At 37.0% G+C, this 116,191-nt stretch overlaps 5 protein-coding genes, 1 long non-coding RNA gene and 1 other non-coding gene across 22 annotated transcripts in view; 3 read left to right on the top strand and 4 right to left on the bottom strand.

Annotated features, from left to right (window-relative positions):
* Positions 1-13,350: 13,350 nt before the first annotated feature.
* Positions 13,351-59,090, top strand: LOC132151886 (tumor protein 63-like). 13 transcript variants are annotated; one of them, XM_059560391.1, is made up of 14 exons: positions 13,351-13,600; positions 20,913-21,050; positions 21,267-21,396; positions 35,480-35,728; positions 49,305-49,491; positions 49,590-49,705; positions 49,853-49,962; positions 50,040-50,176; positions 50,405-50,487; positions 51,357-51,481; positions 55,366-55,508; positions 56,699-56,901; positions 56,990-57,083; positions 57,776-57,913. In XM_059560391.1, the coding sequence occupies exons 1-13, from the start codon at positions 13,548-13,550 to the stop codon at positions 57,065-57,067; spliced, it is 1,752 nt and encodes a 583-aa protein (XP_059416374.1). In that variant the 5' UTR covers positions 13,351-13,547; the 3' UTR covers positions 57,068-57,083; positions 57,776-57,913. The 13 variants fall into 13 exon arrangements, with proteins under 13 accessions (XP_059416374.1, XP_059416377.1, XP_059416373.1 ...); XM_059560390.1 differs by having other exon boundaries at positions 13,352-13,600; positions 57,765-57,904; XM_059560387.1 differs by having other exon boundaries at positions 13,354-13,600; positions 56,699-56,882; positions 57,776-58,022.
* Positions 16,377-20,279, bottom strand: LOC132151308 (uncharacterized). The gene is made up of 3 exons (XR_009436372.1): positions 19,825-20,279; positions 17,572-17,674; positions 16,377-17,097 (listed from the first exon to the last, which is right to left on the bottom strand). It is a non-coding gene; the product is annotated as an uncharacterized LOC132151308 (long non-coding RNA).
* On the bottom strand, positions 58,461-73,348 carry LOC132151885 (TBC1 domain family member 23). 2 transcript variants are annotated; one of them, XM_059560380.1, is made up of 19 exons: positions 73,229-73,348; positions 70,411-70,525; positions 69,906-70,011; positions 68,700-68,904; positions 68,307-68,430; positions 67,301-67,425; positions 67,133-67,179; positions 66,908-67,011; positions 66,632-66,754; positions 66,027-66,119; positions 65,651-65,821; positions 65,501-65,543; positions 65,181-65,287; positions 64,290-64,426; positions 63,963-64,007; positions 63,049-63,137; positions 61,767-61,902; positions 61,313-61,507; positions 58,461-60,455 (listed from the first exon to the last, which is right to left on the bottom strand). In XM_059560380.1, the coding sequence occupies exons 1-19, from the start codon at positions 73,264-73,266 to the stop codon at positions 60,371-60,373; spliced, it is 2,088 nt and encodes a 695-aa protein (XP_059416363.1). In that variant the 5' UTR covers positions 73,267-73,348; the 3' UTR covers positions 58,461-60,370. The 2 variants fall into 2 exon arrangements, with proteins under 2 accessions (XP_059416363.1, XP_059416364.1); XM_059560381.1 differs by lacking the exon at positions 63,963-64,007.
* Positions 73,349-75,872: 2,524 nt separating this feature from the next.
* Positions 75,873-93,601, bottom strand: LOC132151884 (mitochondrial import receptor subunit TOM70-like). The gene is made up of 12 exons (XM_059560379.1): positions 93,309-93,601; positions 90,757-90,930; positions 90,540-90,666; positions 90,034-90,143; positions 89,295-89,443; positions 87,035-87,242; positions 86,674-86,808; positions 78,213-78,320; positions 77,312-77,428; positions 77,119-77,216; positions 76,908-77,030; positions 75,873-76,732 (listed from the first exon to the last, which is right to left on the bottom strand). The coding sequence occupies exons 1-12, from the start codon at positions 93,540-93,542 to the stop codon at positions 76,579-76,581; spliced, it is 1,737 nt and encodes a 578-aa protein (XP_059416362.1). The 5' UTR covers positions 93,543-93,601; the 3' UTR covers positions 75,873-76,578.
* A 3,905-nt stretch (positions 93,602-97,506) lies between these two features.
* On the top strand, positions 97,507-97,592 carry trnas-cga (transfer RNA serine (anticodon CGA)). The gene has a single exon. It is a non-coding gene; the product is annotated as a tRNA-Ser (tRNA).
* A 14,401-nt stretch (positions 97,593-111,993) lies between these two features.
* LOC132151883 (protein SPO16 homolog) lies at positions 111,994-114,436 on the top strand. Of its 2 annotated transcripts, none has more exons than XM_059560378.1 (5): positions 111,994-112,086; positions 112,226-112,319; positions 113,335-113,506; positions 113,836-113,914; positions 114,153-114,436. In XM_059560378.1, the coding sequence occupies exons 1-5, from the start codon at positions 112,027-112,029 to the stop codon at positions 114,261-114,263; spliced, it is 516 nt and encodes a 171-aa protein (XP_059416361.1). In that variant the 5' UTR covers positions 111,994-112,026; the 3' UTR covers positions 114,264-114,436. The 2 variants fall into 2 exon arrangements, with proteins under 2 accessions (XP_059416361.1, XP_059416360.1); XM_059560377.1 differs by having other exon boundaries at positions 113,833-113,914.
* Positions 114,437-114,480: 44 nt separating this feature from the next.
* The window catches only part of glmnb (glomulin, FKBP associated protein b), a 7,353-nt gene continuing 5,642 nt past the window's right edge, over positions 114,481-116,191 (bottom strand). The window contains exons 13-18 of one of the 2 annotated variants that reach the window (XM_059560375.1): positions 116,117-116,191; positions 115,874-115,983; positions 115,252-115,309; positions 115,028-115,163; positions 114,852-114,943; positions 114,481-114,766 (exon numbers count right to left, since the gene is read on the bottom strand). The exon at positions 116,117-116,191 is cut by the window's right edge and continues 10 nt beyond it. In XM_059560375.1, coding sequence (XP_059416358.1) covers positions 114,680-114,766; positions 114,852-114,943; positions 115,028-115,163; positions 115,252-115,309; positions 115,874-115,983; positions 116,117-116,191 — 558 coding nt within the window. In that variant the 3' untranslated portion in view covers positions 114,481-114,679. Of the gene's footprint in view, positions 114,767-114,851; positions 114,960-115,027; positions 115,164-115,251; positions 115,310-115,873; positions 115,984-116,116 lie in introns of both variants that reach the window. The other variant, XR_009436452.1, reaches the window with a different exon arrangement.

The raw sequence follows: 116,191 nt of genomic DNA, 5'->3' as shown, positions 1-116,191 counted from the left end.
CATGATTAGCTATAAAAGCTTTGTCTTAGAGAAGCAGAGTCTCTCAGAAGTAAAGATGGGTAGAGGCTCTCCAATCTGTGAAAGACTGCGTAAAAAAATTGTGGAAAACTTTAAAAACAATGTTCCTCAACGTCAAATTGCAAAGGCTTTGCAAATCTCATCATCTACAGTGCATAACATCATCAAAAGATTCAGAGAAACTGGAGAAATCTCTGTGCGTAAGGGACAAGGCCGGAGACCTTTATTGGATGCCCGTGGTCTTCGGGCTCTCAGACGACACTGCATCACTCATTGGCATGATTGTGTCAATGACATTACTAAATGGGCCCAGGAATACTTTCAGAAACCACTGTCGGTAAACACAATCCGCCGTGCCATCAGCAGATGCCAACTAAAGCTCTATCATGCAAAAAGGAAGCCATATGTGAACATGGTCCAGAAGCGCCGTTGTGTCCTGTGGGCCAAGGCTCATTTAAAATGGACTATTTCAAAGTGGAATAGTGTTTTATGGTCAGACGAGTGCAAATTTGACATTCTTGTTGGAAATCACGGACGCCGTGTCCTCCGGGCTAAAGAGGAGGGAGACCTTCCAGCATGTTATCAGCGTTCAGTTCAAAAGCCAGCATCTCTGATGGTATGGGGGTGCATAAGTGCATACGGTATGGGTAGCTTGCATGTTTTGGAAGGCTCTGTGAATGCTGAAAGGTATATAAAAGTTTTAGAGCAACATATGCTTCCCTCCAAACAACGTCTATTTCAGGGAAGGCCTTGTTTATTTCAGCAGGACAATGCAAAACCACATACTGCAGCTATAACACAGCATGGCTTCGTCGTAGAAGAGTCCGGGTGCTAACCTGGCCTGCCTGCAGTCCAGATCTTTCACCTATAGAGAACATTTGGCGCATCATTAAACGAAAAATACGTCAAAGACAACCACGAACTCTTCAGCAGCTGGAAATCTATATAAGGCAAGAATGGGGCCAAATTCCAACAGCAAAACTCCAGCAACTCATAGCCTCAATGCCCAGATGTCTTCAAACTGTTTTGAAAAGAAAAGGAGATGCTACACCATGGTAAACATGCCCCGTCCCAACTATTTTGAGACCTGTAGCAGAAATCAAAATTGAAATGAGCTCATTTTGTGCATAAAATTGTAAACTTTCTCAGTTTAAACATTTGCTATGTTATCTATGTTCTATTGTGAATAAAATATTGGCTCATGTGATTTGAAAGTCTTTTAGTTTTCATTTTATTAAAATTTAAAAAACGTCCCAACTTTTCCGGAATTCGGGTTGTATATATATTTTTTTTTTTAGTTCCATAGAATTGTTTATGCATTTGAAAAGTCACCACAGTTGACTGGAGGTTGTGCATGTAATTGATTGACAGATTTGTTTGTTTGTTTGAGAGGTACAAAACTAAGATGAAAAATGCATTTACATTACCAAAATACTGTTAGAGACACACCTGTAAGTGTGTTCTATATTCAGTAGCAGGAAGAATAACATAGTGCAGCACGTGTTTATGTTGATTCCAGGTTCTGGTTAATGTCATGTGACCTTTCGTTGATTGATGACTTGTTTTTTATCTGGTGCAAAAGCCAGTATGGTGCACTTCATTACTAAGAGAGCAACTGGGTTTTTAATGGAAAACAAGCTACTCTAAGCATAAAATGTAAAAAGCATTATTAATGTTTTACTGATAGCTATATATTGTATATATACAGAGAAGGTGTCTTGTAGTCCAATGTAAATTTGTGTTTCTTTCCATTTGATGTCGAAACGATGGGTTTTTTATCTGGTATATATATATTCAATTTGATCATTATTTGCTGTTTGTTTAGCCTATAAATGTGGTCAACTGCAGTCATCCTTGCTATGCAACTAATTCTGTGAAATCTAGTAATAGGTAAAAAGTTTGCATCTGTAGATTTTCTTCTGTTGTAGGTTATTAAGCTGTATTTGCCCTGTGGGTGCACAGCCCGTAAAGAAGATCCGGGACAACCTGTATTGCAGCTCATTTCTTTTTAATTAACATTTTCTGTTCTCTTCCGCAAGTGATGCACTGAAGCAATTGAACACACAGGGATATAGCCGCAGGTTGCTCCCACAGATTTCACGGTGGTACCAGCAGTCATATATCATATATAATCATATATTTATTTTTATTTTAGTTGTAAAGTGTTCCATTCAACCCTCCTGACTTTGGAAGTAAAGAACTAGGACACTGAATGTATCAGCATCAACTTTCATGTCATTTCCTGCTTTTTGATCTTCCGCCCTTTGTATTTCCAGTAGTGTATAGTAGTGCTACTTTCATTTGTGAATGCTGTGTGACGTATTATAAATAACATTTTAAACATAAACAGATTTATCTGTTAATCCAGGTACATGTGTGATCAGGTGTAGTTACTAACATCTAAATACAAAAAAACATAGGTGCAGTTAGCACATTAGTTCATGGTAGCCAAACCATAAGTAAGATAAAGTACATGGTGACCCAGACTGGTGTAAATCCAGCTGCTGACGTGTTTATCACCCTGAACTCTGTATCTATCATATCCCATTAAGAAGTGCACCTCAACTCCCAGCCTTTTGAAAACCAATTAGTGCTAGTGTCAAACCACAGAATTGCTTAACATGTGATCGTTTTTCATTAAGGAAAGGTAATTTGAAGGAGATGATGTTATTGGGTCCTTCATATAATTTACATAAGAAATGCATAAGCCTTAGAAACAATAGATAGCCTTTACAACCCCTCCAGTGTCCCTTGGAAACATGCGTACACACACACACACACACACACACACACACTAGCAGCTGGTTGTCCTGATTGGCAGGTGATGTGATCTCATAGGAACGTGGCCCACCTTACTGTGTGTGTTCATGTACACACACACTATTACCTCCTTCTCACCCAGATCGGCTTTCATTCTCTTCCACGGCAATGTAAATTCCTTGCGCCAATCCAATTAGAAAAACAGATTACATGGCCTTTGCATCTAACTGAGCCCATGACTCTCTATTTCATGTATGAAAAGATTGTTACAGTTGAGAGCCAGTGGAAACACAGTTATTGTTAAACACTGTCACATCAGCATGCTTTCTTAGAGATGACTCACAATGGAAATTTAACAAAGTGAACTGAATGGCTTTAAATGTAAAGTAGCCATTAGGCATCCTTCCATCTAAAGGCATATGTGTTCATGTGGATACAGGCCAAAACATCTGCCAAAGACAGCAGCTTGAACTAATGTTTGGCTCTTATTTAATGAAATCTGTTTCCATAACAACTGAAAATATGTGGATCTTGCCTTAAAGGCGCAATATGTAATTTTTCTGCTTTAAAAACAGCAGATATCACTATATATATGTTATATATATTTTTTTGTTGTGTACTTACATTATCCCGACAGTTTCCAGGAACTTTCAAATCCGGAGAATATTATAGTTTAATTAGAAGACACGGCACGTTTCTTTATTTCCATTTTGTCGCCCGTCTATGGCGTCATATAAACTTTGGCCCCTCTAGTTTATCTAACTTCCTTGCGGAACCCGGCGTACGGGTGAAATAAATGACCTGAGAAGGTTTTGGGACGAAGAAGAAACGAGACACGGGTAAATATTGGAGTTGCATTTCCAAGATAGAAAGAGCTTCGTGACAAGCTGAAACTACAGAGAGATGCTTGCATTCTAATAAACAGGTATGCATCCATTCAGCTAACTATATCTATCCGTATATTTTGTGAAACGATGATGTCTGGTGTAAAACGCAGACGGACTAGCTCTCATGTAGAGTATAATGTAAATCTACATGTGTTCTATATCTAGCTGGATAAAGTAGCTTCAAATGCAGTTCACTATCTTGTTCGATATCATAGTATAAACGTAGCCTAATTATAATTATTAACGAAAGGCAACCGTGTTTTTTTTTTACATATATTACTACTAGCTAGATGGAATATTGATTTGATAGGGGTCTGATAATTCATATATCTCTCCGTTCGAAAATACGTGATTGTCAAAATACTAAGGCCGGTGACACACTGGCTGCGTGGCGTCTCTGCTGCGTGCCAGAAGCGTGGCGCGCTGCTGCTGCTGTAGGTGACATAGAGGGAGACCGCTGACAGACCAGGCTCTTGTCTTCATGACAACAATATCTATACTTCATGTTGAACATAAATATAAAGCCTACTGATAAAGGACACCGTCAACAGTATTGACGGCAAAATAGACTATGTTTGACAGGTGCAATATTTGAAAATCGATAATATTTATTTATTTTTTAAATTACATTTGTATCTGAATTTATGTCAACCTATAGACTTTCAAACATCAAAATGTCATGAATTAATATGTATTTGTGTACAAAATTACATATAAACATATTTTCCTATTATATTTTGCCTGGAAACGCTTCCAACACGCGTGCGTGTCGCGTGAAAAATAGGCATCGGTTCTATTTCTAGCATGCACACGTTTTCCGCGCGGCTCGAGCCGGGCCTGAGACACGCGTCTCACGCAGGCAGTCTGCAAGCTCTAACCTATTAACATGGGAGCCGAATTAAAAACTGACACGCCACGCAGCTGAGACGCTTGCGCCACGCATCCAGTGTGTCGCCGGCCTCAGTTAAAATGAGTGAGGAATGTGGGGAGCGACAGAGCGCGTGTTCCAATGAACAACAACTCCCATGAGCCTACGCTCTTTCCCGACGTCATCAAAGTACGTCTCATGTTATTGTTTTGATTGAGTGACCCCTGGTGGCCAAAAATTCCATACTGCATGTTTAATGGACATGTTGAGTCGATGATTTTGTACCTGTTACACAAGTAGCTATTGATACCTGATTTGTAGCTATCAGCTAACTATCGAGCCCAGTAAGATATATTTGCATGCATTAAACCAGCCCTTTACATCATTTCACCCTGTTTTATTTTTAAAGCCTATCCAGTGACAAAAGACACCTTAGAGCCTCACTCAGATTACGCATGGATGTGTGGTAGCTCATGGACTCAGGATAAAATGTCATTGAGATGCCACATTATGTACTATGCATACATCCATTTTAATGGTTTGACGGGCAAACCAATCACACTTGTCACTCAGTTGCCTGGATACCAATCTCCTGGTTGCTAAACACCAGGCCATAAGTTTTACGTCATGAGCTATTTTTCTGAAAGTTAGAATATCAAAGATAGGGTTACTTCACAGAAGTGCTGAGCCGGAGACACCTGCTCAGATGTGTACAAGTGCTGTTAAAAGAGGGCTGTCTTTAATCGACCCCTTACTGCACCAACACATACACAAGATAACTTTATCAGCAGTCCCAGTCTATTATTTTATATGGTCAGTTATGGCAACATTTTTTTTTAAAATGTCAGACTTGACAATTAAAGCCAACAAGTTAAAGTCACCGTGAAATCAAAATAGACAATTCTTATTTTTTTTATGGAATTTTGCAGCATGTATTGTAAATGTTTAAGCCTAGCACAATTTTATTTATTTTATTATTGATATTTATTTTTTATATCACGTGCTCTCTAAATCTCTTCCCTCTGGCAACTTGTCACTCACATCAGTCAAATGATCCAGTCAGTTCCCAATTGACAAAATAAAGTCCTGTCCATCCACTTTTTTTTTTTTTTTTACTCGGATATACATCACAATAGGCAAGAAAATATGATTGAAAATCATGCCATTTAATGCTGACTTTGCAATATTTCAATCATTTCAATTAATAACACCCACACATAAATCACTGCTATCAAGAATTAGCTAGATACTGGTCCCGTCGCCTCATGGTCCATGTGATTTCTCCGACATAATAAGCTGACAAGTTGTTTCTGAGTTTGGGTCCAGCTTTGGTCATGTTCCTGTCCTGGTCTCTGTCTCTCTCACCCACTGATTTCCTTTTTAAAGTAATAGGTCTCCCAAAAATGAAAATTTGTTTAAAATTTACTCGACCCTCACGCCATCCAAGATGAGTTTGTTTCTTCATCTGAACAGATTTGAAGAAATTTAGTATTACCTCATTTGCTCATCATTGGATCCTCTGCAGTAAGTGGGTGAATTTGTGGGTGAACTATTCCTTTAATAAAATAGTCATTTTCTCTGATAGCCCAAAAACTGTGCTGTCCAGTTGGTATTAGATATCAAACATTGTGCATCTACTCTACGAAAGCAATCCATTTAATGCATTTTTTACTACCTCTGGAAGTGGACAAGCTCAAAACATTTCAGACTCGGTTTACAGCTATATTTAACATTTCCAACTTGTGACTTAATTGACAAAATCGCATCTTAAACAGGGGCTAAACCTCACTCCAGCATTGGAGGCAGCTGGATAACAAGGACGCTAAAGACTGCATCATCTAGTGCAGGGGCCCTAGACCAAAACCAAACGTTTTTGAATGGTTTTTAAACTGTTGCCTTATCTGTCAGTCATATGGCCTCTTTGGGCTATCCTTGGCCATTCAAAGCGGCCAAGGTTCCCAGACCGTTGGCCATCACTATGTAGAGCAAGGAGTGAGGGTTACCTGCATAGCTCCTGTTAGCTGCCCTCTGTTACACTAGCCTCCCTAAATCTCACTCCCATCCAGATCTAGGCATCAAAGTATCTGGACCTACTCACAATGCTCTTCCTAGCTTTCCTCCATTACACTTGTGCATTGAATGCAGAGCCTCATGATGCTTTTGTTGATTCTTGCGTTTAATATTATGCATTTTGCACTGGTGCAATTTACATCCTCCTTACTATAAATCATTTTTATGACACTGAAAATATAAATTCTTGATGACATTGCAGTGATTCGTTACCACTTCTAGAGAAACCAGTGCAACGACTTAGCAACGTTCAGCGATGCTGGTGGTGTGAAAAAGCCTTGAGATCTGAGGTTTTGACTGTTGTTGTTTTGGAGAACTTTACTGTTATGAACTTTGTCATATTTACTGAGTATTTTCTGCCTGTAAATGAAAGGATTTTATATTGGAGAGGTAAAGAAAAAAACAAAGTCCAGAAAAACCTGTTTAAACAAGAACGGTGGCTTACCCATGTCAATGTATGCTCCACTTTTTTAATATGATCAGTGGTAAGGTGTTTTTTTTTTTTGTCGTTGCCTTTTTTAACAAAAATCTGTTGAACATTTGATAATACTTTTATTATGAATAAAATGTTGCTTGGATAACCTGTGGATATTGTCTGGGATACATGGAAATGATCTTTAGTTTAACCTTTGCAGCATTAACTGACCTTTTTGGAAACTAAACTGGCACTTGCATAAGAACAAAGGGAAAGGTGAAGAAAGCCAGAAGAGTGTGTTGTGTAAAAACAGCACTATTAAACACTTCAGGAAGGTTTACAGGTTTTGCAGCTGGTGCAAAATATATAACAAAACAAATCATTTGTTTGTGGACTAACAACTTTTACTAGATGTGAATAACATTATTCTCCAATAAGCCTAAACCTGTTTGTCATTAAAAATGCAACAAAAAAAAAGGGTTCCCACCAAAAGCTGTCCTACTGGATGATTCAAATTTGGCATTTCGCCTTTCACTCCTTGCCACCAGCAACATGAATTTTCCCATGAATGGTGACACAACTGATTTTAGGTGGGGAAGTCACTGTGACAAAAGTGAGCTAAGGGTAGTATAGTGTGGGAAAGTATTTGTCTTTGTCAGTTTTATACTTAGAACAATAACAAGGTGAAGGAACTAGTATTATCTCTTTAATAACCTATGTGAGAAGTGGAGTGTTTGTGTGTGTGTGTGCGTGTGATTTATTGTTTTAGTAATATGAATGTTTTACTTTTTTTTGGTAGGATCTAGAAATTTATTCAAAACTAAATTAAAAATGCAGTTTAAACACTGTAAAAAAAAAGATCTAAAAGACTCTTAAAATGCTACAATAAAAACCTGTTAATTGGTTGCAATGAAATACTTAAAATTCAAATTTTTTTGGAAGTGAAAAAGAAAGTCATTGTATAATTTTGTGTTGTTGGATTATTCCATTTTGGCACTACTAGAATTCCCTGCATGAACCAACCCCACCCCATCCACCCAACACACACACACACATTTTTTGGGAGAATCTGTACTTTACTTGAGTTTTTATATGTCAGCTTTCACTTTTACTCCACTACATTTCCTAATAAAAATGTATACTTCTACTCCGATACATTCGTTATAGGCTACTACAAAATAAAGTTGGAAGAATGCTGACTGCAAAAAAGCATGTCTGGAGCTTGCAAGTAGAGGTGGGCGACACTGCAAATACAGTAAATACAGACCAATCACGCAGATACAGATACTTTTTCTTTTAAAAGCATGCATTTGAATGAACCAATTACACTTTGAAAATTATTACGAACACAATTAAAACATTACGTGCACCATTGCTATGTGGGTATTCTTTGCTTTTCTGAAGGGACTCTGCCAGTGTGTTCTGTCTCAGTGGGACATTCTAAAAATGTTTATCATGAAAAATGCTTTTGAGCCCATGGTCATGATTTTCTCCCATAGAAAACAGTCGGGCTAAGAGAATGCTTGACGTGGATTAATGCATTAAGAAATTAATATTAATACCACACTCCATATGCACTTTATTAATGTAGCAAACTATATACAAATGAGCAGATGAGCCCAGAAAATGAAAGCAAAGTGCAGTTTCACATTAAGTATTTTCCTCCCATAGAAAACTACCTTGGCTTTATGGTTGAAGGCAAATAAAAAGGCCAAATTGGGCATACAGTTTATACAAAAATACTGTAACGAGATTCTTTTTCGTGGGAAGAAGGATTCGGGAACCGGCGGACAATCAAATGAAGCTTTTAATAACAAAATAAACACAAAACACTGCGACAGCCCCTCACGGACGACTGCCTCGCACAAACAAAAACCAAACACAACTAAAATCCCGGCCTGGTCCTCTCTCGTCCATCACTGTCGTCGCTCCTGTTTTATATATCTTCCATCTCCTCCGTGGGACTCGAGACCGGTGAGTGGTGCAGGTGTCGCTCATTTCCAATCACTCCACTCACTCTGTTCCCACGGCTCTCGGCCCCACCCCACTCGCCACAAATACATACTATGTATTATATGAAGGATCTGCCTCCTCCCCGCTTCATTTCTTTTGCAACTTGGAGTTCTCTTTCACTCTCTTTTTTTATTTTTTTTATTTCTGCCATATCTCTTACTACAACCAAAAGTGTCTGCTTGCACTCGGCGCCGCTGAGTCACATGATGGCATGACAACAAAACACAGCAGAGCAGGGAGGGCAGGAGGAACAACACTTGCATACGAGATGTGAAAGAAGTGGCGTATAGACACACTTACACATGTACAGTATAAGGGTCATTCCACGAAATCAGTGCCTTTTGCATCCCTTAGAAATAATCAAACATAGAATTAATATAACAACAAATAACATAACACTGGCCATCTCGACCTAGGCAACAAGTGAACAATTTTACCCTTTGTTTTGTTCTTAAAAGGAATGGTCCCTCTTCATGTTTAATGTGACAGACTTGTGTAAAATCTGGTGAGTTGCCGGGCAGTTTTGGAGTTTTTCAGAAGCCTCTGTACTCCATGAATTATCACCTCTCAAATCCTGCACTGGACACCGGTCCCTCTGACTCATATGGATACCCCCACCATTAGTTACAGCAGGCAATACAGACACATATGCATACGCTTTACCCCTGCACAGAGTGGCCAGCATATGTGCATCCCACGCAGTGTACACTTGACCTCATGTTGAAGACTATCCTCACCAGCTGCCCCCCGACAACTGCTTCGTGCATGGGCAGGACAGTAATAGGTTCTGTGAACTGCCGTGCCATGATGCATAAAGGAAGATAAAGGCATGAAGATGAAATAAGGGGGATGATGTACTTTAAGTTGCATGTGCCTCAGTCATTGCCTTATAAACAACTACTTTTAACCCATCTATGCAAGTACAGATTAGCATGGGCTTAACCCTGCAGACCAAGCCTGCAACACTCTGTGAGCTGCACTGCAAAGAGATAATCAGCGCATTAGTGATGTGGGATTGGACACAGGTCACACGGCCCACTGTAGAGACTGATGTAATCACTAGGGCCCTTAATGAGGATGTGTATTTCATATGAAGTAATGGGGTTGGAGTGACTAACATTCAGTGTCTGCATTTTAAGAGCAATTAACACTGCAGTGATGTAAGGGTTTCATGTGTCATTGCAATATCACCTGAACTTACCCAGAGATCATATTAGTAAAGCTATTTTGTTGTCGCTTGGAGAACAGGGTGTCAATCACTACAGAGCTTTAGTCCAAGTCTGAACAGTTTGTCTAAATATACATGTGCATGGTGAAAACACTATATGCTACACTAAGTCTTCATGATCTTTTCATATACAGCAGCCCAATAAGTGTGTGTCATGTTTTGTAGGTTTTGGATTTTAAATCACAAAAATGTGTGAATTGAATTGCATTTAATATTAAAATAACAAACTAAGTGACTTCTGTAAACACCGGCTGCTGGAGTTTTTCCTCAGGAGTAACATTACTTTTCTTAGCCATTTTTTAAATTACTTTAAACAACTGGTCTGGAGGTGATTTTTAGTGGCGAGCCAGTTTCCCTCTAACAGGTGTCCAAGGTACAGTAACTACAGTCAAAATGAGAACTTTATCACATTGACATTTGATAACCAGAAGTTAACCAAATAGGTTTAGTCTTTTAAAATGCAGATAAATTATTCAACCCACTTAACCTCCAAGACATTCTGCTGCCATGAACTAAATTTAATGAAAACGACTGAACAGTAAACTGTTAGAAAGTTTGTTTATTAGGCTCCAGACGAATATTCAACCCCCAAAAGTTACATTTTGAGAATTAGAGTGGTGTTCTGCTTATAAGTATTGCCTTTTTTACACCAGACATACTGCTGATCCATGGGTTCAGAAAGTTCCAGTGTGTTCACATCACTCCAAAAAACAAACAACAACAAAAGAAACATTGTCCGAAAATTTTACACAAACATCAGAATCAAATGAGACATTCGCAATCTTAAACACAAGGAAATAAGAAATAACAAAAAAACTTTATTTTGTAACTTACCATCAAGATTATTCATTATATAAGAATTCCACTAATTAAAGATGCATTCATGTTAAGCAGCAGACTGTGAAAGAGTGTGCTGCGTTTTGCAAGATTATGTAACAATTGTTGTGTTTTGGAAAAATGGCAAGATTCTGCAACTCCGTAAGAAAATATTTTGAATGTAACTATAATCTGTTGACACTGGCAGAATAAATCAAAAATCTTTGATCATTACTCAAAACTAATTTGCTGACTTGTGTTATTATCTTGGTAAACACCCGCATACCACAATAGTTCTGTGTGATCTACACAGCTGGTCTTTCATAGGAGTCCCTGTCCACTTTTCAGTAGATACATTGATTCAAGTTTCACAAAACTTACTTCATTCTGAAATAGACATGTACCTGACGTTTAGCCAGTGAGTCAGATGTGGATTCAGTTACTGCTCTGACAGATTCAACAAGTTCATCCTGTAAAGGATTCATCATTCTGATTCAAACAGGTAACTCTTGAGTTTGTGAGTCTTTTTGAATGATTCATTCGAAGAACCAGCTCCTTTCATGATCGAACTACACTTGTCACGTCACTCGTGTTTGCTTGTTTGCAGCCCACAAGGTAAACTCAACAGAAAGGTGCTTTTTTTTTGCAATTATTATTTTATTATTATATTATTATTTTTATCTTATTAGATTGAAAACTCACATATGGTTTATTTTGCTGTGCACTGAAAGATTCTACCTCCTCCTAAAAGAGGTGCAGGAATCACTTCTCTCATGCATTTAGTTATTTAATATTTATCCAGTTCACAATAGAAGTGTGAAATAACTAAGGTTGTATCGACTGATAATTAAGTTAAAAGTATTTTCACCCCCCAGTAAACTAAAGCCAAGTACAGCAGAGCAATACATGTTGTTTAAGTTGGATTCTGTTCAGGAATGGCAAAATGAGGACCCACAATTTGCAGATGTTTGAAAAGTTATCTGTCTGGGTGTGTGCAGTGTATGCTTAACTCTGTGCTGGGTGTGTGTAGGCGGTTGGTCTAAAATATCTTGCCGCTTTGGCATGTGTGGGGAAAGATATATCAAAGGACGTGAGATTGGAAAGTTGCTAGTTAGCTACTAGCAAGGAGAATTGTACTGTAAAGTCAATTTAGCCACATGGATTATTTGGCAATACTGCAAACCTACAATCGAGCCTGGTTTCATTTTGGCATAGGTCTTCCAGTTTTCACAGTAGAGTCAAATTCGAATTGACAAATGAAGGACAGGACTTAATTTTGTCAAAATGTCACTTTAGTAAACTTGATTGTGAATGAGTATTCATGTAAACGCCCACGTCTTGAACTCAGTAGTTTAGTAGACCTTGTCCATATCATAAAGCTTCCCTTTATGGTGTATTATGGGTTGTGGCATAGGACAGAAGAAGGATGACTCTTGACTGAGGCGCTCTTTAAAGGTACAAAAGTCCGGCACACCAGATCGTGTTCCCTGGATACCCAGCATCTATTTATTATCCTTCTCCCCTCTGTGACCTCCCCTTTATTTTAAACCTCTGATTCATCTGCAATTCAACCCCTAAAAACCGCAAAACACCTCTAAGTTTACAGCCTCTGGACCATACGGAGATTTTTCAGTTGTTTCTGTGCAATGTATTGATGCTTTTATTTTTGGAATCCCACTGTATGTTGTGAAGGACATACAACAGCGGTTCTAATTTAACTCACCTTGTAGAATTGGTAGCAAGTTACCAACAAGTTGACATCAAGAGGAGAACATCTATAAGTTGGTTTTATTCATCCTGTTCAATGACAGCAAGAATCTGCCAATTTAGATTAGTCTGTCATGTCACAGGCACTCGCTCTACATGTTAGCGGATGAAGGGACGCAGGGTGATAAACTTCTAACAAAGAGTTCCAGCCCTATTGACAGGTTACAGAAAACCACCGAGGTCACTGAGGGCTATTTGATGTGACATTTTTTTCACCTGGTCAGATCAAAATAGAACTTAGGGGCTGGTGTGATGCAATCACCAAGCATGGCTGAAAGCTCCTGGGATACTGGATAGAAATTGCAGCCAGCAAATGGACGATGGAATGTGCTTTTCAGGTTAGTGCTTAGACAGACATCGCTGGGGACATGGACTAGAAATGGAAAGGATGGGGGTTGTTGCTTAATATCTATATCCTAGCAACTGAAGGGGTATGATACCATGTCCAGGGATTGGTCGGCATATTGGCATTGACGCCGCCCCTTTGCTTGTGGACTGTAGAAAGATTAAACCAAAATTAAACCATCCTCCACACTTGATTCACTCCTGTGCACTTGACCTTCTAGCACTTTAATCTCACTGTTTCTTTTTTGTTTGTTTTTCATGATTTTCATTTATTTATAACTCCAGATCTGCTGTAATACATGTGCTTGGGCCACCTGCCGCTAACCTTGACGACCTCAGTAAAGACCTCAATCTGGCAGTATGACCTCTCCTTATGCAGCAGTACAGTTCTGCCCAGAGCGAGCCTTTCAACGGTAAGACCGGAGAGACTATGTGCCAGTTTGTTCTGTGTTCTGTATTCTGTAAAAGCCATTTGTAAGGTCACTAGGTTTATCTTGACCACTTACTTGGGCATGCACACATGGTGCATGCGGTTTTATTTAGTTGCTTCATTTGTAAATAGATACGGGCACATATTGCAAAAGCATCACATTCCTGTTCTTATTCTCCTCAGTAAAAGAGTTACTGTCGTGCTGGAGGTGCTAACAGTTGTGTCTGGTTCTCCAGCTGCTGCCTGGCTATGATATTTATAAGTGTGGTGTTCTTATGGCGACAAAGAATGCGTTTTGTGCAGTTTAAGGTGAACTGTCTAGATTCTCAATCCTCAGCCTGCTTGTTTGTTAGCTCTTCATGCACTTGCTACTGGACATTTGTTTCTGTGGATCTGAGCAGAGTTCAAATCTAAACAAAGCTGTATTAATAGCTAGGGATTCAATTTTCATGCTTGTATCGTTAATGATGTTCTAATGTAGTATTCCATTTCAATGGAGTATTGGCACCTCTTTAAAAAGGCAATTGAAATAGTAATTTCTGATTGGGTACAAATAATACAATACAAACTGCTCTGATTATAAATCTCTCAAATAATAAATTATGGTAAAATAGGTTAGCCTATATAAAATGAATGACACCATATTTTTTCTAAGGAGGTGCCCGCTTTCTTTAATTTGGTATGTTGGTATGAAAATCAATGCTTTTTAATCTGTTCACGTTTGATTATTCAGTTTTTCATGTCTGTAAAAAGAATGTTAATCTAACACATGTAAATTTCAGTTGAAAGCCATGCAACTGGTATAGTCATGTAAATCAAGTAATTTGCTTCTCAAAAAAACTGGTGCTAGTTTTCACTTTCTGTGTAGGCACACAGTTTTTAACTTTAAGTTTAACTTAACTTAACTTTACTGCTATCTTTTCAACCCTACAAGTTGTTCAAGAAAAATAAATAAATAAATGTTCATTTATGAGGCATGTTGTCTTATTATATAAGGAAAGTGGTCACAAAAGAACCTGCTCTTACACATTATTTATTCGATTTTCAGCTAAATTTGTTTAAAAATTGACAATTCATTAAACAAAAATTGCAACTATTAAATTACTTTTTTATGTGAATGTTGGAAAGTAAAAAATGGATTTAATGAATAGTGTAAATATGTAAAATTTTAAACATGTGATGGCTTAATTATTAGCCAAATTTGCCCAGATTTGATTTAGATTAAAATACAATTATAATTATACAACTTAATTATATTTTTTATCCTTGCCTGAATGCTATTGTGGTTTTATTGTTCATTTATTTATAAGGCAAAAATAATTGGAATTTTACTGAAGGATAAAATTCACAGGAAAAAAAATGTTTAAACCAATGTACAAAACCACTGTTAGAGAAAACATGTGTAATTGATGTAAAACCTTATCATTACCATAATATATCTTTGTGACATCAAGCGGCCTCACTTACCACTATGTTGTTAGGTCTTAGCCTATGAGCACATGTGGGTATACCTGCAGAGATGGTTGTTTTTGTGACTGATCCAGCTGCTATCAGTAGGTCTAATCTACACCACAGAACAGGAGAAACAGACGTGTAAAAATAAAATCAACAGAGGTTCTCAAAATAAAATGAACATGCATTTCTTTTGAAGTTAAATGCTACATTTTTATTTTATTTATTTTTTTTACCAAATCAATTAGATCATCTTGGAAAGTTAACCAAATGGGTGAAATTCCAAATACATTTTGTTATTGAGTAATGTTTATTTGCCAAGCAGTTAAAAAGCATTGTCACACAACTGTTTACTCTTGTATGACCATACTGCATTGTACATGTGTGTTCTGTTAGAAGAAACCTGACTTCATATTTATCTTCTGCTTACCTCATTAATAATGCTATTTGAACAAAGCTGATTGTGTACTCCTTACTACCAACAGTGAATATTTATTATTATTTAAAAGAATCGAAATTAAATACTATATATATATATATATATTCATTATTGTCAAACATACATTCATTTCTTTCATACTTTCTAAAAGTATATATATATATATATATATATATATATATATATATATATATATATATATATATATATTTATTTATATATTAATAAATAATGAGTGCATAGTGGAATAAGTCCATATTATCTTTGGGACAGTTCACTCCTTTGCCACATTTAATAGAATTTGGGGCTATTCACAGTAAAAGCATGCATCGAGGAGAAATCATGGGGGCCACCATTCTTCACCATTGTCTGAGCTACCATGTCCATCCTGCAGCCCCAGGTTTGAGGGATGAGGGAAGGGTCGGCAGATCCCTTTGAACGATCCCTGGTCTCTGATTAATGGAGATAGCAGAGAAGCCCCTCTCACTTGTCTGCCCAGATTGCAGGGCTCTGTTTGTTTTGATTGCATTTTCATCGCTGGATGTGCCCAACCTGTCAGGAGACAATGGGCAGCCCTGTTAAGCTGCGACTTTTGACCCCGTCCTGTCTGCGAGGGGCCTGGCCTGTGTTTAAGTGGACGCAGTGCAGCCTCTCCCTCAGGCAGGATGCATAACTCCCCCAGTAACCAGACACCCACCCACAGCTTCCAAAGAAGCTGCCACTAGAGATCAAACCCACCCTGCACATATCCACAATGAAAAATTACAGTTGACTATTTTCCAAGAAGTTTATGCAATTTTTAGAGGAATCAAAAAACCGAAGCTAAACCAGTTGTTATTACTCATTGTGATGAAAAGAAGCAAAATTTCTCATCTCCAAATTGGAGGATGTGATGGTTGATTTGAGACAATGACAGATGTGGCAGCCACAGTGTTAAAGCAGAATTCAGAGGAAATCTGAGCAATCTGAAATCGTTAGGCTTCAGTATTTTGACGGAGAAAGTATTTTTCCTTTGCTGCATGACTTTAGAATTACTCATTCTCAAGTTGCACTATTTGTTTTATCAGGCTTTATGAGTGCTATTATGTATGATCATATTAATAAGTGAACATAAATTATCTAGATGTTTAATTGATGGAACGGTCATTCCCACTTTAGCTGATGATGGGTCAGAAATCTGCCCATAAATTTCAGCTGTCATTTCTGTGGGTGTAAATCAAAGCTGGATATTTTCACTGGATATTTTTGTGAGACCATGATGTCATTCTTGGCTGAAAATCTCTGTCACCCATATTGTATTTCTATCTGACGTTCAGCATCCTTTCGACCTTCATTTTCTGACCTTTTGCCGAGTTTGCATCCTCACTTGACTTTTTAATTTATATAATTCCCCTGGCCCAGTTTCGATGATGATGATGATGATGATGATGATGATGATGGTGCTGATGATGTCATGACACCAGTGCTGTCAACCTAGCTCTCAGTTCTCAGCCAGGGATCTGAAACATGTCCTGTCGCAATGTGTGACCTGAGACAGCAGCTACTCAGCACCTGCTGAAGATCTATATAGTCCTCATGCTCTCACCAACCTGTAATGGTGACAATATTAAATGCAATAACATATCAATGAGGGAGAGAGACATATAATCCCTATACAGAGAGCTGCTGGAACCCTGTGTAAGTTATTAGCCACTACATTCTCTGACATGAGAGTAGTAGTATCTTGTTTTGTGGTTTTGTTGAGTGTGATAGCAAAAGCTAAATCTACGCATACTGACAATTGTAGAGCCATTTAGCACTCTCAGAGAACTATAAATGAAACAGTCCTCCATGATATATGATATAGATGACATACCCCTGTGACATAAACACTTTGCTTAAGTTGCTTCCGCTGGTTTATTGACCGTTACATCTTACTGAGTTGTTTAGGGGTTTTTGGAGATTTAAAGCACAAGGAAAATTTTTATGTTTTCTGTATTTAAACTGGTATTGCTTCCATAATCCCTTTTAGAATTAAAGGTATACTTCACCCAGAAATGAAAATTTGCTGTTAATTTACTCACCCTCAGGCCATCCGAGATGTAGGTGACTTTTTTTGTCTTGAGTAGAGCAGTAAAGATTTTTAGCTGAAACGTGGTCCTTGATTCATAAAAAGTCAGCAGCTGCCTGTTTTTGAAAAAAAAAAAAAAAAAAAAAAAAAAATATATATATATATATATATATATATATATATATAAAGGAAACAAAATTAATACCGGTGGCTACTTACAATATATCGAGGTCTCATGCAGCAAAATGCTTGATCTGTCCAAGAATCTGAACATTATTGTACAATATGAAAGTGAAAGTGACGTGACATTCAGCCAAGTATGGTGACCCATACTCAGAATTTGTGCTCTGCATTTAACCCATCCGAAATGCACACACACAGAGCAGTGAACACACACACACACACACTGTGAGCACACACCCGGAGCAGTGGGCAGCCATTTATGCTGCGGCGCCCAGGGAGCAGTTGGGGGTTCGATGCCTTGCTCAAGGGCACCTAAGTCGTGGTATTGAAGGTGGAGAGAGAACTGTACATGCACTCCCCCCACCCACAATTCCTGCCGGCCCGGGACTCGAACCCACAACCTTTTGATTGGGAGTCCGACTCTCTAACCATTAGGCCACGACTTCCCCCAATATAATACCTGAATCATTAAAAACACTAATTTAATAACACTGTCAAATGTAATCTTTACAAAATTACAGAATACAAAATTTTTATGCCGTTCCTTAATGTTGTAATACTTAAATCCACTTTTTTTTAGCATAAAAAACATCAAAAGTGCACCAAAACAATACTAAAAATAGTATCTACAGTGATGTAATGCTGCTTTTTATATGACAACTGAATTCTGCAGCAAAAAATAATTGCTAAATCATATCAATCAGTTTTGTTTATCTGTTTAAGAACCCACCCATTTTTTAAAAATGACATGCAATAAATAAGTACCCAATGTTCTCCATAGCGCCATTTTCTTTTATTGTATTTGTAATAATGAGTGACTGATTCATTAATACAAATAACTATATGAATGTCTGTAAGTGAAATAGGCCCAGGCTTTTATTTGTATTTGCTTACTCCCTTAAAAGCCCCTCGGATTGTTCATGTTCACAGTGTAAATGTAGTAGTACAAATCTATGTAGTAGATTTGTATCTTACAATGGGAGGTAGGAATGATGAGGTATGGACCTGTGGACACACCGTGACAATTGACGCATTGGGCTTGGCATTTGTGTGTCTTCCAGTGTGCCAAATGACAATATCTATGAGGCTTAAAGTAAACATTGGAGTTGAAAAAGCTTTTATCCCCAGTGACAGGCCTGGCAGCACACCGTTGTCCCAGTAATTCAACTCTAGCATTCACTTTGTGCCACACCTCTTCAGCTGAACAAAGACATAGAGTATATTCCCTGCTTTTCTTGAAGAGCTATGTTTGGGGAACCAATGGAAAGAAAATGGAAAAGAGGAATTTTTCATGGTATTGAAGCTGAATTCCAAATGCTTCTTTTGCACCTCCCATTTTCCCCCTCTAGGAAATGGAAGTAGTTTTAATAGGTTTTATTACGTTGTAAAAAGTGAACATATATTTTGTCCTTTAACGGGATAGTTCACACAAAAATGAAAATTCTGTTTAGAACTTAGCCTCCTGTCATTCCAAACCTGCATGCATGATTAGAAGAACATTGGGGTTATAACCCAATGGCCCCAATTGTAAAAAAAAAAAAAAATTGCAGGAATATTTAATTTCTTTGGTGTAATGTCACCTTTAAAGAACTGTTGTGTGATAGTTCATCCAAAAATGAAAATCCTGTCATTCACTCACCCACAGAATTGTTTTCTTCTGCTGATCACAAAAGAAGATATTTTGTAGAAAATGGGTAACCAAACACTTGACGGCAGTCACTGACTTCCATTTTTTTTATAAACCAGTATGGTTACCCACTTTCTTCAACATTGTTTGTCTGTCTGTCTTTTTGTTTGTTTGTTTGTTTGTTTTACATTCAACAGAAGAAAAAAAACTCATACATGTTGAAGGTGAGTAAATGACAACATAATTTTCATTTTTGGGTGAACTTACCCTTTAAATACTATAAACTGAAGTTTATCTTCAAAGGCTGCCATTGAAGTGTCAGTTTACAGTGATATAAAGTACTAGTGTTGCTTTGTATCTCTGTCTAGAATACAGTAATCTGACATCCTTTGACCTTAAAGCATTTAGCATTTATTAGGCATGCCTGCATAGCTTTGTATATTAATATCTCCCCACCTCACAGAATGTAGGGGAATTCCAGCCTCACACCCGAGTGCCAACGTTAGATTATGGGCTGACACCCCAACTCCCAGTCGCTCACACACACACACACACACACACACACACACACACATACATTTACTACCTTTTAACCCCCATCCACAGCCAAGCCCAGTTCAGCCACACACATTCCAAATGCTGCATAGCAGTGGTGTTGCTATCATATAGACAGCGAGGGGGAATTCCGCTCTGCTTGGTCGTCAGCTTGTGCTGCTTCTCAGCAGGAACAATGAGACGCTGAGCTCTGGCTTGGTGTCATATTTCAGATGGAGAGGGTCATCGTGTTTTCACTGACAGTCTTATTCTCTCTACTGCTCCTAAATGTCATGTTAACACGGGTTATTGTTGTTGCATTAGACAGGAACAGAGTATGGCCTTTGTGAGGGAGAGGCAATTAAGAATGGGTTGTGTTTTTACATTCCAAATTGGTGCAGTGCCTTTTTTCACCATTAATGCAGTAATGAATACTGTATCAGTTTACTAAATGATATTTGAGTTCAAGTCGTTAGTTACAAGCGGTGAATGCAATGCAATCTCTATTACTGTTTCTAATAGTCAGGATAAGTGTATTTTATAACTCGTCCTACACCACTGGTGTGAAAGATATGAATGATTTTTCAAATTATGCTGCTTGATATATATATATATATATAAAATTATACAAAATTTATTTAAAATATTAATAAATACCATCTAAAATTTCTAGCGAAAACCTGGCAGCACCCTTAGAAACCATTTACATTTTAACCATTTAAACCACAACACCCTCCAAAGCCCTGGAAGTGAGTTTTGCATGGCAAAATATATTCTAATAATATATAACATATATTCTAAATAATATATAATATATTTTCTTCAAATAATTTGTCTCCAATGCAATACCTAGAATTTTGGAAATTTATCTTAATACTGGTATCCTTTCTTCTTTTTTTCTTTCTTTTTTTTTCTTCACCTGAGAAACGTTTTACATAGTAATTCTGTCAAGTGTATCGGGACATGATTTCTGACTCAAAATCTGACTGATTTTGTTTCCATCTTTTTAGATTGAGAGAACCAGCAGCAGCCTGTCTCTCATGGGCTGAAGGTTCTTTCCTGGCCTCTATGTCACAGGGCCAGGGCTCTCAGGGTACAGATATCCTCGGACAAGACGTCCTCAACCAGCTGCTGGAGATGCTGGACCAGTGAGTTATGGAGTACCTTACAAATTCACTCTTACTTTAATAAATCCCCCACAGTGTATAAGTCAACCCTTACTGGATAAGTGCTAGGGCACTTGCTATAGCAAAAGTTTTAATAAAGTAAAGTAAATTATTCAACTTAACTCAGTCCCCCACTGTGTTCACCTGTAAAGTGTTACATAAAACAGTTTTAAGTCGGTTTACTGGTTTCTGCTCTAGGTCTGCGCTACATTCAATTCAGCCTATCGAGTTCAACTTTTCCGAGGGCTCTGCAGTCGGATCGGCATCCAATACAATACAGATTAGCATGGACTGCATCACGATGCGTGGGCCTGACGAGCCCCTTACAGTGAGTGCTTCATTTCACTCAACACACCACAAACAGCTTTTCACATATTTTCACATTTAAAAACTGCAATAACAATAGTTTCTTTTTTTTTGTTATTGCAATCCAAAGTGCAATAATTTCTCTTCTCTGACGGATATTGCAGTGTCATTAAGATCTGGGAGTTACTGTTACTGTGAAACCCTTTCTTGACACATTTCAAGAGAACAGATTATGCGAAAAGCAAGTTCTGACCTTCTTTAATGAATAAATAGTCTTGAAGTATTAATGTTAGTTAAAAATATATACCTCCTATGTAATGTAATAGTGATGCCAGTGTATACATATAAATGTATGGATATGAAAATGTATATATATAAATAGACTGTTTTATAAATTTACCATTAGTCTAACTAACGAACCCAGCAGCTCATTAATCATAGTGCGTTTTTATATTTAATTTGTAGTAGAATTTGAAGTATTATTATTATCCAATCAGGATTATTGTTAGTTTTTTCCCCTTTTTTACAGAAACACTGAATGACCAACAATACACCACCACTCCTAAATTCAGGTTAAAATTACAAATATGCATTCATACATGGTTAACCAGTTTTAATTCTAATTATTAAAGTTATATTATTAAATAATGCTTGATTATCATAATATTATATGATAATGCTTTATTGACTGATGTTAAGAGTGTACTTTCAGATATTTAAAAAGCCGTGCCATTTTACAAACATAAGCTTCTATTCTATTGCCAAGTTGTGCGTAGAGGGTTGTTTTAGAATGAACAAAATCAATTAATACAAAATATTTAATAATCTTTTCAATATTTGTTTTCCTACTAGTTGCAGTGCTGAAGCAGAAGCATTTAATTATTGAACTCTGTAAAAATCCCCCGCGAAATTTAAAGCAAATGTACATGGGGATTTTTTAAAACCTCCCACTGAATGGTCTCAGACGGACTTTTCTTTTCTTTTCTTTTTTTTTGATGGGGACAGTAGATAATTCGATTTAGAATACAAAATGAACTGTTGAGTTTCTGTAATAGTTTGGTTCAATTGTTTTAGAGCCTTTTTATTTTAATTTGCTTTTAAATATTGAACAACAGCTAAATACTTTTTGAATGTGCTTGAAATTTGTAAGCAGACTGCAGCAATTATCTTATCACTTATGAAACTTGGTTCTGTTTAGTGTGATCACTCTAGTGAATAATTTCAGTAGTGGGGAATTTAGTGGTAAGCCCCGGCAAAAACAGTTAACTTGTACTAGCATGTGGGGGTGTTACTGTTTATTGAGGGTGTTTATGGGTTTTCCCTGGTCATTCTGGATAGTTTTGGTGGCAATATAGTCAAATGCTATGTCCAGATCTGGATGAACAAGCTAAATAAAAAGTCCTGATGACGATAGCCTTGCTTTGCTACAATGGAACATCCGATCTGAAGTGCTTCAGATGTAGCATTGTGTCGTTTTTTTTTTTTTTTTTACTTTTTTTTTTTTTGGATGATGATCAAAATCTAAGAGACTAAAGTGGATCAATGAATTATGAAGATGGAGATTTACAACAGTACTACACATCAGACAGTTTCTTCTTTTGTGTAAGTTAGCATTTTTTTCCCATTCTATACCCTAGACAAGATTTGTTTCTAGTTCAAACTACGTTTCTTCTAAAGTTTGCTTGTAAAAAAAAAAAATGTTCTTGTGATCTTTAACAGTGTTTAACTACTGATCATTTGCCTTGGGCTGACTCTATCAACACGTATGGTTCTAATATTGTGTTTATACACAACAGAAGAGCAATGGAAAGTTTGACATTAAGTGTATGACCTGTAGCTGACGTTGAGGCCTTGTAGGATTTCTCTGGGTGCGCAGGAGAATTAGGTGGTTGTGGCTCCCCTCCCAGCAAAGGAATGCAGTTGTCCGGTAGTAAAGATGGGGGAAAAAAAGGAGAGACTGAGCAACGCTTTGCTTCTTTGGCCCTGAGGGATTATCTTTTCTCTGGATCTGGTGATTAATACCCCCCCATACAACACCACCCGGCCCCCTCTTCCTCGCAGTAAAGATCGGGTGTGGTGCGCAGCATAGCACGCTAACATCCAGCTCTTGCCAGCTAGCATTCATGCTAATTGAAAACCAGAAAACTGTGGCAAACTGCCAATCGTTTGCTGCAATGATGCTCATTAAACTTTGCAGAACAAACTTTCAATGAAAGACAGCCGTTTGCATAGTTGCCGTCTCATTAAAGCAATAGTTCACCTAAAAGTGAAATTGTCTGTTTACTCACCCTCATGTCGTTCCAAACTTTCTTTCTTCTGTTGGTATTTTGAAAAATATTGGACCCCAATGACTTATTAAGTTCCTTTTTGCTGAACTATCTCCTAATAACCAGCTGAGCATTGATCGGTGAACTCCTTCACCTAAAAAAAAAAAAAGAATTAAGAAAAAAGTAATCCGCCTTTATTAAATTATTGAATGATGTTGGCTGTTTGGCGCCCTCAGGGTCCTCTGTGTATTGTGCAGGGGTGTTGTGTTTTAATCTGAAATTGCTCTCTCTTGGGTAGGTGTGCTTTCTCTGTAGCTGCAGGGCAACAATTTAGAGCAGCACCTGCCGCTGTGACTGACTGAGGCTTGTGTCCTATTCTGTCTGTGTGAGATCGGGGATGGGGGAGGAGAAAGAGAAGTGTGGAGTCAGGTAGAATGGAGGAATGTGACAGAGGAAAGGTTAGGTCCTGACATCAAATAGCTCAGCTGATATCATGGTGAGATGGAGCAGCTAAATGTGGTGAAGTCACAGATTTATTCATTTCAAAAGACACTTAGCCCCGTGAAGCCTGATCTAAAGTAGTGATGCTCAATTGCAATTCAAAAGTGTGTTTTTTTGTGAAACGATTTTATATTTTGCAAACTTTCAATTAGAAATGGGTTCTAACAGATTGGTAAGAGAAAACGGCTTTTTTTTAATCTGGGTGTTGCTGAGCAGCAGGAATTCAACATAATATGTCCCTTGAGTACATTGAAGGTGGTGAGGCAATGGTTTGTTTAGGCTGTGTTGTGCCCTAGCCCTTGATTAGTCATTTGTAGTGATCTTTTCAAGTAGAGCCTGACACAGCATTAGGCAGGAACACATAATTAAGGCGTGCTTCCTTACTGCCATCCATCCATTCTGTAGCTACTGTTCATCTTATTTTACATTTCTTGTGAATTATTAAAACTTTTGTGATGAATAAAATTGTGATTTAATTAAATCAGTCTCTCTTGGTGCTCCCAATTACAAAAATAAAATAATAGATTTTTTTTCAGTGTAAATGTTTTCATAGTGCTGATGCATGTTCAGTTCATATCGTCGGGCTGCAAAAAAAGTTTTTCTTAAAAAGAAGAAAAAACAACATTTATGTGCGATTCTCTTCAACTCTTGATTTTAGACTTAGCTCCACAGTTTAAATCATGACTGCTAAATCACTGCTGACTCTTCACCCCACCAGTTTGCCTCAAGCGAAATGAAACAGTACTGGCAAGGTACAGAGTAATCCGTCTAAACATTTATCTCTCTCTCTCTCTCTCTCTCTCTCTCTCTCTCTCTCCTTTCCTTCACTCTCTTCCTTTTCCCCGAACACTGTTGTCTCTTATACTATTATACATCAAGGCATTAGGACGTGTTAAGTATTTGTAAGAACTAGACGACTCCTTATAAATACAACAATAAAGGAAGAAATAAAAGAAAACTAAGTGTCTACTAAAATATCTTTAAATATATATTTATACGTTTTTCACACTGAAAATTACAGCAGTGACATTTGACCTAGTTTTTTTTAAAGGCTCTACATTGTGGTACGATTGTGTAAGAGTTGGCATTTTGTAACATTTTTCTTTTTTCAAATGTTTTTACTTTGAGCCCTTACTTTACTTTGTGCATTGCATGCTTTTCTGGTCAGTTAGCTGAAAGGATAACGTTTATTAAGGTCAGACATCATGATGATTTAATAACTTTTAACTAATATAAAAGAATGCAACCATCCCTTGAAGACTAGACAAGGATCAAAACAGGATAGTGAGGACTAGCGCCAATTATGCTGTAAAACAATTCTAAAGTTCAGAGTGCAGGTGTTGACTTTTGCTCTCTGATGTCCACAGGTGTTGAGTCTTTGAACTATAGCACTGTTACCCATCAGCTAGTGAACTCCGTTAAAGCAGATTGCCACATCGACGGATTTTCAAAAGTAAATCTGCTGAAGAGAAAACAAATAGCAATGAATGCAATTATTATTTTATTATAATTATTTTCCGATCTAATCACCACAGGGAATGATGTGTCAGGTAGTCATATAACCAGAAAAATAATTTCATATAAATCATCTACCCTTCTTTTGATTCTCACTCCTGCAGTTTCTTGAACAGGTGTCACTTAAAACACTAGCCAATATACCCAAAAAAAATTTTTTTGATTTCTTACCCCCTTTTATTTCTCACTCATATTTAAGGGGATATGCAGAGTTTCTTGAACAGGTGTCTTTCAAAACACTATCCACCTGACACATGACACCTCACTAATCCTAGAGTTGTAAGCCCAAACAGTCCTTTAAGTGTCCATATAGATCTAAGTGCAGCATCCTTTGTCTGAGCCACCAGGAAGCTTCAGTCGGGTTCACCACCTTTTTGGAGAGCCTGTTTGTTGCCTGACAGCAATTGCCTAATTTAGCCTAATTGTCTTACATGTGTGCATGAATATTCACCTCACGGATAGGAGTTAACTTGACAAGAATAATCTTTTTTCAGATTGTTTTAGGTGTTTGGGACGTGTGCTCTTTAGTAAGAGTGGATAGGACAATAAATAAATAAATAAATAAAAGGCCACCATTATCTAAATTTAAAATGAAAGCCTCAATGCATGCAACCTCGTGTACAATTAATAACCAGAACTGTCAGCCATGTGGGAATGATCTGTCTTTATCAAATATAATCTATTTTTGATTTTATGAATGGCCATGCCTCCCTAAAGCCAAACCTTTTTAGGGGCTTACTACTTCTGACGGTAGACTGATATAATTTGTGTTTGTAGGTGGGTCAGGTTTAGGGGTCCAGCCCTTGGTGCACCGTGACTATTGCCACCTGAGGCTGTCCTTTAATTCTGTCACCTCTGACCCCATGGGACACATAAATAACTTCTTGACCAGGAGTAGCCTTTCAAGGCAGTGCAATAAACACTTTAAAAACATTTTTACATATTAACATCTGTTAATAAAACATACAGACAGTCCAAAAAATCTTAGGTTATAGGAATAATCAAAGTGCAGACAAATATTCTAGAATATATATATATATATTTTTTTTTATTTAATCAGAAATACTGTATAATGTTGTGATACATTACAATTTAAAGTAACTGTTTATATATTGTAATATTTAAAAATGTAATTTATTTTTGTCATGGCAAAGCTGAATTTTCTTCAGCCATTACTCCAGTCTTCAGTGTCACATGATCCTTCGAAAACTCAATCTCTTATGCTTTTGTTGTTTGTTTTTTTTTGATGCTCAAGAAACATTTATTAGCAATGTTGAAAATTGTGCTTAAGATTTTTTGTGGATACATTTTTCAGCATTCTTTATTTAAAATTCAAAAGAACAGAATTTAATTCAAATACAAATATTTCCTAAAATAGTACACAACTTTTGTTGTACAGTCGCTTGTTTAATTTAATGCACACTTTAATGCAATCTTTAAAAAATCTTACTCTCTTAACTTTTGAACGGTGTAGTAACATTGATTCTTATAGATTTATAGTAAAGTGATGGAGCTCTACAGCTTTGTTTCCAGGATATTTAATTAGCAGGTTTTCATATTTTCCTTTGAGAACATGATTAATAGTAAATGTCTTGTAGACACTGCATAATGAATTGTTTATTGTAAGTAAGTATGGAATATTCAGCTCTAGTGATTTTCAGATTTTTATCAGATTTGGCCTCGGTGCTACAGGTCTGAGGCTATTAGCCTCGCCCGGCCAGTGATTTCAGTGCTACTGCAGTTAGGGCCTTAACCACTATTGTTGACTGTAGCCAGTGTTTTTGTTAGGCACAAAAACGTTAGGCACGTTATACTTTCACTGAAGCAAGCGAACGATCTCGGCGTCAGCGCGGAAAGTGAGGAACAAACTGATCTCTGCTTCATTACAGTTTGCACAAATTTTTTCATCGAACGTTGATCTTCCTTCAAAACCGCCGGTAAAAGAGTCGCACTTTAACGTGTGTCATCACTTCGACACGGCATTAGATTTGGCTTTTGTTCACACAGCACTGGTCCCGGGTCGAACCCGGCAATGTTACTAGGTCCCCAACCTGGGTTCAATGCCGGAATCAATCCCGGGACGTGGTTGCTTTCACACAGAAGGCGACCCGGCAATGTTCCGGCAATATGCCGGGTCCGACGTGCAGTGTGAAAGGGGCTTAAGTGGCATAAGACTGCTGTACATGGGGATGGGACTGCCAACTTTAGGAATACAAAGTGAGCAATTTCCTCTTTATTCAGTCTGGTAAACAGACCGAGTTTAGCACATTTGGCTGGTAGAACTTAGTCTATGAAGTGACTCAAAAGTCACTTTAAACCACCACTGAGAGTTTGTAATAACCTTCGATTGCGATCTAAAGAGGGGTTTGGTCATATAATGTTGCAGAAATATGTTATTTGTAGCCTTTTATATCAAGCTAATCGCTACACCTGCTTAGCATTTCTCATGTAAACACCCTGTATTGTTATTAAAAAAGGCAGAAGATCATATACAGTCATAATCGCATGTTTATTAGATCATATACAGTCATAATCGCGTGTTTATTAGCTTCATGTTTCATCCATGTAAATGTTTTGTTCGAAGCGTTCACGCTTGATGTCAGATACAGGGTGGGTTATGAACATGTGATATGATTGACATGAGCAGCAAATGAACTCCTCAGAGTCAGAACAGCAATCGCGCAAGAGAAAACACAGGCAGATCGCATTAATCAGTGTTAATCAGAAATGATGATTCTGTCTAAGCTACGCATAAAATGAAAACACACTAGTGTAAACAGCCTAGGGACATTAGTCCTGGGGACATAATCCTTGAAGAGAGGGCTTGTCTGTCTCCTGAAAAAGTGGACATGCTCATTTTTTTTGAAGAACTGCTGAGTGATTTAAAGATCTAAAGCATGCAGCAGTGATCCTCACATACTGACTTAAAACTCTTCATTTTGCACTGAAAACTATTTGCACTGACTTACTGTGTCGTTACATTTTGTTACTTTGTGCAGTAGCTCAGGAGATCAGTCTTTGAATGTAAAAACCTCAACAAACTGAAAAAGATAAAACTAGTTTTATGTGGTAATGTGTAATGTACTCCTGTTAAAATGGATTTCATACAATTGGTATAAAAAAAATATCGTTCAGGAACCAGTATCGAAGTCATTATCAATATCAAATTTTTTTGGTGGTTGCCTTTCATTTATGTATTGCATAAAATTACAATAGTACCTCAAACTTTCTGTATAATCTGATGAATCTAACATGAAGACATTTAAATATTCACAAAGAAGTGGGTTGGTTCACCCATATCTGAAATAACATTAGTGTATTCAAAACAAATCTACACCAGTCATCTCTGATAGATACAAGCTGTCAACTGTAGTCCTTTTGTTTCTCATGAGACTGTCAGGGCTGTGCTGGAGGCTCTTTGGCTGGTGGAGAGGGGCTCATTCTTATGCAGACAGGGGCTATGGATGCTACTACTGGAGATAATTTAGTGCTCTAAGGTCATTCTAGAGCTATGAAGAGGATTCCCTCCAAAAACAAGAGAAAACTGTGTATCTGGAGGCTCAGTGCAAAGTCATTTACTGGGTCTCTCAATTCTATGCTTCATATATTCCCCCTTTATCATGTCATCAAATACTAAAATCATTAATGTTTTCAAAGTATCTTGTTAATAAATAAATGTAGGTACTTTAGATTTTTATTTTATTAAATGTGCTTCATTATTTAATTAAAAACAAGTAAGGCTGACCTGAGATAATTCCTGACATTACTAATGTCAATATATATATATATATATAAATATGAAAAAACTAAGATTGTGAGGTGTTAGAGCCCATTTCATTGCTTATCACACTTGCACAGATTAATTTGTTTTAATTAGGGTTTGAGTCACTTTTTACTTGTTTTAAAAATAGAAACATTTACAGTAAGTAAATAAAATCACATTAAAAACACGTATTTATCTAATTAATACGTGAAAAACAAAAATATATGCAATAATGAAAAACAATGGCAATTAAACAGGCTAGTTGCATTGGAAATCAAATAGGTCTAGTGCTTCGCAACTCCTTAGAGTAAAATCTTAAAGGAAGAGCCAGAACACAGGCAACACCTTCCCAAAAGTAGGGTGTGGTATTGGACAGGTAATTTCTCAGGACCTCCCTCTTGGGTCCCTGGTATATATGGCAATCCCATTGAATTCCTATAGAGACTTTAAGCCTGTCCCGTTCACCTCTGTAGCCCACATCACACTTTTAGGGCATAAAAGAAGAAAAACAAGGGGTAAGAATCCTGGAGACTGTGGAGCAAACAGCGGCTGCACTGCTCAACCTCAGCGCCAATATGTTGTACCTGGAGACCAATGCTCCCACATCATACAGTGAGGTAAGGCCCTTGTGCTACCGCTGCCCATCTGGAGACTGAGTTGGTCCCAGTACTAAATTCTGGGTTCTCAGGGAACCCTCTGAAATGACTGGCATCAAAAGTAGGCCTTGTAAAGGCATTGGGGTATATATTGTGTACGGTCTTTCTTCTTCTTCTTCTTCTTCTTCTTCTTCTTCTTCTTCTTCTTTTTCTTCTTTTTTTCGCCTCTCACTGTGTTTTCCAAAAACATTTGAGGGGATGCTGTTACTTATGAAAATGTTGTGATTTGTGGTCCTAGTCTGACCCTTTGCATTTGAATCTATGTGACGGTTGATTTTTTTGACTTAATTATTGGTTTTGATTTCTTTGTGTAATTCTTTGTGCACATGCAACATTTTTTTTATATTGACACCTTAGAAACTGAAATGTTTGCATTTATTAAGTCATTAGTTTGAACTGTGATAATGGGAGTGAAAAATCAGACGTGCGTCTATACAGATGAAAATCAGTGTGTATTGCTTTAATGGTTTGCCTAGCTGCTGTTTTGTCTACGGAGTACTGCTCTTGGGTTGAGTCAAGGTATTTGGTATTTGTCTTGGACGGTGAGACTGATAATCTTGTTTGTATAGAACAATGGGCAGCGAATGGGCAGTTTGCTTTGAGAAAGTACTAATGGACTCTACTTTTACTTAAGCTTATATCACTCATTTACCTTTATTTGCAAACTGTTGCAGCAGGGGTGTTTTGTTTTTTGTTTTTTTGTTTTTTTTTTGTGGGTGTGTATAAATACTTTTTCCCTTAGCTTAATATGTGCAGTTGCACTAAAGCATTTCTTTAGCTTAATTTGTGCAACTGCACTTAAGTCATTTCAAGTCATTGCATATCTTTATCAGGAAAGGAAAAAAAACAATGAATAATTTAAGCACATTTAATTGAGTGAGGTTACAAAAGGATCATGATTTCACAGCTAAGCTTGATTTTCGTGTCAGGTTGCTAATGTGTTTTTGAATTGTCATGGATGATACTTATCGAATCTCTTCGTATTTTGTTGAACTGCAGCAATATGCCAGCACTGATGTATGAAAAGCACATTTAATCATTCCCCCAAAACTATACTGTTTTGACTTCAAAAAATTTTTTGTTTTTTATTTAATTAAAAAAAAAAATATTCGGTTGAATGAGTTGTCAATTTGAATGAAAACAAAACTTTTAGTATAATGTATAATTTAAGTATAATGCAACTTAAGTTTATAACTTGAGCGTTGTAAGCCTTCTAAAATCTTGTCCGGATCTGTGTTTGTTGTCTAAAAGCACTCCCATTCCTTCCTGACAGGTGGTAGTTCAGACTGTGATTTCAGTGCTGCCATTCTCTTGCACAAAGCTGTTGTCAACACAACACTGTTAGCTCAGAGACAAACCTGTTGGTAGAAACACAGTCCGGTCATCTACCCCCCTCTCAAGCTTATGTTTTTAAAGCTGGCTTTAGGTAACCAATCCACTGCCCATATAGCTTTGATTTAATGCTTTTAAACGCTCTGTTTCTCACTCTCTTTAATCATGGTAGGGGTTACAGGTCCGTAGACATGCATGTTTTGTGTTGTAAGTGGAGAAATGGAGGTGCAAGGAATTTGAGAAATAATATGGTACTGTTATTGTTGATTTACCACAAATGTTTTAAATGATGGTTGAAATAAATCACATTTGGTAATTTATTGGATTTGTTTTATGTTTATTTATTTTTTATTTAGTTTTTTAAGTTAAGTTTTGGTTTTGCTCTTTGACAGCAGGTTGTCTCTTAAGATGCGTCCAGCTTTCTCTCAACAAAAGGGCTTCAGGTTTAACTCCCGCTTCTCTGAGTGATAGATTGCGGAGCCGCTTTGAAGAATGTGTGCATCAAAGTGATCCTGAGAAGTCTAGGAATTGTAATTGTTTTAACTGTGGAGGATATAGATACAATCATCTGCTCTGCCCAGCCCACTGGGTACGAAGTGAGAAGAAAATAAGATCACTCCCACCTAACCCCCCACCCCAATTTAGTGCTTAATGTTTTCTATCCCTGTGGTCACTCATCAAGGCCTCACAGATGTTCTCAACACCCATCCCGGGTTACAAACTGCCCAGGTCACTGGAACACACCCAGGAATGCCAGCCATTTCACCCCCCAGGCCAGGGCAGCCTCACCTCCTGTGACTGCTCTTGAGTTAGGGGCACTCATTTTCCTCTCAAACTCTAGACTTAAGTAGTTGTTAGAATTTAGTGGTTTTGGCCATTAGAATTCATCTTGTGGAATCAGGAACAAAAACTTATACCATTTGAGGCTGAAAAACAACTGTAATGCTGGCACTGCTGACATCTGTCAACAGCACATTGTTAGAATGCATTGTTAAAAGATGCAACTGAGATGCTTATTTTTTTACCCTGGAATTCGTTGGAGCCGAAATTGAACGAAATTGAACGAAATTGAAATCGTTTTATTATATTGCCGTGATATTTTTCAAGAAACATTTAACTTTAAGATTGTGTTTATTTTTAAAATGGCCATATGTATATTTGAAACAAGAATAGCAATGAAGAGGGTTTTGCTTGGAAACAAAACAGATTGGTAAATGCTCTATATATTAAGGATTTTTATAATATTACGTTTATGCATTTGCCAGACGTTTTTATCTGAAGCAGTTTTTATCAGTTCATGCAATTCCTCGGAATCAAACCCATGACCATTTTGTTGTTGGTGCCATGCTCTAATTTTTGAGCTTGTAACTTGTTCATATTATATTATATTATATTATATTATATTATATTATATTATATTATATTATATTATATTACATTATATTATATTATATTATATTATATTATATTATATTATATTATATTATATTATATTATATTATATTATATTATATTATATTATATTATATTATATTATATTATATTATATTATATTATATCACTCTCCAAGGAAGCTATAAACAGGCTGGTATTTCTAAGAGCAGTTGGTATTTCGTTGTTGCATTGTTGAGGAATAGTATTTGATAAAACAGTGTTAGAGGAAATCACAATATGATCTAGAAGGTGGACTAAATAATAAAGTTGTAGTACTTGATGTTTTTTGTCTACAAAAAATTGCATAATGCTTAAGTTTTTCTTTGTATTTAGCACAGTTGATAAACTTTCTCCTCACTTTATTATCAGTGCAACCTTCAGCACTGAGTAGCTCTAATGAGTCTCAGAAATTTGGAAATTTCACAGATGTGTATTGTATGTTCAAATAAATCACAAAGTGCAATTGTGTGTGAAAATTAACTCATTTTAGAATGTTTGCAAACATCTGAACATTTTACTACTACAATACATGAGACCAGCTCCTGAGGTTAAACTATACATGAATATGCAAAGATGTTTTTGCAGTGCGTTACTTTATATAGTTTACAATCCCTGCTCTAATTTTTTTTTTGTTTTTGTTTTTTATTTTTTTTTTTACCAAGAAATTGTTTTTTTCTAATAGCTGTTACTTTTTTCCTATGCATTTTTTTTTTTTTTTTTTTTTTTTTTTTTTTTTAGGGTTTACAGGCGTAGATTGTTCTTCTAACTAGTTTAAGTAAGTTTAAAATCTCTGTGAGAGCCCAACTTTAATTGTAATTTCAAACAAATGCTAATGCACTGCGAATGTGTTTAAGCAGACTGCGCACTGCCCTACACCTCCATAGTGGGATCAGAAACACACTGACTTGCATTGCCTTACTGTCTCTAAAAGATTCCATTATGTCCTGATTGCTTCGTTGTAAAGGATGTGTGTACTTAAGAAGCACTGTTGAGGCTGGAGGGTACAGCTATTATGTTTGGGTTCTTTTTGTGTGGGTATGCCCGTCTGCTCTTACAATACGCTTCTTTTCATAAACCAATAGACCTGGTCTATTGTTTCTTCAGATAGGCTCTTAAAAGCCTGAGACTCATTGTTTCCAGGAGGCTGAGCAGACTCGTGGCACACAAACACACACAATGACCCCTGTCTGTACATCACAAATGACACCTCTTTTCTTATTCCCTACGGCACTGTTAGAGAGGTATTCTGAGGTCAGTGATTTGACCTACTCTCAGGTGTGTATGTGTACAAAATACATAATTATCTTAAAAAAATAAAAAATAAAAAAATAAATAAGCTATATTTAATCTTTTAAGACTTTTTTTAAAAATTAAATATTTGTTTCCAGCCTTTTTAAGGAATAAATGAATGATTTGTTTTAGTATGCATTAGTCACATTTATAGTATATTTTGCCTACTGGCAATTCACCCGAGCCACCAGCAGCACCAGGAGAATTTTATGTGAAGGATTGAAAGAGACAGGAAAAGAGAGAGAAAGAGGAATAAGCGTGCATGCTGGACAGCTGTCTCCATCCATGCCTGAAATAAACAAGGGACTCAGTTAAGATTAATGATGGTCTAAAGAGCCATACAACCATGGCACCTCATCCAGGAATGTGGCGTGTATAAATGGAAAGGAATGGACTGGAGGAGTGGGGCTGGAAAAGGCTGGCTTACCTCCAGAACATTTTTTTTTTCTCAAATGACAGTCATTTTAATTCCTCTCAGCGCATTCTCTAGAACAAGGCAACAGGAGCCGTGTGAACTGTGTTTCGCCCATTTACTGCCAACCCCATCCTTTTGTTATTACTGCATCTTCCAGTTCATTTAGAGTCTTCATTCCTGTGGACCTCACCAACAACCTAGAGCAATTAAGGCGAGCTAAAGACTTAATTGGTCCTAAATGTGATGGTTGTTTACATTGTAATCAACTGCAGTTTCACACCTATATATAGAATTAAAACGACTGGGTTAAAGAATGTCATAAATGACACTTCAAATGAACTCAGAATTGGCTACTTCTACATTTTAAGACCCCATTAGTCCCTGTTAGATTTTAGGCTGCTTGAAATTTCTTGGATCATCATATACTTAATCATGGCTTGGATTTATTTCCAATAGTTTAGATCGTGTTCATTTTTAGATAAATCTCTTGGCCAGTAACAGTATAACTGAAAATGTACAACTTGTAAATGATTCCTTTTTACATAATGCATCACTATTCTTGTGGTAATCCTTCTCTTCTGTCATGGTTGATATATCTGTGGCTGTAACAGGACTGCCTTTCTTTACTCAAGTACACAGATGTGGCTATTTGAGGAACAGTTTGATTAAGAGCCCTAATTCTCTCTGACTTGAACATACTGGACAAAGACTTATTTAGGTCTGCCAAGCACTGACTGTTATGCACATCATCTGTTTCTCTAAGCCCACCATAACATTATAGCCTGGTGTATTAACATCAAAAGAAGCTGTATTGTGGCAACAACTCATTAATGTTTTGATGAATATTGCGTCTTTGTTTGTATGACACGTCTAATACCGTAAAAACTTGAAAAGAGTTTATACTGATAAAAAATACTCTGTTTTTCCTCTAGCCACAGTATACAAGCCTGGGGCTTCTCAACAGCATGGATCAAAATGGTGGCTCCACCTCCACCAGCCCCTACAACAACGAGCATGCTCAGAACAATGTAACGGCACCATCACCCTACTCCCAGCCCAGTTCCACCTTCGAAGCCCTGTCTCCATCACCTGCCATCCCATCCAACACAGACTATGCTGGCCCACACACCTTTGATGTGTCCTTTCAACAGTCCAGCACAGCCAAATCAGCCACCTGGACGGTAAGACACAGTGTCTGTTTATGTGTGATACATTATTATAAAATAAATATTGCTAGTAAACTACCCCCAAAATTATTCAGGTAACTATTCACGGGGTAAGGTTTTGGGGCCAAACCAATACAGGAGCATAGAGAGGAGAGCATGTTGTCCCTTCAGTCTATTTTGGAGTTAAGTGTCTGGCTTTAGGGCAACAACTAAATATTTCCTTTTGGAGAAATTGGACCTCCTGCCCTCTGGTCACAAACCACTCATAACCATTCATCCCATTTATACATGGCAGTGGTCTGTGAATTGAGTGTTTTGTTGTACTATGACAATGCACTGTGGTTCTACATTACACAAAGTAGTTGATTTCTGGTGTCAAGGGTTCTTCTACCAGGGGGATAGTAAAGTTTTTACCTGTCTGATCTAAGATTTAGGCACTTCTATGATCTATATGAAAGTTTCCAGTTACAAAACTTCACCTGACCAAGAGAAAAAAGGCAGGTATAGGTTTAAACTTGCCTGGTTTACTTCACAATAGATTACTGCTTGGGGTTTATTGTCTTCTTTTACTATTTGCACAAAATTAGTTGGAATAGTTTCAATCATATGCAGTTTATTTGTTTATTTTTATTAAATAAACATTTTCGGAAATTCTAAAAGACAAAAAGACAATTCTATCTGAAAAGAGCCATGACTGACCCCTACTGGTGAGTTGTTTGCTGGCGCATTGTATCTTTTTCATAAACCGCTATGTCCACATAGCGGAAATAATGTGCATCAGTGAGCATTACAATAGCTGTGTCACTGTCACTTAGTTTTGCATAGATAGGTGTCACCTCTTGATAATCATACTGACTAAACCCGCTAAGCTAGTTGTAGTAGCACGGGAACAAGGAACCTGGTGTCTGTCAACCAAAAAGTGGCTTTCGGTTGGACTGCACTCCCTAGCGGTTGCTAGCTACTTAAGGTCTTAAATCTTATCTTCGTTTCCTCATTTTTCACAGTGTTAGCAATAACAACAATGACGGTTATGTCATTTTGCGCCAAATGTGATGCATTTTATTTCTGACAAGGTTATCTTAAGAGTTATTTAATCACAGACATTAAATTAGATAAATATCTGTGATTATTTTAGGCTAATTGATCCCAGACATTATAAACTAATGTCTCATTGATCTTGAATTTGGCAGATTTTGATTTTGATAAACCAGTGAGTCAACTGCAGTAATACTGTCTCACATCTTTGAGTAAACAAGTTGTGCGGAGATTGGTTTGTGATTTGCTCAGTGCTCATTGGCTACAGTGCAGTGTGGGATTGTGACATTTACCCTATTCCCACAGCAGCCCTTGTCTGCCTTGCTCTTTGACTTTACCAGTACAGCAGAAGTTGTCAGACACCTTAGAGTACTTAGAGCAGACTTCTGGGTGTGAGAAAGACACCACACCCTTGGTTGTCTCATTTAAGACGTCCCTAGACGTCATTCATGTTTCCCTTTCTCACAGTGCAAAGGACATTGTGGAGAATATCTCTTCCTTTAATTTAATAACAATTTAGCCAAACGAAAGGCAGTTGTTAATTTAATGTAACCCACGCTTGTTCTTCATGCGCAGCTCAATCTATCCTGAATTTGGCTTCCATGACACACACACCCACACACATTTCCTGGCATTGCATCCTACCACTCCTGATTTACGGGAAAGCTTTTGCAATCCTGCTTTTTTGTTGATGTCAATGATAAGACACATCATACACAAACTTGTTTTTTTGTTCGTTTTCATTTTTCAGAGGAAACACATCCCCTCTATCATTTTCAGTTCACGTTTCTTGGCTCTGTGTTTGTTTTGTTTGATGTCCTTTAGAGCAGAGTCTCCATTTTGCTTCCAACATTATGGCACGGTTTTGTTTGGCCACTGGTTCACCTGTTAAGAACGCCGTGAGCGAAGGAATGCGACCACTGGAGTTGTTGTCTCAAGAAGTGAGCTGGGGATTAGTAGAATGGGTCAGTAATACTCGTGTAAATACTCCATGCCTTCCTACTGAACCCTTCAGTGCCGAAGGGGCTATTCCCTGCTCATTGAGTAAAGCTTGTCGACTGCGTCTCTCATAATGCCGCAGGACAAGGAGATGAGAACAAGGATAGAAGTTGGGGGAGGACAGAAGCGCTCAAAGAGACGAGTGTTCCAGCGAAAGGTGGCAAGATGCAACTTGTCCATGGAACATCTGCAGGCCCGTCCCACGCCTCGTGAGATGGAGCTGAGACTTGTTTGTGTCAACGAGCCTGTCAAGACTTGTCTGACATTGCCAGGTTAAGCCCTAAAACCTAAGCAAGCAGAGGAAGAAGAAAGAAAAGGAGGGAGAGGTTAATTTACCTACCAAAAAAAAAAAATCTGGAGTTGAAAAGATATTTATGATAGGGCAATGATTTCAAACAAAGGCGTATCTGGATCTCTGACAGGTTCTGTTTGGAGAACTGTTGTTCTTGTTGTTTTGTGTCATTGAACAATAAAAGATAAACTGTGCTTTTAGACAATGCAAGCGGTAGAGCTGGACTGAGTCAAAGAGAAGATCAGTCTTTTCAGCACCAGTCTGCTTTAGCACACTTGCACAATCATAATCTCCATCTTCTCATGCAGTCAAGATGGCATAGTGCTACCTGAAAAGGTCCAGCATATACTTATTAGACATGACCTTAAATCCCATCTTTTGTGCAACACCTTCAGAGTGTATTTGAATTAGGAAGAGAAATGCACCATTTTCATCAAAAGAAGAAATAAAGGTAGCTGTAAGGAAAAAATTTGCCAGCACTCAGGGCGACCAAAATGAGGGGAAATCCAGCATAATTACACCAAAGCTTGTCACACGTTTTCTGGGAAAGATCATATTTCCAAAGCATATAATTTAATCACAGGGCATTAACTAGTGCCAGGAAGCATTGGGGCATTTGTTTACATCACTAGAGAAAGTATGAATCTGATGAGGGTTGGTAACATGATGAATTTTCCTCCAAATGCACTACAAACACAACAAGTTATTGATGTCTGAAAACCAATTGCATTTAAATGTTCTTTTGCTTCACCCTTTTGTGCATATTTTCCTCTTTGGAATCAAATGAAGTGTATATGAATAAACACCATGCAAAGCTTTCAGGCCTGACGAGCAAAATCGTGGCTTGATTGATTCACTATTCAAAACCATAGTTGCATACATTTTCCTAAGTCATGCAAACATGCACCACCACAGACAACCATTTATTGCCTCTGTGTTTCAGTGTAAAGAGCATGCAATAATGAGTTATTAGCTGCTTAGCCCCCAACACTTCTAGCAAGAAATATTAAGCAAAGATGAACAGCAATGCCCTGTGAAATTAGCTTTTGAACAGAATTGCATTTTCTGATTAAGTTTTGCACCCTACACTCAACTTCTGTTTTATTTCAAATGCTTCACTTTCCAAACTCGGCAAACAGGTATTTTTATCATTGCGCCAAAGATGAGAAAAAGACATTTTATTTCTTTCCTAATGAAACAGGTTTTGAGAAGCAACGGGCGTGATGGTACATGTCAGGTATGAGGTGGGACAAGACCAGAGGCGCCAGAGCGTTGGGCCAACCCGCCCTGCCATGCTAGGACATGAATACAGCCTTAGCCTGCAGCCCTGTTCTGTTCAAACACACACACACTGCAGCTGACAACTTGTCACAACACGTACAACGCTGTATGTGTGTGTGTTTGTTGTCTGTGTGACTGCGGTTGTGTGTGCACAAATCTCTGTTTGTGTAGAAATCTCTTGAAGAAACCGGTTTACATTGCCGTTTAAAAGTTTAGGATCAGTAAGATTTTTTATGTTGTTTGTTTTTTTAAAGAAGTTTTTTATGCTCAAGGTTGCATTGATTTGATCAAAAATACAGAAATAGTGCAATAGTGTAATGCTTTCTATTTCAAATGATTAAAAAAATACTCCAGCCTTCAGTGTCACATCATTTTAATATGTTGATTTATTATCAGTGTTGGAAAAAGTTGTGCTCCTTTTTTTTTCTTGAATAAATCAGAATAATATATTTTTTTTTCATCTCTGTATTTTGGATCAAATAAATGCAGCCTTGATGAGAAGAAGAGAGTTAAATTTGTCAATATTGATTGTTAATTAAAGTATACTCAGGGTGCGAATTGTGAAAAAAACAGAGGGGGGATGTTTTGAAACATTTTAATTCATAAAAATAAACTAGAAACTGAACTAGATGACGCCATGCGCTAATTAGCATATTTATGACGTAAGTGAATTGTATTGTATTCCAAGTTGAAGTCGGCCGCGTGCCGCCATCTTGTAGCAGAACTTCACTTGCGTTAGCATCCCATTGACTCCCATTCATTTTGGAGTCACTTTGACAGCGAATAACTTTACATCTGAGGCGTTTAAAGACTCCATTTGTCCATTATTTATTTCTAAAGATACACGACAATGTATAAAGTGCTCCATTACCTTCTATGTTACATTATGGCCCCGTAGAAACAGTTTTGTAAAAATATGCTAACGGTTGCGTCATAACTAGAGATCGACCGATGTGGGTTTTTCTATAGCCGATGCCGATGCCGATGTTTAGAGGTCAGAGTCAGCCGATGGCCGATATGTGCTGCCGATTTTTAGGGCCGATATCTTGAAGTTCTCCCCTTCATTTGCATGCTAAAATGAAACACTAATAATAAGTGGATGCACAACATTTCTAAACTTATCATCATTTATTGAGCACTGACTTGAACCATCTCTCGAATCTTAATTTTGTGCACTGCACGGTATTAAAATAAAAAATGTATCCAAAGTTAACCAAACAAAATCAATAAACTGACCAAGTATTAAATATATAAAACAGGTAATATATATATATATATATAGTCAATCAAGTCAATCATTTGCATTAAAGTTTTAGAGCATTTATCAAGTAGAATTTTTCAAGTTTCTTGGAACATAAATGTAAACTTAAATGTACATTTAAATAAATACAATTTTAGAAATAAAAATCAATTAAACTGAAAAATATAAAAAAATAAATATATAAAAAATAAATAACAGTAGTGCTGCAAACACACTAGCAACCAGCAACATTTGTGTTTGGTATAAAGGACACAGAACATCTAAAGTACATTCTAATTTCAAACTTACATCGCAGTCTGTTCATTATTAAAATAAAGTACAGTCAACCAAACATATAAAAAGTTACACTGGTCAGTTTAAATAGACCGTATACCGGTCCACTCTGCTGTTATTCCAAGGACGTTTTTGCTCATGTGTAGAGGATGATCTTTCCGTCTAGTTTACATTACATAAATAAAAAATATTATAGTTTAACATTCAGATACATTGCGAATATGGAAACATTTGTATATGTGCAGAACGAGACGTGAGCAATAACCTCCAAATACATCTAGTCAAACCCGCGCTCGCTCGTCCTCGTATGAATCGGATCAGCAAAAAAAAAGGCCAAGACAAATAAACATACGTTTTGTCTTTTTTTTTTAATTATCATTAAATTATTCAATTAAAATATAGGAAATCAACTTAAAGTGCACATAATATCTTCTTTTTAACATAATAGCCCGACTTCTCATTTTCCAGTGTGCTGTGATGAAGTGAGCAGTTATCGTCACATAGCTCTCCGTCCCCCTGGACGTCCAGCCAGGGCCGGCCCGCGGCATAGGCGGTATAGGCAAATGCTAAGGGCGCCACTCATCCATAGGGGCGCCAGAATGAGTGAACGAGTGAATGAGTTTTTTTTTTTTTGTTTTTTTTTACATATTTTTTTTATAATAGGCTACTATTTAAAACCATTAATTCGAAATACTACCAAATAAAACAAACAAACAAAAAAAAGTCCGGCTCTTCAATCTTCCCCCGCCCATCGAGTGCTTGAAGTGCGTCAGAAACAGAGCGCGCGCACGATCAGTTGTTGGTAATTTGTTGTGTAGCGTGCCCGACGCATAGGGCCCGACGCCGCATCCAATGTAGACAGCACTGCTTCTGTTAACACACAGCTCGTAGAAACGGGCCTGGCAGCTCGTGCCAGTTCTAGACAAGGTGAAAGTTTCCTGATTGTGACGGAAGGCCGAATTTACATGACACATTATAAATGAGCATAGTCTGCGATAGATACAGTGCCAAAAAGAAGAGAAGAGGATAAAGACAGAGGTAAAGAGATGTAGTGAAAGAACAATTTATTGCATAGGAGTAAGATACTATAATTTCATGGCAGTTATTTTTACCTTAAACTTAATGTTAGCAGTTGTTCTGAGTTCTGAGTCCCCAGACTGTGATTTTGTACAATCATGTCAGTTTTAAGACGCATTTTTTATTATCACCTTTTTATTAATGTTTTACTCTACAGTTGTGCAGTTTTGGGGGGATACAGTACAGGCCAAAAGTTTGGAAACATTACTATTTTTAATGTTTTTGAAAGAAGGTTCTTCTGCTCATCCAGCCTGCATTTATTTGATCAAAAATACAGAAAAAAAATGTAATATTGTGATATATTATTACAATTTAAAATAATTTGTTTTCAATTTATTCTACTTTAAATTATCATTTATTTCTGTGATGCAAAGCTGAATTTTCAGCATCAATAATTCATTCTTCAGTGTCACATGTGACATCCGGTCTATCACATGGTCCTTTAGAAATCATTCTAATATGATGATTTATTATGAGTTCTGCTGAACAGTTCTGCTGTAATGTGTGTGTGTGTGTGTGTGTGTGTGTGTGTGTGTATATATATATATATATATATATGCTAAATCATGAACACAATGACAGGGTGAAATGGGCTGTGATGCATGGGGCGCCAGGTAAAATCTTGCCTAGGGCAGCAAATTGGTCAGGGCCGGCCCTGCGTCCAGCCGTCTGTCGTGAGCGAAACAGAGGATGCTCGGGATAGTTCATCCACAACTTTTTTCTTCTCCTGTTCATAAAGATCTGGCACAATCTTTTCACTCTAACCTCTTTCCTTCATCATTATATCTGACAGGGAATCCAAAATGCGCGGGGCGTTCAAGCTCCTCCGTTCCTCCGCTCGCCATTACCACTGAGTGTGGACTAAACATGCGCAACTTTTTTTTTTTCATAAATCAATCCGGGGGTCACGTGTGTGCCGAAGCGAAGATATTGATCAATGATGATCCGTTGCACCACTACTATAGTGTCATTTGAAAACATTGCAGTTGCGTTTTAAAATACAACAACAAGCACCACGAAACCATTTAAAGAGGCGCATTCAGCGGTCTTCCTTGACGGGAAACAGTCAACAAAGTAAAATAATCTCCAACGTATGGCGCGCTCTCTTCATTTTATCAAATGATCATAATCACATCTATTCATTTATAGTCCTGCTACTAGCATTTTATTGAGACTAAAACCCCTTTAATTCGGGTGAGAAAGCTTTTTTTCCAAGTGACTTTTGCACATAATAATACCGCTGCAGACGCATTTTGCAGCATTAAAGTAATTAATTGATCATTAATTTAAACGACGATGGATCATGGAAATTATCGAATATTGACATCCCTAAATACAAATGAGTTGGATGGAAAACTGGTTATTGTCTGCATCTGTTAGCAGAGTAACTCACGCAGACAACAGGATTACTGTTTCACATCAACCAGTTTTGTTCAGACTGGCGCACTTTTATTTAAACAGAAACATGTGCATTCATTCAGTCACTGATTAGGTCACATGACATACACTCTGCAATATGATTGCCTGGTTCAAGGAAAATAAATAAAAGGTAAACAAACCAAATATAAATGAGAGCACATATTTATCTCAAAGCAGTGATTGTAGTTTCAGCTCTGATGACATATTCCGTAACACTCTCACTCGACAATTTTTGGAGTGAAGTTAGCTCTGTGTACAAGCTTATTACCCGGGGCTTCCCTTTGCCAGCATAATATCCACGTAAAATCTCCAGCGCTGTACGTCCGTCATCTGCTGCTTCTCTCATGACCAGCGACAGGCTTTTGTCATCCAGGAACTGTATCAGCTCAGCATAGGCTTCGGCGTTTTTCGTCTCGTCTTCCTCATCTTCGACAGAAGGCTCATTCAAAATAGTCTCTTTCAGTCCTTGTAAACAAAGGTGACCCAAAAATTTCGTCTCCCATAACTCATAATTTTTCTCATCTCCGTCAAAGACAAGCCTTGACCAGTGGCTCGATGATACCGCTGCTTTTGTCTTTCTGCTCATGTTTGCAGCCTCATGTCATTTCTCTTACAAACTCGGGTACACGCAGTTAAGTTTTCGTTGCGACTTAACACCCGTATTCTGGGCCCATAACCTGTTAGCAGAGTAACTCACGCAGACAACAGGATTACCGTTTCACATCAACCAGTTTTGTTCAGACTGGCGCACTTTTATTTAAACAGAAACATGTGCATTCATTCAGTCACTGATTAGGTCACATGACATACACTCTGCAATATGATTGCCTGGTTCAAGGAAAATAAATAAAAGGTAAACAAACCAAATATAAATGAGAGCACAATATTTATAAATCTCAACAGCATCAAACCATGCTTCCGAACAAATGTGATTCACCGTTCTGGGCAGCTCCACCACAGCTGTCTCTCCGAGCATGCTGCTGTCTGTGAGCGGGGCGGAGTAACGTCAGAGACAGTTTACTTTGGTAACGTCACGCTGCAGTGTTTGTTAGAGCTGTCAACTTCTCCACCCCATTTACAGAGTGAAATTCTCTGACTACCTTTATCTCCCAGGACTGTTGTTGAATCTTCCAAAACTTTTGGCTTGGGGTGCTTCACATGAACATGATCTTTCCACCGCACCAATAACACGGGGCTGCCCGCCGACGTGCCTGACTTTAAATCGGCGCTACTAAACACGGATATCGGCCGATGCCGATATATTAAAAAATGACAAATATCGGCCCGATATATCGGCCGACCGATATGTCATAACCACTCTACTCTCTGTCGCACAGTAGAGAAATTACCATACAGACAGGAGGAGAAGCTCGCAGGCAATCGGGGAGACCTCAAGAGAGAAGCCCATAGATACAAGCCCTGGCGTTACATTTTAAAATACTATACAAAATAATTAATCAGAATACTTACTCCTGCTCACTCACGCCAAAGAACTCCCCGCTCAAGCTCGCCGTCTCTGCAAGATTAACGATGGCAGTTTGTACGCACAGCTACTAGAAGATTTACATCTGTCAGACAGGTTGCTGACGTCATCAAGCTTAGTTTGAGTCTGCGCGTCAGAAACGGATGTAAAAAAATGGGCTAAAAATGGGCTTCACTTGTCTCAATTGAGTTCCAATGGGGTCGCTGTGTCCATTTCTTTTACTGTCTATGATTGTATTGCCTCTCTATGCTCACATACTGCAATTTAATTTAGCCATTTAATTAAATTCTCAATAAAACTGTTTTTATTACTATATTTTAATGTTTCTGTTAAACGGAATGAATATTATAATGACTGAAACTAGGTCCATAAGACTACAACCAGCTCTCAAACATCTGCACTAATAAAATCAAATACACATACGATAAAGTCAGTGGTTGTGCTGTGACTGATGTCGGCTATACTTGCTTGTTAAATAGAGTTAGAAGCAACAGAATATCTTCTTCTTCTTTTTTTAACTGAAAGTGCTGCTGCTCTCTGCACTCGCTGAACACAGCAGATGCAGAGAGAGAGGCTCGCGCTGGGAAAGAGAGACCTCGCGCTCATGCGGCAGCACCAGAGTCTCAGAGACTAAATAATGATTGCCCAAAAAGTTGCTAGATTTGTCGCTAGTCGCTAAATCTAGCGACGAAGACGCCAAGTTAGCAACTCCACTGCCCAGCAGACCGGCTTCAACCGTCTCGCAAGTGTTGATAGGCTATTACTCGTGAGGTGTAACCAATCAGATAGCGCCGTGGGCGGGACATTGAGCAAGTCTGCAGAGTGATGAATACAAAGAGGCTGCGCGCGTGCGCGGCAGCTATATCAGAGCCAGCCAAAGTAGCGCATTTTAAAATAAAATTGACTTTAATCAAATCACGGAATTCGTGATAAGTTTTGTGAGCCGTCTCGCCACTAGTGTAGTAGCACTGATCAGTTTGAGGGGGGGGGGGGGTAAATTTATCCCCACCGGGGATAAAAATAATTAAGCAGAGGCAGGGATACATTGACCAGAAAGGGGGAAATCCCACGCATCCCCCCAACAAATCGCACCCTGAGTATACTAATACATCAGTGTTATTAATTGTTTGATCAGTGTTTACTATACTAACTACAAGTAGTTGAAGTACTAAAATCATAAACTAAAACGGAAATAAAGTACATAGAAAGCTAAACAGAAAAACATCAAAACTAATCAAATTTACAAAACCACAACAAAATGACTCAAACTAAACTTAAAAACTGTAAACTGAAGATCTAAAAATATAAACATACTATTGTTATGGTATATAAATAATACATTAGTTATATGTGATGTGTTAACATGTATTGCAGTGTTTAGTGTTATGTGTGAATGAACAATTATACATCAAAATTAACTTTAATAAATAAATAAATACATTAAATTATTTATTATTAGTTCATGCATTAATTAAATAGACAAATGCATTACTGCATTAACTAATAGACAAATTAAACATTGTTGTAAAATATCAATGAGTCGTTCTCATCCTAGATTGTAAATCCCCCTTTTCTGTTCAAAGAGTAATTTTAAACTTTTGTGTGTGCGTGTGTGTGTGTGTGTGTGTGTGTGTGTGTGTGTGTGTGTGTGGTAATTCACATTGTAGCCTGTGACTGGAACATAATTGCATGTTAACACCACCGTGCCCCTCCCTGTAAAACAGCTAATGCCTCAAATTCATCAGATCATTTTATGGCCCCACCCTTCATGTGTGTGCCTGTGTTTCCCTGTCAGAAGTGTCTCATTTGGCCCCAAGCAAACACAACAGCCTTCACACATATTCACATTCTCAAAATGTGTTGCTTTAGGGCTAGAATTGGCACATCAACTGCTTTGTTTATGTGCTGGTAGGGTTTGTAGGTTGGCGTTTAAGATGTTACAAAATATGTAAGAACGGTGTTTTGTTGTTGGTATGTCAAGCTTCTGTCATTTATATCTGTCGCTGGCTTTTTTGCTGGGCCTCTGTGTGACTGACCCTTTGGCGTGTACAACTAGAGGTGTGTACAACTCTCTCTTTAGTCCTCGTATCCTCTTCTCTCTCCCTCACTCACCTCATTTAACTGAATGACAGGAGCGTACAGAGGCATATCAGGTTAGGAGCAGAGGGGCAATTACAGTTATTTATCTTTCTTTTTTTATAGAACACCTTTCAAAAAAGCATTGAGTTCACGCACAAAACGCTTTCACCATCCACCGGTGAAAGCACCCATGCAGGCACTAAATTAGTCAGAGCTAAAATGGGTCAAGTCAGTTCTGAGAGTGCAGGTGATGAGTGTAGAAGCTTCGTGCTGTTGCTACGCTGAAGACATCGTGAGCAAGTGATATGACAGGACAGGAGGCAAAAATATGAACTATTCAAATCTATTTTCAGTGTAGCTGACAAAAAGGCTGAATTTGTTAACATCAGTTAATGCATTAGTCGTAAACTAACAATGATTTTTTTTAAATATTATATTAATTCATGATATTTGTATCATAAACAATTCATAACTTTAAATATAATAAAATCTTTTTATGTAAATGTGAAGTTTTAGTGTTAACATGTAAAATGCATTCTTAAATGCAAAAATTACCATTATGCTAGATTATTAAATGCGGTAAAAGTGTAGTTCATAACTTTCTAATACGACTGAACCATATGGTAAAGCTTTGGTAAAGATATATATTTTTTTTAGTTTGTTCTAATAATTCCTTCAGGAAATGGCCAGGATTTGTGTGTGCTTGTTCTTGTCGAGGTTGTGTAATACTCTGAAAGCTCACAAGCAGGTGTTGGGACGGGCTCCTCTCATTGGAACACTTCATATCAAAAGTTAATAGAGCTGGAATTAAATGTTGCATTGTTCTTCAAAATAGCCCCTGGCAGCATTCACAGCAGTTTTTTCTTTCTTTACTTATTTCTTTTTTTTCTTCTTCACCTTTTCAAATGAATTTAACAGGAAAGTTTTCTTCACAGTTATTTTACATGTACTTGATACGCTGCTTTCAGAGCAAGAATTCATTTAAATGCTGCAAAGAAAAGTATGGTCTGTTATTTTTCTTAAAAAAAGAAGTGATGTGCAACCAGTCATTATCTACAATACAAAATCTGTGGCATACCATTCGTTTTTGCAATATTGGTGGCTAAGTGATGATTTGCATTTGTCACAATGTTGGCGGTCACGGTTTGTGAGACTGTTTAATTTATTTTTCTTTTTGACCCATCGTGTGTGGTTAGACAGCATCTTAAACACCTGATGATGCTGTAAGTATGAGTAACACCGGAGAGTTAGCCTGTGGTGATGAGGATGATTCAAGCACATGGTGTGATGCCAATGATTTTTGTGGTCAGTGACGCCCTAAACGTCAAGCTGTCATCAGTGATGAAGAGGATTTTGGGAAATGCAGTTGAGATTACCTCATACCATTTGTATTGAAAGATATGTACGGTGAATTTTCATTAACATGTTACACATCGAGAAACTATATTGCTAAACCTCCAGCCAACTTCTGTATAAAAACAGCTATTCTTCTGTAAACTGTTGATCTGAACATGTCAGTTTATATTAGAATGGTATTATAATCGATTTAGACCATTGGTTCTCAACTCTTTCAACTTCCAGGGGGGAATCAAGCTGGCTTAAAATGATTTAAAATGAGACAAAACAATTTTATATTTATTAGTTAAAATTACCCCCAAACTTTTGGAATTCTACCTACAATTTAATTCATTTTTATTTTAAGAATTTCAGGTACTGGGGGGGGGGGGGCATTGAAAATGTTAAATAATTTAAATTCAATTTTATTGAAAGCCTATTAAAGGTATTTAAGGGATATCTAAGCTTTTCATTGCTCAACACTGGAAATATCATCACATCAGGACAATCATTTTTACTTCAAATTTTCTGTGTCAAAACAGTGCTGATGTATTCCTAGAGGAATCATGCATCAGGGTGATTTGGAAAGCACATTTCAGCGTGTGTCTTTAATCACAGGTATATCTTAACCTGTGACATCTGTAGGGTAGAACCAGAAGTCCTGCCGCCTAAAGCCAGCTGCTCTTGCCTTTAAAGACTGATATATGGCACTTATTCCACTGAAGCATTGCCAGAGTGCAGCTGTTTTTGCAGCTGTGTGGCTCTCTTTCTTTGTATAGGTAATAAAAAAAAGACCTTTAATGGAAGTTTAGTAGTTTATAGCAGCTTCTATTGAATTATTGCATTTAATCATTTTGAAAAAAGTAATTATTTTTAAACATTAAGAACATTTTACATAAACACTTTAGTAATATGTATTAAAATGTGCTTATATTTTTCAAATAAGAGGGCGGTGATATTACAGACGCGTAAAGTCAATTTCAATTATTTCGTGTTTTCAATTGTTTTTTGTTGTTGTAGTTACTTGCTAACCAAACTCTTCTCTTTTTTTCTTCAGTACTCGACAGAACTGAAGAAGCTGTACTGTCAGATTGCCAAAACGTGTCCCATTCAAATCAAGGTCCTTACCAACCCGCCCCAGGGTGCAGTCTTACGGGCCATGCCTGTCTATAAGAAAGCTGAGCATGTTACCGAGGTGGTCAAACGATGCCCGAACCATGAATTGAGCAGAGAGTTCAATGACGGTATGTCACTTCTCTGATTTTGTAGTCTAGAAATGTGATTAAACATGTTTTTAATCATCAGCTTGATGGTGTAATCTACTGAATTTTGTGTTTAATAGGCCAGATAGCCCCGCCCAGTCACCTGATTAGGGTTGAGGGGAACAGTCATGCTCAATATGTGGAGGATTCCATTACTGGGCGTCAGAGTGTGCTGGTGCCTTATGAGCCCCCTCAGGTGAACACTCACACTCAGAGAACCCTGGCTGTTCCTACATACACCGCACACCTGAAATCATTCCCAACAGATGGTCATTTAACATAACAGCTCTAGAGAAATGACCAATGTTGAGTAGTGCATGACACGACTGTTCCCTATTAACAGGTGGGCACAGAGTTCACAACCGTCCTGTACAATTTCATGTGTAACTCCAGCTGTGTTGGTGGAATGAACAGACGTCCTATTCTCATAATCGTCACTTTGGAATCCAGAGAGTAAGACCATTTTAAACATTGAATAAAATATCCCTTATAGGAAATATGTGAATTAATTGCTTGATCGATTTCTCCAGTGGTCAGGTTTTGGGCCGACGGTGTTTTGAGGCTCGTATCTGTGCATGCCCTGGACGTGACCGCAAAGCTGATGAGGACAGCATTCGTAAACAGCATGTCAGCGATGGCTCAAAGAGCAGTGAGGGTACGAAACGCCGTAAGTAGTGCTGGTGGCTGGTGACTGGGCTTCATCTAACACAAACACATTTGCAGCGCATGTTTCTTATTCCTAGGTAGTTCTCTGACCTCCATATAAACTGCATGCCCTCTTGTACAAACACACTCACTGCAACATTTCCACCTGTTCTGTGCTTTGGCTTTGCGTCTTGTGCTTTAAGATCTTCTACTACAGCTGTTTCACTTCCTCTATCTCTGTCTTCCACAGCTTTCCGTCAGACCTCTCACCTCTCTCAGCTAAACTCCATCAAGAAGCGAAGATCCACTGATGAGGAAGTGTTTTGTCTGCCTGTGAGTATCTCAAGTTTATCTGCAGTATCCCAGCATCAGATTTGTAGTTGTTGATGCAACAATTATTAGGGGCGGTTTAGAGTAGACAGGATGCTTTTTTGCATCTTTTTTTTTCTAATGTAAGCGTTCACTAGGTGGATGTCTTTGAAAAGCCACTTTTAAAGATGTGAAACCTGCATTGTCTTTCATTCTGTTGCTCTTTATTTAATTCTACAAACAAGAATTATTTCTGTGTGAATGGTGCATTACTTGATAAGGAAGTGTTAATATCTATGAAAACTGCTTATATTATGCAGTGTTAGTATTTTGTACTATATAGTCCATTAAAAATATTCAACTACATAATAAATACATATAAAATCTTAAAATATTAAATATATATTAAAGTTAAAATTACATATTAAAATAATAATGTATTATTCATAACTGTTATTCATAATTACAGTCATCAAAGAAAAGTGTCATTCATAATTTGTTAACTTTTAGTTAATACATTAGTGTATAAAAAATGACTAATTACAAATATTTTACAGCATTTATTAATCAAGGTTAACAAATCTTTACATACTTTTACATACACTACTATTCATATACTATTTGAAATCTGTAAAATAGTATATTACAAATCAACAATAACTTGAGTGAATTATGAATTATGAATACCTTTACAACGCATTAGGAATACTTTACATTTAGATTTATATGTAGGCTTTATAGAAAGCGTTACAGAAATATTTGATACTGAAAAGATAATACAAAGATAGTACTTCACAGACATTTTTTAAGCAGATATTCAAAGTGAAGAACTGAGCATAATTTAGGCATCTGGCATCCAGGCTTACCCTTCTCTCTCCTTCTCTGTGCTTCAGATTAAAGGCCGTGAAATCTATGAGATTTTGGTGAAAATCAAAGAGTCTTTGGAACTTATGCAGTTCCTCCCTCAGCAGACTATTGAGTCATACAGACAGCAACAGCAGAACCTACTGCAGAAACAGTGAGTACCTTATACACGCAGGAAAATTCCGCAATAAAAAAAAAATATATATATATGGAGAATTGTTCTTCATCTCTTCATTTTTATAATGGGACTAGCCACAGCCAAACTGTAGGCACATACTACACTGTGTTAGCAAGGTCCACCCCTCAGATTGATATTTGTGTCTGTTTTGTAATAATTTGATCAATTTATTGCTTGATTTTAACACTGCATTTGATTGTGGTTGCTCATTGACTGACTGTGCACTGAATTGATCATTTAAGTATTTGGTTTGTTTGTTCAGCCATTAATTTTCGCCCCACCTGAGAGTTTCTAGAGTGCAAACTCTGCAACTTAACGTGGCAGTTTAATTCTCTCACACTGATGATAGAATCTTGGCTACAGCATGAAAGTATGAGTTTGGATTGCATCTTGCATGAGATTTATGTTGTGCATCATCGATGCTGTTAAAAGATTTGCCCTTAAACGAACCCTGCTGGTTTTGCTCGACATAAGTTCACATGGTAATAATAATAACGGTTTTACATTCTGCTTGGCTTCTTATTAAGGGTGTACCTTGCTGAGATGGTGATCTGATTTATTCACTTGCCCCCCCCCCCCCCCCCCCCCCCCACATTTTATGACGTGCAGACTACCACAGAACTTCAGTCAAACAAGTTTAAACTCTGCCTACAAATTGTTATTGGTCTTCATGGTAAATGCAAATTAAGTCGATTAATGGAAAATGCAAGCTTAGTCTGTTCTCAGACTTTAGCCTCTAGCAAAGTTTTTACAGAAATACATTGTATCTGCTGTAATAGTGCTCAACAGAGGGGGAGAGACCTGTAAATTATGCTTTAAATGAGCATTTTCACCCTTCATGTTTTTGTCAGCTTGTTTCATTAAGGAACAACTGGTTTCTAACTATATGTTGGAATGTAGTATGTACACTCGGATTGGGATGTCATTGCTTTTCTTCCTGTAAATTTCCTTAAGACTACCTAAACCATCCACACCCAACTGTGCTGTTCAGTCATGGCATCTGTTTGTAGGTCAAATGGATTCATTATGCATTCCTTATGGAAGTTCTAATGGGTTTTAGAATAGCCTATTTTTCAATTATTGAGTAAAATAAGGATTTTGGTTCCGTAACCACCCATATTTTGGCAACTGTAGTCATTATGTTAGCAGTTTTTTTAGAACAAAATGTGAAAGCCTTTTAAAATAATCAACCACCGGCTACGTTATACTTTTAAATAAAAAATCACTATTCTAAAAACCCATAGATGTTCCTAAGGGTACCCATGGCTCACAAATTCTGTTTCTCTACTGGGTTTTAAGAGTATAAACTGCTAAAACAGTTCAATGTGCTCTGTTTAGTTTGAGAACAGGTAGAGAAGCTGTTGATTTTAGGGTTAATTTGACCTTCTCATGCTTTGGTCTGAGCTACGTAAATGAGTAGGTAAGAATGACGAGGTAGCCATTATCTTTAAAACTGTCCCATTGTAGGACAAAGACAGAACGCACATGCTGTGGAATGTGCATCCTTTGAATGTCCAAAACTATCATTTGAGCATAGCATGTTAACACATTAAGGGCAGCCCCATTCTTGTTCAGATTTTTGGTAGATAGGTTAGCATTTTCAAGCACAAATGTAGTTTTCAGCATTGTCTGTATGTTGTTGCTTCTCTCTTTCATTCATAAATCTATACTTGTTCCTTCCTTTTCAATAAAGCTCCTTCTGTCTTAGATTCAATGGGTTGGGTGTTTTATTTGATTGATTTCCCCTTGTACTTTCTCACTCTTTCCACAGTTCAAAGACTAAACTTACTTAGTTGCTGCCACCTTGTGCACATGCTAAAAGATGAAAATCATGCATCCTGTTTAGTTTTAAGATGTTTCCTCATAGTTTGAGATTTTTTATAGTTAACACATTTTTTATTCACGTTTAAATCTCTATCTAATTGAATTCAAATGAATGAAGCCTGAAAAATGTGAATATGCATAATTTTTAAACATTTCTGTTTGATTTACCCATCATCACCTGTTTATCACTGTGGTCTCTCTCTTTCTGTTATTTCATGATGAAGTCTGATATCTTTTAATATTGTCAAGTTCTATTTTTCTTGCCATTTTGTTAATCCTCCACCTCTCTTTTTCTCTTGTCTCCTCACATCTGCCTGCGTTTCCGGTCTTTCTGTTTCTTACTGTCTATCTTTGACTCTTTCCTACAGCCTGTTAAGGGCCCGTTTGCGCTCTGAGCTTCTGGACCCAATAGGTGAGCAGAAGAGGCGCTTCAGTGCTTCCTGAAAGTAGGAATCACATTCCTCCTCCCTCAGAGCATCCCTCGCTCATCTCTCTCCATCTCTTCTTCATCTCATCCTCTACCCCTCAAAGGGGCTCCCTGTGCTTCTCCATACTGTCACTTGTGGTGACTTTTTCTATGCCACAAATGGGTTGAAGTCAGGATTTGGTTTCTACCCCCTGAAAACCTCGTTTTAAATATGTGAGCTCTCAAGTGAAGACGTATTAGATATTTTTTTTTTTTCAAGTTCAGTGCATGATTTTGTCCCTCCAAAGTGTATTATCTAAACTATGGCACTCATTTATCAATTGAAATGATCCATTTGTGTATTAAATCTGCTTACAATCACCTTACACTCAGATCTAGCTGCATTAGTATTCTTGCCAAAGTGTCAGAAGTTTCTTAAAACATTTCATTGTGTCTATACTTTTTTAATGTTACTTAAAGAGCCCTTGTGACTGAGGCGGCTTGTTTCCTCAGCATTTATTTTGTTTGTTGGACTGATATGCTGGTATTGCACAGAAACCCATTGCACATAAACAGTATAGCAACTTCTCAGCTGACCACCTTATTTCTGTCTTGCTCTCTTCTTTCCATCTGTTTTTCTTCTTTCTATCTCTCTAAACAATCCTGAATGTCGAAAACTGACCAGGAACCAAGCACACATCTTTTTTTATGGGACTCGGGACTCATAGTTTTTGTTTTTGCCTTTATTATTGGAGCTGGACTCATTGAGTTGTCTATAAATATGGGGGATAGACTTTATTGATGACAGAATTTTGATAATGCTGGTCATGTTTTGTAAAGTGCACTGCTGGGCAGTAAATTGTGTTTTGTTTGTGTCTTGATTATTTGTTCATTTTCTTAAAGATGTATTATCTGCTATGTACATGGCAGTTAAGAGAAAAGGAAATGAATGCTATAGTGTTGACAGATTCTTTTGTTGTTTCATATGAAATGAATGGTGGTTGTATTCTCAATGGCTCTTGCACTTTTTGTCAGTTACTACTATTCAATAAATGACTTCTCTGCTTTTGTGTTCCTATCCCTACTCTTCCACTTTGTTTCCTTTATTTTTCGACTCTTCTTTTTAGTTGAATTGTCAGGGGCTTTCAGTTAGAGCATTTCAAAATATCAGTGAACTGAAACAACTATTTTTATTATTTTATATGTAAATGTCGATTTCCGAATCATTTAAAGAAGTAGTTCATAACGTTCTGTCATTTACTCAGTCTCATGTCATTCGAAACCTGTTTTTTTTTTTTTTTTTTTTTAATGAAATACGGGTTTGTAACATGAGGGTAAGTAAATAGTGGCCTTTTCTTTGTGCGTGTGAAAGATCATTTTTCGTTTGATATTTATACTTAAAGTACAAGTAAATTGATTTATTTTCCTCTCAATGTGACTTTTAACCCATGTGCATGTTCATTCCACTTTTAGAATCACAGAATAGCACAGATATGTTCTGTGTAGCTCTACAGTTTAGGACATCCATGAAGTGGAAAGCATTTAATCATTTTCTGGAATATCCATATGTAAGCCTATGCAAAGGAACTTGGCTTCAGTAATCATCAGTGTATCATCGTCTGTCCCACAGGAACTCTCTGCCACCCCAGCCTGCCTTTGGTTCCAGCTCACCCACCCTCTGCAAGAACAAACTGCCTTCAGTCAGTCAGCTCATCAACCCCCAACAACGCAACACACTCACCCCATCCAGCATGACTGGAGGACTAACTGACAGTAAGGGCTCTATAAAATTATCAATAATTCCATTAATATATATTTATAGTCTATCCACCAATGTCTCAGTGTATGTTAGGGCTTACAAGAGATGGTATAAACAATATAAATTCTGATCTAAATTTTCCGTGTCTCAGAACCCTTAGAATCTCAGAGTCCCTAGTGAAGAAGATCCTGTCTGGGCTTGAGAGACACTCAGTTCTCAATGTCAATCTGACAGAGTGTTTCCTTTTAAAATTGAACTAGATCTTTGTGGGACAGTCTGCCTTCCCTTTGGCACTGTCAAAATTTACTTACACATGACAAATATGCATTCTCACATTTCACACATCAGGCCAAAGGTTTCATATGTTCTGAAATTACCTAATCCATATTTAGAGCCCTCAGGAGTTTGTTATTTCAGTCAATTTCAGTCAAAGGCGTCACAGTTTATGTAGTGTGTGTGTATATATAGTAATACTATAATACATTTTGGCAGGTTGGGGACATAGAAAATATTGCATGGTTTTATTTTATTGGTAACACTTTAAAATAAGGTTAAACATTAGTTAATGCATTTGTTATCATGAAAAAAAACAATGAATAATAAATTGTAATTTTACAAATGTTTGTCAGAGGTTTGGAATCTTTAAGATATTTTTACATGTTTTTGAAATTAATTACTTATGCTGACTAATGCTGTCTTCATTTGAAGAATACAGTAAAAACAATAGTAATACTGTGAGAGATTATACTTTAAAAATCTGTTTTCAGGATTTTTTGAGACCCCGAACTATTGAATGATTAATGAAACATTAAACTTTTTTCAACATTGATAAAGAAATTTCTTGTGCACCAAATCATCATATTAGAATAAGTTCTGAAGAAGAATGTGACACTGAGAACTGGGCTAATGGCTGCCTTAATTCAGCTTTGCTATCACAGAATTGAATCACATTTTAAAATGTCTTAAAATAGAAAGCAGCTTTTACACTTACTTTTGATTAAATAAATGCAGCCTTGGTGAGCATCAGAGAAGAAAAAAAACAGATTCCAAACTTTTGTATATTCTTCATTGTTTTTCTCATTAGAAATTACTATGAACAAAAATCATTATGCTGTAAAGGTTTATTTTATTCGTTCCTGATACCTTATGCATTAACATTGAACCTTATTGTAAAGTGTTACCGTTCTATTTCCCTTTTTTTGAGGTTTATTACAGTCTCAACCCTTTCCCCTCCCTTCAGTGACCCCTCCCATGATGGGCGGCCCTGTTCACATGAACACGGACATGAATGCCCTGAGCCCCACCAACCCCCTGCAGTCTCAGTTACAAATGGTGCCCTCTCACTGCACACCTCCGCCACCCTACCCCATGGATAACAGCATTTCCAGGTACACAAATACACTTACAGTAAGTCTCTCTGAATCAGCATGCAGGTGAAAGTGTAATATAATCATGTTATGTGATCGTGTTAAAGCTTAATATCTGTCAATTGCAGCTTCCTGTTGAGACTGGGCTGCTCAGCCTGTTTGGACTATTTCACAGCCCAAGGATTGACCAATATCTACCAGATTGAGAACTACAATTTAGAGGTGAGGAATTTGCCTTTCTCCTTTCTCCTGGAAAAATTATTTAGCAGGTACATGTTTAAAAGAATAATTCATCTAAAATTAGAATTAGCTGAAAATACTCCCCCATCAGGCCATCCAAGATGCAGACACGTTTTTCTTCTTCATCTGAACAGATTTTGAGAGATTTAGCATCTTGCTCACCAGTGGATCCTCTGCAGTGAATGGGTGCTGTCAGTTAAAACTGCTGATAATAACATCACAACGATCCATAAAATGACTTGGTTAACATCTTATGAACAGAAAATAAATCCATTCAACCTCTGTCCATAATATTGCTTTCTCCAGTAAAAAAAAAAAAAAAGTCTCTCTTGAATCAGGGGAGAAATATGCATAGATCATGCACTGTCTAAAACAGTCGAAAATGGTTCTAAACCAATATGTTGGTTTGTTTTGGAAGGACAGCAGAGGATAGATGTTTTCATGGAGGAATCATTTTTTATGGATTGACAGTTTAAATTCCAAACGTCTTAATGGATTTAGTTTCTTTTCACTTCACAAGACTTCAACTGGCATTGTGTGGATTGTTTATGGATTATTCACTGTAGAAGATCCATGTCAAAATATAGGATCTGGCTTGTCTGGATGGAGACATCAGAGCAATGGCTACTGTATTCATGAGCTCTGTGGTATATCTATCCACAGGACTTGTCTAGGCTGAAGATTCCCACAGAATTCCAGCACATCATCTGGAAAGGAATCATGGAGTACCGGCAGACCATGGAGTTTTCTCCACCTCCCCACATGTTGCGCACCTCTAGCGGGACATCCACCGTCAGCGTGGGCCCCACTGAAGCCCGAGGCGAGCGTGTGATCGATGCAGTGCGTTTCACTCTCCGTCAGACCATTTCATTTCCTCCACGAGACGACTGGACCGATTTCTCTTTTGACCTGGCTCCAGATTCCCGCCGCAACAAGCAACAGCGCATCAAGGAGGAGGGAGAATGAACGCGGTGCATCACCGTTCACAACGATATACATACATACAACCATGCACATAAACACTCACACGCTCTGTTTTATTAACACACTTGGTGTTGGTCCAGATCGTTTCACAGTTTTCCTCTGCAAGAGATGTAAAAAAAAAAAAAAAAAAAATCTAGTTCACTTAAACTTAAATGGGCAGATAAAATGCACTTAAAGTCCTTTATGGTTTCATTTTTTTCTGGTGGATTTAGCTTTGGTTATCATTTCAAGCCCCTTAATTGAATGCAAACAGCAATAGCTGAGGGGAAATGGTGCTTTGCTAAATTGTAATTTTTTACTGTTTCTTGAGACCAAGCACTTAAGAAATGCTGACATGTTCTTACTATTCACAAAATACACACTGAACTTTTGGGGTTTCTTTTTTTGTTTTGTTACATGGCCAAAGGTGTATTTCGGTTTTGTTTTGGTTTTTTTCCTCCCAGCAGGAGCTTTAGTGTTAATTGTATTCTTTGTTGTGACGATCATTCCTTGCAGACGAACAATGTCATTTTTGTATGTATTTCAAATCGAAATCGCACATGGTTCTTTTCTTTTATTCTCGCAGAAAGTGTTATTCGTTCGTTTTCATTCGTGGTGTAAGACTGATGTTGTCATGTAGCCTTTATGTAATACTGTAAACCCTTCTTTGTATCTTTCATTTGTGAGTTGCAGACACTCAGTACTATTGAATTGCAGTAAGTATTGAATTGCTTCTGACAGTTGTGATGCTGTCAGCAGTCTGACATGCTGTTTACTGGCCTCTAAAAGTATAAAAGAGATTTACACTGGTACAATGCCAATGTAATGTGGCTTCAGTATTTTCTAAAAACAGATTTCCAATTCTCTTGATACTTGTTAGCCCTCTGTGGCAATGTTGTACAGATTTTTTCTATTACGCGTTCATGTGACAACGGAGTAAACAATTCTTTATCAAGCGATTATTTTTGTAAATATGTTGCAATGTACTTATTTTGATATAAACCAAATAAAACAAATATCATTTAACATCGTTTTTTCGTTTAATAGAACCAAACTGATTTTATTTAAATAGAATAGTCAGGCATAGTGGATTTTATCAATGGCATTCTGTGGTTTAACAGACAATAAACAATGGTTAAAGTTGAGCACTGGGGATACGGTCCTCTGAACTTCTTTTAACGCACTCATTTAAGACTTTCAATTTTAATTTTTAGAACTTGCATAGTGCGACAAATTTACAGGACTAGTTCCAATATGTTATGCATCATCCTCCCTTAGTCTTCATTTAACATTCACTTGACTTGTGTTAGGTTTATGTATAGGTTTATTTTTGATGGCTACATTTTTTTCTTTTGTGCTTCGCATTAGTATATGGTATAACTTGCATTACTATTCTCAACAGTAGGTGGCAGGCATCCAAAATTTCAGGTTCACAATACATTCTCTTGCAAACTTGGCCGTTACTTAGAGATGACCCTTTTTACTTTCAATTGCCTCACCGACCTGTTCCCTTCAATCTTGAAAGTTTTCAACTTTATGGAACCAGATACTGACAAAAGGTTCTACTAATTTCAGGGCGTTTTAGTCAATCAACACAGAGCAGCAGAGATGCATGGAAGTATTCGTGTGTCACACTTGTGCAAGCAGCATCCTGTAGGGTAGCGTACTTCCCAAATATGAAAATTAAGTATATTTATTCACCACAATGCCTGTACGGAGGCTCCTGGTGAATCTGCTTGCTGTAAAAACACTGATCTGATAAATAAATCCTACTCTTCTCAGTTACAAGAGTATGCAGCAATATATGACGCTTACATCTTCAAATGGTTAAAGAATGAGTGACCTCAAACACTGAAGCAGATAAAGAGCAATGAAGTTCCTCGATTGAGGTACCAAAACCGTATTCTCATCCTGTTTTAGACTCATATAAAAAGCTATAGCTCATTAAGGCTCGAGACAAATAAAGGAGAGGATAAATCAAACTTGCTTAATTAGGTCGGTTTTTTCAAAACCGAAATCAAAATCACAAAGCAAAATGAACAAAATAACCATTTCTCATATAGACATCTCCAAGGCCAAAGTTTGAGAGCCCCTGTCAATCTTGATGGCAATGTGCCTTAAAAGACATGACAGAACTCCACGTCAGTGTTGCCCAGGGAGGAGGTGAAGGGGTGGGGGCTGGGTGATGACGAAAAAACAGTGTGGGAATGCTCTAGTCCCTCCTTCCCCTTCAGGTGGTTTTGGTTGGAGCTGTGGTGTTTCCTGGATACCTGGACCATAGTGCAGCATCTCTGATGTCTCCGTCACTAAGAGCTCTCCATAGCATCCAGAACTTTCATGATTTGCTGTTTGATGACTTTAGTGGCGTCACCTGCATCTGGAATTAAATACCTACAGGAGAGAAGACAAGAAATATCCCAACACTGACAAACATAAGCCTACTAAAATAAGTAAACATTAAGCGCTAAGGATTTGTAAAACATTTTCAGTTTAATTTTGAGCTTTTAGTCTAAAGGAACTTGGAACTTCACCCAACTAGCATTTTTTCCCTCAGTACACAAGTCATTGTTAAAGCTCATTGAGCAGTACAAATCACAAAAATTTGTAAATGATACCAGCTACTGTTCAAAAGTACAAAAAAAATATTTAATTTTTTTTTTTTTTTTTACAAATATCTATATATTCTGTTAAGCTATTAGCCATTTATATTTTTTAATTAAAACTATAAAAAATATTTTTGTACATTGAAAAAAACAAACAAATATTAGATAAACTTCAAACAAATTTTAACTGACATGCTATTCTATTGTAACATTAGTTACCAAAATGAGCATTTAAAATACTTCTAAAGCATTTATTTATCTTGTATAATATTCATTTGAACAATTACTAAAAATCTAATCAAAAGCTGTATTTAAAATCGCGGTATGTTAAAATTATTTAATGGACCCGAGCTAACATTAACTAACAATCAACAGTTCTATTTTTATTACTACGGTTACTAACAATAACAAAAATTAACACTGTAATTCATGTATTACTCATTGTTAAATATTATTAGTTAATGCATTTACTAATGCTTGATAAGGGGAACCGATCAACATATTAAAATTAAAACTGAAAAGTATAAATCAAAAGCTACTGTAATTGATTATATATATTATTATACTGGTCTACAGTATTATAGAGACTAGGAGATAAAAGTGAAAGTAAAATATCAACTGGTGTCCTATTGTCAGTTAGCATACCTCTCCACAGCCGATATCTCCACTCCTGAAGCATTGTTGTTGCCAAACTTAAAAGTGATAAGTTCTGGATGCTTCTTCTTGGAGGTGATCTTAACCACAGAGTTTAGGGCTTGTCTGGATTGAATGTAAGCAAAACCTTTTCGGGCAGCGATCTCTCTCAAACAGTACATGTGTGTTGCAGTGATCAACAGATGGCTGTGGAAGATAAAACAACAGAGTTATCACCATTATACTCAACCCACCATCCACCAGATAGGACGGCCCAGTATCTGAAGGGATGGACTATTATTACAAGTTTTTCACATGCAACAGTATTAGTTTATGGACTACCTTGGTTAACATAAAATATAACATTATTTTATTTGATATTTCTTTTTTTTTAGTATTTAAACTTATTTGATTATTTTGACTTGGAGGGCCGACCCATGTCGTGTGTTCAGGCGGACAACCTCACCTTGGGAACATGTGTCCAGTCTCCTTAACTTCATTACATGGAATATGATGCTTCACATCTGGTTTGTTGATCCAAGTCTGAATATTGACAATCTCTTTCCTGTCATCATCTGATATAGATGAGCTGTCAATCTCATCTGAAAAGATGAAATAAAAAAATAAATAAAAAACATTAAGGAAAAACACAAATGTTGAATTTATTTGTGTTACCCTGGACCACAAAACCAGTCACAAGGATATTTTTATTTTTTTTAATTAGGATTTATTGATCATCTGAAATCTGCATAAATAAGCTTTCCACTGATGTGTGGTTTGTAAGGATATGACAATATTTGGTCGAGATACAGCGATGAAAAAAAAAAATCTGGAATAAGGTGCATAAATTAAAAAAAAAAAAAAAGAAAAGAAAATCTAAATATTGAGAAAATTGCCTTTAAATTTGTCCAAAAATGAATTCTTAGCAATGCATATTACTAATCAAAAATGACGTTTTGATATATCTACAGTAGTAAATTTACAAAATATCTTCATGGTTTTAGAATGAAAGAAAAATCAATCATTTTGACCATACAATGTATTTTTGGTTATTGCTATAAATATACCCCAGAGACTTAAGACTGGTTTTGTGGTCCAGGGTCACATATGTAGCATGGCAAAGGTTTAGTACAGTAGTTCTCCACCAGGGGGCCAGACCCAAGAGGAAGACTCGACAAGCTTCCCCAGTAAGTATTAAAATGATTTACATTAGTTATATTAACAATCGTCTTTAACATATTCCACAGGCCAGCATGAAACTTCTGTTTACACATACTCACATGACAGTGCATAGGAGAGAAATGGCCATTTTCAAGATATTTGCTAAATAATATATATATATATATATATATATATATATATATATATATATATATATATATATTTTTTTTTTTATGCCTTCAAATTACTAAATAAAAAGCACAAATCATACAGGATTCTTTTTTGTTTTTTTTAGCTCATTTTGTATTAACTCAGCTTTTATTTTTATGTTTTTTTTTTTTGTATCTGCTTTGTCATTTTTTATATTTCGGTTTAGCTTTATTGTAGTTTAATGTAGTTTTTAGTTTTAGTTTACTACAACATTTTTAATTTAAATTTTGTAAATTTAAGTTTTTAAATTAATATTTATATTACAACTTATTTTGATTAAAAAAAATAAAATAGGAGTAAGTGTTTGTTATAAATAATTACAATAGTGCGAGTGTGTATGAAGTATGAATGTCCCTGATTTAAATCGGTGTATTTACCTGTATCATACTCTTCCTCATCACCAATGCTGAAGACAGGCTTCACTCCCCTGTATGGCTTCCCCACCCGATCACTGCTGCTTACGTGCCTGAAGGAAATAAGAAGCATCAGAGGTACTTACTGTATAAAACCTACAAGAAGAATAAAAATTTGCCCTTCACACCAACATTGTTTTCTTTGTCCTAATACAGACATTCTAAGAGCATGGCAGTGAGATGAGGTGTCCTCTAGGATTTAAAAAGGTGAGTACCGTTAGTTGGAAGAAAGATCAGTTAACATGTTCGCAATCTACCAGAGATGAGAATCAAAGTGTGGAAGCCCAGGCACTGCACAAAAGTCCATGTTTCTGTAAAACTGAACAACTTTAACATTGAATTGCCCCAGTCTTGCACAGCTATGATCAAATCTGTATAAAAACAATGAAAGACTGTGTTCTCTCTCCAAACATATGAGGACCCAGACAGCAGAGATCAGGCTGTGAGACACAAACAGCTAGCGTAAAACAAAACAAAGAACAAAGTGGCAAAAGCACTGTTAGAGGTCAAAACAGCCAACACTGTCAGAAAGTGACAAGACCGCTTCCACTTCTCAGAGTGGTCTTTGTGAATTCTACTTCACATGCGTGTGAATGTCTGGTAGTGGATGACAAATGAGCAGTTTCTAGAATGTTACTCTATTCTGACCATATTCTCAGAAGTATCCGAGAAGGAAACAGGAAATTCAGAAGGATGAAAAGGATATTTGCACTAAAGATGCAGGTGATGCAGATGCATATGGTGTTAGAGCATACTTTACTCAGGGTTTTGAAAACACCTACAATGAGCTAAAGCTGACAGCGCCACCTTGAGAGGGCATGATGCGGAAACCAGATGCACGCTGGTGGGGCTACAGACAAACATTAATGAAGTCTTACCGATCCAGTATTCCCTTGTCTGGCCAGGGTAGATTGAAAGATATTCTAGTGTGAAATAACAGGGCATAGGTCGGGAAGATGATTAAAACAGAAAGACTTCAGAAAATCAATCACTTTAAAGAAATTCCTCTACATAATATAATTTCAGCTTGTTTTTGCTTTTAAATACAAGTAGCGGTGAAAAATAAGACAGTGTAGAAGTTTTTGCAACTGGCCTCTGATCATTAAACAGCCCTCATATTTTCAGTTAATAGAAGATAGAACACACCTGGAAAGGAAAATGTGAAAGAATGCCTGTCCAGTGCAATGAATATGAAAGATGCTCACCTGTCCACCGGTGTGGAAGTGTTTTCAATGAAGCTGATCACCTTCTCTTTTACATTAACTGACTTTGATTTGAGAGCGAAGGTCATTTTGTTGACAAGTGATTTAACTCCTTTGCCATCTGTGCTGTTCAGTTCCCCCTGGATCAAAATAAGAGATGGGAGTTAATTCATCCAAGACTAAAGAGCCATTTGCTTGTCAATGAAAATTGAAACATTTAATGGCTTGCTTTACTTGAAATGTCCACATGATGGCACTAAATACCACCCAGAAAATAATATGCTACACGTGTCCACTTTATTTTTCCAATGCAGAAGTTAAGACTATAAGCTTTGGAGACATTAATCATCCACAATCAAAAATCACACACCCTTAACATAAACATGTTCTCTAAATGTAAATGTCTGAGGAGGATCAATGTTTGAAAATACAACTTCCAACCGATTTACATTACTTTTTCATTTAACAGGAAAAATCAATCTTTCAGACAGTATGCGCAGAAAAAACTACTTAGATAAAAGGGACGTTTTCATATACCCCATTAAAAGGCATAAATTAATTATTTATGCTCAAGATTTCGTTTTATATTTGCCTCTCAAATAAAATTTTTTTTTTTTTTCAAGATGTTTAGATATTTATGTTGGAAAACAAAAATACTCCGAAAGATATTCCTTTTTTTGCAATGATGCAACATTCTGAATTCAAGACATCCTGCTCTGATTTAAAGCCTTATGTTGTGGAAAGACAAATGAAGACTTTAAGACCCACAGAAACCCTGTTGAAAATGGACTGAGAAAAATAGATAAGAACAATGCCAAAAAAAGCATGGTTTGAAGGCTACATGTCGAGTAACACAGCATTGTAAAATGTATCACACACACACACAAAACTCACGTCAGCTGAGCTGAGGCTGCTGTGGGATCCTGAGGTGCTCACGATCCAGTGAACATAAACATTATCCGGCCCTTCAACATTAATATCTGCTAGGTGCTTCTGCAATGCTGAGCATTAAAGAAAATAAATTATATAGTCAGACTCATCTGCATAATGTAACTGCTGCTTTTAGTATCTGAACAAATTATATTTAATTGTTTATTTATATTTGATTTTCTAATTACATTTAGTCCAAAATTTGTCCAGAAGATACAATACACAGATGCAATACAAAAAAATTAATTAAATGTTTTATTAATTTAACTAAAAACAGAACTTACCCATAAATCCACCTTTTGCTATGCTCACAAACTCTTTATTTTTCTAGAACAAAAAAAAGAGAGATTGACCACTTGTATTCTTAACAGTTGTGAAATGCTTCCAATAATGATTTACACAATTCCATATGTAGCAGCAGATGCAGTCCTGACCTGCAGAAAGTGGGCAAGCACCATGTTCATGTACATGTCCTCTTCTTCACGTCCACTGCCCATGAAGCACAGATGCTCTCCGCTTGCCACAGAGCCGGACTCCAGAGACTGCTTCTGTGCCTCCAGAAGAGACTTCACTGACAGGGCAAACTCAGAAGGATTATGAAGCATCTGTGAATCAATAGCATATTATTACGGTTTTGCTGGTGAAGGAAACAGAGGTGCATGGAGCAGTGTGCAATTTCACCATGAGGTAGCCACACATTAAACTTTGCATTTTTTAGGAAACAAAGTGGATCCAAAAGGAAATCAATCTCCACTTTGCCAATTCATATTAGAACTATTATGAACAAATGCTGCCTGCAAAAAATCTTACCAGGTCAGAGTCCAGGTGAAAGGCAGTGGAGAGGTGACCAGCATTGTACTGCTCAGCAGGACGGCAGTCAACTACAAAAAACCTCACACCCTCCTAGACAGCATACAAAAACATGCATATTATTGGAAATAACATCTCTGGAAAAAACAAAGGGCATCACATAATAAAACTCATCTGTTGTTGATTCTTGTGCACAGTTGCACGAAAACAATACACTTGAAAGACTGAATCTTCAGGGTCAGATTCAAAGTAGTTTTTTTGCACATAGTGAGCACATAAAATAGGTGGACAGAAGCTCAAAAGTGTGTGCTTGACTTGAAATATGGTAAACATGCTATAAAACAATCTCGTCTCTTCAAAAGACTTGGATTAAACCATTTGATTCATATTGATTACTTTTACAGCGCTTTTTGATAAAAAATTTTTTTGAAAATATTAAAAGATATTTCCACTAGTATGGGTTTACATACTATACATTTACTATAGAGTAAATGATGAAAACAAATTCAGGCTGAACTATCCCTTTAATGTTGATCGTCAACATTAATAAATATGAAGGATGATGTAGAGATGTTTTGGCCAGTTATCTTAGAGCTGGGACTCACAGGTTGCAGCTGGTTGGCTTGCAGGATTTCAGGGACAGATACAGGCAAACACAGAGCCTGACTGAGGTCCATGTCTTCTTCTTTCAGAGCCACCAGACTGCTGCCAAACAGATTATGGTTCTCCTGCACATACATAAACCAGACAAACAAACATCTGATACCTGCTAAACTGTTCGGTGACACACCGCGATTCTATCTTGATGCATCTATTGTGATGTGCATCATATTGAGAAGAAGTTGTTAATACACAGCCCAAAGAACTCAGACAACGCTTACCTTTCTGAGAGATAGAGGCGTCTTGCTGTTGTAATACTGAGCTAAAGAGAACAAGTCTTCAATGTCCTCTGCCTCTAGTAATGCTGGTGACTGCTCCAGCATTTCTGGAAAAAAAAAAAGAAAGAAAGAAAGAAAATGTATAGCTGTACACTTTGGTCACACAGGACAATGCTAAAGATTATTTTTAATGTATTGTTTTAATAAATAAAGCACAGAAGAATTTACTGATGATGTCATCTTTGCTGTCTCCCTCTTGGGCAAGGATGCCTTCTCTGGACATCAGAAAACAGAGAAAACTTTTTTTTGCTTGATCTCATAAACAGGTGAGAAAAACTGCCTCGGTGCAGTTCATTAATTAATTGAGTGCACTGAACAGTCTGAACTGTCACATACTTGGCATTGACAAGGATGATGAGCATGAGGAAGAAAATGAGAAAAGGGTCCGCTTGTTGGAGATAAATATCCCACAAGGCCTGTGACACCTCAGGGAGACAGTTGCTAGAGAAGAGACTGCCCATCTGCAGGATACAAGGAAAAAAAAGGATTCTTTAGCATACAACTCAAAATAATTAATTTGACTCATTTTAGGAATATGACCATAAAACGCTTTCAGAATTGATCCATGGTAAGTATGAGTTAAGTATAAATTACATATACTAAGCCAGGGGTTTCCAATCCAGCTCCTGGATGGCCACTGTCCCGCAGACTAAAGCAAGTATAGGTCTCTGCAGGAAAGAAATGGGAGTTACCAGAACAGGGAGTTTTTACACCATGATACCTGATTGATGGACGTCATAGGCTGCATTTACACTACAGGTCTTGATTCCCAAATCCGATTTTCTGACTGTATATAGCATTTACTGGGGAATATCCAATTTGTCTGCTTACACGGCACACGCAAATGCACATATCCGATTCATATCCGATTTATTACCACATATGAATGAGGCCTGAATCAGATCTGAGAACATCGGAATCCATGCAGTTTTTTCCTGCTTACACATTCACCGGTCATATCCGATCTGTGCCACATGAGAGGAAAAAAATCAGAATTGGGTCACTTGAACCTTGCAGTGTAAATGGGGCCCTAGTGACGTTAGGTTTAGGGGTGGGGTTGGGTAAGGAGGATCATGATTGCATGATTTAGAAACACCCAGCAGTTTGAAGACACCCACAAGGTGATAAACGCCCACTTTTACTCTGCAGAGACCTAAGTCTCGACTAAAGCTTCAACTTCAATTACTTGATTAAACGCACATGAACCAGCTAATCTAGGTCTTGAAACTTGTACTAGAAACTTCCAGGAAGGTGCGTTGTGGCAAGTCGGAGCAGGATTGGACAGCCCTGTACTTAGCCAAATACTTGATAAAATATTCAAACAGGCCAGAGATCGACTGACCCAGTTGATGGCGTAGGAATCAGGAGTGATCTTTTTTGTGTCCAGGAATGAGCAGAGTTCAGGCTCATGGTACTGCAGCAGGAGTCTGAAGAGGTGAAATGGTCTTCCCTTCACAACACAGTCTCTGCAAAGGGCAAATAATATGACCCTTAATCAAGAAACCTGATATATATAAAGCCTGCATGCCCCACTTCTGCCAACCTAATTGTTTCAATTGTCCTTTTTGGCCAGACAAGACCTTTGAAGAGGTCAAGAGGTTAAAAAAACAAACAAACTTTCTTTCAGTTGAAATCGTTACAGGGATTCAGTTTTTGCTACATTATCTGCAACATTTTATTATAATTAGTTTTTTAAGTAGAGAAAAACACAGAGAGACATATGAAACACCCCTACCGTGGGATGTATTTATTCATGATGGCGTAGAAGCAGTTGTAGAGGTCTTTGCGGGACAGCTGTAAGCCCAGGAGTGGTTTGAGGATGTGTGGCCAACTAAGATCTGGAGTGAAGGAGACATTTCTGGACTTGCAGTAAAAGGTGATCACTGACTCCACATCTGACACCAGGTCCCGTCCTTCCTCTACTGGTATGCCTAGCTCATCTATATGCATAGAAACAATTAGCATCATAATATAAAAAAATCCCACTATTTCATATTCATATTTTCCCCTAGTACATTGCTTGAGATAACAGGTTTGTGCACAAAAAAAATCAAAGAATGCATGAGATTTATCATGACTCTGGAAGCATCCTTCCAAGATGAGCAACCAAGCTAGTACTGTTGGTTTATTAACTTTGGTCAAAATGCAAGACATAAATCAATGTGTGATAGAACCAATTGTTTTCTTAGATAATAGTATGAGGTTTAATTTCATTTCCATTCAAAATTTGTCAAAAGCATTATTTATTTCATTAAGTGTACAAACTTTACATTAAAATGAAAGTTGACCGTTTGTATTTGAGCTGGAATAACTAACTAATTAAATGACTAAATAAATTTTATTTATTCATAAAATAATCTAAATAAAATAAGAATAGAACTGAAATAGCGGCAGATCTTTTATTTTGCATAGTGACATTTGATCAAAAAAAAGACTGAATTATGATATTTTAATCAAACATTATGAGGCCCAAAAATAGGAAATAAATATACATGAATGAATAATTCTCATAGCTATAGCATGCCTAATAAAAGAGGAAATTGCATGCAGACTTTAAACAAATTACAAAACAAATTCTCCAAAATAACCTAATTAAAAATGCCTAATTGCATTACAAAATTAAATCAAAATAATATTAAGAAGGTACTCCTAATACAAAAATAATTTGCTAGTTTAGTTTCAAGACATGTTTTACAAATAAAGTCATCACTGCAGTTAAAGTGTTTTAAAACTGCAGAAGTACACAAACAAACAGAAAATCTTGCTAACAGGCAAATGTGTGTGGAATACACAATGTGTCACAGGATGTTTTGAATAACCTGTAGGCTTATAATAAAGTGTCTGACCACATTCATAGAACTGATATACTATAGATGTGTAGTGCATTACTACACATAAATGGCACAATGAAAATGAGGTGATGTGTGCAAAGGTTATTCACCAATGATCTGCTGACTGCGGTTGTGAATGAGCGTCTGTTCTGCTAGGTCCAAAGCCCCATCCCATGAGGACAGACTATCTCCTTTACCAGACACGTTCAAAGCAATCTGTCAACACACGTTCAACATCAGAGCCAGAACTAAAACTTTTGGGAAAAAGTGAATAAAGAAAGCAACTGAAATTCAACAAGGCTCCTAAAGCATAGTGTATCTACTAAAGTTTCGTTAATGGCCATCTGATCGATACAGAGGCTCTCTAAAGCCCTTTGGGACCCACTGTCTCTCAAGGAAACCCTTTAAAACAAAGCTCTGCATGGATCTCTTATGTATTCTATCATAAGCATGAATGCCTTTTCTGTCTCTCTCATCAACACACAGCATGTACAATCTTTTAAAGCTTTTTCATAATCCATATAGCCAGTGTTTTCCACTTGATGCTACACAGGCTAATTAGGCAAGTCATTTTGTCTTCAGACACACACACACATATATTATATATATACCTACCATCCATAGCTTGGCCCGCTGTTGTGGGGGTAGGCTTCGGACCTGGATAACACCATCCTGGTCAGTGTCCAGATCACATTCTGCCGAGTCAAGAGCATCAGCCAGATCATCATTCCTTCAGAAAACACACACACAATAAATGCACACGACACACTGTGATCAAATCACTCAAAACTTCATTTAGAAGAAGTCATGGACAGATTCAGACCTCGTGCAAATGGGTTTGCTTTACCTAAACAGAACTACGAAACAGTAACAAAATGGCAGTAACAACAGTATTTAAAAATTCTAAATTATTCTATATTGAAAAAAAAAATTATAATGATCACAAAAGCTGTGTATTTAATCAAAATACTGTAAAAACACTAATAGTGAAATTATTCAAATAAATGTATTTATTTTGAATGTTAAATGTAATTTATTCCTGTCATGGCAAAGCTGAATAAGTCTTCAGTGTGACAATACTGCTTTGGAATAATAGCTTAGGCAGATAGCAAAAAGCATCCAGCGTGAACAGCCTCTGACATTAATCATTTATGAGCAATATGCTGAGCAGCTATACAGAAATTAATATTGCCATAACAAGGCAGGCGTGTTTGTGCACACCAGCTGACATGGCTACGCAATGAACACACATTATTGAGAATTCTGGAGAAAAAGACTTCCACCAAGTGCAATATTCAGTCAAAAGGGCACAGCACTCCACTCTCCTCCAGGGTTTCTCTCAAAAGTACTACAAACTCTAGAAACTAGCAAAACAAGCTAAGAACTTGGCGTGGGGATTTCCAGGAGACAAAAAGAGAGCACTGGACTTAGCTTAGGTAACTTAAGTAAAACCCAGACAAAGCCACACTCTCAGACACACACTCCACTGCTGAAAACATCTGTGCTGGAATCAGAATATCTGCATCACTCATTAAAAACACACTGCAAATGCTGCAATTCTTTAATGTGTACAACAGCTGCAGCTAAAACATACAACATATTACAAAATAAACTTTTTACGGAGCAATAATTCACAATTACAAAAACAACAAATACTTAATGTATACCTGCAATTTAGTACTCAATGACAATGTGTTTCTTTTTTGGTATAATTTTCAACCCATTCAAATGTTGCATCCAATGCATTCTTGCAATTTTTACAAAATCTGTAAGCCACCCGAAGTGCTGTGATGATATTTATTTACATCAATGGAATTGGTTAATAAATACATAAAGAAACCCAAATATGGTGTAAAGGTTATTGTTGATGGGTTCCACACTCGTTCTAAATTCCTCACATACTCTTAAGGAAGAAGACGAAAGCTGTCTAACAACCAGCCATACCAAGCATTCCCAACTGGGGTGAGAAATGCAAGTTGCCACGTCCTGATATTTTGGCTGAATGCCTTAATAATAATAATAATAATGCCTTAAGACAGGAAACTTTAAGAGCCAACAAATTGTTTATTTATTTTTTTAGGTAAACAAAAAAAAACCTTTTGAAACGCCATGTGTAATGGACTTTGATATTACAGACTGAAATATAAGCCACCCTCACACTTTTATCTCCACATCCTAAAGCTCAATTTATCAGAATAATTTATCTTCCTGGTCACTGTCTGTGAAAACAGGAAGAGGATAAAATGCACACTAACAGAAGTGTGTCTGGGATGTCTGTGTGTGAATATTTTCCTGTTGTGGAGGAACTGCTAAATACTAAAATTAAAATTTAGGATTAAAATTTTTACCAAACTATTTGTCATTTTGCAGTTCCTCTGTAGAATGGTAAGCAAAACTGTTTAAAAAACTTTAATGGTGTGTGGATTATGAGTGAAAAGACTGATCTTCAGGTATATGACAATTTAACAAATGGTAAATACATGTGTATTACTTCAAGACTGGAAATGGTTTTCTGAACAGTTCTGTTCTAAACCAAAACATGTCAACACAAACAATAAAGCACAAAAAATGTTGATGTCAATAAGTTGTCAGTTTACTTGGGCTGTCAAAAGAAAATTTAGTCATACATTCCACAGACATTTATAACTTGCGAGGAGTCTGATGCTCATACAACTTTCCTGTACAAGACATAACTGAATCATAATAAGAATCACAAGAAGAAGGGAAAAAACTGTAAAGTAATCCACCATTCCATTTCCATTTTGTTATTTCAGTAGATAATTGAAATTATGATCTTTGTCGTTATTTTCAACCTCAGAGGACAAGAGAGAGTCACAAAAGTCCATAAAGTTGTTTCAGTCAGTTCCTGGATCACGGTTTCAAAAAAGTAACTTGCTATAGCAATTAAAGATGTCTTACACAGCTAAACGGAAGAACTCGCACTTTTAACAAGAGCCGAGAAACGTTAGCTAAACCCCATCGTTACCATATTAGTGGGGGGAAAAACCTGGCCATAGTGAAATGGTATCGAAAATTAAGATTATATCATAATCATCACAGCTCTATTGTCAGCAAAGCTACGCTAACACCTAGCAAAAGCGGTTTTAACACAACCAGCTTCTACGAGAACACAACAATGGCGTTTAATCGCTTAAAATACGTATTATACAGATCACAAAAAAGACTGTGTCACACTGCTGAGAAGGTCTGTGAAACATATGAAGTCTCCAAACAATACACTCGATGCTTTGGCTAGCCAGACTAACGTTAGCTGTTTAGCTCAGCATCGCTTTCTACCTGACACTCAAACAGCTGTCGTGAAAAAAGCTACATTAATAGTATTTCTTCAACGGACTTCAAGTTCCAAGTGTCAATATCAGACTAGGAACCGTGAACCGTTCTACGTTAAAACTGATCAGTGGCGTTTTCTTACCAGCTGCCTTGAAGCACTTCCCCTACAGCATCCGCCATTGCTGTGGTGACGGTCCACGTCAAACTGTGTCGTAAATACCAGCGTCTTGTCGCTTCGACTACACGCACGCGCTTAGCACAAGCCTAGACGCGACGTAAGACGCGATAATCGGCAAAACTGTGGATTGATTCTACAAGAGCGAGATTTTAGATTTGATTAATAAAAAAAAGCTTTCTAGACCCGCTTACTTTCAACATGGTATGACACGTGTTGTCTGCTTCCAAAAGAAAATCAAATGCATTAGTTGTTCATGTAGCCTACTAGGCTGCTGAATTGATCTGGGATAAATTGATAATTTTTCTCTAAAGATGCATCTCCTTGATGTATGATGTGTGTCATTTGTAATGTGTTGTTGAATAAATAAAATAGAAGACTTTTTTTAATTAATAAGCTAAATATCATTTTTGTGCATTAATATATATTTTACATATATTTTGAATGTACTGTTGTGAACTTTGTCTTAAAAAAGGGGAGGGAAAGACACACATTTCACTCTTTGCTCACTTTTTGTATCTTCTTCAGTAGCTGCTTTTTCATAGTTATACATTTGAAGGGTTTTTAAAAAGAATTGGTGAGGTTGATTTATTTAGCCAAAAATATCAATAAAACAAAATGGCTGTTGTCTGAGAAACATTTAAATCGACAACTATACGTTTTAAATTTTATGCTATGACAATGATGATGCTTTTCACAACTTCTACACTTTCATGCATACAACTGCTGAAAGATGGATGTTGGCAAGACAAAACAGTCAAAGACTTTTGAGAGCAAAATTATTGAATAACACCAGAATTTAAGACATTTGTGTCACATTGAGTGTTTTATGCTTTATATATGATGTCAATGATTGCATACAAATGCTCATTTACTGATCTAATTTGATTTTTTAACCTTGGCAAAATGTAAGGCGGCATACTACTTCTCACACTGTCATTTTTACTTTCAGAATTCTTCAAAAAAGCACTGACTTCAACTAAAATGTATAATAAAAAATATACTAATAAAAAAAAGTACAACTTTTAAGAACAATACACATTAATATTGGGGATGTATAAATGTGCCAGTTTTCATCTGCTGTTCCTTGACATGTGGTGACCACCACATTTAACGAAGCACATTTAATAAGCAATAAATAAAAATAATAACAGATACAAACTAATCTGCATTCAAAACACAACACCAATCTGGTTTTATGAATTGTGAGCAACTCATTTCTTTATTTCTATATTATCATACATTAACACACAGATAAACCTAACCAACATCACATTTTCCCCTCTCATTGTTTTTATTTATATTTACATGAGCCATTTATGTATTTATTATTTTGCACAGCTACTACCAACAGATCAAGCTCAACAAATAAATTTTTAACCTTTAGGTGGAGCCACTTGGCTTGCATTGTAAAATGTATTTTAAACAATCATTCATGATCTTCAAACATGCCGCAGTCTTGAATGATTCGTTCCCTTGAAATTGGTCTGTGAATCCATTAATACTAATTGATCAGGCTGGAAAAAGAAATTAGCAAACATATGTAAGCATTTACATATTATGCAATGCTTAATAATCAATGTATACATGCATAGGGAAATTATCACATCCTATTTTTTGTAAACTATTATTTCTGGTCAGGTTAAAGCCAAGCCCTGTACCGTATTACACATTCAATCAACAATGGTTTAAAAATAGAGCCACATTATAAGAAAACATCTCAATCCATATTTAAAAGACAGTAAATTAAATGCCACTTTGTTGTTTTTGATGTTAAAGTCATATAACAAACTTAAAGTAGGTAAATAATATAAAATGAACTTTCTTTAAAAAGATGGATGAATGTAGATAATGAAGAAGTCATGGCAGCAATAGTCAAAAATTCTCTTACGGTTTTATTAAAAAGGATCAAGAAAACCACCATTCTTGAATGAAACTGAAACAGGGATTTAAACTACTACCAAACAATTCATTTGTATATATAACTAGTTAGGATTCTATAGAATTGTCCTCCATGGGACACAAATATACATTATGTATTTAAGGGCATGCCACTAAAAGTACCTCAATATCTCAAGTTTTTACAAATGAATGTAAAATTTGAACATAATACCAGGGACTAAGAACTTAGTTGCTAAATGTAAGGTGTTTTTTTATTTTCTTGCATTTAGATTCATAAAGAAGGGAGCCATTCTTCAAAAATACGCCTCAATGACATTATTTCACAGAGAAACCAAACAAAACAAAATAAAATCAGATCTGTGTAGTGTGAAAGATAAAACGAGAGGAATGTAATTTTGGCGATTCATATTTTTTTCTAGGTTAATTATTTTGCACAAAAATTAAACCGCAAATTTCTCACAGCTAAGTTTTTTTAATATTTGAAACTTTATTGCCTCAGTTTGAAGAGATGGGCGTTAAAGAATCTGCAATTTGTCTTTATTTAGATTTTTTTTTTTAATTTGAATATCCATTTCTGAATCTCTTCTATAGGATATTACTTTATCATTTGTTTCACATGTATTATTAAATGCTGCACAGAATGTAAAAAAAAAAACTCAAGGTAAAAATAAATGCACAAAAATGAATAACTGTACGGCCAAATTACGTATTTTACCTCAATATAAATCCCCTTCTCATGAACAGTGTCATCAGAGCAGTGACACATCAAAAACAGATTTATAACAAATACATCTCAACTAAAACTTTAATCCTTCACTTCCCATACAACAAAGTAAGGTTGCTAGGATGTGAAAGTAAAAGGACAAAACTTGTGCACATTACAGCATTAAACCACAAATTCATAATCCAGTCCTGCTGATGATATACACTGGTATAATAGAATAAACTGACTGAATCTGGCATCTTGGATGGAACGAAAAAAAAAAGTACTGATTAAAGAGCCCATTGTCCATAGCTGACCATTAAATTAAGATTATATAATCAAAAAGATTCACATTTGTCATACCAATTGGCAGGGAAGGCTAAACATGAAGAAATGAGTACTGTTGCAAGATGCAAGATAGCCTAAGCCATACTCAAGAGAGGGAGGATGATTTGATATCAAACAAAGCAGCCATCAGTCATTTTCACTTGCTTGCTTTCTGCTTTATCTTGTTTCCTCTTGCTGCTCCTCCACCATTTTCGGTGCCACCTTCCAGTACTCAAATAAAAAAAATGGTTATAAACGTGGTAGCAGAACCTGTTTGGCCTTCCTTTTCATTGATAATGATCATCTTTATAATGATTTTTAAAAAAAAAAGGGTTATGGGATGTGTACTGTGGCCTGGCAGTAGAGTGGTGAAAAGAGACAAGAGTTATAGCGTGGGAGGCTTGAGCCCATACTTCTTGGCCACCTCCGTCTGGGCATAAGCAGCATCACAAAGGGAGTAGAGATGGGCCATCTCCATCTCTGACTTGGCCAAGTTGATGGCCTTGTTGAACATGTCTATAGCCTTGTCCAGATTGCCTCTGTGGGAAAAAAAAATTACAATTATTATTATTAATATTTTTTTTTTTTGTCCTGAACTAAAACCATAATGTTGTAACAGCCACATAAACATTTCAATGTAATCAACGACTTACAAATTAGGAATAGAAAAAAAAAAAAAAGTACAGAAAAAAGGGTAAGCAAAACATCACAAACCTTTGGACTTCAATGGTTCCCATAGTTTCATAAGCAAAGTCACATTTATTGTCAATTTCAATGGCTTTGCTTATGAGTTCAAGGCCCATTTCCAGATCCTGTTTCCACTGAAGCTGCAACAGACTGCAAAACAAACAACTGATTAGTATTCACTACGTTGAACATTAATAGACTACCAGGATCATACAAGTAAAAAATACATCAAACTAACCCTTTGTGGACATATGTTGTGGCGTTATCAGGCTCTAGTTCGATACATTTGTCATACATTTCATCTGCTTTACCAAACTGTTGCTGGTCTGTTAGTGCCTATCACAAAAAACAAAGACAATAGATTTTTGTTGAATAAAGAATGATAAAGCATAATTTTATAAATTGTTTTATGCAATCAATGTGAGCAATACCTGTGCATACAGAGCATAGCCCTCAGCACACTTTTTAAACCTCCTAATGACATCCTCAAAACCATCCATGGCTTTCTGAACCTGGGATGGGTTGTTTCCAGTGTAGGCCTGTCGGTACTATGAGGAAAAAAATGTCTATAAAAGTTCATACCACTTTGAGTAAAATTCAGAATTTTCTCATATCAGGTTGTTTTGGTTGAAAGTCAATAGCATTAGACCACATCCATTAAAGGGTTACTCCACCCCAAAATGAAAATTGTCATTAATCACTTACCCCATGACGTTCCAAACCCCATAAACACAATTTAAGATATTTTAGATGAAAACCGGGTGGCTTGAGACTGTCCCATAGACTGCCAAATAATAAAAGTGTAAATGTCCAGGAAAGTATGAAAGACATCGTCAGAATAGTCTATCTGCCATCAGTGGTTCAACCGTAATATTATGAAGTGACGAGAATACTGTTTGTAAGCGCAGAAAATTAAAAAAATGACTTTATTCAACAATTCCTTTGTTAGCAGTCTCCTCTTGCGTCTCTCCACATCACTCAAACTGTGTATGCTCTTCTGTGTCAGCCACACCACAAGGATGCACTGTTTTCTTTCAAATCGAAGCATAAATACACGTAGAAACAGCATATCTTGTGGCACAGCTGACAGGTTGAACCACTGATGGCAGATGGACTATTCTGATGACGACTTTCATACTTTTCTGGACTTTACTTACTTGGCAGTCTATGGGACAGTCTCAAGCCACCCGGTATTCATCCAAAATATCTCAAATTTTGTTCCGAAGACGAACAAAACTTTTACGGGTTTGGTACGACTCAATCTAATATCTCCATGAAGAGTACCAGCATAAAGGTTTTCGAGTGCAAGCAGTACCCTCATGTGGTACTTACCAATGCAAAACACTTCTGGGCCTGGGCAAGTGCAGAGTCTGGTCGAAGCTTTATACACTCATCAAAATCTCCCACAGCCTCCTCTACCTGATCCAGCAGAATCTTCAACTGAGAAATTCAAATATTACCAATAGGTTATCAAGACATTTTAACAAGTTTGATGTTGCTACTTAACAGTAGTTGAGCAATTATGCAGAGTAACAAAGCAAACTGTAGTAAATGACAATAAGCGCCACAAATTCCATGTAGTTGCTAAGGTAAATGTGTTAATGTGTTAAAAATGTGCAGGTTAGAGGTCATCAAATGTTAAAATTAAACAATTCACATGAACTTGCATTTAAATGAAAGCCACTGGGACAAAGTGCATAGTTTGACTGCCCCTTAAGAATGGAAAAGAGACAACAGACTAAATCAGTGCCTCTGTCATGTTAAGATGTGAGGGGCATAGGGCTGGATGATTAATCGAAAAGTAATCGAAACCGAAATTCAGAACCTCTAACCGACTTAATTTTCCCATGTTGGTTATTTCGGTTTTTTAATCCTGTTAATACTTCCCCCTTAAAAGCATACCAGCGAGTGTGTAGCCACATGACCATGCCCCGTCCAGTCAGTGGCATAAAAGCAAAACACGGAGGTGAACGCCGGTTCAACACATAGTGATTGCACGTGAGCGGTGAGCCTTGCATCTTCACTAAACTTGGTCAGTTGTATTTGTTTTATGGTTTGGACATTCAAGCAATTAGACGGTCGGATGTGTATTATTATTTCGAGCTCCCATGTTCGCACAGCTGCGTTGTGGCACGAACACTCATATAAACAGTAGCTGTGAAGATCGCGCGCACAGAGGAACACAGAAACAAGTTGTCAGTGCTGTCCTGTGATTTATTACTAAAGTAGCTTAGAATCTCAAAACTTATTATAGCATATTTTTTAACTTTTGAAGGAACTAGGCTATTTACCACCCACAGCTTCACAATAATATAGAGACAGTTTGACTAATCCACACACACAATCACTCGTACTGGTACTGTGCTAGTTTATCTTTATCTGATCTTTATTTATCTCTTACACCAAGCAATAATCTATAAGAAATGTTACGAACATAGATAAAATAACTGCTGATAGTGAGCTATGATGTCAGATCGCGCTTTCAATAGGAAAAAATATCCCACCTTTAATAGTCGATCTCAACCATCTGGCTGAGGCCAGTCTAAAAAGACGCTCAGGACAGTTGACAGAACACTGCTGCATGTTGTCATGAAAGCGTATCATTTTCGGGACGTCTGGTCACCCTACCTGAAAGAGCTACTGCATTACTTCATTAGCTTGCGTCTGACCTGCAGCGATATCATTCTGGCTTGATGGAGTCTCAGCCAGCGAGTCATCTGATTCTGACCGTGTTGTTTTAGTACTCAAGAGTCTGAAGCCAGGAGAGCATATTAAGTGTTGTTCACTGTATTTGTATTTTTACCGAGCCGAGTGTGAGTTGAGTTGTTACTGACAGCGGTAAAAGCAACGCATGCGCTTTTCACTTGTAAAACTCAAGGGTGTATGGGTAATGTAGTGTAATGTAATGTATTGTTCTGTTCTCGGTGGGACGAATTAGGAAGCTTGCATTGTGAAGGGCGCTCTGAAAAGCGGCAGCGCAGGCAAAAGATCAAATCCTCTATTAAAACAGATGTCCAAATGAGCGTACCGGTAAGCTAAAAGCACGTTCTGGGCGCACGGAAAGGTGGCGGTACGCTATATAAGAGCTATATTTGGAAGTGGCGGTACTGAGGACCGGTGCGTACCGGCCCACTTAAAGCACTGATTGTAATCCATTACATATCTTTCGATCAAAGTTATCTGATATTATCAAGATGAATTTGTTCTGACAGTTTAACTCTTGAGTTCTTATCATATTTTATTACCATTTTCTAAACTATAGCAAATAAACTGATAATGTGAGAAATGTTGAAGGTGTCTGAATAAATTTTGGTTTGACTATGTTTAATTTTTACAGTGCTATTTTACATTTAATTATTTGGTTTCTGTACCTGGACACTTACAAACTTGAAAAAACTTAAACACTGTGTAAATAGCACAAACAAATAAACAGAACGAACATACAATTTAAACACTTTCAAACAGGGCCCACTGGTACAACCTGTACCGGGGCCCCGCTGACCCCAGCTACAGCCCTGTTTACAGTACAAACCTTGTCAGTGAACTATGAGGGCAAAAAAACAAAACAGAAACAAAATAATCGTTCATTAATCGTAATCAAGACAAATGTTCAATTAATCGAGGTTTTGATTTTAGGCCATAATCGTCCAGCCCTAGAGGGGCACCATGAACATATACAATTGGACATTACGACTCAAGCAGTAATTTATAACCCTCTTCTGGGCTTTCCAGAGAAAGCATATGTACATCTAGGCACAGCTTCAGTGAGACAAAGATATATTCTCAAAACTTTTTTGCCTCAGCAAATAACTATTATTAAATGTAATAAAATATAAATAAAACCATTGTAACACAGTTAGCACGGATTAGATCCATGTAGGACTTTGGGTAGTCAGTTCTTCAATGCAAACAGCTCACAACAGTCTCCTCTACCCAGAGTTTTAAGCAGGCCAGAAAATGTGTTTGAGGAGACAAGTTCATAAACTCGTGAGGGTCCTGAACTATTGCAGTAAAAACAGCAGCTGATTCTTCAAAAACTATAAATGAAGATTACAGCTGAAAATATTAATGTCATTAACATTCTACTAGGGCTGCACAATTAATCAAATGCGATCATTATGCACATCATGTCATTAAAGCCGGTTCTGTGATTAGTAGTAAATCTCAAATTATCTGCTTTCAGGTGGAGCGGCATTTACTACTAGGGCTGTCAAAATTGCTAAAAAATGACGTTTGAATATTCCCTCTAAAAAAATACATGAATATTCGAACTATTCGAACATCTGGTTGCGTATGTCAATGACGCGCATTACGTCAATAACAGGACAAATAATACAAAGAGACATAACTACTTGTATAGATAGTCTATTTAAGTTTAAACATATATGACAATGTATTACCTACACAAAAACAAGGAAATCAACTAATGGCCAAGACTGCAGACCTCACGCTCTCTCACCCTCACGTTCTCTGCGCATAATGGTTTAAATGAACAAACAAATTTTTGTGCAAGCAATTTAAGGTCGCGACTGTTGTCCCAAATATAGCAGGCTTCATTCAGTGATTGAAACAAATATTATTAATATTAATTGAAGTTTTACAGCATATTGAACTGACATTGAATGCTCCGAGCAAGCTGTGCTGTGGTAAACATTGAACTTTTCCTTGACATGAAACAATAAATAATCAAACCTCGGATCCATTGCTTGACATAACTCCCCGAAGCCTGCCCCATCCGCGATACTGATCGATCTCATGTCCTTACAAATGAACGAAATTATTTTATCCGTTATGGCCTCTTGTCTTGTTGCAGACAAAGAGCTTGTGGCGGGCGATGCAAAGTAACGTTAAGTGTCAAGACGTGACTGTTTAACTGGAGTTCCACACATTATGCCATGCTCATTTGGGTGCACATTTCTGAGTTGTGACCTCATGTTGCTAGTGATCGAATGGTATGCTAACTGTATCTTAAATAGCTTGCATACAACAATCTCGCGGGTCAACAATTTTACCTCACTTTCTCTGCTGCGGTCGAGTTGGGCTCTGTACTTGCTGGCATCTTCCATGAAGACGCGTCAACTTTCAGCAGTGATGCTGTGCCAGACAGTGCGACTCCTGTGACCTGTCCCTGAACCCTCAGGCCTGCTAGCGCCCACTTGCAAAGCAGACAACCACGCCTCTACTACGTCGACGTCGCTGCGCGCGTGCACTCACAGTCTTCAAACAACGCGAGCGCTTCTTGCTCTCTCTCTCCCTCGTGCATATTAATCAAAATCATTAAACACGATAGAAAAACTCCAAAGTTTCACGCGCGCTCGCGCACTCACAGTCTTCAAACTACACGAGCGTCGTCTTGCGCTCTCTCTCTCTCTCTCTCTCTCTCTCTCTCCCTCCCTCCCTCCCTCCCTCGTGCATATTAACCAAAATCATTAGACACGATAGAAAAGGGGCGGAACGCCAAAGTTTCACGTGGAGCATTCGGAGATTTTTTTTTTCTCCATGACAGGCTGCTGGCTCCCACTGTTAATTTTTATTTTTATTTTTTGGAAAAGCACTCTGTATTAGCTTAAAGCCCTCAAGTTTACATTGGTTACTGTATTCTTTCAATTGCTCTAAACAAGTATTTTGGGTGACCTTTTTTATTGAATGCTAGACATCAAGTTGTTGTTATTTTCATCTAAAAGAAGAACTTTTTTTCAGTAAGCTAGGCCCTATGTGTTCAGTAAGCTTGTTTCAGTAAGCTATGTGTTTTCAAGGATTCAAGGTTTTATTGAATGCTATCTCTATACAAGTGCAAAGTAATGCATTCTTAGTCAATCTTTTATTTTGTAATTTTAAGAACAATAAACATATATTGCAATGTTAAGGAATTCATGTTTTTTTCATTCAGATATGTAAATCAACATGTATAAATTGTTAGTAGTCAATTAATGGGGAGATAATCGAAATCGAATCGGTCTGGAAAAAGTAATCGTTAGATTAATCGATGCATCAAAAAAAATAATCGCTAGATTAATCGTTTAAAAAATAATTGTTTATCCCAGCCCTAATATATATATATATATGTGTGTGTGTGTGCAGACGATATATTTGTACGATTATGAAATTGTTCACGATAATGACAGTTATTTGCGTAGCTACTTGGTGAACTATGGCTCTGTATAACATTAGTAAATGCTGCTCCAGCTGAGAGCAAGTGAAAAAATAAATAAAAATCACATTTAATAACATTTTTACTCCAAACTAGTGTTGCACGGTGCACCGATACTTCAAAAGTATCGCGATTCTCGGAAATTAAAAACATAACGAGTATCGATACTTCAAAGAATGACTGCGTTTCAGATTTGTAAGAGACGTATTTCATGTTGGTGTGTGCAACGCACGCTTTCAGTGCCTCCCTATAGACGTCTGTGTTTTTTCTCCTCATGCAAGCAGCAAAAAAGCACTAGAGCGAGAAGGCTGCATTAGTGGCTTTACTAAACTGATTTGGCTTTACTAAAGTGTGTGCTTAATCACATTAAATAGTTTAAATAAGTTGTTCAGATGAACAAAGCATGAGGTTTTCTTGTATAATTAACATTTTAATTGTTTGGTCAGACAGTTCATATATAATATTCACATTAATCGGGGATTTAACATGGAGTTATGTTCTGTATGCTAAATATGAAAACGAACGTATGTGCACAGCACCTAGAATTGCGTTTTGTATCTGCTGATTGCTGATCGAGATTTACATGCTTGGCTCACTGACCCTGTATACTCATTCATTTCGTTCATAAACGAGATGTATCAGTTCATTCAGCTCGTTCACAAATGAGAAGATCTCTCGATCTCGTTCAGTGAAGGGCGGATTCGTTCACTTTATTCAACAAATCACATGCTCCGTCACATCTTGAGTAACTCTTTGACAGGATGACAGTTCACAGAGCTACTGTCACACTGCTAATAGCGCCGAGCTTGCGCGCTGCTGTGGAGGGAGGAACTTCAGTGAACAAGAAATATGAGTCACTGGATTACCTGAACGAGAACGATTCGTTCACCTAAAAGATTCGTTCACGGACGAACCATCACTAGTGCAATTTCATATAGCCTACAGCCGTGGCCAAAAGTTTTGAGAATTACATAAATATTAGTTTTCAAAAAGTTTGCTGCTAAACTGCTTTTAGATCTTTGTTTCAGTTGTTTCTGTGATGTACTGAAATATAATTACAAGCACTTCGTACGTTTCAAAGGCTTTTATCGACAATTACATGACATTTATGCAAAGAGTCAGTATTTGCAGTGTTGGCCCTTCTTTTTCAGGACCTCAGCAATTCGACTGGGCATGCTCTCAATCAACTTCTGGGCCAAATCCTGACTGATAGCAACCCATTCTTTCATAATCACTTCTTGGAGTTTGTCAGAATTAGTGGGTTTTTGTTTGTCCACCCGCCTCTTGAGGATTGACCACAAGTTCTCAATGGGATTAAGATCTGGGGAGTTTCCAGGCCATGGACCCAAAATTTCAACATTCTGGTCCCCGAGCCACTTAGTTATCACTTTTGCCTTATGGCACGGTGCTCCATCGTGCTGGAAAATGCTTTGTTCTTCACCAAACTGTTGTTGGATTGTTGAAAGAAGTTGCTGTTGGAGGGTGTTTTGGTACCATTCTTTATTCATGGCTGTGTTTTTGGGCAGAATTGTGAGTGAGCCCACTCCCTTGGATGAGAAGCAACCCCACACATGAATGGTGTCAGGATGCTTTACTGTTGGCATGACACAGGACTGATGGTAGCGCTCACCTTTTCTTCTCCGGACAAGCTTTTCCAGATGCCCCAAACAATCGGAAAGGGGCTTCATCGAAAAATATGACTTTGCCCCAGTCCTCAGCAGTCCATTCACTTTACTTTCTGCAGAAGATCAATCTGTCCTTGATGTTTTTTTTGGAGAGAAGTGGCTTCTTTGCTGCCCTTCTTGACACCAGGCCATCTTCCAAAAGTCTTGGCCTCACTGTGTGTGCAGATGCGCTCACACCTGCCTGCTGCCATTCCTGAGCAAGCTCTGCACTGGTGGCACTCCGATCCCGCAGCTGAATCCTCTTTAGGAGACGATCCTGGCGCTGGCTGGACTTTCTTGGATGCCCTGAAGCCTTCTTTACAAGAACTGAACCTCTTTCCTTGAAGTTCTTGATGATCCTATAAATTGTTGATTTAGGTGCAATCTTAGTAGCCACAATATCCTTGCCTGTGAAGCCATTTTCATGCAACGCAATGGTGGCTGCACGCGTTTCTTTGCAGGTCACCATGGTTAACAATGGAAGAACAATGATTTCAAGCATCACCCTCCTTTTAACATGTCAAGTCTGCCATTCTAACCCAATCAGCCTGACATAATGATCTCCAGCCTTGTGCTCGTCAACATTCTCACCTGAGTTAACAAGACGATTACTGAAATGATCTCAGCAGGTCCTTTAATGACAGCAATGAAATGCAGTGGAAAGGTTTTTTTGGGATTAAGTTAATTTTCATGGCAAAGAAGGACTATGCAATTCATCTGATCACTCTTCATAACATTCTGGAGTATATGCAAATTGCTATTATAAAAACTTAAGCAGCAACTTTTCCAATTTCCAATATTTATGTAATTCTCAAAACTTTTGGCCACGACTGTATATTAAATATTTGGAATATATATTTTCATATTTTATTAGGTTCTTTGACAAGGTTACAATACGAAGGTCTAAGTAGAAACGTATCTTCCGTGATGTCCCCGATGCGGTTGGAAAAAAACCCGACCCGCACATCACTAGGCTGCATCTGCGAGCACAAGTGATACTGTGGCCGCCGGTCCACAACTGGTAGAAAAAGATGACGCTCATTAAAGCTCACTGGCTGAGTTTTCTCCTCTGAAAGAAAAGGTTGCACAACTGACAGAATAAGTTACAATATCTGAGATATTGCTGCTAAATTTTATTAGCTTTTTTTTCTACTTGAATGCTATTGCTTAAATTGATATTTATCTTTTGACATTTATTCTTCTGAATTCAGAAACATTGTTTAATATAATCGCTGTTAATATTTTTATTCAAAGTTCGGAATCAAGATAAATTTATTACTCTAACGTTTCTTATGATAACTGAGATAATGTTGCTAAATCTATTCTTTCTTTACCTTGAATGTCATTGAATGTCATTTGATATTTCATATTTTGTTCAAATGTTTAATATATCTGCTGTTCATATGTTCATTTATTAGTGTGTTATATGATTAGAATGCTGTCCCGGTTTTAAAATAAAGCACAGCAATGATATTTGAGAGTGTATTTTCCCTTTTCCAAACTCACTTCATAACGTCAGCAGAGTGTTTGAAATAAATCCTCCTGTGAGAGGATGTGGCTTCTTACACAGAATAAGGCACGAAACATATTTGATAGCATTCTAAGCAGTGATATAGGCATTGCATTATAAATATACTTTATTATAATGAATATTATAATAATAAGAACTCTATAAACCGTATATTGCCATAGTCTTGTGGTTATTAGTCACACTGAAAAATTTCTGTTTATTCAGCTGCAGCAATAGAAACTTCCTGGGTTTCTTCTGTGCAGTGTATTTGGAGTTTCAGGCCTCTGGCCTTCAGATGGGAGATTTACTGCTGATCACAGAACCATGCTTCGTGACAAATCACAGCTTCAGCCTAATCGCAATTTCGATTTCATTTAGATTAATCATGCAGCCCTACATCCTACATAAAGGCTTGCTTTTAAGCATTTCTTTAGATGAAATTCCTACATGTACATGAAGTTATCATACCTGTCCCCTGTGGTGGTAGACGTCTGCATTATGGGGGTCAATCTCTGCAGCCATGTTAAAGTCTTGCGTGGAGAGCTGGGGCTGCTGCTGCTGCATGTACATGCTTCCACGTTTAATGAGCGCATTAGCACGTAACTGAAACACATCAGAAACTTGCTTTAACACCAATATTATCAAGAAGACACTGCAAATGTCCTCAATGTAAACCAAATGTTTTTATTCTTGATGAGAAAACTAGAGATGTTGCAAACCAGTTAGAGACTGGTAAAACTGCAAGCTAAATTTGCACAACAGTAAACACAGTATTTTAGCAAACATGATGGCAGTAAGAGAAGATTTCTCTTGATCCTAATCCCTTTACCTTGACACTGGCATCATCCATGTTGATGACACGGTCAAGATCAGGCTGAGCAGCTGTAGCGTTGCCAATCAGTAGGTAGAAGGTGGCTCTCAGCAGAAGAGCTTCGGCTGTGTACCTGCCTCCAGACTCGATCTCCTTTGTGCACTCACTGATGATCTTATCGTAGTTCTCCTCCTCCATATACTGCTTAGCCTTAAGGTAGCCTGAGCTAAGGAAACAGTAGTTCAACACTAATGATTTAATCATTATACACACACACACACATTATATATATATATATATATATATATATATATATATATATATATATATATATATATATATATATATATACAACCCGAATTCCGGAAAAGTTGTGACGTTTTTTAAATTTTAATAAAATGAAAACTAAAGGAATTTCAAATCACATTTGAAATAAAATAGAGCCACTATTTTATTCACAATAGAACATAGATAACGTAGCAAATGTTTAAACTGAGAATTTTTACACTTTTATCCACTTAATTAGCTCATTTAAAATTTAATGCCTGCTACAGGTCTCAAAAAAGTTGGCACAGGGGCAACAAATGGCTAAAAAAGCAAGCAGTTTTGAAAATATTCAGCTGGGAGAACATCTAGTGATTAATTAAGTTAATTGATATCAGGTCTGTAACATGATTAGCTATAAAAGCTTTGTCTTAGAGAAGCAGAGTCTCTCAGAAGTAAAGATGGGCAGAGGCTCTCCAATCTGTGAAAGACTGCGTAAAAAAATTGTGGAAAACTTTAAAAACAATGTTCCTCAACGTCAAATTGCAAAGGCTTTGCAAATCTCATCATCTACAGTGCATAACATCATCAAAAGATTCAGAGAAACTGGAGAAATCTCTGTGCGTAAGGGACAAGGCCGGAGACCTTTATTGGATGCCCGTGGTCTTCGGGCTCTCAGACGACACTGCATCACTCATCGGCATGATTGTGTCAATGACATTACTAAATGGGCCCAGGAATACTTTCAGAAACCACTGTCGGTAAACACAATCCGCCGTGCCATCAGCAGATGCCAACTAAAGCTCTATCATGCAAAAAGGAAGCCATATGTGAACATGGTCCAGAAGCGCCGTCGTGTCCTGTGGGCCAAGGCTCATTTAAAATGGACTATTTCAAAGTGGAATAGTGTTTTATGGTCAGACGATTCCAAATTTGACATTCTTGTTGGAAATCACGGACGCCGTGTCCTCCGGGCTAAAGAGGAGGGAGACCTTCCAGCATGTTATCAGCGTTCAGTTCAAAAGCCAGCATCTCTGATGGTATGGGGGTGCATAAGTGCATACGGTATGGGCAGCTTGCATGTTTTGGAAAGCTCTGTGAATGCTGAAAGGTATATAAAGGTTTTAGAGCAACATATGCTTCCCTCCAAACAACGTCTATTTCAGGGAAGGCCTTGTTTATTTCAGCAGGACAATGCAAAACCACATACTGCAGCTATAACACAGCATGGCTTCGTCGTAGAAGAGTCCCGGTGCTAACCTGGCCTGCCTGCAGTCCAGATCTTTCACCTATAGAGAACATTTGGCGCATCATTAAACGAAAAATACGTCAAAGACGACCACGAACTCTTCAGCAGCTGGAAATCTATATAAGACAAGAATGGGACCAAATTCCAACAGCAAAACTCCAGCAACTCATAGCCTCAATGCCCAGACGTCTTCAAACTGTTTTGAAAAGAAAAGGAGATGCTACACCATGGTAAACATGCCCCGTCCCAACTATTTTGAGACCTGTAGAAGATTGAAATGAGCTCATTTTGTGCATAAAATTGTAAACTTTCTCAGTTTAAACATTTGCTATGTTATCTATGTTCTATTGTGAATAAAATATTGGCTCATGTGATTTGAAAGTCTTTTAGTTTTCATTTTATTAAAATTTAAAAAACGTCCCAACTTTTCCGGAATTCGGGTTGTATATATATATATATATATATATATATATATATATATATATATATTATTATTTAAGAAATTATTCATTCATTCAACTCTGCTGATCAAGGCGAGCTGGTAGATCATCTTAGGAAAGTGAAAGTGAAGGCAAGTGACTTTACACCAGGGTTGTGACTGTACACTGCCTAGCTTGTGATCAGATCCTGGGAGCAGGTATTACATATAGATATATAAATAATGTAACACTCTGAACACTTAGAATTTAAAAGCAACAAGAGGAAACTCCGTGGGTGTACAAATCTCAGTTTGAATAGGCAAAATATAATGCCCTCAGGTCTCACCTTCCTGTAACCTCAGAGGCCTCACCCTCTTTGTCTTTATCCTCATCTTTCTTTTCCCCCTTCTGTAGAGGCTGTGAAATGATGTCATCAGTAAAGGAGCTGAAGTATGACTTGATGAACTGAGGAGATGGCATAAGGGGCTCCCGGTTCTGAGAAGACCAAACATGAGAAAGCAAACATGAAAAAGCAAAAAAGAAAGAGAGATGGTATAAATATATGATGTAGTTTGTTTAAATGGTTGATGACATCAGAAACCAAATTTGCCTTGATCTTCTGGCATGTAAGAGGTCTTTGTACCATTAAAACTTCCAACAAGGCTCACACTGCAGGAGTTTTAAAATCATAACCGATTTTGATATCTGGTTGCAGCACACAGATAAGGAGAATCTTTGCCGATTATCTTCCTTCAAAATAACAGTGTTTTTACTTCGTTTACTTGCATATTGCTTTCAGAGTCTATCATGTTCAGACCCTGTGTTAAAAGACGTTAGGCAATCATAACAGTGGGCAATTACACTGAACTCTTAAAGGGGAAAACCCCCCAAAACCAAGACGTTTCAGTCAGAGGATGAGATATAGGGTGGAAAGAGGTCATTAATCACCAATTTCTTTACGTTTTTAATCGAAAAACTACAGTAATATTATAATTGCACCTAAGGGAACATAATAAAAACAAACCGAAAAACCCATGTCATGCCCCTTAAAGTTTTAGATTTGTACCTTTCAGTCAAATTCCCACCTTGTATTTTTCTTTGGCCTTCTCTTTTCCCAGTTGTTTCAGAACCTTGTCTGCCAGCAGCATGCTCTGCTGGTTCTGGAAAACCTCCAGAATACATACTGCGGTCACATCTACAAAATAAATGTATTTATTTATTTGTTTGTTTAAACGCCATACAAGCAACAATGGTTATATTCATGGCAACATTAACAATATCATTTCAATACATCATTTACAATAATATATCATTTTCTTAAGAAACAATCATTATACAAAACCATACAGGAAACAACAATCATATACCTACACAATAAATAAATAAATAATAAAGGCAGTTCATGACAACTTGATTTGACTTGATTGTGACAGCAGGTTGATTATTAACATGAGGTGCTTAAAAACAATCTAAAAATATTAAGCAATTTATCACATCATACATACATTTTAAAATATTCCACACGGTGCAAAAATTCTAGTGCATTTCAAGTTACAAAAAACAAAAATCAAAACCCAGCAATAAAACTAACCTTCTAGGCACTCTTTCTTGTTACCCAGTTTTTCCAGTGCTTTGGCACGCCTGAAAAGAGCTTTTATATAGCAAGGATTCAGTTCGACTGCCTGAGAGCAATCCTGTATCACTTCTGTCCATTTCAGCTACAACAAAAAAAATAAAGAAAAAGCAATCATTCAGACATGTAACATTTCGTAGGTGCTACTGCAAACGATCATCTGACAGAGACAAACCTGTTGCTCGTAGGCTGCAGCTCTATTCTGGTAGAAGGTGGACAGATCTCCTTTCTGTTCTTTGGGACACAGGCTGATTGCGTCTGTGTAGCACTGGATCGCTTGATCGTATTTGCCGGCCTTAAAGTATTTGTTGCCCTTATTCTTAGCAGACTGTGCTTTGTCAAGGGGACTCTGGATGGGCAAACAATTATTTTAAACAACACTACAAATGCATAATCAACAAAATGCATGCTTTAAATATTTATGCTTATCTGCTTATCTGTTCTATTGGTAGCATAAAACTGGTCATATTTTTCATTTTATCCAGAGTAAAAGTTAACATGTGCACTTTTTAAATGACATGTATAGTAAATTCAAACAAAAAGTACATCACTGCCATTTAAAAAATGTGAAACCTGTATTTATTGGCTTCACACACACACACACGAACAAAAAACAGTTATATTTTCAGAAGACAGGCTACATACAAGTTGTTGTCAAATCTTGTATTTACACTGTTTTATGGTTGATTTTGTTGTTAGGTTTACTAACTTACTGTTTTGTGATATCTGGAGTTAATGTTCTACTCAAAATGACCCATTTATACTCAAACACTATCCATTGATTGTTACCGCCATTGTGTATGGTGTGCCAAGTATTGACGTCTCGATGTTCATTTGGATAATAATTATATTGAGTGGGCATATTATCTTCAAAAGATAACAAGCTGTCTACTTGCTTACTTACGTGTATACAAATTAACCACATGAATTGAATAGCATGGTTGTTTTCCAGTGCTATATTGTTTGAGTAAATTATATAAACTATAACTGAGGGTAATGTACTTGAGGTTTGTGTATTTAACAAAATAACTAAATAGATATTATCCATCAAATTCTTATTGGTAATGTTCGATTTACTCAATTCCTTTGCTAAATATATCTAACTTAGTTAAGTAGATTTTTTTAATGCAATACTTAAGTTTACTTAATGTGTGCAAAAACTTGCAAAATAAAGATTTATAAATCTACTTATTGTTTTTTTCAGTGTACCAATCTACAATCCAAACACCTTTAACTGCATAAAAATCTAAATCTCTGCCTAACTGTCTATATCGGACACTACAGTTGTCTTGTCACGCCGCACCGCGCTGCAACAGCTAAAGTCGGTCTACACTGGATGCGACAAAAGCAACCAATCGAATGAAAACCTGTAAAGAACTACTACTGTATGTTTGATATTTCATGTTCGCATCATGGTGACATCAGACTGAAAGCTGCTGTTCATGTGCGTGGTGCACTTGGAATAGAAATTTTTTAACTAGAAGGTTAATAAAGAAAAGGTTACTTGAATCATGCTGTAGTTACATTTTCAAGTTGACTAGTTAAAAATCGAGAATCGGTCAAACATTCTGAAAGAAAAATCAAGATTTTTTGCCATATTGCCCAGCCAGAGACATTATCATTCTGAGACTGCAGAGAACACAATTTTCTGATCTTTAATTTTAAACATTACTCCAAGTTCATCTAAATATGCTGGTAATAGTGATGGCTGGACCCTGCAAGTAAATGCTCTGCTTCTTCATTTTTGCTAGTCAGACCAAGCCTATAATAGGTTAAATGCAGCTGCTGTGTCACATTATGGTATATAACGGTTACCATCAACAAAAAAATTAAAATAAAAAAACTATATGTTCCATAACTGTAACTAAAGCAATTTCCACTGGCTCATTCATGGGGCAATATTTAATATTTTTAAATGAGTGGATTTCTGTGTGTAATTAATGCACGCATCATTAGAAGCAACCAAAGGTTCCTACACCTTTTGACTAATTATTTTCCATAACCTTTCCAGTCATTTGATATTACTAGATAAGAATTTTGAGCAAGACTGATTCACAAACTACTTTGACAAACAAGAATCAAGTCAACGAGTTCACAAATCAAAACACTATTTTTTTTTTTATTTTGCAGGTTTTCCTTGACCGGAAACATGTGACCTGAGACACGGACCCTGTTTGACCCCGACTGTGTACCTGAACCAATGCGAAGCATGCATATGTCCTTGTGAGACCACGTTTTTAGGTTTTAAGCCTAACTAACTGTATATTTAAAATAGAGACGAAGCTGTCAACATATGAAGCGTACAATAATTAAACAAATACATGACTAAATAGTTAACAAGGAAACTGTCACATGTGGATTTGCCCCACTCTGACCGTCACCCCGCCCTCGTAAATAACACACACCATCAGAATATTTAGACATATACTAAGTCTGAACCATTAGGCGTGGGACCTAAATATATTCTGCATTATAAAGGGTTACAAAACCAAGACAGTTTTACAGTCCTCGCAAACTACACAGATTGTAATCACAGATGTGGTTTAGAAGCTAACTGGCTAATGCACTTTCGCTAACATGGGCTAGTTTGTCAAGCAGTGTCCTTGACCGAGCATGCGGTATTGTTAGGTTGTCAAGAAAATATTTATAGGCGAAATAACAGGTCCAAATATATAAATACAGTGTATTACAAAGTGGAAAGATTGGCTTTATAATTGGGCTCATTACCATGTTCTCCAGCTCTGGATTGGTGGCACCGTGCTGGCCCTGAACAGGGCTAGCGCTTCCTTCGGGAGTTTTCCTCTCCCCATTCTTTTTCCCTTGCTTTTCTTTGCCGCGATTTCGGTTCCACAGGTATACAGCTCCGACACCGAGGACGAGCGGAGTCCCTACCAGGAGTGCAAGCTGCCAACGGGGGAGCCCAGTCCCGCACTGAGGCTCTACGGGCTTCGACGCAGCCATCTTCCACGCAGCAGCACCCAGCTATCGCACGCGCAAACTCACACACTGACCTGACGTGCGCGCGCAACAACGGAGACTTAGGTCTCTGCAGAGCAAAAGTGGGCGTTTATCACCTTGCGAGTGTTTTAAAACTGCTGGGTGTTTCTAAATCATGCAATCAAAAGTATCCCCCTTACCCAACCCCACCCCTAAACCTAACGTCACTATGACGTCAGCCAACCAGGTATCATGGTGTAAAAACACCCTGATCTGGTAACTCCCATTACTTTCGTGCAGAGACCATAGAGCCACCTCCTTTACTCTGCAGGTGGTATCATGGGATAGTGGAGAACTACTTGTTATCCACAATGAGCTGAAATTTTGATATTTATATATGTATTCAACATTTATTTTAAGATATGACAATTTTGGAAAAATTGCTTCTAAGGCTACGTATGACACCTTTAAACAACTAAAATAGTAAAATTTCACAGAAGCAAAAAAAAAAACCCTTTCGGGCAATTTTTATTGGTTTGTTTTTATGTAACCATGTCATTTTTAATGGTTGAACTTTGTAGCTTATTTGAGACCCCTTTTCTGTTTCTTTTTGGGCACTGTCAAGGATCTGGCCCCCTACCATATGTCTGCATCTCTGAGCAGAATAGCCTACAACTTGAAATCTACAATTATGGCCTACAGCTCAAAGAAAAAAAAAATTTGAAAAAATTAATTTTAAGTTTGATTACATTACCATTCTTACAGTATAAGTACCAGCTTTATCTTGGTCTAGTTCAGTACAACCGCTTATATATATATATATATATATATATATATATATATATATATATATATATATATATATATATATATATATATATATGACTAAATGTAAATGTAAATATGCAGACTCTGGAAATCCCAGGGAAGTACCCAGATACATAATTGTACACTTTTCATTTGAAGATGACATAAATAAATGTGCCAAAAACGGTCTTTTGGTGAAAAATACTGTTTAAGATGAAAATGAAATTACCATTATAACCACAAGATGGGAGCAGAGGATCACTCATTGCCTGCAGCTGCCATTTGAACTCCCTAGGTTTTTTTTTTCTTTATTTATTTTTATATATTTTTTAAATCTTTTGATTTATTATAAAATACATGTTATAACAAATGTAGTTCTTTATCGCACTTAATATAAAGTATAGCAAGTGCAGGAAGTCACAAATTCACTTGTCATTTAAAAATAAAATAATAATAATAAGGCCAGTAACAGCCTATAATGCTGAACTTTGTAGCTTATTTGAGACCCCTTTTCTGTTTCTTTTTGGGCACTGTCAAGGATCTGGCCCCCTACCATATGTCTGCATCTCTGAGCAGAATAGCCTACAACTTGAAATCTACAATTATGGCCTACAGCTCAAAGAAAAAATTTTTTTGAAAAAATTAATTTTAAGTTTGATTACATTACCATTCTTACAGTATAAGTACCAGCTTTATCTTGGTCTAGTTCAGTACAAAAAAAAAAACAACAGACAGTACTGACAGAAAAAAAGACAAAGGTTTATCTAGGTGTACTGTATGTTGAAGTCTCCAAGCATAACTAGGGGAGTACCATCCTCAGGAAAGGTTGAGAGCAGCACATCTAATTCATCCAAAAAATTACCTAGTGGTACTGGGGGTCGATAGACAACGACAAAATGTATTTTAAGAGAATACATTTTCATTTACATTCTCATTTTCCAACTCCATTCAGCCGATATTCGGGTCTGGTGGTAGCACTTTTAGCTTAGCTTGGCATGGATCATTGAATCTGATTAGACTGTTACCATCTCGCTCAATAATGACCAAAGAGTTTCGATATTTTTCCTATTTTAAACTTGACTCTTCTGTAGTTATATCGTGTACTAAGACCGATGGAAAAATGAAAAGTTGTGATTTTATAGGCTGATATAGCTAGGAACTACTCTCATTCCGGCGTAACAATCAAGGAACTGAAAATAGTCCCAAGCTAGTTTGTGTAGTTGCAGCAATAGCAGAGTTCCTGGGGACTATTTCAGGCACTGCATAATATCGCTGCGCCTGCTGCACCCATGGTACGGCAGCAAAGTTCCTTGATTATTATGCCAGAATGACAGTATAGTATAGCAAAAGTGCAGTGTCCCTTTAAAGAACATATCATTTTATATGCTCTCTTGGCAGGTCTTCCGACCAGTTCTATCAAACCTTTACAATTAATCCAGAACGCGGCAGCAAGATAAATTTTTAATGAGCTGAAAAGAATACACGTCACACCTTTATCAGTTTGCACTGGCTTACAATAGCTGCTTGCATACAATTCAAGACATTGATGTTTTGCCTACAAAACTAGCACTGACTCTGCACCCATTTACCTAAATTTATTACTTCAGACTTATGTGCCCTCTATAAGCTTGCGTTCTGCAAGTGAACGTTGCTTGATTGTGCCATCCCAAAAAAAGCACAAAGTCACTTTTACGGACTTTTAAATTAAATGTTCCCTCCTGGTGGAATGATATATATATTGCACACACTATATATATATATATATATATATATATATATATATATATATATATATATATATATATATATATATATATATATATACAGGGTGCGATTTGTGAAAAAACAGAGGGGGGGGGGTGTTTTGAAACATTTTAAATCATACAAATAAATCATGAGAACATTAACTAGGTGACGTCATGCGCTAATTAGCATATTTATGACGTAGGTGCGTCGTATTGAATTGCCTCCCTATGCTCATACTGCAATTTAATTTAGCCATTTAATTAAATTCTCAATAAAACAGTTTTTATTACTATATTTTAATGTTTCTGTTCAACGGAATGAATATTATAATGACTGAAACGCGGTCAAATAGAGTGTGTAAAATAGAGTTAGAAGCAACAGAATATCTTTTTTTTTTTTTTACTGAAATACTGCTCATCTCTGCACTCGCTGAACACACCAGATGCATAGAGAGAGGCTCGCGCTGGGAAAGAGAGACCTCGCGCTCATGCGGCAGCACCAGAGAGTCCCAGAGACTAAATAATGATTGCCCAAAAAGTCACTAGATTTGTCGCTAGGCGCTAAATCTAGCGACGAAGACGCCAAGTTAGCAACTCCACTGCCCAGCAGACCGGCTTCAACCGTCTTGCAAGTGTTGATAGGCTATCAGATGGCGCCGTGGGCGGGACATTGAGCAAGTCTGCAGAGTGATGAATAAAGAGAGGCTGCGCGGCAGCTATATCAGAGCCAGCCAAAGTAGCGCATTTTAAAATAAAATTGACTTTAATCAAACCACGGAATTCGTGATAAGTTTTGTGAGCCGTCTCGCCACTAGTGTAGTAGCACTGAACACTTTGAGGGGAGGGGGGGGGGGGTAAATAATATATATATATATATATATATATATATAAGACCTCTAACACTAGTTTGCTCTATTCTTCTTCTATTCAATCTGTTTTCTTTTAATTTATTATATTATTTAAAAGCCCTTGCTGAATTATTTAAATACCTATTTAGTGGGAAGTCGTGGCCTATAGTGGTTAGAGAGTTTGACTCCTAACCCTAAGGTTGTGGGTTTGAGTCTAATCATTGCATATAGTAAGTTGTGCTGTGAACATTTTGTTTTTAGTTGCTGTTTCCAGTGTTTAATTTGCAGTGTTTGTAAAAAAAAAAAGGAAAGACACAACTCTTGTGGTGTAATAGTAACACATCCACCCTTTGGGTGGAAGATTCCAGGTGCAAGTCCTGGCAAGAGTTTGTGGTGTGTTTGTCAGATTATTATTATTATTATTATAAATTTTTTTATTAAAAATATAGTCAAAAACCAATCAAACACTTTACTTAAATCCTTTGTGAGTGTTCATGAAGTTTGATGGATAATTGTTTTTCTTTTTCTTGCTTTCCCTCCTTTCTCCTTCTCTTTTCCCTTTCTTTCCCCCTTGTAGCAGTCCCTTTTGCCCTTTTTTTGGCCGAGAGGTTAAGGCATTGGACTCGAAATCCAATGGGGTTTCCCCGCACAGGTTCGAATCCTGTTCGTGACCATATTTATGTACTCACAATTCACTGCTGATTATATATGCTCTATATAATCGTGTATGTGACTAATAAAAATCTTGAATCTTGAAAGGACATTTCATCCTGTGGACGATGGTCAAAAACCTTCCATCTCCAGGCTGTGGGAGACTCCTCAGTGGGTTTGTGGTGAGGGGCAAGGAAAGGGACATGCGTCAATTGAGGCTGTGACTGCATGGGAATGGTGGAATAGGGCTGGACGATTAATCGAAAAGTAATCGAAACCGAAATTCAGAACCTCTAACCAACGTAATTTTCCCATGTCGGTTATTTCGGTTTTTTTAATCCTGTTAATACTTACCCCTTAAAAGCATACCAGCATGTGTGTAGCCACATGACCATGCCCCGTCCAGTCAGTGGCATAAAAGCAAAACACGGAGCTGAACGCCGGTTCAACACATAGTGATGGCGCGTGAGCGGTGAGCCTTGCGTCTTCACTAAACTTTGTCAGTTGTATTTGTTTTATGGTTTGGACATTCAAGTGATTAGATGTATGTATGGGAGGCCGTTTGAGGCGAAACCCATTGAAAACTTGTGATACACACTGAAACACTTGCGATACACACTGAAACACTTGCGATACACACTGAAACCCTTGCGATACACACTGAAACACTTGCGATACACACTGAAACACTTGCGATACACACTGAAACACTTGCGATACACACTGAAACACTTGCGATACACACTGAAACACTTGCGATACACACTGAAACACTTGCGATACACACTGAAACACTTGTGCTTACAAGTGAAACACTATATATCTGTGCAAATATATAAAAACTTTGAAACATTCTCGCGTGTGAGAGAGCATTAACATTTTCAGTGTGTCCGGAAGTCATTTGACTGGAAACGGAAGTTATACTACTTCTTCTTCTTCGGTTTTATGGCGGGTAGCACCAAAGTTAGGTGCATTATTGCCACCTACTGTATTGGAGAACCAGAGTTTACCCTTTCAAAACATGAGAAAAAATAATAATAATATAAAATAAAAATAAAAATTTTCTTTTTTTTACATAAATACAATTAAACCCACTAACTGGAAGTTATAGCTCAAATATTCTCCTCATATATTCTGACTAAATGAACCGAAGGACACGGGAAAGAAAAAAAAAAAAAAAATCAGATTTGGCAATAACACACGAGTGATCACATACGAAAAAGCCTAGTGTAAAGAATAACAACAAAAACCTAATTTTTTAAACAAGTTTGGAAGGAGCCATATACGTGGAGAATATTTGAGCTATAACTTCCTGTTGCAATGAAACGACTTCCGGACACACTGAAAATGTTTATGCTCTCTCACACGCGAGAATGTGCAGTCTTTGTGCAGGCACAACAGTGCGTGGGCGATTACAGGGTATATGCAAAGAGTTTCTATGTAACTGCATGTCTTACATATATTTGCAAAGATATATAGTGATTCACTTGTACGCACAAGTGTTTCAGTGTGTATCGCAAGTGTTTCAGTGAGTATTGCAAGTGTTTCAGTGTGTATCGCAAGGTTTTCAGTGTGTATCGCAAGTGTTTCAGTGTGTATCGCAAGGTTTTCAGTGTGTATCGCAAGGGTTTCAGTGTGTATCGCAAGGGTTTCAGTGTGTATCGCAAGTGTTTCAGTGTGTATCGGAAGGTTTTCAGTGTGTATCGCAAGTGTTTCAGTGTGTATCGCAAGGTTTTCAGTGTGTATCGCAAGTGTTTCAGTGTGTATCGCAAGTGTTTCAGTGTGTATCGCAAGGTTTTCAGTGTGTATCGCAAGTGTTTCAGTGTGTATCGCAAGGTTTTCAGTGTGTATCGCAAGTGTTTCAGTGTGTATCGCAAGGGTTTCAGTGTGTATCGCAAGTGTTTCAGTGTGTATCGCAAGGTTTTCAGCAGAGGTGGAAAGAGTACAAAAATATTCTACTCAAGTAAAAGTACCATTACATTAATGAAATTTTACTTAAGTACAAGTAAAAGTACCAGTCTAAAAATCTACTCAAGTAAAAGTAAAAAGTAGCTCATTTAAACTTTACTCAGAGTAAAAATTACTTAGTTACATTTTAACAGTGGGAGGGAGTCGAAATGGGACAGGCCAAGAGTGTCAAACTCAGTTCCTGGAGGGCCACAGTCCTGCACAGTTTAGATATAACCATAATTAAACACACCTGATCCAGCTAATCTAATCATTTAGGTTTATTTGAAAACTACATGATATGTGTGCTGGAGCAGGGTTAGAACTAAACTCTGCAGGGCTACGGCCCTCCAGGAACTGAGTTTGACCCCTGGGATAGGTCTATTAATCTCAAACTAGTTGTTTTTAATTAAAGGAATCAGTTATTTAGAATAATAAAACATTTGGGCTGTTACCAGGCAAATCAGTATCAACAAACTCATCTTTTAATGCAGAGGAAATGAAGAAGATTCATTGGAAGTGGCATTTAGATGTATTACACTGTTTAGTGCAGGACAAGAATGCATTTAACCTGCAGGTACAAATGCATGAATAATGTTTTGATATACAAGACATAAAATGTTGAATACTCATTTGAAATGATAAGAAATTAATTATTTAAAAAAATCAAAAGACACTTTAAATGTGAAATTAAAATGGCCAGTATGTGTCAGCAAGTCACTGTTAATAAGTGAGTCATTGCGATTGAACCGAATCATTTAAACGGTTGATTCATTCCGGAAGGAAACACTGTCACGTTGCTCAGAGACGCAAAACTGTGCTTTGGTGGCTGTGTTTGGAATTATTTTCTGTTGTAGAAATAGAGCTAAAAAAGGCAATATGGTTTCTAAAACGCAAGTCTCTTAATTAACTTGTTTACTGAACTGATTTAATATATGAAATTATATAAGTATGTGAATTTTCTGCCCCTATATCTTCAATTTTGTGATCATTCTAAATGCATTTTAGGAGACTGAATCACACAGTTAAAGAACGCACTATAAATGCGCGCGCACATCATTAAAACAAAAATAGCACACTCCTCACCACGGTCTTTTTAGCTAATTTGTGCAAAACCTCTTGCTAAAATGTCAAAGCTTCATTTTAACCACCAATGCAACGATGCAATTATTTAGCTTACCTCTACATTCTTGCGAATGGTTGATGTCTTGTCGAGATTTTATAAGCTGCTAGTTTGGTCTTCCTAGGCAAGTACAGCTTACACTGCATAATAGAGCATACATATGGCCAGGGGTTCACTTCATTTCCTTCGAGTTCAACTTCAGAATATGACGGGGTTTCGTTTTCAGCGGTGTCTGCACCACTAACGCCTGTTTTGTCCGTCTGCATCTTTCTTGTGATTTTAGCGCCAGTTTGCCCTCCCCATAATTTACTGACGTAGTTTCCAGGGAGCGATTTTTTTTTTTCTTAATTTTTTTTTACTCAGTAATTAATGTGTTTTAAAATGTAGCGAAGTACAATACTTCAAACAAAATATACTTAAGTAAAAGTAAAATTACAGATTTAAAAAATTACTTTAAAAAGTATTAGTACACAAAAAAGCTACTCAATTACAGTAACGCGAGTAAATGTAATTCGTTACTTTCCACCTCTGGTTTTCAGTGTGTATCGCAAGTGTTTCAGTGTGTATCGCAAGGTTTTCAGTGTGTATCGCAAGTGTTTCAGTGTGTATCGCAAGTGTTTCAGTGTGTATCGCAAGGTTTTCAATGTGTATCGCAAGTGTTTCAGTGTGTATCGCAAGGTTTTCAGTGTGTATCGCAAGTGTTTCAGTGTGTATCGCAAGTGTTTCAGTGTGTATCGCAAGGTTTTCAGTGTGTATCGCAAGTGATTCACTTGTACGCAAAAGTGTTTCAGTGTGTATCACAAGTTTTCAATGAGTTTCGCCTCAAACGGCCTCCCATAAGGGACGTCTTTTATTACCCTTGCACTCGTGGGTTCCGTTTTTTTTTTTCAAAAACATATCTTGTGACTTTATGGTGGGTTTTCCCCATCCTACTGCCTCTCATGTTTAAATGAAAAATGTACTCTGTGTTATTGGCTTTCACCCCTTTGAATTAAATTATGCATGCACACATGTTGCTGTTTTGTTTATAGTTCTTTAAGCTACTTAATTATAATTGGTTTATAAACATTATTTTAAATATTATGCACTTTTTTCACCGTCATATTTTCTTATGCATTAGTAATATTTTGCCCAATGCGCCCTCTTGTGGCCTCAGAAGAGAAGCCATAAGCTTTTCTTCACCCTAACTAAAAATATGCATTATAAATTCGAATATAATTCGAATTTGGATAATATTTAATTGCAAATTCGAATTTAGTTTTTCAGCCATTTTGACAGCCCTAGTTCGCACAGCTGCATTGTGGCACGAACACTCATATAAACAGTAGCTGTGAAGATCGCTCGCACAGAGGAACCCAGAAACTAGTTGTCAGTGCTGTCCTGTGATTTATCACTAAAGTAGCTAAAATCTCAAAACTTATTATAGCATTTTTTTCTACTTTTGAAGGAACTAGGCTATTTGCAAACCACAGCTTCACAATAATATAGAGACGGTATGACTAATTCACACACACAATCACTCGTACTGGTACTGTGCTAATTTATATTTATCTGATCTTTATTTATCTCTTATACCGAGCAATAATCTGTAAGAAATTTTACAAACATAGATAAAATAACTGCTGATAGTGTGCTATAATTGTCAAATCGCTCTTTCAATAGGAAAAAATATCTCACCTTTAATAGTCAATCATATTTACAGTACAAACCTTGTCAGTCAACTATGAGGGCAAAAAAACGAAACAGAAACAAAATAATCGTTCATTAATCGTAATCAAGGTAAAATGTTCAATTAATCGAGGTTTTGATTTTAGGCCATAATCGTCCAGCCCTATGGTGGAATGCCACATTGTCCTATGTGATCACTAGGGGTGTCCCCGACTAAGGATTTTCGTAGTCGAATCGAATAGTCGAATCTTGCTGATATTCGACTGATAGTCGAATCATATGTTTGGGGGCAAAATACATTGAGTCAAGTCAGACATTCACCAGCCATAATTACTGATGTTAACACAGGGAAAATGTGTAACAAATGCCTCACAGATACAAACGGGTAAAATAATGTTTTTATGTTTTGATTAAAAGATAGTTAACACTAAACGTCAGCGAAACCCTAACAATTCACAATTGTTACAATAGTGCTCTCATTATAAAGTTAGCCTATATGACAGAAGTTATTAATGTTCTGCATTTTTTTTTTGGAGCTGCGCGCGCTGAAGATGAGTGACGCATTTGATAGCAAGTTTTTAATCAATAGGATTAAACTCATAATTTAATGTAGAATACGCTTCCTTATTTAGACAACATAACATTAATATTAAGACTTATATGCTATTTGCAAAAAGAGCCCGAATGCAAATGAATATGTCTGCGCATCTCTGAATGACCAAACACATTTTATATCAGGTAAATAATATATCCACGATATATATACACCTGCTGAAATGTTTTGAAATCACTTGTACCCTACCTGTTCGAAAAAATCCATTCTCTGCCTGTGTCAGTTTGAGACTTGTTAAAGTTTTAAATCCCTGCTGCCAAGACGCTCCTCTAGGTCACGGATTATGGGAAGCGAAATCATAGCCTAAATCTCTGGTTGGATTTATTCACGCACTTTAAAATATTAATTTGAAGCTTTTTATTTTCAAATTCTTATTCATCATAATAGGCTGCATATTAACTTATTGGAAGAAAACCGCAAGTTTTTTGTGAAATCAGACATTTGAGCTCCTCAATATAGTCAGAATGGCATAATCAATAACACCCGCGAATATTCGACTGTGAGATTGGTAGTCGAATCAGGCTCCTCGAATCGAAGCATCGAATCATCGACTATTCGGGGTCACCCGATCACATATATTGACAAATGGCCTCCCACATGTCCCCTTTCTATCTCTGGCACCAGTCTTTCATGTAGGTGTTCTGAAAACAGGAGAAGGCAGTCGGTGTTGTTGGGACCAATCTCACATTTATGCAGAAGTGAACTTTCACTCACAAGATCAGCCCAAAGTGTTGGTCTTTTGCTGTAACAATGGAATAAAATACAGGAAATTTCAATTCACAATGTGGAATGCAGTTGACTAACTTTAGCCTACAAGTTATGTTTAGAACATAATGTGATCTGTTCTAACACACAGTGTGAAAGCAAATGCAAACTTGGCAGTAAAAATTTATTGTTTTGGTCTCGGTTGAGCTTGAGTGTAAAAGTTCAAGCATTTTAAATTTGTGCTTACTGTATTGTAGGGGAATTTATAGTTAAAACCCAAGGACCAGATATGTCGCAATGAAGACCTGGAGTCAGAGATGAGTTCAATTAATAATAATAATTTTACTTGAAGAAAATAGTTAGCAATTTCATCAGCAGAAGTCAGCTTCAATACTCTCAACGGAGTTCGTAGGCCGCCCTCGTACAACTCAAAATCAACCACAGTTATACCCTGACAGAGGATACTAATTGCGTCAATACATAAGTCAACAAAATTCTGATTGGTTCCAAAACCTAGATAAACTCTCCAAAGACGTATATCTGATACGCTGGACACTGGCAGTTGATCGTTTGTCTTGGGACTGTCTGAGCTTCTCCCTGTACAGACAGATACTGACACACATACACAGAGAACTTATCTAAAATTCAAGGCTTTCTAGCACTGGCGAGTGTCTTATCATTACGGTTGGATACACACATAATATGTGGACATTAATCTTGAGGAAAAGAAATACAGGGTAGAACAGGATTCTTTAATATCTCATAAGCGCACATAAGGTTACACATTTCACTCTTGCCATAACTTGATTAATAGTCAAACAAGAAATCATGTAATAATATAATTAATATCAGTATGAAGGATATGGCAACTCGGCATCCACTCCTTCAGTCCCCCATTTTAGATCAATGTGGGGTCCAATACCCCACATCTGGTCTAATAAATGAGGTCAGGTGTAGCTGTGATGCATGCTGATAATGCAGGCTCTTGGTCAACTTAAGCAGGTGCATATACTTAACATCTCTGGTACTGTCTGACATTTCTAGTAATAAACACATTATTTTGTACAAAATACTTCCCATATACATTCTTACTTCCCATATACATTCATCTACTTACTTAATCCCACAATATCTGCACTTGCACTAGTCTTTCTTCACATAAAACGTTATGTCTTTTCCAGTGAATCATTCTGTGTGTCCCTCTACCTGGAAAAGTGTCCTCCATCCATATATACTTTCATCAAAATACCTTTGTAAATACCTATCTTCCTACTACAGCTACTTCACACTTACCCTCTAAAACAAAACATTTATCCAACAGCCTTAAGACTAAATTTGCATATTCATTAACCAGATTTAACAAATCATTAAAGAAAACCACTGTTATTTCATTCCTGACATATGTCAGACCCTCAGTCACCTCACAGATACCAAATACAGACATTGCTTATAACCTAAATCCCAGTAAAGATACCCTTATTTTATGAAAATCTATCATTTTCCCGATCAATGGTGAAATTAGAGGGATTGAATATCCATTATACCCTTTCACTCCAAACTTGGTGTTAAAAACACAAAAATAAACAAACCAAAAATAAGATCAATATTAAGCCATCTTTAGAAATAAAAATAATCATAATCATTATTTCCTCGAAAACCTAGAGCAGTTAGATTATTACTTAATGGCCCTTTTATTAAGTTTTACTTTCACCACGAATCTATTTGCAGTCATCATAGTTCACATGCTGTTTAAACATACATGAACCATAAACCTAAACTTGTCATTGTTAACAACATTTGGTCAAAATTACATTTTAAGTATCGAAGTGTCTAACTTAAAAAATACAACTAACCTGTCCACTTATTGTTATGCATGTATTTTTATACCATGACATTACTGTTAATCATACTCATTGCCTTATTATTATTATTACTTATTTTATTTTTTTATGCAAATCTTGTCAATTATCATACCATATTACTGTACTCAGACTATATTAACGACACATTCAGAAGCAAATCCTCAATATCTCGTATAAAGTAAATTTAGTTCTCACTGTTTTGTCAGTTACAAATGCTTACAGGTCAGCTACCTGATCAATGTCTTAAAAACCCTTCGTTCATGTTTGTCATTTGGCAGTGATATTTATTTACTCAAAATTATTATAAACTGAAAAAGAGCAGACAGATTTCCCAATACTATTACTAAATAAACAATACTATTACTTAGTTCTAAACGGCCAAATATTTATTAAAGAGACATCCTCAGTTTCTGTAAATCTGTATTGAAACAGTATACATTATCAAAAAGCCCTGTCAGTGTTCACAATATTAATTTGATTTGACTTGACAGGTGTTCATAAGCAGCTCCATAGAGCCTATTACAATTGTGTTGTTTAAACATAATTTATTTTGCTGTGCTATTTCAATTAATTCAAACCTCTTGTTACGGTATTCCTCCATTAAGGGGCTATCCCAGGAGATCCACACATTTTTGTTCAACTTATCTCTGTTCTACATAAACCAAACTATTGCGTCATTCAGACCTTGAGGACCCACAAAGCCTTACGGCTGCTATTGCTTTTGCACTATATTACATAAACAGGATTCACTCCTTTGTTTTCCCACCAGGCTTCTTTATGTGAGGGTGTTCTCTGGATAATTTGGTTAGTGACTTAGCCAATCTGTCACTGTTTTTCTGCCGTCAAGTCTAAAATATTTACCTTTACCATTCAAACAACCAAGTGTTTGTGTTAACTAAAATTTAGACCCTCATTTAAATTTAGGCATGGATTTTAAACCCATTTTGGACAGCAATCTTAAATTTCACAAATCCACTCATATAAACACTCTTAAACATATTAATCCAGAGAGTGATTTAAATCAGCATTATAAAAGACAAAACAAGTCATTATTACCAGTAGCAGACAGAGCTGGATAACCAATCCACTTAAAGCTCGTCCCATGTTCGGCATTGTCTTTTCATTAGTTTCACTCAGAATTATCGACTTCTGTAAAGTAATTTCACTTAACACATCTGTAATGATAAAACACTCATTCCAGAGGTTAGTGACTCAATATACACAAAGCAGAAACAGAATTGTCCTCCAAAATATACAGTAGTCATCCTCATGCGTGCACATACTTAACATAAATATTTAACATCTCATATTCAAGGTTTGCTTTTGGTGTTAAATCGGAAGGATATAAACTTAAGAGAAGCAGAGCACCATCCCTGCCTCCACTCAAGCACTCTCTCTCTCTCTTACTGTGCAAAATATTAGTTATTTATTTATTTGACAGTTTTCACCAAACTTAAACCTAGACTATAATATCAAATTCATTACAACATATAACCCTTAATCATTCAAATAGGTTAAAAATGTCAAAATTTCTATATCTCAAATCTCAGTTTAGACTGTTTAAAATACATAATGCTAGGAACATTTCTTTCAAATTATTTTTACCTTACATGCTTAATTCCCTTAACCTTTGTTATCTAAACCATCTCTTGATTCAGCAAAAGCAGTCTTCATTTTTAGCCACCACCATATCTTGTAATCATCTTATGCCATGCCTAATGACCTGCATGAGTAAAGACTATGATATAGACATATTAGTTCAATATCATTTTAGCCACATAAGAAATTTTGTCTCAAAATAATGGCTGTCATCACATGGTCTCAGATGGTTCTTGACAGCCCATTGCCATTAACTCTTTATAAAAATAAGCCTCTTTTCCTCAGGGTCTGATCCCCTGGCATAGTTGCATCAAGTTGTGGACACAACAAGCCATCAAGGAATGCGGTTGCTGGTGATCAGGTCTGGAGGAGCTCACATTTTTGAGGCAGATTGCTGTACTTCCTACAGTTCCCCTCTTAATGATGCTCTAGGCCTATCAAGCATCCGCTCAACTCCACTACCATCTCACATATAACACCTCCCTTCAGGGCAGGTGCCCAGTGGCGGTGACCCTCTGCCTTAGGTTGTCCCCTATTGGCCAGAAGAGGATCTTACCCGTCATTGAGAAATCACCTCATGCACACTGGTAACCACTCTTTCCCATTGCAACATCCTCGACAGTCTTCTTCCAGAATCCAGTATTTCCTGCAGCTTAGGAAAGGTGCACTCAAGAACCATGAGAGCCATTGACAGCACCTACTAGTGTTAAAACATTGAAAAAGGTTAATCAGACTAATATTTAATCGCTAAAATCAATTGGATACCTCCAAACTATCATGCTGAGATTACTCAGTGAATTTTTTTTTCACACCCGTCCATTCATTGTAATTTTCTGTTGCTTCTGTAGCTGCAGCCATCAGGCCCTGTATGATGGTGGAGACTAAAAATAATACAGATAAGTTACTGGTCATAGAACAAATAGCAATACAACTGTTTAACTATTCAAAATTATTACATCTATAGCTCAGGGTCTGTATTATGATTTTAAAGACCTCATGTCTCTTCAACAATTGCTCCTAAATTGTTATTCATTATTTTTATAATCTCTTATTTCTTAAATGCATTGGGCAGTTGAACATTTAACTACCAATTGCCCTCTTAATGCATTAAATCTGAACTCTTTTTATCATGTCCTTTAGCATCTCAGTGCCTATGATTTGACTGAAACACTGTGCTATAAATAGCTTATCACTTAAACCCAGGCTCAGATAACAGCATTTTAGCTTACTTTGAATGAGAGAGAGAACTCTGAGGGATTCAGGACTCGTAACAATGCATTTTCATTCATTTTTAACATAATTTCATCGTACTATCATTTTACTCTAGCCCAATAAACATCTTTATATTTGTATTTTTACTTAATTTTCGCAACTCAAATGTTTCTCAAAGTTCTTTGCAGTCATTGTCATTACTTTTACATCAACTTGTATTTATTAATTCACTTAATTCTGGCCATGGCTTCTGAATTTCAACATTGGTTTTAAATCTGTCAGAGGTTATCTGACCCAGGTATATTACTTCGGGTCTTGCTAGCTTGCTGTCTTCAAAGTTACTTTGAAACCCCTGTTTATGTTACTTGTTTACAACTTTATCATCTCATAAGCAAACAATAATTTTCTTTTCTCTTCTTTTTTTTTATGATGCTGCGTGCCTACAATTTTGAAGTCCAACAATAAAATTACGCTTTTGGCCAAACATTAGTAAATATAGGAATTACAAATTTTCCACTCAGAACATGTCTCAGGTATTTTTACTGCTTAAGCCAGAGTCATGGTGGGGGCCAGCATGAGATAAAAACAACTGCTTCATTGCAGTCAAAGCAATCTTATCTTTTAAAGCAAAACATAAGCTTCTAAGTTTTTCCAAAACGCTACTGCCAATTTGTGTGCCTACAGTATTTACACCAACCCAGAATTCTGTTCAATATGCCTTGTCAGGACTTTCAACAATTATATAGGAACTAGAACAGATCTTATGATATCATTCTTTGTCATTTAAAACTTCTATCTATCATTTAATCTACTTTTTAGATTAAATCATCACTCATTTACTACTGGGATTATTTTTAGCAAATCGGCACATACATTTAGACATTTTTTTATCTCTCTGGTTCTTTCTTTGTTTAAAGCCAATCCAGGCTTGTATAAAGTATGTATTTTGTGTCAAAGCAACAAGAAATGTGTTAATTGTAGCCTAGAGACCGATGTTGTGCTAGCGATGAAAGCTCTTATTGGGAAAATATTGTCATAGCAGTTGTAAAAGAAACTGTTTGGAGGTTGTTGGGGATTGCCCCACTGATTGCTAGTTTTTTAATGGTGTTAACCACTTCAGTACTCTGATCAGGGAGGAGTCATCAGATTTAGTTTCCACTTTTATTTTGTGCAAGTTTCAAACTTGTACACATGGCAGTATACAACTGAGGTAGTTTCTGTAATAAACAAATAAAACAAAATAAATAACTTGTCTACATACTGTTATGATTCAACAGTAAATTAAAAATGAAACATTATCAACAACTCTCATAGATACACTTAGAATACTAAGAAAGCAAGGATATAAAATATAGAAAGAAATGTATCATGAATCACATTATGCTGCATTATTATAACAACAGATAACAAACTGTAGAATATAGGATTATGCACATAAGGATATTAATTAAACATATTCATATTGCAAGTATTAGTGATATAAGCATCCGTGTTAGCGCGAGCGCTGATAATTATACGAATTGCGAAACAGCGGCAATATTAGCTTAGTGCCAGAAATAGTTGCAGTGCACACAAACATTCCGCATTAAACATAGAATCGTGTTATGAACTTACTTTGTCAGTAACATTAACTTGCACTCATGGATGTTGCACACGAGTGGACAGTCTGCAAACACTACGAAACTCAAGCTACAAAAACTCTGATACGGAATCCAGTATGGTCGATATCGATATTGATACAATACTTCTAAACTGAACATTTAAATTATGAAATTTATTTAATTATTATGAGTACAATGGGTAATAATACCTACTTAACTTTATATTTGAAATGCATTTTAACATTCAATATGCCTTAATTGTAATTTATTAGATTATAATTTTTTGTTTACATATGCTTAAAATATGTTTACTGTAGTGATAACCAAGGAAATCTACAAAATACAGCGTACTATGTTCACTTTACCATGGTTAATTGTGATAAAGGACTGCCAGTAATAGGCTGTTGCATGCATAAAATGTAACCTTTTTATTCGGAGAGTGTATGATTTATATTAACAATACAGAATAGAACATGAGCACTCAAATTTAAATAAATGTACTGCACCAACTAGAGTACAATTTCAATAGGTTTATTGTGAAATAACTCAAACATATAGCCTGTTTTTTTCTGCATTGTTCTGGGCTGCCTTTTCCAAAAACATAAATGCTTTCTTATTATAGGCTACTCTTGGGAAACGCAGCTCTATTCAAATACACAGTCAGAAGTGAGTGAACGCTCTCTGTAATTGAATGATTCTGTCTTGCAACATTTGCGCATTTTCAGATGCAGGAAAATCCCTTACACACAATTATTTGCTAACATTATAGGAAGTTTATTCTTCCTATTTAAGGCAAATTAGGCATTTATTTAATAAACAAAATCACTGGTAAATAAAAACACCATAGTATCCATATTTTTTATTTGAGTATTGACTGTCTACTGTCTACTGTCTACGAAGTGAAGTAGCAGAGTTTAGTATTACCAGGCTAATGTTTATCTATAATCCAGTAATATAAGTTAAAATAATTAATATCTTAAGTATTTTCATACGTCATGTATTTTATTTTACTTATAAAATACATGACTTGTGAAAATATTAAAATACATTGTATTTATAAGTAAAGTATAAGTTATATTACTGGATTATAGATAAACATGTTCTCTTTCATTTTTATTACTTTATAATACTTGGCAAAATTACACCTCCTATGATGATGTATTATTTAAATGGCAAGAATAATGCAGAGGTGTACTTATCAACGACATGTTCAGGCGATGTTCCCTTCTCACACGTACACGACTGTCAACTTCGGCAGGTAATCCTGTCACATTCCACTCGCCATAGATCTAATTTCTGTTCGCCTTCAGCGTTCTTTAAAAGTGATGTGACATACGGCGACCCATACTCGGAATTCGTGCTCTGCTTTTAACCCATCCAAAGTGGACACGCACAGCAGTGAACACACACACCCGGAGTAGTGGGTAGCCATTTATGTGCTGCGGCGCCCGGGGAGCAGCAGTTGGGGGTCCAGTGTCCAGTCGTAGTATTGAAGGTGGAGAGAGCACTGTACATGCACTCTCCCCATCTACAATTCCTGCCGGCCTGAGACTCGAACTCACAACCCTTCGATTGCAAGTCCGACTCTCTAACCATTAGGCCACGACTTGCCCAGCAGCGTTAGAGCAGAGCTGCAGCTCGTAAAACAGACGTTAAGTGCCTTGTAAACAAAACGAACGGTTCAAAAAACGTAAATATATAAAAGTGCAGAGACTCGGGTTCGGATCAGGCAAGCGAACCAAGTGTGAAAACACCATTAGAGCGCATGCTTTGCATTTATGAGGTCCAGGGTTCAATCTCTAGCATCTCCAAACAATGCTGAATCTTCAAGTAAAATTAACATATACACGTTCAAGCATTTGTATCACGGAAAAAAATCGATTAGGCATATGTCTTTAAAAAAAAAAGACACAGACAAAAAAGTTACACAAGCTTGAAAATGTTTTTATTTTGCAAGTTTCAAATATATGTTTTTTTTTTAAATATATTTTGAGCATAATAATTTGACTAAAAAGTTGACTGGATTAAGATAATTTTTTGGGGTGTCCTCGTTCGTGGCGCGCGCTCATCGGCGTCAGCTGACAGACTGTTGGCGCCAAAACCTAATATCAAGGAAACCGACTGGAAATGGCAAGCAATACCGGCACCTCTTGGAAAACAACCATTATAATCAGCGCCTCGCCCCAGGTTTGAGGAGAAATACTGCTTTACTGTTTTTTGATGATACTAACTGATGTACTGACTGATTGAAAGTCTTTACTCGCGGCTATCGCCGTCGCTTATATACGCACTTAACGTTATCTGTTTATGTCTCGTGTTTTCGCAGTGTGATGAACCCTCGAAGATTCTTCTGGCGCAGCAGCACAGGATTCGCCGCTCGGACACCATCCTGTCCTCTGCCTTTGTTTTCCCCATGTCAGGTAGAAAGGAGTTCAATTTCATCAGTACATTTAATCCCTTTATCAAGAACTGGAAGCTTCCTTTCTCTTTCCTCCCGGAAATTAGCATCCATGTGCTTAGACCTGTGCCCTACAATAGAGAATACAATAGGCTGAAATCTGTCTGGACCTATGCTGGAGAAAACAAACAAACAAACACACACACACACACATTTCCATGTGTATCATTATATCCATATATTTATTATTATTATTATTTTTTTAAACCCACATAGCTTGCTGAAATACCTCTGAGGCCGCTTCGTCTACCTCAGCCATGCTGATCAGGACCTGTCCCGGTGACACTGATCTCTCCTGACCTGCCTTAAGTTTCAACTATACTCTCTCTCACACATACATATGTTCTTCTCTTACATACATATATTTTCTTCGGACATACATACTCACTCATTCACTCACTCTCTATCTATCTCTATCTCTGTCTCTCTATCTATCTATACACATAAAGAAATCATAATATTACAAAAAAGTTGTATTTAATAAAGGGGAATGATACAGGAAAAAAGTATTCAACACACAAAGAAAAAGCAGTACACCAAGGCAAAGCCATAGCTGATTTCACTAGGCAGTTCTATGATCAGCTAGGTTAGTGCATGTTGATATAGAAAAGGGCTTACCCACCACTGAATGCAAGTATACAAACATCTCATGATAGGTAGAGGCAAAGAGCTCTCCTTTAGCAAAAAGATTGTTGTGCTACATAACAATGGCACTGGTTACCAAAGGATTTCACAACTCCTACATTTTCCTGAAAGCACCATTGGGGCCATATCTTCAAGTGGAAGGAACATCTTCAGCTTCACCTTCAGCGAGCTCTCATTCACTAGACCCCTGGCCTTGACAAAAACATTTTTCCATTGCTGCATAAAATAAGCTGTGTCCAACAATAGTTTATGATTCTTACATAACTAAGGTCATTTAGCAGAAGGAAAAAGTTAAATGATTTTTTCCTTCCTGTCACTTTTCTGTTGCCCAGGAACGGCTTTCTTGCTGGTCACACCCGAGGAGTTTCCAGCTAAGCTTGAGAATTCAGAATTTTTTGAAAGAATTGAGAGGTTTGTGCAGGTCCATAGAAATAGTTTTCTTCTGCTTCAAGCCCCAGTCTACGGAAAAAGGGAGTGGGAGATTTTATCATCCGTGCAAAACAGGTGCATAATGAATCGAAAACTACAAATGTACAACCTTACTTTGAAAGCAAGCACACTTACATGACCAAAGTGTTCTAGGCATGGCATCTGGAGAGCCACTTCGACTAAGATCCATTCAGACTCAGAATAAGATGCCTGTGTGGCATAATTATTTTCCGGTAATTACTAATATTAATAATAAATAACTAATTAACCACATTTTGTGAAAGAGCTTGGTTTTGGCCAGCAGTGAGGACAGTTTTCTTTCAAAGCTCTCTTAATCTACCGAGCTGGACAAATAAGAGTATGTAATAAAATGGTGTAACACTGGTGTTTTATTTTTGCAACAGATTTCTTGGCTGTAACCTCAGAGTCATACCTGTGCACAGTACTGCTGATGTAGTGAAGGGAATGCTGGTCATTGCTAAGGTAAGTTGTGATGTTTCATTCATTGAGAAGGATTCACATGCTTTATTATAATTTTCTAGACTTTTTTTGTTTTAATTATTTTACAATGAATGGTGTATCAAAGTCAGTTATGGCCTTTTAATGTTCATTTCAATTTAACATCAAGAACAGAGCTCACTATACAAGCATGCACAGTAAAATTTCATAAAATGTTTTTAGCATGTTGATTGCAATATGTTTAATGGCCTTTTTATTCCAGGCCACAAGTAAACCCAATGTGTCGAATTTGAGCGATCAGATGTCTTTGGCTTGTACTTACATCACTGATCACAGCCAAGTTTGGGGGATGCTTCAAGAGATGCAGTTCTAGTTAGATTTACTATATGTTCCTCTCAATTCAGGTTCTTGTTGCTTGCTATACTTGTTTTAAACAATAGATGTCAGTATTGTTTCATAGTAAGTTGTGTCAAAACCAACGTGCCATTCACACCTTGTTGTTAAGCCTTTTGAAAACACCTTCTTTCAAAAGAATTATGAACTATTAAGATCTACTGAACTATTGAACTATTAAGATCAAAGTATAAACATTGTCAGAAGAAAAATGTCCAACTTTTATTTGTGCTGGAAAAGTTGTAAAAGTCAGAATACAGAATAGTATCGAAAATATTTATATTGTTGCTCTTACATTGCTTTTTTATCATTACAAATGTGTCATGCTACAGGGATGGTAAACAAATAAATTAATAAATACATTATTCAGTTAAGAAAGCAGGAGTTGTCCCCATTTTAGTTTTGACTGTCCTCGATGATTTCCTCTATACGGACCACAAGGCTTTCCATTAAGTCATATGTGACCAGGGCACACTGCAAGACCTGCAAATGATATGTTTAGAATGTTTCATGATTTACTGTCACTATTTTAAAACTGAATTCAGATAAGTATAACTGATAATCTAACCTTATCCTGTGCCTCACACGGCATGTTGCCAAGCATCTCCGTTTTCACAGTCAAGCTCTGAATTGATATCTTCCCAGAGGCCTCCTTAAATTCTGTGAGGGAAAAATGCTATAAGTCAAATTCCATTTTCTTCACTATATAATAATTACCATTTAATAATGCAAAACATGTATTACCTTTAGCCTTGATCTTTTTGTCCTCTCTAAGTCTTCTTAACTCTGTCCCATAGTATGATTTTGACATGCTTAGACATAGGCGTAATAATTTTGTGTAACTGTTTGCAATGTGGCACAGGTCTATCCATATCCCAGTCTGAAAATAACAAGGTGGGTCTTATTAATAGAACGTGATGAAACTATATTGTTATAAATAGTTTGACAAAATGTTGTAAAAATCTTACAGAATTGATTCTTTCCTGGATCAATAAATACCGCAGAAGATTCAGAGACTCCATTACCCTTTAAAACAATAAAGACAAAATATGAATATGGAAAGGGAAGAATCAAAGAACAAATAAATTGTATTGATTATAGTCAAATTTAGTCCTAAGATATTTATTTAGCTAAATACAGAGTTACACAGAACAGGTGCATATTGTGGTAAAAGTTGACAGGTTTATCATTTGCATATGAGCAGGATGAAGGAAGGCCTAAGTAATTTAGCAGCAGAAGAGGTATGTCAATCACTAAGGTTTTAGTATCATTTTAGGAATGACACAGGATCTGCCTCAAAATATTGGACTGCTCACCATCTGTTCTGTATTGTGGGATCATGGCAGTAAACCTGGACTACACTCATTAATAAATTATGGTTAGGGATGGATTGTATCTTGTTAGTAGAAGATCTAACATTTAAAATAGAGACAGCTACCATATGTGGAGTCTGTACTTGGGTTACGATTCATGCCAATGATTTGTTAATATAAAAGTTGATTAGATGCATTAAGATGCAGCTCTGAGCATTTAGTGACTTGTCAGGCGATTGATTTCCTTTAAACTATTTGTAAAAATAGTTTTCTTCACCTGTCCATCCCATGTAGCAAGTCAGTTTCATGGCCCTGTGGGAGAATAATAGTGTCTCTGAGCAGTGAGATGAGCGGAGTCCCCTCAAACCAACTGTCTTCGTAGGCTGACTTAAACAGAAGAAGAGAAACATCATCATATCTAACATCAGTGATTCAGGGTTGATGAAAATCCTGTCACTTGGACAAGCATAAGCAGCATGTGATTCATCACTTTAAAACATCTGATTGTTTTGTGCACTACCTTTCTGTACCGTTCCACTTGAGTCTTTATGTTTTTGATAATGATACTTTCTACACCTGCATGATGGTTCATCTT

The sequence above is a fragment of the Carassius carassius genome, chromosome 10 (genome assembly GCF_963082965.1).
Source record: "Carassius carassius chromosome 10, fCarCar2.1, whole genome shotgun sequence".
In the NCBI taxonomy this organism is placed as follows: Eukaryota; Metazoa; Chordata; class Actinopteri; order Cypriniformes; family Cyprinidae; genus Carassius; species Carassius carassius.
The sequence above is the reverse complement of the archived record's forward strand: the minus strand, read 5'-3'. Positions and strand labels throughout refer to the sequence as shown.

Coding starts and splice junctions, on each gene's coding strand:
- LOC132151886 (XM_059560382.1), top strand. CDS start 13,548: ATGACCTCTCCTTATGCAGCAGTACAGTTCTGCCCAGAGCGAGCCTTT. Junction 21,051..21,266: donor CTGCTGGAGATGCTGGACCA/GTGAGTTATGGA, acceptor TTTCTGCTCTAG/GTCTGCGCTACATTCAATTC. Junction 57,084..57,764: donor TTGAGAACTACAATTTAGAG/GTGAGGAATTTG, acceptor ATCTATCCACAG/GACTTGTCTAGGCTGAAGAT.
- LOC132151884 (XM_059560379.1), bottom strand. CDS start 93,542: ATGGCTGCGTCGAAGCCCGTAGAGCCTCAGTGCGGGACTGGGCTCCCC. Junction 90,667..90,756: donor CTGCAGCCTACGAGCAACAG/GTTTGTCTCTGT, acceptor TTTTTGTTGTAG/CTGAAATGGACAGAAGTGAT. Junction 77,031..77,118: donor ACAACATATGTCCACAAAGG/GTTAGTTTGATG, acceptor TTTGTTTTGCAG/TCTGTTGCAGCTTCAGTGGA.
- LOC132151883 (XM_059560377.1), top strand. CDS start 112,027: ATGGCAAGCAATACCGGCACCTCTTGGAAAACAACCATTATAATCAGC. Junction 112,320..113,334: donor CTTTGTTTTCCCCATGTCAG/GTAGAAAGGAGT, acceptor TCTGTTGCCCAG/GAACGGCTTTCTTGCTGGTC. Junction 113,507..113,832: donor TTATCATCCGTGCAAAACAG/GTGCATAATGAA, acceptor TTATTTTTGCAA/CAGATTTCTTGGCTGTAACC.
- LOC132151885 (XM_059560380.1), bottom strand. CDS start 73,266: ATGGCGGATGCTGTAGGGGAAGTGCTTCAAGGCAGCTG. Junction 70,012..70,410: donor AGCGGGCCAAGCTATGGATG/GTAGGTATATAT, acceptor GTGTGTTGACAG/ATTGCTTTGAACGTGTCTGG. Junction 65,544..65,650: donor TGCTTGCCCACTTTCTGCAG/GTCAGGACTGCA, acceptor TTTTTGTTCTAG/AAAAATAAAGAGTTTGTGAG.